The sequence below is a fragment of the Pistacia vera genome, unplaced genomic scaffold (assembly GCF_008641045.1).
Source record: "Pistacia vera cultivar Batoury unplaced genomic scaffold, PisVer_v2 Contig111, whole genome shotgun sequence".
NCBI classification, from domain to species: domain Eukaryota; kingdom Viridiplantae; phylum Streptophyta; class Magnoliopsida; order Sapindales; family Anacardiaceae; genus Pistacia; species Pistacia vera.
The window spans coordinates 716,283-858,044 of record NW_022195149.1 but is presented as its reverse complement, the minus strand read 5'-3'; the positions used below and the strand labels follow the sequence as shown (position 1 = coordinate 858,044).

The 141,762-nt window shown below is 31.4% G+C and overlaps 3 protein-coding genes and 2 pseudogenes across 3 annotated transcripts; 2 read left to right on the top strand and 3 right to left on the bottom strand.

Moving 5' to 3' along the window:
* Positions 1-37,374: 37,374 nt before the first annotated feature.
* On the bottom strand, positions 37,375-43,314 carry LOC116140608. The gene is made up of 8 exons (XM_031426222.1): positions 43,205-43,314; positions 42,868-42,928; positions 42,218-42,401; positions 41,757-42,136; positions 41,338-41,649; positions 41,028-41,171; positions 38,590-38,810; positions 37,375-37,483 (listed from the first exon to the last, which is right to left on the bottom strand). The coding sequence occupies exons 1-8, from the start codon at positions 43,312-43,314 to the stop codon at positions 37,375-37,377; spliced, it is 1,521 nt and encodes a 506-aa protein (XP_031282082.1).
* A 382-nt stretch (positions 43,315-43,696) lies between these two features.
* LOC116140600 lies at positions 43,697-90,749 on the top strand (annotated as a pseudogene).
* LOC116140464 (receptor-like protein 1) lies at positions 47,509-114,435 on the bottom strand. The gene is made up of 3 exons (XM_031426090.1): positions 114,415-114,435; positions 50,285-50,431; positions 47,509-49,744 (listed from the first exon to the last, which is right to left on the bottom strand). Exons 2-3 carry the CDS (start codon positions 50,394-50,396, stop codon positions 47,604-47,606), a joined length of 2,253 nt encoding a protein of 750 aa, XP_031281950.1. The 5' UTR covers positions 50,397-50,431; positions 114,415-114,435; the 3' UTR covers positions 47,509-47,603.
* LOC116140592 (acyl-coenzyme A oxidase 3, peroxisomal-like) lies at positions 92,755-94,955 on the bottom strand. The gene is made up of 6 exons (XM_031426209.1): positions 94,653-94,955; positions 94,199-94,341; positions 93,954-94,053; positions 93,512-93,642; positions 92,985-93,120; positions 92,755-92,910 (listed from the first exon to the last, which is right to left on the bottom strand). The coding sequence occupies exons 1-6, from the start codon at positions 94,953-94,955 to the stop codon at positions 92,755-92,757; spliced, it is 969 nt and encodes a 322-aa protein (XP_031282069.1).
* LOC116140470 lies at positions 100,467-103,413 on the top strand (annotated as a pseudogene).
* Positions 114,436-141,762: the final 27,327 nt, after the last annotated feature.

The window sequence follows — 141,762 nt, the reverse complement described above, 5'->3', positions numbered from 1 at the left end:
TTTTGAACTGATGAATTTCGATTAAGCGAGGTGAATAGTTAGTGGGGCTTGTTTTGCGAAATTTCAAATTTTAAAAACTTTCATTATTTCTGATTCGACCCACATATGTTTTAATCTTTTCATTTTAACCCATTTTATGTGTTTAATTAATCCTAACTATGCCATGTCATCTTCTCTAAATTATAAAAAATTTGATGAACAGTTTCAAGGCCATTTTCTTAAATACATACTTGGGATGACCGGGCAGCTAAATTTTCTCTTAAATGTTTGGGGTGGAAGCGGTCCAATTGAATTGGAGATTTTTTTTTTTAATATACAATAATGATTTAAATATTGAATATATTATTTCATTTTATTTATTAAAATTTTAAAACTAATTAGAATATCATCAATTCAAGAAAAAATATGGTAGATAAAACTTTTGGAATATTTTGAATTATTTTTCAATTAAAATAATTAAATACATAGGAAGTATTAATTTTCATGTTAAGCATCGAATATGTAAAGGTGTTATAGAATTACAAACATATAATTGTTTTAGTTGTGTGAATTATTACATTTGCAAGTAAGATATGAAATTACATTTGGATTGCTTGCAAATCAATTTCCCATTAGGAGACTTTGAATAACCATTTCAAGTTCATAAAATTGATAACAATTAAGGGCTATGAGAATTCAAAACCAATATGTATAATGATTTAAGTGTCCGAATTAAGAGGGCAAGAGAGGTAATTGAAGAGAGACGGAGCATGCCCAAAAGATATTTTTAAGAAGGCAAGAGAAACAGTTGAAAATGTTAGAGTTTGCCTGAGAGATATCTAAAAGGAATTTAATTTAATTATATTGAGTTGTGATTTCTTGTCTATACAATGTAAGTAATTATACAAAAAAATAGTAATACAATCAAATAATAAATTTGTAATCTCCATAAATCGGGAAATGAAATATTTGATATTAATACCAAACATCAACATTAGGTATTAGTCTTAATCATTAAGGGCTATGAGGATTCATATGTTAGTATATGAATAATGTTGTTACAAAAAAGTAGTTTATATATGCAATATAGAATTCTAATTAACAAAGCTCATAGAAAACTTCGGTTTAATGCAGCTTTTCAAATGGTGTCCGAGATTATCATGCTTATTATTTTCTTCTCTTTACAATTGCCTCCTTCAACTGCAGAAACTAATTGGATCAGGTTTGGTTATTATTGGTATTCATAAGAATATGAGTTTCCCATTACGGAGATTAATTCTGCTATTTTCACTCACATAATTTGTTCATATGCTGCTGTGAATTCCACCTCCCACCAACTCTCTTTATCACCAACTGATGAACAACATTTCTCCACCTTCACATATATTCTTAAACAGAAGAACCCATCACTCATTCCACTTCTATCTGTTGACGCTAATTATTCAAACTTTTCTTCAATGGTAAGCAATTCTTCTCACAGAAAATCCTTCATCGATTCCTCGATAAAAATAGCCAGACTTAACGGTTTTCAAGGCTTAGACTTTGCTTGACAATATCCACACACAAGCTTTGATATGTTCAATGTGGGTGTTCTATTTCAGGAGTGGAAAACTGCTATTGATTTAGAGGGAAAAAACTCCAGTCAGTCGCCACTGATCTTGACGGCAAAGGTTGGATATTCACCAACAATCTCTTCAAAAGCAAGTTACTCGATAAAGGCGATACAACAACATTTGAATTGGGTTCATGTTGTGGCTAGTGATTATATTAAACCTCTTTGGAGTAATCTTATGGACGGTCAAGCAACTCTGAGTGATTAAAGCAAGTTTGTTAGTACGAATTATGGTATAAGAGAATGGATAGAGGGAGGATTATCAGCTAATAAATTGGTTTCGGGTTTGTCCTTCTATGGCTATGCATGGACGCTTGAGAACCCTATGGACAATGATATTAATATACCAGTTGAAGGTTTAACCTATGGGGAAATCAAGAATTACATTGAGCGAAATGGCCCTGATGTTCATGTTAGATACAACTCAAATTATATGGTAAATAACAATTTGGATTGGTTTTGATGATGTTGAGGCTGTTAGAGCTAAAGTTTCTTATGCCAAGGAGAAGAAACTACAAGTCTCCTATGATCTGAAATTGGGTGCTTTCTAAAACTGCTTGTAATTAGCAATCAATTACTATCTCTCCTATTCATTTGAATCAAGATATTTAGCTGATCTGAAGTTAACATATTGATAGGCTTTTTTTTTTTTTTTTTTTTTTTCACTCACCCACTGAATGGCACATATACGATTGTTCAGTTCTGGAGATATAAAAATTGGACAAAATATAAGAGGCATTTGTTGATAATCTTTTGTCTCAACAGCTACTGTAATTAACTGCTGTAGAGAAATCTCAAAACTAAAGGTAAGTTCGCAGTATTATATTACTGTTTCATTTGAAACTTTTTCAAGATATTTTTTAATTATTTGCTTTTAAAAAAATTAACACCTATTTACTATTTAAATTAACGAACGGTACATGTAGTGGTCTTATAGATTTGTATTTTTATTATTTATATAAGCATGATTAATAAAATATCATTAACAATAAAAAAATTGAATAAAAAAAACTCTTTAATATAAAACCAATCAGACGTATAATATAATACGAGATTATTCATTATATTAAAACAATAATATTCATATCCAATTTATTAATTGAGAAATATATTATACAACAGCATATCAATAACAGTTAATGTCAACTATGACAAATTTAATGCTCGTTATGTATTTCTAAATCATTCTAAAACATTATAATACCTAACTTAAGATACTCAATTGAAAGCTATCATATATAGGAACTCCTTGAAAATTAATTTCAAACAATTATGCAATTGCTAAAATAATTTATTTTGTCAAATATTTGTTGCCATTTCATGTTGAAGATATGAAGTCAATAAACAGTCTTTTGAATCCAAACTTTCTATCTATCACTTATGCTAGATTCGATAAACTTTAAAACTATGTAAGTTTTGAAATTTATATTATGATTCAACAGATTTGATTTTCTCATTCGAACTTAAACAAAAAACATATATTTAAATAGAAAAATGACATACATATATGAAAATTCAATTCAACATGGAATGTGGGAGATAATAAATAGCAGCGTAGTTGTAGAGTTCATCCAATTTGCGCAAGATAGAACATGTTCTTTGCCAATAAGGATTCACGCAGGATTGTAAAGGCAAATTCACTAAGTCACCCAAAAACTTTATACATACAATCCATGTCAACAAAATCACATCATCCTCTTGTTATGTGTGAGCTCTTGGTGTCAATGATGTCGATTGTATTTCATTTCAATTTTATTGCATCGCCTAGATTCCTTCTCTTCCCGTCGTCGCCGAGCTCCTTTACCGTTGTCTCCTTTCCTTTCTTAGGTCTTCAGCGTCCAGAGATCGGCTGACATCAAAAAGCTTCAGATGCTGTTATTATTCAAAAAGGAAGCGTCCAGAAAAATGATTCCTTCATAGTTCTCCTGATAATAATATATATTAGATATTGATAAATGAATATAATTTTAAAACATCCATTAATGTAATATATATTTCTAATTATATTTTCTTAGCAATTCAAGAAAAAAGTGTTTGGTAATTTTGAAAATATTTGAAATAGTTTTTAAAAAAAAATCATATATGAATTGATCAATTGCAAACTACCACATTAAGGTTGTAAAAGAAGTTTGTGAAGGAAGATTGTTGGTATAGTATTACTCAAATGTTATTAGGTACAATTAAGTGATAATCACATTATACTAACTAGAATAACTTTTCCCCTCTCTACTTCAATTGTGATATGGGAGATTATCTAAAGCAATTATACTGTATATATGGCCATCCAATATCCAATTTGATCCAAGCCCAATATTCAACAATAAGAAAACATTAACATCAACACTAACCTCAGTCAAAAACCTTTTAGAAATTAATTGCATTGTTCTATATATCAAATTCAGTGAAAAAAAATTTATTATATAACAATAAAACTCATTAAATTATGATGAAAATCATGAGAAATGGTGAGGCAGGCCCCATAAATTAACAGATTTTCTCAGAGAATTAATACAGATACGATTTCCAATCATACGGAATACAAAAAGTAGTTTATATTCACTAACTAATAGTAATAAAACAAAATTATGGGATTAAAAAAACTGCACCCAGACCCACAAAGAGCTAAACCAAGCAACAGTAATATGGTGACAGGTAACTTTAAGAATTTAAAGATTCTTGAAATGAAAAACTAAAATTATGCTTCAAGACAGTAAATCAGGATATTGCAAAAGAGAAGGATAGACACGTAAGGACTAAGAACCGCTAATCCAAGACTTTATAATATATAAGTCTAAAAACATTGGTACTCATTGGTGCACCAAAGAACTGTATGATTAGAACTTAAACCCCATGATGATACAATCAATGCTGCCCAGACTCAATTTGTGCGGAAGAATCTGTCATCTTTAATTTATGGAACTTTTTAAAATAATCAATGAGTAGAACTATAAATACTATTATTGATGAAAATATTTAAGTCTTACTTATTCAATCTATAATTTCTTCAACATGTACGTCGCATTTCTATAAGATTTTGAATCCTCGGTGCCATCTCTCTTGATCTCATTTTCTGAATGCCTCATGTAGATATGAATCTCACGCTCTTAATTGGAATTGAAGAGGTATGGGCAAATATCAGCAAAACATTCAACCCCATCTCCATACACAAGCATCAGCACAAGTTACAATACTACCTGCAAATGTAGCCCATGGTAGAACTGATGGGAGGTACCCGCCTTTTGCTCACTATTTCATAAAATGCTGTTCTAATTGTTGAAACTGGTCTTCTAACAGATGCTGCAACATGTGGGCCATTGCCCCAAATTTTCTCAGCAGAAGTTACTGTCTTTAAGATATAGTATGATTTGACCCAAAAGATTGCTTGTCCTGGGGCAAAAGCTCGAGTCTTGCCTAAAGCATCTCAACCATTGTTTTTTGGAATTGGGTAAGAAAACTTAAGTGAAATAGAAGCTTTAAACCTCACAACCTTTATGAAGGTTGAGCAGAAGAGAAAAGTTTAGGTCGAGAGATGAGTGACGTAAACCTCAGACACACAAACAACAGACGTGAATGGCATCAAACATGGCAAGGAAGCACACACAAAGACCACGTATACAAGGGAGAGTGAAGAATGATGGCTATTACAGAGAATTAAGAAGTGCTAAAAAACAAGCGATAATCGACAATAGTCGAAACAAATGTGACAAGGGGGTTTGTGAGGTAAAATAAAAGATCCCCCCAAGCTCGCAAAACAAAACAAAAAAGGGGATGTTAACATCCTTTCCTTGCAGCGCTGTGTGTAACAACATGTACAATCCCAATCATCCAGGAATACGTACGAAGAAATAAAGTGTCGCGTTCATACAAGCCCAGGCCAGACTAGTGGAAGGTAGGTTCCAGGGTTCAGCTCGCACAGACCAGCTCGTGATACCTAGCACCGCCAGCTCAGCCATAACACCGCTAACCTAACAAGAAGTGCAAGTTGACACCACCGGTGACTGATCACAAAAGGGTGAGAGTGCTATATCAGGAAGACGTGGGTATAAGAGGAAAGGGAGGACGATAGGAGAGGAAAGATGGGGTGCAAAAAGGAACAGTTAGCTATGAAAATGATCAGTGTAGAGATGACGAGAGCGACAAAAAAGAATAGAGATACCTAGCTTCTAGGGTACAGCGAAAATCAGAGTAGAGTTCAGGATGGGAGTTGATAAGGGAAAGCTCGAAACAATAGTCATTGTATATGCAAATGATGGATAACCGACCAGTCTATTGCTGGGTTAACAAAAGTCTACCGTAAAAAACAACTGTTAGAGTAGATCCACCAACTATATTGACGAAAGCCTTTTCGACATCCTAAAGCATTCTATTGTCTGGCAATGGCAGCGGCGCTGTAACAGGTGACATGCCGAGTCGTGCGGCAGAATGATGAGTCTTGCAAACTTCGGCGTAGTAAGAATCGATACAATGGGCTGGTGGCCATAAACGGAATCAAAGTAACTGTGCACAAGATTCCGCAGGGCAATACACAGCTCCTTTGACCGAAATACGAAAGTACGAATTGATGAGCAACGTCACACCCTGACAATCGCCCATCTAAGAGAACGATCTACACCATGCTGTAGAGGCTCAATCTACAGTTAGGAAGAGGAATAAAACCATCCCGTGAATGTGTGACCTGAAGCGCTAAACAACCGAGCCCAACGTCGCACGCACCGCCACTTGACACTGTTAGTTCCCGTGAAATTACGTCCCAAGAGATCTTTATAACAACAGGGTCTCTAACCAAAGATGATCAAGCACTATGAAATGACGAACAACCTCCTTTTGACAGCCAAAAAATGACCATAAAACATCCCGAAAATCCTCCCTCAAAACCAAGTTCCCGCCACATTCCTAATCCACTGTACGTTTTATCCTGTCACATAAAACATCGTTTAATTACTCCACAACAAAAGAATCATAATGGAGTTCATCACTTTTAGCTCCTACGTCAATCTCTTCACATTGCACTTTATTCTCAACCTCATAAAAAGAAATAGTCAATAAGAATCAAAGCCTATCGTACATTAATTGAAGCAAAATTTGGCGGAAATTTCTGGTTAAAAGAAACATGCAGAATTAATTTGCAACATAACATGCAAAATTTCATTCGAAGAATAAAGAAAATAAAATAAAAAACGAGATTTGCATTTTACAATATCAACAATTTCAAAAGAACAGAATAATACAAAAATAAGAAAAGAAGAAGAAATATACACAATGTGCCTAGCGTGTCCTTGTCCCGGAAAGCTGTGACGACGCGACAGGGAGTTTCAGCATTTTACGGCGGTCTAAAAGTTTGATGAAAGCGCGATTATAATTTTTCATATTATATGAGTAATCTGGTGGGATAAGTACTAGTGCTGTAGGATGAGTTCCAATATCAGAACCAATAATAGTTTGCCACGGGGAAAGAGATGTATGGAGTCTAGTAGTCGTCCTTAACGTTGTGGACTCTTCTTAATCCCAATCTTTCAAGAAGTTCTTTAGTCCCCACAGGCAAAAACTACCGGACCTGACCTTGAGAAAAAAATAAGTATGAATCTATTAATTTAATTAATTAATTTATTTATTTTTGCTCAACTGAAATTCCATTGATGAATCCAATTTATAACTTTTGGGGAAAGTAGTTGTGAGGGAAATTGATAACCAGAAGTTGAATTTTCATCACAAAATTGATTTTCTCTATGAATGCGTGCGTGCTGTTTCTTGGAAATTTATTCAGAGGATTTTAAATTTTGAATAAAATACTAAATATAAAACTTTGTACTTAATATCTATAATTTCTTGATGCGTTATTCATGTCTAAAAGTTGTTTCAATTAGGGGTGAGCATGACAATATGTTCTACTCGGAGCCAACGGGCACCCGGGGTCTCGGCTCAGGGTAGGAACAGGAACCAGCCCTTACAAGGTAGGTTCTGATTCTAAAAATAGAAACCGGGACCCCCCGATACCAATTCTGGTTCCTTCATTCTAGAAACTGGGAACCGAAACCGAAACCGAAACCTGGAATAGGGTACTTTGCTAGGAACTGGTAACAAAGTACCTTGTAAGGAACTGGAAAAAGAACTGGGGTTTATAAAAACTGGTATACAACATTAGGGGGTTTTAATAAATTTTACCCCTAGACTATATACATCACTAGCAGTAGCGGATTCAGAAATTTCTATTAGAGTGGGTCAAAATAAAAAACTAATTACGTTAATATTTTTGTCAGGGTGGGCCAAAATCTAGAAATTGTATATATTAGTATTTAAAAAAAATAAAAATTGAGGGTGGGCCAAAACCAGGCTAGTTCCGCCCCTGATAACTAGTGAACAGTTTGGATTTTGGATATGAAAAAGCTATGAATAATTTTAATTGTATATAGTCTTACATTATATATTAAAAGTAAGACTATATATTAATATTATTTGAAATTAATTGATCAGGAAAAAGTTATATTGTTATAGAATATTTAAACAAATGGGGGTTAATTGTAAATTTTATAAATTTTTTTGTCATTTTGTAAAGTTACAGGGACCACTAAAATTATCCAGGGTACCTGGGATCGGAACCGAAACCGAAACATGTGATTATCTAAGGTACCCGAAATCAAAATCAGAAACAAAACTATAATCGATCGGTTCTGGTTTTGATTTCGATTCCTAATTTCAAGAACTGACCGATTCCGATTCCTCCAAAAATCCTAGGATACCTGAACTCGATCACCCTTTTCAATAACATTCACAGGATATAAACATATTTATATTTATGCGTATAAAACAAAACACAGTGTTCAATAAAATAGTAAGCAATTATTTGATCAGTTGGGTTAACAACAGAATGGAGACTTTCATCAAATAGTTGAATAATATTTTTAATTAATTTTTCATAAATAAAATATGCTTAGAAAAATATTCCAAAAGACTTTTTCATGTATTTCTCCAATTTAAAATCCCCACTATAAGATAATTATGTTTATATTTTTGTTAAATTTATAATATTAACTTATAATTAATGTTTAAAAAATATAATCATAAATAAAGTAATTAATACTTACCTTAATTATTAGGTCAATTAACTGAATGATTCCTAAGATAAAGTAGCTTAATACTAGAATTATAATTAACGTCAATTAATATGGTAATTACTATAATAAAATAATTATATAATGACATAATTGCTATATATAATTATATTAATAAATGTAAGGATAAATTAGTAAATATTAGGTCAATTATTTAAACGACTAATAAATGTAAGGATAAAGATTAATGCGTACCTTAATTATTAGGTCAATTTGTGTTCGGTGTATTCAATAATTGACCAGTTGTCATCTTCCAAGTCAATGTTACAATACTATTCCAAGTCAACGATGGATCAATGTTGTTTTATTCCAAGCACATTTTATCCTTGTTTGAGGAGACTTTGAGTTAATGTTAATATAATTGCCTCATTTTATTTTTTCAGTAATTTATTTTTTTAACATATTTTCTATAGATATTAGTATATGGGTCTTTATGTCTTTTAATATTAGTATATAATTGTATTTATAGGTAATAAATCACCAATCACACATATTATAAGATAAATTAATATGGTTTACGAAAACTTACATTTAAGAATGAAAAGAAGAGAAGCACACAACTCATAGAAACTTATTCAATCGAGATTAAGAAATTTATTGATGATTTTAATAATATAATCAGGCATAAGATTGCCAAATTATTCATCATTTCTTGCTGCACATTGTTAATTGTTGGCTCAAAGATGTAAAAAAGACTAAAATAATCACATGATGATGAATAAAAAATCTAAAATAATCTTATTTAGTAATAATATTATTTAATAAGACATTCTAACACTAGATTGTGGTTTTAGTAAGATATGAAAGAAAAGACTGATAATTGATTATCTTACAATATAATATAATGTTTTATATATGTATAAAAAAATATGTTGAATAATTTTTAGTAATTTGAATGCTATGTTGATAATTTAATTGAAAAATGGTATATTGATTATTTAAATTAAAAANGTAATTACTATAATAAAATAATTATATAATGACATAATTGCTATATATAATTATATTAATAAATGTAAGGATAAATTAGTAAATATTAGGTCAATTATTTAAACGACTAATAAATGTAAGATAAAGATTAATGCTTACCTTAATTATTAGGTCAATTTGTGTTAGGTGTATTCAATAATTGACCAGTTGTCATCTTCCAAGTCAATGTTACATTACTATTCCAAGTCAACGATGGATCAATGTTGTTTTTAATTTTTATTCCAAGCACATTTTATCTTTGTTTGAGGAGACTTTTGAGTTAATGTTAATATAATTGCCTCATTTTATTTTTTCAGTAATTTATTTTTTTAACATATTTTCTATAGATATTAGTATATGGGTCTTTATGTCTTTTAATATTAGTATATAATTGTATTTATAGGTAATAAATCACCAATCACACATATTATAAGATAAATTAATATGGTTTACGAAAACTTACATTTAAGAATGAAAAGAAGAGAAGCACACAACTCATAGAAACTTATTCAATCGAGATTAAGAAATTTATTGATGATTTTAATAATATAATCAGGCATAAGATTGCCAAATTATTCATCATTTCTTGCTGCACATTGTTAATTGTTGGCTCAAAGATGTAAAAAAGACTAAAATAATCACATGATGATGAATAAAAAATCTAAAATAATCTTATTTAGTAATAATATTATTTAATAAGACATTCTAACACTAGATTGTGGTTTTAGTAAGATATGAAAGAAAAGACTGATAATTGATTATCTTACAATATAATATAATGTTTTATATATGTATAAAAAAATATGTTGAATAATTTTTAGTAATTTGAATGCTATGTTGATAATTTAATTGAAAAATGGTATATTGATTATTTAAATTAAAAACTTGATTCTGAAAGGTTTAAATAAAAGACGTTCAACATAAGGGGAGTTAAATGATATTGTGTCGGGTATATATTGTATATTTTGGAAACTATGGAGGTACGTACAACATAAGTCATTCAACAGTTCACCCCTTTTCCCCAGTTTTGAAATCCCTAACATCATTTTATTTCATTTNTTTGCTACCGCTACAGTGCAACGGCAAATTGGTGTTTGGTGCAGCAAATGGCACTGGGTTGGAGTTGAAATTTACGTTATTGGAGATACCCTAAAAAAGACTAAAATAATCACATGATGAATAAAAAATCTAAAATAATCTTATTTGGCAATAATATTATTTTGTGGAATTATTATTAATAATGAAGTTGGATTCAAGTTTAATGTGGAATTAAGTGAAATTAGGATCTGTTTTGTGGTGTCTGCTGTAAAAATTAGAGCTGTTTCGGCTTTTGCCCAAGTAGGAGCATTTCACCTTATATGGTGAGGGGCAACAATGTAATTTTATTTTGTTTAAGAGCAGACTTGATTAATAAAAATATTTAAACTCTAAATAAAATAATTTTATTTTGTATACGGTACTACGGCAGTGATTAATTCAAAAAAGATTTGAAAGAAAAGATAGAAAGTGATGACACATATTTTTAATATAAGGCTATACCTACCTAAGGTTTGGTGAAGGCATTGGTATCCAAAAGGTTTCAAAACGATAAAAATATACATTTCGTTAGTGAAAAGACTAGAATGCCCTTTAAGAAATATTAATATATTTTTTTAATTACTTTTAGACCCCTTAAGTTTATTAATTCCATCAAATACCCTCAGAAAAAAAGTTTAAAAATTAACAAAAACACCCTCACCCACCCATACTTGCCAGATTTTGGCGGCCACTGTCGATGGTAGCCCGAATCTGTCACAACGGTCTACGCTACCACTGTAAATGGTTGGTAATTCACTGATCTGGCCTTTTCTGGCCAGATCCACCATGAATCTGGCCGGAAACTGACGGCCAAAGAAATGACTGTCGTTGACTGTCAACGACGGCCAAATCTTGGCCATCGTTGAGTGTCGCGGCCGTCGATGGGCAAATCTGGCCGTAGATCTGGCCGAAAAAAGCCAGATCGGTGAATTACAGGCCATTTCCAGTGGTGGCGTAGACCGTTGTGATAGATTCTGGCTACCACCGATAGTGGCCATCGGAATCTGGCAAGTATGGGTGGGTGAGGGTTTGTTGATTTTTAAACTTTTTTCTGAGGGTATTTGGTGGAATTAATAAACTTAAGAGGTCTAAAAGTAATTAAAAAAATAGACTAATATTTCTCAAAGGGCATTCTAGTCTTTTCACTAACGAAAGGTACATTTTTGTCGTTTTGAAACCTTTTGAGTACCAATGTCGTTTCGCCAAACGTTGGGTAGGTAGAAGTCGTTTCCCCTTTAATATAACCATATAACATGGTTTGATCTCTTTGGCACTGATCTATCTATTTCAAGATAACCAAAATTTATATTCTTTTGAAAGTTACATTGCAATTTTTACACTTGTTGATGAGATACGACAAAAAAGAAGGAGAATTACCGACTCATCAATTTTATATAATCAATTAACATGGTTTGACTTCCTTATGTGATTTGTCCAATTTATAATAATATCCTGTGATTTTTTTTTTCCAATAATATTATTTAATAAGACGTTCTAACACTCGATTGTGGTTTCAAGTTTTACAAAAAAGCATTTTCATGTATATATTTTACCAAAGAACATTATTGTTAAAAATGAAGCCTAATTCAAGTTTAAGTTTAATGTGAAATAAAGTAAATAAAAGTCTGGTGAATAAATATTTTACAAAAAAGAAAGAGTTACATTTACAAGTAAGATATTAAAGAAAAGACTAATAATTGATTATCTTACAATATAATATGATGTTTTATATATGTATAAAAAAATATGTTGAATAATTTTTAGTAATTTGAATGCTATGTTGATAATTTAATTAAAAAAATGGTATATTGATTATTTAAATTAAAAACTTGATTCTGAGAGGTTTAAATAAAAGACGTTCAACATAATGGGAGTTAAATGATATTGTGTCGGGTATATATTGTATATTTTGGAAACTATGAAGGGCTGATCTGAAGTACAATATTCCCAAATCTACAACATAAGTCATTCAACAGTTCACCCCTCTTCCCTAATTTTGAAATCCCTAACATCATTTTATTTCATTTCGATTTTATAACATCGCCTAGATTCCTTCTCTTCTCCGTCGTCCCCGAGCTCCTTTGCCGTTGTCTCCTTCCCTTTCTTTTAGATCTTCAGCGTCCAGAGATCGGACATTCGGACTTGACATCGAAAAGCTTCAGATGCTGTTATTGTTAAAAAAGGAAGCAGCTATTCTAGTTGAGGACTTGTTTTCTGATCATAAGAGCCTAGTGGAAGCAGTGAAAAAAGCTGATGTTGTAATTTGCACCATGTCTCGGGTTCATTTCTGGAGCCACAACTTTTTTTTTTTTTTTTTTTTTTTTTTTTTTTTTTTTTCAACAGTTCCTGCCGCTTAATGAAGGCGATCAAAAGAAGCTGGATGTAGAGTATGCATGTTATTGTTGGTTATCGGTACGGGTTCTTGACCTTGTAGTTGTTAGCTTTAGCTGTGGGAATTGTATTGGTTTGTATAGAAGCCAATTACATATGTCGGACCTCAGTGGTGAAAGTGTCGTTTGTGCTGGGCGTGCCGAAATACATACTAGCAGAGACGTTTGGTCCGGTACTCTCCCTACCTACTTGGCTTCATCTCCTGCATGCGTGTCTCGATTCTAAGTCATCTAGTAACATTTTGAAGAAAAGTCGACAATAACGGGAACCTGTCGTTCCTTGGGAGGACGTGGTGTTAAGTCTACGCTGTGCCTACAGCGAGGGTGGGTTTGCTCAGCTGCGCGGTGGAGAGAGAAGGAATCAGAACCCAAGCGTCCTTGTGTAATATTGCACTTATGGTTGCTCTTAAAGATGTTCTGATATTTATTTGTTAATAAATAATGATGAAATGTTTTTTCAGAATTTGTACCTTGTTGGTACGTAGATTTATTTGTCATGGCTTTTGTGCTAAAGTTCTATTCCTTCACTCATTGTGCGGATTGATGCCTTTTCATGGGATATGACTAGAACTCGTTGTGCTCGCCAACTTCCTTTCTGCTGTATATAGAAGGTGATGTCTTTTTGTATGTGCGTTAACACCGTTGGTCATTTTTTCCTTTTCGATGAATTGTGCAATCAGCTTATCTTACTACTACTGGAGAGTGTTTTTGAATTGGTGATAGCTTATCTTATTAGTCTGGATGGTATATTTTTTAGTTTTGAATTGGTTGTTTTGATTCTTTTCTGGTCATGTATGGTGAAAAAATATTTGAAATCATGTACTTTCACATTATAATTATAGATTTTTTTATCTGTTGGTTTAGGATTTCCTGAAAAACATGATGGCCGCTGGTCTTTTGCTTGTTACATAGGACAAAATTCTGATTGATGTGTGTTTTTTCTTCAGTTTTAAAGTATCTTGAGAGTGTGTGTAGGGGTCAGTTTGTAATTGAGCTGTCTTCTATGGTGAGTAGTAGAAAAAAATAATAGATACTATAGATTATGCAACTAAGACAGGATTTGGTGAGCGTGCTCAGTTTTGCTTATTGTTGAATAGCTCTCGGATTTCACGAGTTTCGGTTCGTATGGGAGGTTTTTGTCTGTGGTTGTATTAAAACAAGAGGTGAGATACTGAATTAAATTTGTAATAACAGCAGTAGCATTGTGCAAATGCGAATTTAGAACAACATTTGTGGCTAAGAGTGTTATTTAAATTTTTTAAAGTTTTAATAAGCATTAGATGTATTTTGTAGCATAGGAGATTGTTCACAATCAATATGGTATCAGGTGGCTTTCATTAATATTTTTTTGTTCTTTTTAAAAAAGGTCATGAAATAGTCTTTTATTTATTTGTCATGCATTTATGTCGTACCCATTATATTGTCGGCTTCGGTGCACGTACGCTGCGAATCCATGTTTTAACATATCGAGGGCGGAAAATTAACCTGTTGTGTGGCTGGTGCGTGAAATCCTATACAGTGATCAGGGCCAAATTGGTGGTTGTGATGAAACGCTTAGATAGTAATGGAAATCTATGGACTGCTTCAACGCATCCAGGTATGTATTTCAAGTATGTAGTTTAGCTGCATTAATTTACTTGAGCATTAACATCTGATAGATTTGATTGCCTAAGTGCCATATTCTTAGAAAGTCCTTACTGGGGAATATCCTTGGTGAAAATGAAGAAAATTGAAAAACAACTCGCACTTGAAATTTGTCTGTTCATTTGTTAAAAGGTACAGAAATCTAATGATTAAGGAATTTGTGTGTGGTTGATACAGAAATTGTTGCTGATGTAGTGTTGAAACACTTGCAGTGTTGGGATGTAGTATTGATGTGGTTTGATATGTACTGCTGGTTCATGGTCTGATATTACAAATCTGGAGGAGAATTAAAGCTTGAAGGTATGCGGAGGTTGATTGCTGGTCAAGTTATTCTATCATCGTTCCTACTAGTGGCTATCGTTTTACATCTCGCCATCCATCTAGTTCCATTGGACGTTCTTCAAGAAACCATGTTGGTTAGCGGGCTTCTCATCTACATGAGTGGAATATCTGGCGACTGTGCTCCAGGCTTTTCTATTAAGAGGTTGCATTTGGATGCAAAATCTGTTTCGGAACGTCATATCTTCTGTCACTGCCATTCCCCTACTTTGTTTGCCTCGATATAACCTAGGCGTGCACTACTTTCCACTCAGTCTCCATGCCGCACCAAACACATAGATCGTGTCATTTTGTGCGAAAATGGTTTTGCCTCGAAACGTCCTGACCTCGTTCATTTGTCCTTCCTTCACTGTGTGCAGTTGCCCTTTTCGCCTCACATCTGCGCTGATCGTCTTCTTACCCACTCTCCTGTTCCTCAGGTTCCCGCAGTTACGACGAATCTATCCTCACCACGTCTTTCCTGTTTGCCGGTGGCTTCCCCCCCCCCCCCCCCCCCCCTACTTCCCGCTTTTTAATTCTGAATGATCTTCTTTGTTCTCCTCAATGGTGCAAGTTTTAGTCTGAGGGAACCGATTGTTAAGTCCCCATTCCAAAGTTGCTTTGCCAGGGACGCCCAAAGTTTAATGCTATAAGAAGTTGAAAGTTAAGGATTTTGGCGCTTGATACAGATTGTTGCTGAGTAGGTGTTAAACACCTGCAGTGTGTTGGTTTGATGTATATTGTTGGTTTTGATATGTGTGCTAATTTTAAATGCTTGAGATGTTGTTGATGTAGTTGATGGGTCTGAGTATGTGATCACGCTGTTGTTGAAATGCTTGAAAGAACAAAAACAAAAGTAGAGTATTTTGATGTTGATATGTGGGTCCGATATTGTTGATGTTGTAGTGTGTGTTGGTGATAAGATGAAGTCTTGTGGTGTGAGGATCGAGTGAAGTTGTTGGGTGTGTGTTTAATTGCTACTGCAATATTGGTTGTTTGATCAAGTAAAGTATGTGAACCTTGATGTGTATGTTACTGCAGTGTTTTGGTTTTTTTTTTAGAAGAAGTTTGAAGGATTTTTTTTTTTTTAATATGTGGTTGAAGTTATTACTGAGGTGATATTATGTATGTTTGATAGAACTGAAGTCCGGTATTTTTGATGATGGAATGTGGTTGTAATCTTTCTTTCGCTTAAGTCTGTCCAAGTCAATTTTTGAGTTTGCTTGAGGGACGACGTTAGGACATGAGCAAGCTGCACTCAAAATTAAATCCGGAAGAGGACAACGCGGCTGTTGGTGAAAAGGGAACTGACATTAACGAACTGAAGCCTTTGTTTTTGTACTCTGTTAATTGAAACTTTGTTAAAAAGAAGTTATCCCGCCAGTTTGAATTCTCCCGCGTTTAGTTTTCTGACTCGAAAGAAGAGTTTCAGTTGTAAGGAAAATAGTGCTGAGATGCAGTGATCCAACGAACAATGCTTTTCTTTATTGTGTTTAGTTTTTCTGTACAACTCACGATCAAATTATCCTTTTTCACTTGCATCACCATCTTTGGCACACTATACAAAAGGCTGTTTTTTCTGTTAATGAACGAAAGAATGAATTCCTCTGCTGTATTGGATTCATTAATAGTATATGTTCTTTAGCTTTCGTGTCCTCGGTTTCGATCCAAACTAAGAATTACGATCTTTCACAAAAACTTTGTATTCTTACATTACCTATCTTCCCGTATAGCAGAGATCCCTTCAAATCAATTGCCCTTACCATATCCTTTTGTGTTTATCTATTGGTTTGTTTTGTTGTAGCTGCTCACCTGAAAGAATCAGTTTGTATATCATTCAATTTTGGCGGGTTTAAAGGTATTGTAGTTGTGAAATTTTTTTATTTTGCTGTACATCAAAGAAGTATTTGACTGTAATCGCTTGATTTGCTTTAATTAATTCAAATTTGACATTAAAAGTATATTGGTTTTTCCTCAGATGGCAAATATTTTTTTGTTTATAAGTATGTAGTCGTGTGCCACGGCACAATATGAATGACTCGCAATTTTTACTGTACCTGAGTGGATTGGTTTTGCATGACTTGATATTTTCCGGCTACCATACACAGAGCTTAATAGATATTGGTGATGATCAATTTATGAACCCGAAGAGAGTCCTGGTTGCCTAATGATGCATTACAACTTGGCTGCCTGTAACCGAATCAACTGAACATCTTCGACAGGCGAGTGCAACACTTTTGGCGATTTTTCTCTCTTGTTTTTTAATCGATTGGTGTTTTCTTAAAATCCCAGTTTTATTACATTACACATTATTAAAAATCAACTTGGTTTGATTATCACCAATGACTAAGAAAAAAGTATTACATAGGTATGGTAAGTGGTTGCAGTGAGCTTTCATTCTAGAGAGTTGGGTGCTTTGCTTTTCCTTTTGAGTCTTAACATATATGAAATAATAAAATTAACTTCTTTAAACCTCTGTTTTGGACCTTTTTGGTTCCTTCCTCAATCTCACAAGAACCCATGAATTTTTTCATATCCCACCGTAACTTTTTCGCTACACACGCTCACTGCGTATATATCTTTGACAGTCTGACGACTCCCGACATTAGTGAGAGAACAATAGACAACATCTATAGCCTTTCCATGAAGTTATTGCTATCCAGGTATAACCGCACCAATTTGTGGTTTAATTTATTTTGTAGAATACGGACCTTCCAACTATTGTTTTGACAGCACAAGATATTTGGAGATAGAAACAACCTATTCTTTCAAGTGCTCCAGGTATTTCCCAACCACTGATTGTGTGATAGATTCCGCATGGGACAATGAGCTCATATCTCCAAAGAAGGGGAATGCTTACCATTCAAAGCATTTCTGAAATGTTAAAATATTCTAGCCTCCGGGGAAAATGCGCCAACTCAATATGGAATCTTGTCCACTGAATGAGATAGAGATACGTAATATTGGTTAAACCTCATGTCGAAAATGGTGTTGTGCAATAAAAAGGCCAGAAAGAGAATTTTTTTGATAGATAATGTCCTTTACAACTTTTGTATTGTTCCCTATAACCATTTGGGACATTTCATCCAGTTCAATTTGATGTCAAAGAGAATAACAACTGCAATCTATGATGCATCAGAACTCTTGAGATGTAGCACCATATCCATACGTATAACCACGACAAAGATGATTGGAATTTATTGGATTTATGTGGTCTCAAAGATGGGGCATTGTTTCCTATATATCATCTTGTTATTGTCGCTCTCGAAGTCTTTTAAGTTTGTTGATTTGGTAGAGTTTGGGGTGATAATTGGGATTTTGGAGAGATTTTTAAATATCAGACCGTTTTAAAGTTCATATCTTTAAGGGAGATGAAGAAGGGTTCCATAATTTGATTGGATAATGCTATCTAATGATTGAAAGTGAAATTCAATTGGCTAAGCACGAGGCAGTGCACAATTGTCATCCGTAAGTATCATTTGCCGCAATAACTAACTCTTCCCTAGACTGCACCATCTCACACAAACCTGAGGTTCAATAAACTTTACCTTGGAAAGTAGCTAAGGAGAAGATCAATTGGCTAAGCATGAAGGCATTTATCGTATTGGCATTTTACTCTCTAATCTTACCCTAAATACCTTCGATACATATTAGCTTGAAGCCAATATCCCGAAAGATTGCGATATAAATACTAAAGTATCTTTTCTTTACTCGCCTAAAATGAAGGATTTTAAATACAAAATTTTGTGACTTGTTTCTTTAAGTATTTTTTATCTATTGCAAATTGATCCATTTGATCTAAGAAAAGAATCACTTTCCCTTTTTTTCTTTATTGTTTTGAATGGATAATGAAATCAGACTTTGTGGGGGCACTTGTGATCTGTAGCGCCATCATTTTTTTAACAACATACATTATGACAATACAATGTGTATTTTGATACGGTGGATTTTTTAATTGTGTACTAATATTTTAGATAGGCTTATAATTTTCAATTTTTTTATCTAATTTCTATCACATAAATGCGAATTCATATGGCATCCATGCTATAAAAACAACAAAAAGGCATTAAAATCAATAAAGATAAGTTCATGATAATGGAAGAGAAAAAGACGAGTGGAAATCACTACCCTGATCATGTATGTGCCATTGAAGTCCCATTACTGCCGCATGTAACTTTCTTTAGAGTAGTTATACGGTCTTGATGATTTGCCGAAAGCTATTGTTAAAAATATCCGTTTATAAACTAAACTTTCTAATTCTTGAGTGTCGTTATAGACCTACCATTGATATGTACAGAATTTTGTGAAATATTTCATGAGCAAAAATGTTCCAAAATTTGAAATATGAACTAGTATATTAAAAACCATAATTTAACTTTTCTAAAAGTATATTACGTTTCTTGTTTAAGTTATACATAGGGGGACTTGAAATATTAAAGTTTCCACTTGGATCTACGTATGGCAAATTAAGATTTTAGGGCTAGGTAAATGCTTTACTACGCTTAAAAGATACAAATGATAAATTATTCCTTGGCATTCTATACCACCATTTTAATAAAAGCAAATTACCATTATTTAATATACCTAAACTATTCCTATGCATATAACATTGTTGTTCATATGTCTAGTAAATCATTTGAGCATACCATAATTGTTTATTATTTACCTAGTGAAAACAATAAAGTGTTAAAAGTTCTTTTTCAGTTTTCCCATAACTCAAATGTTCAAAATTTGAAACTAAAACCCATATTGAATATATCAAAAACAAGAAAAGTTAAATGTAAGCTCAACTGCACATTTTCTTATTATTTTTTTGTTTGTAGATCCCACATTTCCCTCATTTATTGTTTAAAGATATTACATAAGTGACTATCTTAAAAGATTCAATCCCATCATTCCAAAGAGGAAAGTTACTCACTCTTTTGCATTTTATATGCCAACCAAAAAATTTGTTGTGAGGCTAATTAAAACCTGCTCCTGTAAAATACTAACATTTGATCCATTTATAGGATTCCAATTAGAATAGTATATAAAAGCGAAAAATTATTTTCAATATTATAAATTAATATTGGATCTCATTTTGAAAATATTTACAGTTTTTTTCTTACCTCTAACTTAATTACATTTTCCTATCTAGTACAACTATTCATTGATAACTGGATTGAATCATTGGAACAATAAGAGGTGTTGCAATCCACAATTTGTAACAACAAATTTTGATATCCTAGATTAAGTTTAAACATTAATCTTATATATGAATTAAAGCAAATGGAACTAATCTTGAATATACCTTGAACTTGTGAGATGCCATTGAGTTCACAATCGATCATTGACAAATGTTTCAATGAAGTACAAGTTGCAACAGTTTTTAGAAAGCTTATATGGAGCTTTGACCCATCCAAGTTCAATTCTTCCAAGGTGGTCAAATTATGCAACTCTGTTGAAATAGTGCAACAAATTTAAATGATGCTAGGTAAGTAATTGACAAATTATCAGCAATTTTGTTTTACCATCATAACTTTAACTTAATTTTTACCTTGAGTAATCACTATTCGATTAAAACTGTTATGTGAAAAGTTAAGTGTCTTTAAGGATGGGAACAACCTCAATGTTGACTGTAGAAAAATAGTTGCATCAGTGGTTTCAATACCACCCTGTAGATAAAGGGTATTCAACTTCTTCAAGCCTCTATAATCTGTAAGTTAAAAAACTGAATTATAATTAACAGTCTTCAACGTAATACAAGGAATGGATTTTACAAAGGAATTTATTTTTTTTCTAAAACTCAATTCTCATATTTTGCAAATTAAATAAAATAAAATAATATGTTTTTATTAGCTGGAATACCAAGATTTACGAAACAAATTTTTTTCTTTTATAAAAAGAATTAGTATTGATCTCAAAAATTGTGTTATGCGTTTTTGAAAAAAAAAAATAAAAAAAAAAAAACTTAAAAAACATACAAATAACATTATGGGCTTAATGGTTTGTAGAAATTAACCTTAGTCTTTCTCTTAATAAAAATAATTCTCTATTTTTCGAATTTAAAAACATAAACAAAAATTGTTTGCTAGACAGTTTTGAAAATCAAGATTCAGATGAACTTTTTTTTTTCTTAAAACAAAGAAAAAGAAAATTAAACTCAAGAATTATGTTTTTTAATTTGTAAAATAATACCTACTGTAGCATTACTATTTATTTAATATTTCATTAATATGAAAACTGTTTTCAAATACACAATCGGGTAGAAATTTGAGAGTTAAAAATAAATAAATTAAATATTATTACTTAAGTTTAGTTATAGGTCTGTAGTGATGGAATGAATTGAATACCTTTGGAGTTGACAAATTTGTCAATCTTATTCCAGCCCATGTCCAACTCCTCTAAGTTTTTCAAGGAATATAATCCTAGGAAAAAATGAAACAGAATTGATTAAAAATTTGATCGAAAGAAGACATGAAGAATTTTATCAAACTTACCTTCAACATCAACGGTTCCAGTCAATCCAATATCTTCTAGATACAAAGATTTTAATAAAAAGAGACCACCCAAAGATGATAATATGCTATTGCTGAGATTGTTATAACTTAAATCGATAACCTTTAAGTTACTCAAACCTGAAAAAAGTCAAACAATTTCACAAGAGTAAACTGTTTCATATATTTAATTTAAAAAGTCCAAATTACTTTTATATATTTATATATTAAGATAATATGTTTATATTTTCTATTAATTTTATAATATTAACTTATAATTAATGTTTAAATGATATATATTATTCATAAATAAAGTAATTAATATTTGCCTTAATTATTAGGTCAATTAATTAAATGTTGCCTAAAATAAGTATTTTAAAACTAGAACCATATTTGACGTCAATAAATATAATAATTACTAAAGTAAAATAATTATATAATGACATAATTGCTATATATAATTACATTAATAAATATAAGGATAAATTAGTAAATGCATATATAAAATTTTTGTTTGGATTTCTTAAATTATAAAAACAATCACAAGATTCACAACTTCATTTTTTCTTTCTTTGAAATCATTCTCTATTTTACAATGTAAAAACCTAAAAATAAAAATATTGTTTACTAGTCTGTGTATTTGAAAATCAAGATTCAGAAGAATTTAAAAAAAAAAAAAAAAAATTGAACTCAAGAATTTTATTTTGAAAATTTAAAAAAAATTATAGAATACGATAAATCCACTTTTCCCTACATTTTTTGGTTAATAATTTCAAAATTCATTAACAAGAAAAAAAAAATATTTTTCATTTTTATTTTAAAAAGAATATTATAAAAATAATTTAACAAAACTATTCTTGATATTCTTTTATATAAGATTCTCACAAAAGTTAAAAGTTCCCCAACTAAAACCTCAAAATACTTTTTAGAATATATTTTTTCATCAGTACCTTTGGGCCCGACAAATTGGTCAATTTCATTATAGTTAATGTCTCAACTTTTTCAAAGAATGTAACCCTATATATAATTTAGAGTATAAAGATTTATGAAACACAATTTTTTCTTTTATAAAAAGAATTATTATTAACCTCAAGAATTCTATTTTTCTAATTAACTTTAGTAACGCACTGTGGTCTTAATGGTTTCTAGTAATTAACTTTAGTCTTTCTTTCATAAAAAATAATTTTATTTTTCAAATTTAGAAAAATAAAAATAAAAATAAAATTGTTTGCTAGACAATTTGAAAATCAAGATTCAGAAATTTATTTTAAAAAAAAAAGAAAATTAAAAAGATTTAAGTTTCGTAATTTTCAAAATAATATTTATAGTACTTAGAAAATCTTTTTTTTTTTTAAATAAAAAAAATTACCCTACATTTTAAANCCTAAAATAAAGTAGTTTAATAATAGAATCATAATTAACGTCAATTACTATAGTAATTACTAAAACAAAATAATTAAATAATAACATAATAGCTATATATAATTATATTAATAAATGTAAGGATAAATTAGTAAATAAATATATAAAAATTTAAACTCAAGAATTATATTTTGGAAATTTTAAAACAAAATTCATAGAACACAAGAAATTTATTTTACCCTACATTTTTAGTTAATAATGTCAAAATCCATTTAATTTAATATTTCATTAACATAAAAAAAATTCATTTTTAATATAAAAATTATTTTACAAAACTATTCCATGGTCCCTTGATATAAGAGTCTCACAAAAGTTAAGGCTATCCTAATTAAACACAAATAAAATACTTATTCAAATATTTTTTTTTCATTATTACCTTTGAGGCTGACAAATTGATCAATGTCATTCCATTTCATGTCCAACTCCTTTAAGTTTTTCAAGGAATATAACCCTAGGAAAAGATTAAACAATTTCACAAAGTTAAAATTCATTCATATACATAATTTAAAAGTTCAGTTATCAAAAATTCACAAAAAAAATATTGAAATTAAGAGAATGAGAATGAGCAACATTCTGATACTGATGGTGTCATCGGACGCTCTTCGGTGACTTTGCCAATTTCCGACGTTGGTCACCGGCGGTCAACACTCACTAGTAATCATTATTATTATTATTTTACTTTTATATATTTATATATTAAGATAATTATGTTACATTTTCTATTAAATTCATAATATTAACTAATAAATAATTAATGTTTAAATAAAGTAATTAATACTTAGCTAATTATTAGGTCAATTAATTAAATGATTCGTAAAATAAAGTAGTTTAATTCTAAAGCCATAATTAACGTCAATTAATATGGTAATTACTAAAATAAAAAAAAAATTATATAATGACATAATTGCTATATATAATTACGTACATTGACAAATATGAGGATAAATTAGTAAATATTATGTCAATTAATCAAATGATTAATAAATATAAGGATAAAGTAATTAATACTTACCTTAATTATTAGGCAATTAATGAAATGATTCCTCAAATAAAGTAGTTTAATACTATAACCATAATTAACGTCAATTAATATATTAATTACTATAACAAAATAATTATATAATAACATAATAGCTATATATAATTACATTAATATAAATATAAGGTTAAATTAGTAAATACATATATAAAAAAATTGAACTCAAGAATTATATTTTGGAAATTTTAATTCATAGTACACAAGAAATTTATTTTACCCTACATTTTTTTTTTTTTTTTTTTGTTAATATGTCAAAATCCATTTAATTTAATATTTCATTAACTAAAAAAAATGTATTTTTCATTTTTATATAAAAATAATTGTACAGAACTATTCTCATTTTCCCTTGATATAAGAGTCTCACAAAGTTAAGACATCCTAATTAAATACAAACAAAATACTTATTAGATTAAATACAAATTGTCAATTTTATTCCACCCATGTCCAACACTTTCAAAGAATGTAACCCTAGGAAAAGATTAAACAATTTCACAAGATTAAACTCTTTCATATACATAATTTAAAAGTTCAGTATATCAGAAATTCACAAAAAAAATGGTTGAAATTAGAGAAAAAAGCTAGCTTAGTACCTTCATATTAACAACTCCTTTAAATCTATTATTACTTAGATCCAAATGCTTTAATGAGGAGACACCAGCTAGAGATGATAAGATACTATTGTTGAACTTGTTGCTTATTAATTCAATTCCCAAGTTACTAACTTTGATAGCCTCTCGAAACCTACAAATATTCAATCATTTTCAAGCGAATAAATGCTTCATGCATATGGATCATATAAGTATCACAAAATATTGAAAACATAAATCAATAAGTAAAAGTAAAATTCCAACTTTAATATTTTTGGGGATCTTTTCCAATATTTTGATTAAATATGCATACAAGTCTAATTGATTGAATTTATGCAGATGAATCCAATTAATTGAATGTCTATTAAGAATATAACTTTTAAGAGTTTGAAAATATGTTAAAATCCTTAAATTTAATTGTAAATGAGAGATTTTTTAGGAATTTGTAATAATGTGAAATCATTTTATTAAAATCATATGGTACTAGCTAGATGCAAATAAATTTACAAGAAATTAAAAATGAACCTAAATGTAGAAATAAATTAAGTTGAAGGGAGGAAGACAATTGACCTTCGTTCTCAATACAACCAGCTATATTGTTGCTACTTAAGTTAAGGGATTGTAGTTGTTGGAAGGGAGAAAACAAAGAAGCATTTAGATACCACTCTCCCAATTTCTCATCCCTTGTAAAAGAAAGATCGAGTTTGATGACTCTGCCAGTGATGTTGTCACACTCAACCATTTCCCATCTACAACACTCTGAATTTTCCACCCAATTGTAAAGAAAGCCATAAGGATTAGGGAAGAAATGTTTAAGTTGCAAGAGAGCAGTTCTCTCTTCTTCCCAACACCCCTCTCCAAAAGAGACCAAAATCATTACTAACAACACCCAAGACCACTTACAATCCATCTCTTAATACACTAAAGCTTTGTGACTCACAACAAACTACTTCTATGCTATTTATACAAAGAGGCATCAACTTATGTTTGGATTTCCTTGTCTTTTCCATTAATAAGTTTTTTTTTCCTTTTTTTTAATACTCTAAATTTTTTGTATTAATACTCTAATAAACTCACAGTCTCTAAACATCAAGATAGACATTTAATATCAATTGGTACAAAAAGAAACATTAAATTTTAGCTTATAGTTTTATATTATCTAAACTAACCAAATTACAAATTAAAAATATAAAAAATAGTTTTTGTTATTAATTTTTTTCCTTTTTATTTTAAAGAATATAATTTTAGCTGGCATTGACTAGTTGTCACTTTCACTTTTCCAAGTCAATGTAATTGGTTAACACGTATGGCACAATACGTTAAAATAATAATCTTGTTTATGTTAAGGGCTTTACATTAATATTTAAAATCCCACACTCTGACACTAATAATCTATTAATTTCTATCAACAACCGATTGTCCTTCTCTTGACTTGAAGACTTATGTGTTTCGAGGTCAATAAAAATTTAAGCAATTTTTCTATCAATTGGGTTAATAGTAGAACTGATTGTCCCTGGGATCCATAAAAACAATGGATCACTAAAATAACGTAGTTTGTCTACCAACTAATGTAAGAGTAATTGGTTGTAATTTGGACTGGTTAAAAATTGGATTATGAAATACTACATCATTTTAATGGAAGCTTTAATTTGTATCAGCAACCATTGATCTTGACTTGAAAAATCTGGTCTAAAATGCAACGGGCATGGCAAGCACATCAACTAACGGAAAAATGTTACAGAAGCTGTTAAAGTTCTATACATTCTAACGACAGCCTCAATTTTCGTTAGTTACTTAAACAAAATGCTGCGTTTTGTTTATACTCTGAGCCTCTGAGTTTTGAAGAACAAGCTGCTCAGGAAGATCAGAAGTACAAAAAGAACAAGCTGGGAGATGCTCAGGTTGTAGACTGTTTAAAAGAATTTATGATTTATGTTTGATTAGCTGGCAGATCACATGGATTGCCAGCCTGTACTCAAGGTTATGTTTATAAAAATTGGCTCATTTATATGAGTTGTGTTTGACTTTCAACTTCTCAGAGTGAATTTTTCTGGTTGAATTTACTTTGACGTTGCCGTGTGAATTTTGCCAGCTGAATTTGGGGTGGTGTTGCCGACACTCAATTTGTTTTGGCTGAATTTGTGGTGGTGATGAAGGGTGATAACATCCAGTGTTTAGAATAGTAGTAAAATTACCTAGTTAGCCCTTGTTTGTATTTCTACTTCTTAAATTAATGTGAAACGAACCTAATTTTCCAATTCACTACACTTAATTAGCTGAAAGTCTAATGACACAAATCATCTAAATTATACTTTAATTTCTATCAACAACTATTTATCCTAACTTGAAAAATTGCACTGACTTTTGTGTTTGCTACACTAATTTTGCAGGCCCAAGACTTATTAATCATAGATAATGCACACTATTTCTTTTCTCTTTTATCGATCATAAATATTCTAAAGTCTAAAATATTTTACTTCTAAAATTATGTGAAATGCTCATAATTTTCCAGGTATATGAACAACCATTGACTTAGACTTGTGTATTTGGAAGAATTTATTTCTAAAATGATGTGAAATGCTCCTAATTTCCAGGTCTATCAACAACCATTGACCTAGATTTGTGTGCTTGGAATTATGGGCTCATCAATTTGATAAAATCAAACAACACGGCTTGACCTCCTTTCGATCTCAAAGTGACCAAATTTCCAGACCGTTTTAGGAGCTAGACTTTAAACTAGCATTCTGTCAATCTCAAAGTGACCAAATTTTCAAACCGTTTTAAGAGTTAGACTTTAAACTAGCATTCTGTCAATCTCAAAGTGACCAAATTTCCAAACCGTTTTAGGAGCTAGACTTTAAACTAGCATTCTGTCAATCTCAAAGTGACCAAATTTCCAAACCGTTTTAGGAGCTAGACTTTAAACTTTGAATAAGCGATGACCTAAAAATTTATTCTTGTTTATTATTTCTAATCGCTATTTTCTCATTGCTCAAAATTCCAAGTTTATTGACTCAATAATGAATCAAACTGCCTTAAATCTGAATTTCCACAAATATGATTTTGATCAAAGACCGTCATTTTTTATTTTTTTGAAAAAATTAGGCTTAGAAGTACCCATAGCGCACACTGTATTATTTCTCTACCAAGTAATGTGGAAAATCTCCCCTAAATTAATGTGAAAGAGACTGGTTGCTTTTTGTTTGTTGTTTTTTTGCTTTATTAGTTGTTAATTTTAAATTTCATGAAAGTTAAATTTAAATTTCATATGGTTTATTATGCAGAAAGAGAAAAGATTCCCCATGGCTTTTCAAAAGAGGTAGCGGCAACACCCTAACAGTTACCACAGTGTTACTGAACACTGTTACAAGATCCAAGCGTGCTAATGCAAAACCCTGTTTATTGTTGGCAACTGTTGGGTGTAAATTGTAATTTTTTCTATTGTTTAGGAGTTGACAAAAAATCTGGTTTATAAGTGTAATTTTATTTATTTATTTTTTTTTTGGATCTTTAAATTTTTGAGGTGAAGTGGTCCAATTGAATAGAGTTGGGTTTATTTTCGGAAGATTTTTGAATTTCTGAACGAAGATGCAGTTTGGAGAAGAGTATTAACATTATTACATTAAAAAAATAGTACCCATAGCGCATGCTGTATTATTTGTTTACCAGCTAATGTGAGAGTAATTTGTTGCATTTTGGCTTGGTTAAAAATTGGATTATGAAAGAGTACATTAGTTTAATGGAAGATTTAATTTCTGTCAGCAACCATTGATCCTGACTCGACAAAATCAACCGTTGGTGTTAAGCAAAGAAAGAGAACATATCAGTTTCTGAAATGCAACAGGCACGGCAAGCCCATCAACTAACTTACTATTCAAAATTTAGTTAATATTTAGCTCATGAAGACTTGAACGGAAAATGTTACAAAAGCTGTTAAAGTTCTATACTTTCTAACGGTAGCTTCAAGTTTCGTTAGTTACTTAAACAAAACGCTGCGTTTTGTTTATACTCTGAGTTTTGAAGAACAAGCTGCTCATGAAGATTACAAAAAGAATAAGCTAGGTAGATGCTCAGGTTGTAAAGTGTTTAAAGGCATTTATGATTTGTGTTTGATTAGCTGGTTAGCTTGTACTCAGGGTCATCTATATAAACAATTGGCTCATGTATAATATTTGTGTTTGACTTTCAGCTTCTCAGAGTGAATTTTGATGGCTGAATTTGCTTTGGCGTTACCGTGAGTAAATTTTGTTGGCTAAATTCCAGGCGGTGTTGCCGGCACTGAATTTGTGGTAGTGATGACATTCATGAACGGTGTAACATCCGGCGTTTAGAATTGTAGTAAAATTATAAATCATTAAAACACTGAAGTTATCTTTGTGGAAACATTAATCATATATTATATTAATAACTTAATTACGCTAAATTTTCATTTCATATCCTTGGTTATTTTTTCTGAATTGTAATCCAAGTAACAAGGGAAAAATAACAAAGCCATAAAGTAGCATTGAAGTGCTTAAAATCCAAAATTTCCTAATACAACAGTCTCTTTATGACTGTTTGTAAATCAATTCAAACACTTAAACTTTGCAAGCAGAATTTGGGGTGGTATTGACGACACTTAATTTGTTTTGGCTGAATTTGTGGTGGTGATGAAGGGTGATGACATCGAGTGTTTAGAATTGTAGTAAAATTACCTAGTTAGCCCTTATTTGTATTTTTACTTCTCAAAGTAATGTGAAAGGAACCTAATTTTCCAGTTCACTACAATTAATTAGCTAAAAGTCTAATGACACAACTCAGCTAAATTATATTTTAATTTCTATCAACAACTATTGATCTTGACTTGAAAAATTACACTGACTTTTGTGTTTGCTACATTAATGTTGCAGGCCCAAGACTTCTTAACCATAGATAATGGACACTATTTCTTTTCTCTTTTAGCGATCATAAATTTTCTGAAGTCTAAAATATTTTACTTCTAAAATTATGTGTAATGCTCCTAGTTTTCCAAGTCTATCACAACCATTGACCTAGACTTGTGTGTTTGGAAGAATTTATTTCTAAAATTATGTGAAATGCTCCTAATTTTCCAAGTATATGAACAACCATTGACCTAGACTTGTGTGTTTGGAAGAATTTATTTCTAAAATTATGTGAAATGCTCCTAATTTCCAAGTCTATCAACAACCATTGACCTAGACTTGTGTGCTTGGAAGTATGGGCTCCTCGATTTGATAAAATCAAACAACACGGCTTGACAATTCTATCAATCTCAAAGTGACCAAATTTCCAAACCGTTTTAGGAGCTAGACTTTAAACTAGCATTCTGTCAATCTCAAAGTGACCAAATTTCCAAACCGTTTTAGGAGCTAGACTTTAAACTAGCATTCTGTCAATCTCAAAGTGACCAAATTTCCAAACCGTTTTAGGAGCTAGACTTTAAACTNTAAGAGTACAATATGCAATTGCACAATTATTTATTTCTATTTTTTCTCATTTATTTCTTCTTCCCTTTTCTTAGCTCTCGGTGCTTTAGTTATCAACATCTCCATCACTTGAAAATGAATGTAAAGAATTGAATTTTTGGGATTAAAATTGAATAAATCGACCCTGTTAAGGGGGTTGAGAAATTAGGGTCTGTTTTGAAAAGATAAATAACTAATCTGATGAGACATATTTTTAATATAACCACATACACGGCTCAAGATCAAATGCTCGATCGATAGAAAGAACTTGTGTTCTCTAATATGCATAATTTGTCTACTACATAACGTGAGAGTAATTAGTTGCATTTTGGATTGGTTAAAAATTGGATTATGAAAGGCTACATGTTTTTAATGAAAGATTTAATTTCCATTAGCAACCATTGATCCTGACTTGTAAAAATCAACGATTGGTCTATACTTTCTAACGGTAGCCTCAAATTCCGTTAGTCATCCGTCAGTTACTTAAACAAAACACTGCGTTTTGTTTATACTCTTTTGAAGAACAAGCTGCTCAGGAAGATCAGAAGTACAAAAAGAACAAGCTGGGAGATGCTTAGGTTGTAGACAGTTTAAAGGAACTTATGATTTGTGTTTGATTAGCTGGCAGATCACATGGATTGCCAGCTTGTACTCAAGGTCATGTTTATAAAAATTGGCTCATTTATATGATTTGTGTTTGACTTTCAACTTCTCATAGTGAATTTTTCTAGCTGAATTTGCTTTGGCGTTGCCGTGACTGAATTTTGCCAGCTGAATTTGGGGTGGTGTTGTCGACACTCAATTTGTTTTGGCTGAATTTGTGGTGGTGATGAAGGGTGATGACATCCAGTGTTTAGAATTATAGTAAAATTACCTAGTTAGCCCTTATTTGTATTTCCACTTCTTAAAGTAATGTGAAACAAACCTAATTTTCCAATTCACTACACTTAATTAGCTGAAAGTCTAATGACACAAGTCATCTAAATTATACTTTAATTTCTATCAACAACTATTGGTATTGACTTGAAAAATTGCACTGACTTTTGTGTTTGCTACATTAATGTTGCAAGCCCAAGACTTCTTAATCATAGATAAGGTAGACGATTTCTTTTCTCTTTTATCGATCATAAATATTCTAAAGTCTAAAATATTTAACTTCTAAAATTATGTGAAATGCTCATAATTTTCCAGGTCTACCACAACCATTGACCTAGACTTGTGTGTTTGGAAGAATTTATTTCTAAAATTATGTGAAATGCTCCTAATTTCCAAGTCTATCAACAATCATTGACCTAGACTTGTGTACTTGGAAGTATGGGCTTCTTGATTTGATAAAATCAAACAACACGGCTTGACAATTCTATCAATCTCAAAGTGACCAAATTTCCAAACCGTTTAGGAGCTAGCCTTTAAACTAGCATTTTGTCAATCTCAAAGTGACTAAATTTCCAAACCGTTTTAGGAGCTAGACTTTAAACTTTGAATAAAAGATGACTTAAAAAATTATCCTTGTCTATTATTTCTAATGGCTATTTTTTCATTGCTCAAAATTCCAAGTTTATGACTCAATAATGAATCAAACTGTCTTAAATCTGAATTTCCACAAATATGATTTTAATCAAAGACTATCATTTTTTATTTTTTGAAAAAATTAGGCTTAGAAGTACCCATAGCGCACGCTGTATTATTTGTCTATCAACTAATTTGGAAAATCTCCCCTAAATTAATGTGAAAGAGACTGTTGCTTTTTGTTTGTTGTTTTTTGGCTTTTTCAATTGTTGACTTTAAATTTCATATGGTTTATTATGCAAAAAGAGAAAAGATCCCCCATGGCTTTTCAAAAGAGGTAGCGGCAGCATCCTAACAGTTGCCACAGTGTTACTGAACACTGTTACAAGATCCAAGCGTGCTAATGCAAAACACTGTTTATTGTTGGCAACTGTTGGGTGTAAATTGTAATTTTTTCGATTGTTTAGCACTTGACAAGAAGTCTGGTTCATAAGTGTAATTTTATTTATTTATTTACTTTTTGGATCATTAAAGTTTTGAGGTGAAGTGGTCCAATTGAATAGAGTTGGGCTTATTTTCGGAAGATTTTTTAATTTCTGAACGAAGACGCAGTTTGGAGAAGAGTATTAACATTATCATATTGAAAAAATAGTGAGAGTAATTGGTTGCATTTTGGCTTGGTTAAAAATTGGATTATGAAAGAGTACATCAGCTTAATGGAAGATTTAATTTCTGTCAGCAACCATTGATCCTGACTCGACAAAATCAACCATTGGTGTTAAGCAAAGAAAGAGAACATATCAGTTTCTGAAATGCAACAGCCATGGCAAGCACATCAACTAACTATCTTACTATTCAAAATTCAATTAATATTTAGCTCATGAAGACTTGAATGGAAAATGTTACAGAAGCTGTTAAAGTTCTATACTTTCTAACGGTAGCTTCAAGTTCCGATAGTTACTGAAACAAAACGCTGCGTTTTGTTTATACTTTGAGTTTTGAAGAACAAGCTGTCATGAAGATCAGAAGTACAAAAAGAACAAGCTAGGGATTCTCAGAGTGATTTGTATATGATTTTTGTTTGACTTTCAACTTCTCAGAGTGAATTTTGATGGCTGAATTTGCTTTGGCGTTGCTGTGAGTAAATTTTGCTCGCTAAATTCTGGGCAGTGTTGCCGACACTGAATTTGTGGTGGTGATGAATGGTGATGACGTTGATGAATGGTGTAACATCTGGTGTTTACAATTGTAGTAAAATTACAAATCATTAGAACATTGAAGTTATCTTTGTGGAAACACTAATCATATATTATATGAATAGCTTAATTACGCTAAATTTTCATTTCACATCCTTGGTTATTTTTTGAATTGTAATTCAAGTAACAAGGGAAAAATAACAAAACCATAAAGTAGCATTAAAGTGCTTGAAATCCAAAACTTCCTAATACAACAGTCTCTTTATGACTGTTTTTAAATTCGTTCAAACACTTAAACTTTGAACTCATGACTGTTTTTAAATTCGTTCAAACACTTAAACTTTGAACTCAATAAAGTAAATTTCCTCACTAACAGGAAATTATTTGTGCGGAATATATATAAACATATTATATATAACAAGAAGCAAGATATGCAGATAGTTTTGTCAAACAGAGTACAAAAGTTGGAAAAAAGAAGTTAAGAAAGTACACAGAAAAAGCTTTAATTAGAATTTTGAAAAAAACTCTAGGATTAGAACTTGAATACCCATGATAATACAATTAATCCTGCCTAGATTCAATTTGTGCATAAGAATCTCTCATCATCAACTGATGAAACTTTTTGAAATCATCAATGAGTAGAATTAATAAATACTATACATTTATAAGAGAAAATTTTAATTCTTACTTATTCAATCTATACTTTCTTCAACCTATACGTTAGTGTTTCTATAGATTGTTGAATCCTAGTGCCATATGTCTGCTTCACTTTCTGGCATGCCTCATGTATATACTGAATCCACACCCCAAATTGGCAATTGAAGGAGCTACGGGCAAATATTTAGCAACACATTCAAATCCCATCTCCATACACAAGCAATCCTGCGCAAGTTTGTTGCCTATGGCAGGGCACCGATTGTTCGTACCCGCCTTTTCTCATTATTTCATAAAATGTTGTCCTCATGGTCGAAAAATTGGTCTTGTCGACAGAGGCTATAACACCATGGGCCATTGCTTGAATTTTCTTAGCAGAAGTTACTGCCTTTAAGATAGAAGTATTTGATCCAGAAGTTAATAGTGCTGGGCCGAAAACTTTGGTGTTGCCTAAAGCTATAGCCATTGCTTTTTGGGCTTGAAAGCTAAAGCAAAAACAACGAATTTAAACATTGCAACCTCCATGAAGGTTGATGTGAGAAGAAGTTTAGTAAGAGATGAAGCTCCTAGAACAACAGTTGCTTCAGCACCCATAGCTACGATAGGTTTATTAGAAAATAAACGTTTCTTTTCCATGTGATTTCAAGTTTCCCCATCATCTTCTCAGCTTGTAACAGACTCTCCAATCAAATCTTTGACCTTATCAGGAATATGAGTACTCCAATGTTTTCGAAGCCTAGCTAAATAACTAGCATCCACTACTACTACCACAGTCTTGAATTTCTTAGCTTGACTTTGAAGAGACTATGCAAGAAATGCTTGCAATTTATCCTTAAGTGGAAGCTCAGAAAAATCAATAATAGATGAGTTAGAATCCCTAATTTATTGATAGGTAGCCGAGCGACAATGTTAAGAGTAATTCTCAACCCCTCAACTACAATTTGAAAGGTGTAAACTTCATAAATAGCTTCAGTATCCATAACTTCCCCTTTGTTCACATCAAAAAGCATCTTTTGTGTAAGGGCAAGAGCTCTTGACATTGATGGGAGATCAGCAAATATATCACACAAATCCAAGAGTAATGGATAAGTGATTGTGCAAATGACGGAATCAAATAGCTGCATCTCAACTGAAATTCCTTTGACNGTAATTTTATTTATTTATTTATTTATTGGATCATTAAATTTTTGAGGAGAAGTGGTCCAATTGAATAGAGTTGGGCTTATTTTCGGAAGATTTTTGAATTTTTGAACGAAAATGCAGTTTGGAGAAGAGTATTAACATTATTATATTAAAAAAATAGTACCCATAGCGTATGCTGTGTTATTTGTCTACCAACTAATGTGAGATTAATTGGTTGCATTTTGGCTTGGTTAAAAATTGGATTATGAAAGGGTACATCAGTTTAATGGAAGATTTAATTTCCGTCAGCAACCGTTGATCTTGACTTGATGAAATCAACCGTTGGTGTTAAGCAAAGAAAAAGAACAGATCAGTTTCTGAAATGCAACAGGCACAGCAAGCACATCAACCAACTAACTTACTATTCAAAATTCAGTTAATATTTAGCTCATGAAGACTTGAACGGAAAATGTTACAGAAGCTGTTAAAGTTCTATACTTTCTAACGTTAGCTTCAAGTTCTGTTAGTTACTTAAGCAAAACGCTTCATTTTGTTTATACTCTGAGTTTTGAAGAACGAGCTGCTCATGAAGATCAGAAGTACAAAAAGAACAAGCAGGGTAGATGCTCAGGTTGTAAAGTGTTTAAAGGCATTTATGATTTGTGTTTGATTAGGTGGCCAGCTTGTACTCAAGGTCATGTATATAAACAATTGGCTCATGTATATGATTTGTGTTTGACTTTCAGCTTCTCAGAGTGAATTTTGGTGGCTGAATTTGCTTTGGCGTTGCCATGAGTGAGTTTTGCTGGCAAAATTCTGGGCGGTGTTGCTGGCACTGAATTTGTAGTAAAATTACAGATCATTAGAATACTGAAGATATCTTTGTGAAAACACTAATCATATATTATATGAATAGCTTAATTACGCTAAATTTTCATTTCACATCCTTGATTATTTTTTCTGAATTGTAATTCAAGTAAAAAGGGAAAAATAACAAAGCCATAAAGTAGCATTAAAGTGCTTGAAACCCAAAATTTCTTAATACAACAGTCTCTTTATGACTGCTTTTAAATCCATTCAAACACTTAAAACTTGAGCTCAATAAAGTAAATTTCCTCACTAACAGAAAATTATTTTTGCAGAATATATATAAACATATTATATATAACAAGAAGCAAGATATGCATATAGTTTTGTCAAAAGAGAGTACGAAAATTGGAAAAAAGAAGTTAAGAAAGTACACAGAAAAAGCTTTAATTAGAATTTTGAAAAAACTCTATGATTAGAACTTAGACACCCATGATAATACAATTAATCCTGCCTAGATTTAATTTGTACATATGAATCTCTCATCATCAACTCTGAAACTTTTTGAAATCATCAATGAGTAGAACTATAAATGCTACACATTTATAAGAGAAAAGTTTAATTCTTACTTTATTCAATCTATACTTTCTTCAACCTGTACGTCAATGATTCTATAGATTGTTGAATCCTAATGCCATCTGTCTGCTTCACTTTCTGGCATGCCTCATGTAGATACTGAATCCACACCCCAAATTGGCAATTGAAGGAGCTACGGGAAAAGATTTAGCAACACATTCAATCCCAGCTCCATACACAAGCAATCCCGAGCAAGTTTGTTGCCCATGGTTGGACATCGATTGTTCGTACCCGCCTTTTTCTCATTATTTCATAAAATGTTGTTCTCATGGTTGAAAACCTAGTCTTCTCGACAGAGGCTATGACGCCATGCGCCACTACCTAAATTTTGACCGCAAAAGTTACTGCCTTTAAGACAGAAGTATTTGATCTAGAAGTTCCTAGTCTTGGGACAAAAACTTTGGTGTTTCCTAAAGCTATCACCATTGCTTTCTAGGCTTGGGTTAGAAAAAGCTTAAGCAAAACAGGAAATTTAAACGTTGCAACCTTCATGAAGGTTTATGCAGGATGAAGTTTAGTGAGAGATGAAGCTCCTAAAACAGCAGTTGCTCCAACACCCACAGCCATGACAGGTTTATTAGAAAACAAACGTTTCTTATTCATGTGATTTGAAGTTTCCCTATCATCTTCACAGCTTGTAATAGACTCCCCAATCAAATGTTTGACCTTATCAAGAATAGGAGTATTCCAATGTTTCTGAAGCCCACCTAAATAACTAGTATCCACTACTGCTACCACAGTTTTGAATTTCTTAGCTTTACTTTGTAGAGAATGTGCAAGGAATAATTGTTATTTATCCTCAAGTGGAAGCTTAGAAAAATCAATATTAGATGAGTTAGAATCCCTAATGTATTGATAGGTAGTCGAGCAACATTCTTAAGAGTGATTCTCAACCCCTCAACTACAATTCGAAAGGTTTAAACTTAGAAATAACTTAAGTTTCCACAACTTCCCGTCTGTTCACATCAGAAACATCTTTTGTGCAAGGGCAAGAGCTCTTGACATTGATGGGAGATCAGCAATTATATCACGCAAATCCAAGAGTAAGGGATAAATGGATTGTGCAAATGACGGAATCGAATAACCGCGTCTCAACTGAAATTCCTTTGACAAATCAAAATTAGAATTGGGAGGCCTCAATCTCAACCCAAACAAATCCAAATCTGAAGATAACAATCTCGCCATTAGTGACTCAACATCATTAGTAAGATAAAATCTCCTTGTAATCGACAAGACAACCAAGCCCACTTTCTGTGGAACCAAACTACTTAACAAACATTGACCTTTGTCCCTAATTAACTTCCCCAGAAGGTTTATCCACAATAGGGTCTCTAACCGTAGATCAACCAAACACTATAAAGGATCAACCAATCTCCTTGGCTGCCCTTTTAGCAGCCCAAAAAAGACCATTAAAACCAATCCCAAAAATCTCCCTCAAAATCAAGTTCCCAGCCACATTCTCATATGCTATCCTATCAACAAAACATCGTTCAATCACGCTAGACAAAGAAGTAGGAACTGAGTTATCACCTTTATCTCCTAATTCAATCTCCTCACATTGCACTTTATTCTGGACACCTAGAGCTGATCACTTGATAAATTCTGGGCACAAAGTATATACACCACAATTTTGATTCAGGTTCTCTAATTGAGAAAACAAACATTTTCGTGTGTTCCGGTATGCGAAGCCTGCGAACTAACTCATCAGAAGCTCTCAAGTCATCAGATTTTAATAATGAAAATGGCCACCCGTTTTGCAGATTTGAAACCAATCCAATTGCCATTAACATCACCAAAATTTGTAACAAACAAAATAATCAACAAGATCAAAGCCTATCCTACATTCATTAAGCAAAATTGCGTGAAAATTTCTATTCAAAAAAGTGTATCTAACAAAATAGAGGTATTTAATATTTAAATAACATACAAAATTTTCATTCGAAGAATGAAAGAAAATGAAAAATAAATGAAAAATAAATAATAGAAAAATACATACCGGTCTAACGGCGTCCATTTCAAAGATAATTAATTATTAGAACACCAAATTCATAATACAGCTCTTGCAGATTCACCATCATACATATACCTAGAATATATACATATGTCCTTTAATTATTAGAACACCAAATTCATAATATATGTTTCAAAGATAATTAATCAAATTCATAAGCTTTGAATCAAATACACTTCAAAATATATATTTTTGGGTACTATTTGTGTTCAAAATGAGGAATTACAATTAAATTACAAATCAATGAATCTTAAAATACATGTAATAATTTACCTAGAACATGTGAGGTGTCATTGAGTTCATATAACTCCATGTTCGAACGGTTGAGCGAAGTGAAAGCACCAATGCTTTGCAAAAGGCTTTTATGGAGAGCAGCCATCCAAGGTTAACTCTTTCAAAAATCGGAATGAGCAGCCAAGTGATTGTAAAAGAGTGTTTGTTGGTGCTTTTGATNCAAACTACTTACCAAACATTGACCTCTATCCCCTAATTAACTTCCCAAGAAGATTTATCCACAACAGGGTCTCTAACCATAGATGATTCAAGCACTATAAATAATCAACCAACCTCAGCCAAAAAAGGACCATTAAAACCAATCCAAAAATCTCTCTCAAAATCAAGTTCCCAACAGCATTCTCATATGATTTCTTATCAATCCTATCAATAAAATATCGTTTAATCACTCCAAACAAAGAAGTAGGAACCGAGTCATCACCTTTATCTCCTAATTCAAACTCCTCACATTGCACTTTATTTTGAACACCTAAAGTCAACCACTCCGATAAATTCTGGGCACAAAGTATATACACCACAATTTTGATTCAGATTCTCTAATTGAGAAAACAAACATTTTTGTGTGTTCCAGTATGCGAAGCTGCGAGCTAACTCATCAAAAGCTCTTAAGTCACCAGATTTTAATAATGAAAATGGTCACACGTTTTGCGATTTGAAACCAATCCAATTGCCATTAAAATTACATTAACATCACCAAAATCTGTAACAAACAAAATAGTCAACAAGATCAAAGCCTATCCTACATTCATTAAGCAAAACTGAGTAAAAATTTCTATTCAAAAAAGTGTATCTGACAAAATAGAAATATTTAATATTTAAATAACATCAAAATTTCCATTCAAAGAATGAAAGAAAATTAAAAAAAAAATAATAGAAAAATACATACCAGCCTGATGGTGTCCATTTCAATGGCGTGATGGGAAGTTTGAGGGAAGTTTTTTGGTGGATCCGGTGTGGTAAGGACTTAAGAGTTAGGACTATTCTTGATGAATGTGAATAATGAATGTTGGCCTTATATGAGTAATCCGATGTGGTAAGGACTATTCTTGTAGGATAGTTCAAATATGAAAACCATTAATTGTCTGCCACATGGGAAGAGATATTTGGAGTCTATATGTCATTAGTCCTAAAAACTACCTGACCAAACCTTGAGTTTGACGGGATGCTTAACAGCAGCCTCAACTATACTCACATGACCGTGAACTCTACAAGAGCTTTGCTTTAGGCTCCTCGAAAGGCATTCGCTCAATTATATTATATGCCTCTTCTAGCCTTCCAACATGACCTAGAAGGGCAACCATCTAAGCATAATGCTCCTTTTCGAAAACAGTCAACGCCTTTCATACCCTCAACTCACTCAATTCATCTTTATCACAGACAAGGCAAGCGCATGCTCACATCCTCCAAATTGGCATCTTTAAGGACACAGNTATATAATAATGCAAACTTTATTATTTGTCTACCACCTAATGTGAGAGTCATTAGTTGCATTTTCGATTGGTTAAAAATTGGATTATGAAAGGCTACATCTTTTTAATGGAAGATTTAATTTCTATCAGCAACCATTGATCCTGACTTGTAAGAATCAACCAAAGACCTGATGTACTATACTTTCTAAAGGTGGCCTCAAGTTTCGTTAGTCATCCGTTAGTTACTTAAATAAAACACCACGTTTTGTTTATACTCTTTTGAAGAACAAGCTGCTCATGAAGATCGGAAGTACAAAAAGAAAAGCTGGGAGATGATCAGGTTGTAGACTGTTTAAAGGCATTTATGATTTGTGTTTGATTAGGTGGCCAGCTTGTACTCAAGGTCATGTATATAAACAATTGGCTCATGTATACTATTTGTGCTTGACTTTCAGCTTCTCAGAGTGAATTTTTCTTGCTGAATTTGCTTTGGCGTTGCTGTGAGTGAATTTTGGTGGATAAATTCCAGACAGTGTTGCCGACACTGAATTTATGGTGGTGATGAACAGTGATAACGTTGATGAATGGTGTAACATCCCGTGTTTAGACTTGTAGTAAAATTACAAATCATTAGAACACTGAAGTTATCTTTGTGGAAAAACTAATCATATATTATTGAATAGCTTAATTACGCTAAATTTTCATTTCACATCCTTAGTTATTTTTATGAATTGTAATTCAAGCAACAAGGGAAAAATAACAAAGCCATAAAGTTGCATTAAAGTGCTTGAAATCCAAAATTTCCTAATACAAGAGACTCTTTATGACTGTTTTTAAATCCATTCAAACACTTAAACTTTGAACTTAATAAAGTAAATTTCCTCACTAACAGAGTACGAAAGTTGGAAAACAGAAGTTAAGAATCGTACACTTCTACTTTAATTAGAATTTTGAAAAAAACTCTATGATTAGAACTTGAACACCCATGATAATACAATTAATCCCGCTTAGATTCAATTTGTGCATAAGAATCTCTCATCATCAACTGATAAAACTTTTTGAAATAATCAATGAGTAGAATTAATATACATTTATAAGAGAAAAGTTTAATTCTTACTTTATTCAATCTATACTTTCTTCAACTTGTACGTCAGTGATTCTATAGATTGTTGAATTTTTGGTGCCATTTATTTGCTTCACTTTCTGGCATGCCTCATGTAGATACTGAATCCATGCCTCAAATTGGCAATTGAAGGAGCTACGGGCAAAGATTTAGCAACATATTCAATCCCATCTCCATACCCAAGCAATCCTGCGCAAGTTTGTTGCCCATGGTTGGACACAGACTGTTCGTACCCGCCTTTTTCTCATTCTTTCATAAAATGCTGTTCTCATGGTTGAAAAACTAGTCTTCTCGATAGAGGTTATGACACTGTGGGCCACTGCCTGAATTTTCACAGCAAAAGTTACTACCTTTAAGACAGAAGTATTTGATCCAGAAGTTCCTAGTCTTGGGGCGAAAACTTTGGTGTTGCCTAAAGCTATCGCCATTGCCTTCTAGGCTTGAGTTAGAAAAAAACTTAAGCAAAACAGGAAATTTAAACGTTACAACCTTCATGAAGGTTGATGCAGGAAGAAGTTTAGTGAGAGATGAAGCTCTTAAAACAGCAGTTGCTTCAACACCCACAGCCACGACAGGTTTATTAGAAAAGAAACGTTTCTTATTCATGTGATTTGAGGTTTCCCCATCATCTTCACAACTTGTAACAGACTCTCCAATAAAATCTTTGAACTTCTCAGGAATCGAAGTATTCCAATATTTCTGAAGCCTAGGTAAGTACCTAGCATCCACTACTGCTACCACAGTCTTGATTTTCTTAGCTTGACTTTGAAGAGACCGTGCAAGGAATGCTTGCGATTTATCCTGAAGTGGAAGCTCAGAAAAATCAATAATAGATGAGTTAGAATCCCTAACTTATTGATAGGTAGCCGAGCGGCAATGTTAAGAGCAATTCTCAACCACTCAACTACAATTTGAAAGGTGTAAGCTTCATAAATAACTTCAGTATCCATAACTTCCCCTCTGTTCACATCAAAAAGCATCTTTTGTGCAAGGGCAAGAGCTCTTGACATTGATGGGAGATCAGCAAATATATCACGCAAATCCAAGAGTAATGGATAAATGATTGTGCAGATGACAGAATCGCATCTCAACTGAAATTCCTTTGACGAATCCAAATTAGAATTGGGACGCCTCAATCTCAACCCAAACAAATCCATATCTGAAGATAACAATCTCGTCATCAGTGACTCAACATCATTAGTAAGAAAAAACCTCTTTGTAATTGATGAGACAACCAGGTCCACTTTTGGTGGAGCCAAACTACTTAGCAAATATTGACCTTTATCCCCTAATAAACTTCCCCAGAACATTTATCCACAACAGGGTCTCTAACCATAGATGATTCATGCACTATAAACAATCAACCAACCCAAAAAAGGACCATTAAAACCAATCCCAGAAATCTCCCTCAAAATCAAGTTCCCAGCCACATTCTCATATGCTTTCCTATCAATCCTATCAACAAAACATCGTTTAATCACTCCAAACAAAGAAGTAAGAACTGAGTCATCATCTTTATCTCCTAATTCAATCTCCTCACATTGCACTTTTCTCTGAACACCTAAAGCCGATCAGTCCGATTAATTATGGGCACAAAGTATTTACACCACAATTTTGACTCAGGTTCTCTAATTGAGAAAACAAACATTTTCGTGTGTTTTGGTATGTACAGAAGCTCTCAAGTCATCAGATTTTAATAATGAAAATGGCCACACGTTTGCATATCTGAAACCAATCTAATTGCCATCAAAATTACATTAACATCACCAAAATATGTAATAAACAAAATAGTCAACAAGATCAAAGTCTATCCTACATTCATTAAGCAAAATTGGGAGAAAATTTCTATTCAAAAAAGTGTATCTAACAAAATAGTTTAAATAACATGCAAAATTTCTAATAATGAAAATTTCTGTTAATATGTAATATTTAAATAGCATGCAAAATTTTCATTCGAAGAATGAAGAAAATTAACAAAAAAAAAAAAGAAAAAAAAATAAATAATAGAAAAATACATACCGGTCTGACGACGTCCATTTCAACGGCGTGACGGGAAGTTTGACGGCGGTTTATGGTGGATCTAAAAATTTGATGAATGCGAGTAATGAATATTGGCTTTATATGAGTAAACTGGTGTGGTGTGGTAAGGACTATTCTTGTAGGATGAGTTCAAATATAAAAACCATTAATTGTCTGCCATGTGGAAAGGGGTATTTGGAGTCTATATTTCATTAGTCCCGAAAACTAACTGACTTGAGCCACCTGACCTTGAGAATTTAAGAGTGATGTTTGTATAACAAGAGCTCTTCTAGTTCAAAGTGATGGTTAACAGTAGCCTCAACTATACTGACATTACCGTGAACTCTTTGCATTTGGCTCGAAAGGCATTCGCTTAATCATGTTATATGCCTCTTCTAGCCTTCCAACACGACCTAGAAGGGTAACCATGCAAGCGTAATGCTCCATTTCAAAAAAATTCAATGCCTTTCATACCCTCAACTCACTCAATTCATCTATATCACAGACAAAGCAAGCGCATGCTCACATTCTCAAAACCAATGTCTCTAATGACGCAAATCTGGCAACAGAGCTTCTGTCTGAATATGCAAATCAATTTTAGTGCTCAACTGGATGATAATGTGATTCATATGGTGTTTGTATACGGGTTTAATTTAGATTCGTTTGTTCAGTCTTCTTTGATTCATATGTACATTAAATGTCAGAACATTGGGGACGCTCACAAAGTGTTTGACAGATTAGCCCAACCGGATGTGAAAACTTTTAGTGCTCTGCTTCCGGCTTACGCGCGACAAGGGTGCGTGGATGAAGCGAAAAACTCTTCAACGAGATGGGTAGTAGTTCACTTATTGATATGTATGGAAGATGTCCAAAGTGTTTCATGAAATGGAAAATTTGGATGTAAGTGCTTGCAATGCTTTTGTTACGGGTCTCTGTAGGAATGGTGTTGTTGACAAAGCATTGGAGGTCTTTAGGTAATTCCAGAGCCAAGGAATGGAATAAATGTTGTGTCTTGCACGTCAATGATTGCTGGTTCTCACAAAATGGGAAAGGTATTGAGGCATTGGAACTTTTTAGAGAGATGCAGATGGCGGGGATGAAGCCAAATAATGTTGCAATATCTTGCTTGCTATCAGCCTGTGTAAGTATTACAGCATTGATGCTTGGGAAGGTGACTCATTGCTTTTCTATCAGAAGAGGAATATTTGATGATATTTACGTGTCTGCGACACCAAGTGATATGTATGCAAAGTGTGGAAGGATTCAAATGTCACGACTTTGTTTTGGTGTGATGTCATCCAAAAACTCGGTTTGTTGGAACGCTACAATGTGTGGATATGCTCTGCATGGAAAGGTTAAAGAAGCTATAGAGATTTTTCATTTGATGCACAGGAGTGGACAAAAGCCTTGTTTTATTAGCTTCACTTCTGTATTATCTACCTGCAGCCAGACTGGCCTAGCTGATGAAGGCGCAAATTTTTTGATAGCATGTGTAAAGAGCATGGTATTGAAGCAAGGATAGAGCATTATGCTTGCATGGTGACCCTTCTAGGTCTTAATTTGTTTGAGCTTTGAAGAGTTGCTCTCTTATAACAGAGCTGCCCATCAATTTCTGCCCATTGTTTTCGATTCACCAACTTGATCACAGAAGTAATTATTCCTTAAATTGGCCAATGATTTTTGCATGTGAGTGTGTGTTGTTTCCGGGAAATTGATTCTAGGGAATTTTAATTTGAACAAATTGTAATATGTTTTTGCATTCTTCAAGTCTAAAAGCCATAAAATGGTGTGTTTCAAGTTCTAAAATATTAGGAAATTTTAAGAACGATTATTAGAAACTATACTTAGAGGCATTAAAGTGTTTGAAATCCAAAATTTACTGATGCAACAGTACTTTCTGTCTATGACTCCCTGTTTTAGATCCATTCAAACGCTTAAGACTATGAACTCAATGAAGCAAATTTTCTCATTAATAGCTGGCTAATTCTTTCAAATTCAACCAAATTAAAATGCACTGAATTTTTGTGAAAAATACATATAAAGATATTATAACTGAGTGGTGGCAATGCCGAGACTAGTTGTGTCCTCAAAATCTGCTCATCTGGCTTACTTATCCTTGGGGGTCAGAGGAAGGAGGAGGCAGGGAGGCAGGGAGGCAGGGAAGCAAGATATGCTGATATTTTTATCAAGCTGAGAGGGCATTGTCTTGGAGAAGACTTTTCAATTATATGACCATCTTAAGAGTTTCTTAGTGATGGAATGAATTGAATCTGTTGAAGTTTAAATATAGATACTCCAAGTCACTCAAATCCTGGAAATAATCAAATATTTTCGGGCGAATAAATCACAACATTATTCACAAAACAAGAAATTAAAAAAAAATAAAAAATTGTTGAAGTAAAATTGCAACATAAATATATCTTGGGAACCTTTCCTGTCTTCTGATTAAATGCATAAAAAAATCTATTTAATTGGACATGGCGTATGAACACAAGGAACACAATCTTTCCTCACAAAATTCCTCAATTGGTCTTCGGCCTCTTGGATGTGCTACCAACTCAAACAGTGCTAACTGAGTACCTTAGACTCAAATGTGGTCACCAATAGTCCCGACAGGAGCACAATCCATCTTTAAAATGGTGGAATCTCTCCTCAGCCTGTATAATGAGTTCTCTACCAACAATTTTCGAGATGATTTTCATTACAGCATGACAATCACCAAAAATACGAAAGTCTGTTACTATCCGAATTGGAGCACAGGCATGGCTGCAGAGGAGACCTTGCGATACAGCGAGTATCTCACTATGAGCAAGAAGAGCTTCCTCCTTACCTTCTTGGTCTATGTCATGTAGCACAAATTTTGCCTCCGGAATGTAACCAGCCTCTTTCATTTGATCCTTCAAACCTCTAATAAGAGCATATATCTTATCACTCTCTAGATGAGATGTGTCTCCTGTTTGAAAGTCATGGTACTTTCTCTCCCTTTTTTTTTTTCTCTTTCACAATATCCGATGCTTTAACAGGTACAAGTCCTAACTTTGTCTTGTCATTCAAACGTGAGGGATCTAGCTGCTCAACAAGCTCAGCACATCGGTCACCAAGCTCCAAATTCCCATGAATTCTGCAAACATTCATCAATGTCTCCCAAACATCAACACTTGCCTCCATTGGCATCTTTTCAACGAATTACAGGGCTTCATCTAAATACCCTGTGCAATCAAATTTATCAGCTATTAATATCTGATAAATTTGATTGCACAAGTGTCATATCTTAGAAAGTCCTTACTGGTGAAATCCTTGCTGAAAAATGAAGAAAAATTGAAACAACATTGCACTAAATTTGTCTTTCATTTGTTTAAAGGGAGGCTGTGAGTCTTACAGGTGTTTGTTGTTCTGAAGTTGCATATTTCCATAATTTGGTTTGGGTTTGTTAACTGCTCAACCTGGAAAAATTCAGTTTGTATATCATATATCAATTTTGGCTTGGTCGAAGATAATAGTAGTTGCCAAATTTTATTTTCTAGACATTAGAAAAGAGTTTGATGCAATGCTTGATTTTGGATTTTTAATTCAAATTTGCCATTAGAAGTATACTGTTTTTTCCTCAAATGCCAAATATTTTTTGTCTGTAAGTACTGTAGTTTTAAATATATTTTAGTTTTGCAGGTTTATCGTCATTTTGGAAATGCAACAGTTGGGCCTTTTGATCCTTGTGCCCATGTGAAGTGTAGTGTGTGCCAGGGCACCAGTGATGATAGTCTATATTACTGTACCTGAAGGTGATTGGTTTTGCCATGACTGATATTTTCAGGGCTGAACATAACAATGCTGAAATAGATACTGATGATGATGATCAAATTTATGAACCCGAAATAAAGTCCATGTTGCCTAATGATGCATGAACAACTTGGCTTCATGTACCAACTTCAAATCTGAACTATCTTCAAGATTGGCAAGTGAAACACTTGGTTAGTTTTATCTCTTGTTTTTATAATCGATTGTGTTTTTCTTTAAATCCAAGTTATTACATACAGATTATTATAATCAACTTGGTTTGATATCAACCCAATGACTTAGGAAAAGTAATTAAAATAAACATGGTGGAGGTTGCAGTGAGCTTCATTCTAGAGAGTTGGGTGCTTTGCTTTTCCAAGAAAGAAAGATGTTAAAAGGTAAGTATCTATTTGAAATAATGTTTTATTTGAGAATAAGCCAAGATGAGTCCATTAATACAGAAGCGGATTCAAATCCTGATAACAGAAGCAATAATTCCTGCCCATTGTTTTTCGATTGACCAATCCTGATCACAGAAGCAATAATTCCTTAAATTGGCCAATGATTTTTGCATGTGAGTATGTGTTGTTCCCGGGAAATCGATTCTGGGGAATTTTAATTTGAACAAATTATAATTTGTTTTTGCATTCTTCATGTCTAAAAGCCATAAAATGGTATGTTTCAAGTTTTAAAATATTAGGAAATTCTATCTATGTGGAAGCAAGATATGCCGATGGTTTTATCAAACAGAATACGCATTGTCTTGGAGAAGACTTCTCAATTATATGACCATCTTAAGAATAATATCCTTCGTCATGTGTAACTTTAAAATTGTAAATAGTTTTGTAGTCAATTTTGTGGCTATGATATGCGAAGTTCCAGTAAATTAACCTCATGATTGCAGCTTCATTAGAGAACATTGGAAAAGAAAAGTACATATAAGAAACGTACATATAACTAAACTACATTCTTCGAAGATGTAATGGCGTAGGGAGATGGTCTACAACAAAATAGTAGCTTGAGGTTGTCCACATCTCGACATGATAAAACCACGCACGTCGCCAATAAGGATTTATGTACAAAATTGTAGCAATTCCTAAGAGCACAATTATGTAGGACACCGTAAAACTGATATAGAAGATTTCCACGTCAATGAAATTGTTATCTTCATCATTTTCAGTTGAAGCTCTTGGCATTGATGATGATGATCCATTTGCATCACATTTGGGAAGTGGCGGTCCATAAAGAAGAGGATTCCCCTCATAACTACTTTCTCCAAAGGTTGCAAATTGATAATTCATCTCAGGAGTCTTACCAGATAAGTTATTGTATGCCACGCTGAAGAAGGACAAAGTATACAATCCTACCAATTGAGGAGGAATTTTCCCATTCAAATTGTTGTAGGAAAGATCTAAGCTTTCAATTTGCTGAAGGTGTGAAAATGTCATTGGGATTGATCCCGTCAAATTGTTGTGAGAAAGATTCAATGTATGAATCCTTGTAAGCAATCCAATTTGATAAGGAATCTCACCTGTAAGCTTATTGCAAGAAAGATCAATTCCGGACATGTATGTGAGAACTTTTCCCTCGTATAAGTACGATACATTCTTTGTTGTGAACGGAATAGTTTCCTCTTTTCCCCTCGGACCACCTCCATCTGGTGCAGGAGCAAAACTTGAAGTTGGAGCTTTAGCATCACTATCTTCTCTATCAAGTAAGCAAAAAGGAATTTGACCGAAAAAATTGTTATGGGAAAGATCTATCAAACGTAGTTGATTTAGCTTACACAAATGAGTTGGCACTTCACCTTCAAAACTATTATTCTTTAAAATAAGGTAGTTTAAGGAAGATAGCCTGTCAATCCATTTTGCAATGCTACCGTATAACTGATTAAAACTTAGATCTAATGTAACCAAGGAAGGGCTATAAAGGAATAAATTGTTTAGATGTCCTTGCAGCATATTCCTAGACAAGTGAAGTTGTTTGATAGATAAATTTCTTGAACAAGATGGTAAACTCCCAGAGATACTATTATTTGAAAGGTCCAAAACTTGAAGATTTCCAAGTTGACATAACTCAGTTGGAATTGGACCTTCTAGATGGTTATTAGGCATTATAATATCTTCTAACAATGATAGATTCCCTAACCATCTTGGGATTCTACCTGTGAGATGGTTGTCGCTGAAATACAATCCTTCTAATAAAGAACAATTAGACAACACTTCTGGGATCTTTCCAGTGAAGTTATTGCCATCCAGTTGTAACCTCATCAAGCTTGTCAAGTTAATTTTTTTGGAGAATATAGGACCTTCCAAACTATTGTTTGATAACACAAGATATTCTAGTGAAAAACAACCTAAAGTTAACTGCTCAGGTATTTCACCAGACAACTGATTGTGTGATAGATCCAAAATTTGCAATGAGCTCATGTCTCCAAAAGAAGAGGGAATGCTACCATTCAAAGCATTTCTGGAAATGTTTAATAGCAGTAGCCTCGGGAAAAATGCGCCAACTTCAATAGGAATTTGTCCACTGAAGGAATTGATGGAGATATCGAATATTGTTAAACTCATGTGAGAATGTGTTGGCAATAAAAAGGGCCCAGAAAGAGAATTATTTGATAGATAAAGTCTTTCCAATTTTGTATTGTTCTCTATCAACCAATTTGGGAATTCTCCATTCAATTTGATGTGAGAGAGATTCACATTTTGCAAATCATATTGATGATAAAGAAATCTTGGAAATGTAGCACCATATCCATAACCAGCCAAAGTGATGGAATTTAATTGGAATTTTGGGGTCAGAGAATGTGGCATTTTTTCTATATACATCTGGTTATTTTCGCTCTCGAATTCTTTGAGTTTTGATAGGTTGTAGAGTGGTGTGAGTGAAACTGGGATTTGGAGGAGGTTGTTTGAAATTCGGAGGACTCTAATAGATGTCATATCTTTAAGGGGAGATGAAGAGATGTTTCCAATAATTTGATTGGAAGATATATCTAATGATTGAAGAGAAGTCAAATTGGCTAAGCATGGAGGCAGTGTATCCCTTAAAGCATTATAGCTAATGTCTAACTCTTCTAGATGCATCATCTCACACAAACCTGAAATGAAACATTTCCTTGAATTATAAAAATATAATTGGCTAAGCATGAAGGCAAAGTATCCTGTAAAGCATTATAGCCTATATATAAATGTCTAATATCAATTTTCTCACTTTTAAATTTCACTTCAGCCTAAAAATGCAAGTGATTTTTGTAATAAATCATAAATTTCAATTGTTTCTTTATATTTTTTTATCTATTGTAAATGTATCCATTTGATCTAAGAAAAGAATCAACTTCCTTTTTTCTTTATTGTTTATGATAATGAAAATCAGACTTTGTGTAATTTCTAGATATGCCATCATTTTTTTAACAACATACAATTATTACAATAAATGGTATTTTGATACGGTGAATTTTATTGTGTAGCATAATATTTTAGATATGCTTATAATTTCAAATTTGTTTATCTAATTTTATAACATAAATGCGATTAATGGCATCATGCTAATAAAAAAAAAAAAAAGGCATTAAGAATCATAAAGTAAGAATAAGTCATGATCAATGGAAGAGAAAAAGACGAGTGAGAAAATCACTAACCTTGATCATGTAATGTGCCATTGAGTCTACAATTCTGCAATGATAACTTCTTTAGAGTAGTTATCGGTCTGATGATTTGACGAAAGCTATTGTTAAAAGTAGTCCCGTTCATAAATAAACTTTCTAAATTCTTGAATTTAATAGGACCTACACATATTGACATGAATTTTTGTGAATATTCATGAGCAAAAATGTTCCAAAATTTGAAATTATGAAACTATTATATTAAAAACCATATTAACTTTTCTAAAAGTACATTAAGTTCTTGTTAAGGATTAAATAGGGTGGACTTGAATAGTAAAGTTCCACTTAGAATATCGTATGGCAAATATTTAGATTTTAGGGCTAGGTAAATGCTTACTCTCTTAAAATATAAAATATAAATATTCTTGGAATTTCTTACCCACAGTTTAATAGAAAGGAGAATTACCATTTAATATACATAAATATTCTATGCATATAAAATTTTGTTCATATTCTATGTAAATCATTGAGAACACCAGTAAGTGTTTTATCTACCTATTGAAAACAATAAAGTTTAAAAGTTCTTTTTATTTTCATATAACTCAAATGTTCCAAAATTTGAAATTAAAAACCATATTAAATTATCAAAAAAGAAAAAAAATTAAGCTCAACTGCACATTCTACTTATTTTTTTTGTAGAATACCCCACATTTCTGTTATTTTTAAAGATTAAATGAGGTGGACTTAAATAGTAAAAGGAATTCAATCCAATCCATTCCAAAAGAGGAAAGTTACTACTGTTTTCAATATTTTATGACCAACATTTAAGGCTAATTAAAAGCCTGCTCCATTAAAATATAAACATTTGATCTCATTTTTAGGATTCCCAAATTTAGAATATTATAATAAAAGAAAAATTAATTTTCAATATGTATAGAAATTAATATTTGATCTCATTTTTGTAAATATTTCATTTTTTCTACATCTAACTTGAATATAAATTTTCTATCTGTACAAAAATTTCATTGATAACTGATTAATCATTGAGAACAATAAGAGGTGTTTGATCGCCAAATTGAAAACAAATTTTAATATCTAGGATTAAGTTTAAACATTATCTTATATATGAATTAATGCATATGAACCTAATCTTGAATTTACCTTGAACTTTTGAGATGCCATTGAGTTCACCATTTATCATTGACAAATGTTTCAGTGAAGTACAAGTGGCAACAGTTTGTAGAAAGCTTATATGGAGCTTTAACCCATCCAAGTTCAATTCTTCCAAGGTTGTCAAATTATGTAACTCTGTTAAAGCAATACAACAAATTTAAATCATGTTAGGTAAGTAATCGACAAATTGTCAACAACTTTGTTTTAACAATATAACTTTAACTTATCTCTTACCTTGAGTAATCATTGTTCGATTAAAACTATTAAATGAAAGGTCAAGTGTCTTTAAGGATGGGAACAACCTCAATGTTGACTGTAGAAAAATAGTTGCATCAGTGGTTTCAATACCACTACTTAGATAAAGGGCATTCAACTTCTTCAAGCCTCCATAATCTGTAAATTAAAAAACTGAATTATAATTAACAATCTTTAACTTAATACAAGGAAAGGATTTTACATAGGAATTTATTGTGTATTGAAGTTTCATTCATTTAATAAATAAGATTATATATTATTTCTGAAACTCAGTTTTCATATTTTGCAAATTCAAGAAAATGGTAAAAATATATTGCTAACTGGTGTTAGTAAGGCAAATTTAGACTTAAGTTTGAAACACTGCCGTTTTTGGTTAGTTAATAAATGTCTTCTCTCTCATGCTTCTTTTTGTTTCTAGAAACAGAGCTGAACTTCTTCACTTGTATAAGAAGAAGTCAATTACATTTTGTAATATTCAGTTTAAGTAAATAAAACTTTCGTGTTCTCTCTCAAGCTCTCTTTAAGTTTTTGCAGCTTTATTCTCAAAATACAGTTGGAGTATAAAGATTTAAACTCAAGATTCGGAACTTTTTTATTTCTAAAAAAAAAAAGAAAATTAAACTCAAGAATTATGTTTTGCAAAATAATATTTATAGTACACATAAAATCTTTTTTTTTTTTAAAAAAAAAAATTACCCTACATTTCCAAGTTAAAATTGTCAAATGCATTTGATTTTAAAGATAATACTAATATACAAACTATACCCCTACAACATTGTTGTTTAATATTTCAATAATATGAAAACTGTTTTAATACACAACAGAATAAAAAATTGATTTTTCATTTTTATTTTAAAAAATGATAATATAAAAATAATTTTACACAGCTATTCTATGCATCACTTAGTATAACAGTCTCAAATATTATCTTTGTATTAAAAAATAAAATCATTAAATATTAAATATTATTACTCCAGTTTAGTTATGGGCCTATGGTTGTAGAATGAATTGAATACCTTTGGAGTTGACAAATTTGTCAATCCTATTCCTGCTCATGTTCAGCATCTCCAAGTTTTCCAAGGATTGTAATCCTAGGAAAAAATGAAACAAATTTAATTAAAAACTCCCTAAGAAGGCTTGAGGAATTTGATCAAACTTACCTTGAATATCAACAGTTCCATTCAATCTATTATTATATAGATACAAAGATTTTAATGAGGAGAGACCACCCAAAGATGATAATATGCTATTTCTGAGCTTGTTATCACCTAAATTGATTAACTCCAAGTTACTCAAACCTGGAAATAGTCAAAAAAAAAATTACAAAATTAAACAATTTCATATAGTCAAATTAAACAGTTCAATTATATTGTGAAAAAAAAAAAGTTGAAGTTATGAGAATTAGAAGCTTGCTAATTACCTTGAATATTATACTACAAACAAATTTAAAAACCTTTTTATTATATTTAATAATTAAATATATTAAAAGAGTATTTACACCGGTAGAGTGAATGGCCACCGGTGCCGGTAATCATTTCCGACAACCGTGAACCCATGGATGGTAAACTGCGACGTCATGGAGTGATTCCAGAGGCAAAACGAACATCAGAACGACACTCTTGTAACGATCCACACATCTAGATTACACCCAATAAAAAAAAAAAAATGCACCATTTGGCCACAAGAAGAGGAGAGAGAAACGGCGACCCATAGCTTCTTCTCAACCTATGGCCAAAGCATAATTTATTTGCTAATTATTCTTACATACAACGATAGATCGTTTCGTGAGCAACAATCTGGTGCCGGCGGTGTCATCGGACGCTCTTCGGTGACTTTGCCATTTACTGGCGCCGGTCACCGGCGATCGGCACTCATAGTAATCATTATTATTATTTTACTTTTATATACTTATTATTAAGATAATTGTGTTTATATTTTCTATTAATTCATAATATTAACTATAATTAATGTTAAATAAAGTAATTAATACCTACCCTAATATTTGGTCAATTAATTAAATGATTCGCAAAATAAATTATTTAATACTAGAGGCATAATTAATGTCAATTAATATGGTAATTACTAAAATAAAATAATATATAATGACATAATTGCTATATATATTACATTAATAAATATAAGGATAAATTAGTAAATTAGGTCAATTAATTAAAAATAATAAATATAAGCATAAAGTAATTAATACTTACCTTAATTATTAGGCAATTAATGAAATGATTCCTAAAATAAAGTAGTTTAATATATGAATCATAATAACGTCAATTAATATAGTAATTACTAAACAAAAAATTAATAATAACATAATAGCTATATATAATATATTAATAAATGTAAGGATAAATTAGTAATAAATATATAAAATTTGAACTCAAGAATTATATTTTGGAAATTTTAAAACAAAATTCATAGAACACAAGAAATTATTTTACCCTACATTTTTAGTTAATAATGTCAAAATCCATTTAATTTAATATTTCATTAACATAAAAAAAAAATCATTTTAATATAAAATAATTTTACAAAACTATTCCGTTCCTTGATAGAGTCTCACACAAAGTTAAGACTATCCTAATAAATACAAATAAAATACTATTAAATATTTTTTTCATCATCTTACTTTGAGACTGACAAATTGGTCATTCATTATAGTCCTCAACTCCTTTAAGTTTTAAGGAATATAACCTAGGAAAAGATTAAACAATTTCACAGGTTAAAACTCTTTCTATACATAATTTAAAAGTTCAATTATCAAAAATTACAAAAAAGATTGAAATTAAGAGAATGAGAATGAGCAAAATTCTGATACGATGGTGTCATCGAAGTCTTCAGTGACTTTGCCAGTTTCCGACGTGAGTCACCGCGATCGACACTCATGGTAATCATTATTTTTATATATTTATATATTAAGATAATTTAATACATTTCTATTAATTATAATATTAACTAATAAATATTAATGTTTAAATAAAGTAATTAATAATTATCCTAATTAGGTTCATAATTAAATGATTCGTAAAATAAAGTAGTTAATTCTAGAGCATATAACGTCAATTAATATGGTAATTACTAAAATAAAAATTATATAATGACATAATTGCTATAAAATACGTACATAACAAATATAAGGAAAATTAGTAAATGTTAGGTCAATTAATCAAATGATTAATAAATATAAGGATAAAGTAATTAAACACCCTAATTATTGGCAATTAATGAAATGATTCCTAAATAAAAGTAGGTTAATACTATAACCATAATAACGTCAATTAATATAGTAATTACTATAACAAAAATAATTATATATAACATAATAGCTATATATAATTACATTAATATAATATAAGGATAAATTAGAAATAAATATATAAAAAAATTGAACTCAAGAATGATTTGGAAATTTTAATTCATGGTACACAAGAAATTTATTTTACCCTACATTTTTTTTTTTTTTTTGTGTAATAATGTCAAAATCCATTTAATTTAATATTCATTACATAAAAAAAAATATTTTTCATTTGTAATATAAAAATAATTACAAAACTATTCTCGTTTTCCCTTGATATAAGAGTCTCACAAAAGTTAAGACTATCCTAATTAAATTCAATAAAAACTTATTAGATTAATACAAATTGGTCACTTTTTCCAACCCATGTCCAACACTTTCAAAGAAGTAACCCTAGAAAAGATTAACAATTCAAGTTAAATTAAAATTCATTATACAATTTGTTTGGGACAAAATTGGTGGCTGTGATGGAGCTTGTATTCTCCAAAGAAGCTGTAAAATGTGATCATGTCACAAATATTTACTTATTACCTTTGGGGCTGACAAATGTGTCATCTCCAATAGCTCATGTCCAACACTTCAAAGAATGTAACCCTAGGAAAAGATTAAACAATTTACAAGGTTAAACTTTTTCATATACATAATTTAAAAGTCAATTACAGAAATTCACAAAAAAAACAAAAAAAAAAAAAAGGTTGAAATTAGAGAATAAGAAGCTAGCTATTACTTCAATATTAACACTCTTAAATCTATTAAAACTAGATCCAAATATTTTAATGGAGAGACCTAGAGATGATAAGATATTGTTGTTGAAGTGTGTTGACTAAATCAATTCCTCCAAGTTACTCAACCTTGATAGCCTCTCAAACCTAAAATACTAATCATTTCAAGCGAATAAATTACTTCATGCATATTATCTATAATGTATCACAAAATTATCACAAAATATGAAAACATAAATCAATAGTAAAAGTAAAATTCCAACTTTAATATTTTTGGGGATCTTTTCCCATTTTGATTAAATATGCATACAAGTCTAATGATGAATTTATGCAGATAAATCCAATTAATGAATATCTATTAAGAATATACTTTTAGAGTTGAAAATATGTTAAAATCCTCAAATTTATTGTAAATGAGAGATTTTGAGGAATTTGTAATAATGTGAAATCATTTTTTAAAATCATATGGTACTAGCTGATGCAAAGAAAAATTACAGAAATTAAATATGAACCTAAATGTAGAAATAATAAAGTTGAAGGAGGAAGACAATTGACCTTGTTCTCAATACAACCAGTATATTGTTACTTAAGTAAGGATTGTAGTTGTTGGAAGGGAGAACAAAGAAGCATTTAGATAACCACCTATAATTATCCCCTATAAAAGAAAGATCGAGTGCGATGACTCGCAGTGATGTTGACGCACACACCTTCCCATTCACAACACTTTATTTTTCACCCAACATAAGATCATTAAAAGAATTGAAAAAAGGTTTAAGTTGTAAGAGAGCAGTCTCTCTTCCTCCAACCACCCTCTCCAAGAAACCAACATCATTACACAACACCAAAACCACTTAGAATCCATCTCTTAATACACTCAAAGCTCGTGACTCACATACCATTGCACTATCCTCTATTTAAATATTAATAAGGGCCCAATTCTTGGACTGCATGTATTTTCATTTTTAAATATGAACAATATTTTATTCACTCAAATCAAAATATTTAATACATTTGATATAAATATGTTAAGAAAAACAAGAGGGAAAAAAACTCAAACAAATTAAAAAAATAGATGAAGGTTCATAATTAGAACAGTAAATGATATAATTTTTTATTCTAAAATCTATTTCTCTAAATCATATAAGACGGGATTTTTCTTCTCTCTAATTATGTTTTCCTCTTATCTTTTTTTATTTGTTTCAAAATTTTCAATTGAAAATTAAAATAACTTAAATATAAAACCAAATAATATCAAATTAAACGAATTGTACAAATTAAAGAAGGATTTGGCAATCCTTGTCGACTCTAGATCAATGAACACAAATTATTTAAAAGAAACACAAATCAATAAATCGTTATGATTAGACTTTAAAATTAACTTGAGATGTAATTTTATGTAATTTTATCTTATCTAATTCAATAAATTGTTATAATACTTTTTGTCATTATATTTTAAATACATTATACCAAACACATATTAAATACTTTTTGATATTTTCCAAGTTAAACTTTAAAGTTTATGGCCGAATATGGTCAATATTGTCTTTAATAGTAAACTATTAGTGTCTGGCTGCCTAATCAAAAAGCACTACTTGACCTGTCTTACACGTCAAATACATCTTGCAAACACATTGCCTAATCAAAAAGCACTACTTGACCCTGTCTTCAATAAGGGAACATATTATCAAATCCTTGATTCTTTTGGCCAACTTTTCCTTCCCTTTTATTCCCATAATAAAAAAGTAATTACTTGACTCTATATTTATATATTTAAAGTTGTACTTGTTAAAATTTTCACATATATGAATAATTAAATTACACATTTTTTGCTTTCTTTGAAATAATGAAAAGATGTTGGATTTGTGACTCAACCCATTTAGGAAGTTATAAATAGAGTAAATATTTTAATATATTGTTATATTTCTAGTTTTTTTAATTGCTTTTTAGTTGATTCATTCTGGAAGAAGCAATTTGGTGGGTGCCAAAAAAGAAAAAGAAAAAATTACACCTATAATATAAAATAACCTGTTCCGTTTCTTAAAGATATAAATCTTTGGCTGCCTAATTATCATTACATATATTAGGTTTAGGTTAAAATAGTGGCTGTTTACTTTATATCAAAACAGATATTTATTATGTAGAATAACCCATCAACATAAAAGTTTGTGTTAATAATTGATTTTTAAGCCTGTAAGTATTATTTCCAAATTTAACTCTTCTAAGATGCACCATCTCACACAAACCTGAGAGGTTCCAAATATTTGATTGGAAGATATATCTAATGATTGAAGGAAGTCAAATTGGCTAAGCATGGAGGCACTGTATCCTTAAGCATTATAGCTAAGTCTATACTCTTCTAGATGCATCATCTCACACAAACCTGAAATGAAACATTTCCTTGAATTATAAAAATATAATTGGCTAAGCTAAGGCAAAGTATCCTGTAACATTATAGCCTATATAAAATGTCTAATATCAATTTTCCTACTTTAAATTTCACTTCAGCCTAAATGCAAGTGATTTTTAATAAATCATAAATTTAATTGTTTCTTATAATTTTTTATCTATTGTAAATGATCCATGTGATCTAAGAAAAGAATCACTTCCTTTTTTCTTATTGTTTATATATGAAATCAACTTTGTGTAATTTCTAGAATGCCATCATTTTTTTAACAATACACATTATTAAACAATGGATTTTTGATACGGTGATTTTTATGTTGTAGCATAATTTTAGATATGCTTATATTTCAAATTTTTTATCTAATTTTATAACATAAATGCGATTAATGCATCAGCTAATAAAAAAAAAAACGGCATTAAGAACATAAAAGAAGAATAAGTCATATCAATGGAAGAGAAAAGACGAGTGAGAAAATCTAACCTTGGATCTTGTAGTGCCATTGAGTCCACAATCTGCATGATAACTTCTTTAGAGTAGTTATCGGTCGATGATTTGACGAAAGCTATTGTTAAAAGTAGTCCAGTCCATAAAAAAACTTTCTAATTCTTGAATTATAGGACCTACACAATATTACATGAATTTTGTGAATATTCATGACAAAAGTTCCAAATTTGAAATTATGAAACACTATTATATTAAAACCATATAACTTTTCTAAAAGTACATTAAGTTCTTGTTAAGGATTAAATAGGGTGGGACTGTAGTAAAGTTCCACTTAGAATATCGTATGGCAAATATAGATTTTAGGGCTAGTTAAATGCTTACTCTCTTAAAATATAAAATATAAATATTCTGGAATTTCTTACCAAGTTTAATAGAAAGCAAATTACCATTTAATATAAATATTCTTGCATATAAAATTTTGTTCATATTTTGGTAATCATTGAGAACACCATAAGTGTTTTATCTACCTATTGAAAACAATAAGTTTAAAAGTTCTTTTTATTTTCATATAACTCAAATGTTCCAAATTTGTAAATTAAAAACCATATTAAATTATCAAAAAAGAAAAAAAAACTAAGCTAACATGCCACATTCTACTTATTTTTTTTTGTAGAAAAATACCCCATTTTGTTATTTTTAAGATTAAATGAGGTAGACTTAATAGTAAGGATTCAATCCAATCCATTCCAAAAGAGGAAAGTTACTACTTTTTCAATATTTTTATGACCAACATTTAAGGCTAATTAAACCTGCTCCATTAAAATATAACTTTGATCATTTTTAGATTCCCAAATTAGAATATTATAATAAAAGAAAAATTAATTTTCAATGTATAGAAATTAATATTGATCTATTTTTGTAAATATTTCATTTTTTCAATCTAACTGAATATAAATTTTCTATATTACAAAAATTTCATGATAACTGATTAATCATTGAGAACAAATAAGAGTGTTTGATCCCCAAATTGAAACAAATTTTAATACTAGGATTAGTTTAAAACATTATCTATATATGAATTAATGCAAATGAAACTATCTTAATTTACCTTGAACTTTGAGATGCCATTGAGTTCACATATCCATTACAAATGTTTCATGAAGTAAAGTGTGCAACAGTTTGTAGAAAACTTATATGAGCTTTACACCATCCAATCAATTCTTCCAAGGTTGTCAAATTAGTAACTCTGTTAAAGCAATACAACAAATTTAAATGTGTAGTAGTAATTCACAAATTGCAGCAACTTTGTTTCAACAAATAACTTTAAACTTATCTCTTACCTTAGTAAATCATTTTCGATTAAATAATATTGAAATGCAGTGTTTTAAGATGGAAAACCTCAATTGATTGTAGAAAAATAGTGCATCAGTGGTTTCAATACCTACTTAGATAAAGGGCATTCAACTTCTTCAAGCCTCTATAATCTGTAAATTAAAAAACGAATTATAATTAACAATCTTTAAAATATACAAGGAAAGGCAATTTATTGTGTATTAAGTTTCATTCTTTAATAAATAAGATATATATTATTTCTGAAACTCAGTTTTTTCATATTTTGCAATTCAAGAAATTGTAAATAATTGCTAACTGGTGTAGTAAGGCAATTTAGACTTAAGTTTTGTTTTAAACACTAGCGTTTTGGTAGTTATAAATGTCTTTCTCTCTCACGTTCTTTTTTTTTCTAGAAACAGAGCTGAACTTCTTCACTTGTATAGAAGAAGTCAATTACATTTTAATATTCAGTTTAAAGTATAAACTTTCGTGTTCTCTCTCAAGCTCTCTTTAAGTTTTTGCAGCTTTATTCTCAAATCACAGTTTGGGTATAAAGATTTATCAGATTCGGAACTTTAAAAAAAAAAAAAAAAAAAAAAAAAATTAAACTCAGAATTTGTTTGCAAAATAATATTATAGTAACATAAAATCTTTTTTTTTTTTTTTAATTTACGCCTAATTTCCAAGTTAAAATTGTCAAATGCATTTGATTTAAAGATAATGTATAAATACAAACTATGACCCTACAACATGTTGTTTTTATATTTCAATAATAAAAACTGTTTTAATACACAACAGAATAAAAATTGATTTTTCATTTTATTTTAAAAAATGATATATAAAATAATTTTACACAACTGTTCTATGCATCACTTAGTATCAGTCTCAAATATTAGTCTTGTATTAAAAATAAAATCATTAAATATTAAATATTATTACTCCAGTTTAGTTATGGGCCTATGGTTGTGGATGAATTGAATACCTTTGGAGTTGACAAATTTGTCAATCCTATTCCCCCATGACAGCTCCTCTAAGTTTTCCAAGGATTGTAATCCTGGGAAAATTGAAACAAATTTAATTAAAAACTCCTAAGAAGGCTTGAGGAATTTGATCAATACAATATCACACCTTATTAAGACATTATGCAAAACAAGTAAATCACACATCAATCATTATTCAAATAGATCAAGATTTAGTGAGAGAGACCACCCAAAGATGATAAAATGCTATTGTTGAGGTTTGTATAAAGCTTAAATCATAACTCCAGTTACTCAAAACCTAGAAATAGTCAAAAAAAAAAAAAAAAAAAAAATACAAAATTAAACATTTTCATATATTCAATTAAAAGTTCAATTATATTGTGAAAAAAAAAAAGTTGAAATTATGAGAATTAGACTTGCTAATTACCTTGAATATATACTACAACAAATTTAAAAACCTTTTATTATATTATAATTTAAATATATTAAAGAGTATTTACACCGGTAGAGTGAAGCCACCGTGTCTGTAATCATTCGACAAACCTTGAACCCATGGCTGGTGACCTGCGACATCATGGATGATTCCGAACAAAACGAACATCAGACAACACCTTGTAACGATCTACACATCTAGATACCCACAAAAAAAAAAAAAAAGGCAGCATTTGGCCACAAGAAAGGAGAGAGAAACGACGACCCTTAGCTTCTTCTCAACCTACGGCCAAGCTAATTTATTTGCTAATTATTCTTACATACAACGATAGATGTTTCGTGAGCAACAATCTGTGCCGGCGTGTCATCGTCGCTCTTCGATGACTTGCAATTTTCCGCACGGTCACCAGCGATCTCGACACTCACGTAATCATTATTATTATTTACTTTTATATACTTTATATTAAGATAATTGTGTATCATATTTTTCTATTAAATTCATATATTAACTTAATTAATGTAAATAATATAATTATACCTACCCTAATTATTTGGTCATTAATTAATTATTGCAAAATAATTATTTAATACTAGAGGCATAATTATAAATTAATGTCAATCATATGGTAATTACTAAAATAATAATTATATAATGACATAATTGCTATATATAATTACATAAATATAAGGATAATTAGTAATATTAGGTCAATTAATTAAAAGATTAAAATATAAGCATAAAGTAATTAATACTTCCTTAATTATTAGGATTAATGAATGATCCTAAATAAAGTAGTTAATAATAGAATCATAATCAACGTCAATTACTATAGTAATTACTAAAACAAATAATATAATAACATAATAGCTATATATAATTATATTAATAAATGTAAGGATAATTAATTAAATATATAAAAATTGAACTCAAGATTATATTTTGGAAATTTTAAACAAAATTCAAGAACACAAGAAATTTATTTACCCTACTTTTAGTTATAATGTCAAAATCCATTAATTTAATATTTCATTAAAAAAAAAAAATCATTTTTAATAAAAAATTATTTTACAAAACTATTCCTGTTGTCCCTTATATAAGAGTCTCACAAAAGTTAAGACTATCCTAATTAATACAATAAAATATATTAAATATATTTTTCATCATTACTTTGAGACTGACAAATGGGCATTCATTCGCTCATTCCATCCCCTTAAGTTTTTCCAAGGAATAACCCTTAGAAAGATTAAACAATTTCACAAGATTAATAAAACTCTTTCATATACAATAATTTAAAAGTTTAGTTATAAAAATTCACAAAAGGTTTAAATAAGAGATGAGAATGAACAACATATCTCGTATAGTACCGTATGGTGCTCCATCGAATCTTCTTCTTTTATTTCTGACTTTGCATATTTTCGCGCTAGAGTACACCGCTTTCTAAAATAATACACTGTATAAAATACATTATTATATAGTATTTTATTTAATAATTTATAATATTTATTATATTAATATAATATTTAATTATTTATTAAATTCCATAAAGTATTTAAATAACAATATCAACTTATGTTTAATAAATATAATTAATTAATACTTATCCTAATTATTAGGTCAATTAATTAAATGATTCGTAAAATAAAGTATTTAAAATTTCTAGAGCCATAATTAACGTCATTTATGGTAATTACTAAAAAAAAATTATATATGACTATTTGCATATATAATATACATTAAAATATAAGGATAAATTAGTAAATATTTTAGGTCAATATAATGATTAATAAATATAAAGAAAGTATTAATCTTACTAATTATAGGCAATAATGAAATGATTCTCAATCATCAGTATTAATATTAACATAATTAACGCAATTAATATAGTATTACTATAGACAAAATACTTATATATACCAGACAATCTGCAATATATATCATTACCCAGTTACTATATTAATAGTATATAAGATAAATTAGTAATACATAATTTAAACTTCAGTTTATAAGAAATTTTCAAAAAAAAAAAAATGTTTGAAATTAAGAGAATAGAAGCTAGCTTATACCTTCAATATAACAACTCCTTTAAATCTATTACCACTAGATCCAATGCTTTTAATGAGGAGACACCTCTAGAGATGATAAGATATGTTGTTGAAGTGGTTGCCTCTTAAAACAATTCTTCCAAGTTACTCAACCTTGATAGCCTCTCAGAACCTACAAATACTCAATCATTTTCAAGCGAATAAATTCTTCATGCATATTACATATAATGTATCACAAAATTATTCAAATATTGAAAACATAAATCAAGTAAAAATAAAATTCCAACTTTAATATTTTTGGGAGTCTTTTCCAATAGTTTGATTAAATATGCATACTAGTCTAATTGATTGAATTTATGCAGATAAATCCAATTAATTGAATATCTATTAGAATATACTTTTAAGAGTTTGAAAATATGTAAAATCCTCAATTTATTGTAAATGAGAGATTTTTGAGGAATTTTTAATAATGTGAAATCATTTTATTAAATCATATGGTACTAGCTAGATGCAAGAAATTACAAGAATTAAATATGAACCTAAATGATAGAAATAATAAAGTTGAAGAGAGGAAGACAATTGACCTTCGTTCTCAATACAACCACTATATTTTTGAAACGTAAGTCAGGATTGTAGTTGTTGGAAGGGAGAAAACAAAGAAGCATTTAGATACCACTCTCTCCAATTCCATCCTGTAAAAAGATCGAGTGCGATGACTCTCCAGTGATGTTGCCACACACACCCTTTCCCATTCCACACACTTTGAATTTTCTACCCAACTATGAAGATAATTAGAATTGAAAAAGTTTAAGTTGTAGAGCACTCTCTTCCTCCCAACACCTCCCCTAAGAAACCAACATATTACTAACCACCCAAAACCACTTAGAATCCATCTCTCTCACTCTAAACTCGTGACTCACATACACACACTATCCCTATTTTAATATAATAGGCCCCAATCTCTTGGACTTGCATGTCTTTTTCAAGGATAGATGGTTTTTCAAATGGAAAGGTGTGAGTCTTACAGGTATTTCTTCTTCTGTGGTTGCATATTTATGAACATAACAAAGCTGAAATAGATACTGATGGTGATGATCAAATTTATGAACCCGAAATAGAGTCCTGGTTGCCTAATGACGCATGTACAACTTGGCTGCCTGCAACTTCAAATCTGAACTATCTTCAAGATAGGCCAGTGAAAAACTTGGTTAGTTTTCTCTCTTGTTTTTGTAATCGATTGTGTTTTTCTTTAAATCCAAGTTATTACATTCACATTATTGAAATCAACCCAATGACTAAGAAAAAAGTAATTAAAATAAGTATGGCAGAGGTTGTAGTGAGCTTCATTCTAGAGAGTTGGGTGCTTTGCTTTTCCTGTTGATCATTAACATTATTAGAAATTATAAATTCCCGTTGGTTGGCTAAGTTTTTATACCATGGATAATGTCATCAAATTTTCAATTTATCAATTGTTAAAAGTAATATTATATCCTGTTTGCACAGAAGAATACGCGGAATTCGCAAAATTAACTTCAAAATCTCTCTGTTTGACTCTTTTTCCTTCCTTTCTTCAATCTCAAAAGAACCAGAAATTGTATATCCCACATGAACTTTTATCACTACACAGCTCACTGGCATATATACTTGACATTCATGGATACAGCGCACAGCTCACTCGACATAGTGAGACAGAATAAGACAACTTTTATAGGATCTTTCCAATGAAGTTATTACTATCCAGGTATAACGACACCAAGTTTGTCAAGTTAATTATTTTGGAGAATACAGGACCTTCCAAACTATTGTTTGATAACACGAGATATTCTAGTGACAAACAACCTATATTTAAGTGTTCAGGTATTTCACCAGACAACTGATTGTGTGATAGATCCAGCGTGTACAATGAGCTCATATGTCCAAAAGAAGAGGGAATGCTACCATTCAAAGCATTTCTGGAAATGTTTAACTCCTCTAGCCTCGGGAAAAATGCGCCAACTTCAATAGGAATTTGTCCACTGAAGGAATTGATGGAGATATCTAATATTGTTAAAATCATGTGAGAATGTGTTGGCAATAAAAAAGGCCCAGAAAGAGAATTATTTGATAGATAAAGTCTTTCCAATTTTGTATTGTTCTCTATCAACCAATTTGGGAATTCTCCATTCAATTTGATGTCAAAGAGATCAACAGCATACAAATCATGTTGATGATAAAGAAATCTCGGAAATGTAGCACCATATCCACAAGTATAACCAGACAAAACGATGGAATTTAATTGGAATTTTGGGGTCAAAGAATGTGGCATTGTTTCTATATACATCTGGTTATTGTAGCTCGCGAATTCTTTGAGTTTTGATAGGTTGTAGAGTGGTGAGAGTGAAATTGGGATTTGGAGGAGACTGTTTGAAATTCGGAGGACGCTAAGAGATGTCATATCTTTAAGGGGAGATGAAGAGAGGTTTCCAGTAATTTGATTGGAAGATATGTCTAATGATTGAAGTGAAGTCAAATTGGCTAAGCACGGAGGCAATGTATCCCGGAAATTTAGTGCTAGATCTAACTCTCTTCTAGGTTGCACATCTCACAAAACTGAGAGGTTTCCAATTGATATTGGATATATCTAATGATTGAAGTGAGTCAAATTGGCTAAGCACGGAGACAATGTATTCCCGTAAAGCATTTCTAATCTATCATCTAACTCTCCAAATCAACCATCTCACAAAAACCTGAAATAAAACAGTTTCTTGAATTATCAAATATAATGACTAAGCACGAAGGCAGAGTATCATGTAAAGCTATAGCTGAGTATCATGTAAAGCATTATAGCTGATATATAATGTCTAATATCAATTTTCTCACTTTTAATTTCACTTCAGCCTAAAAATGCAAGTGATTTTTGAAATAATATAAATTTTGTAAATTGTTTTTTATGTTTTTTTATCTATTGTAATGTATCCATTGATCTAAGAATCGAACCAACTTCCTTTTTTCTTTATTGTTTATGATAATGAAATCGACTTTGTGTAATTCTAGACATGTCATCATTTTTTCAAACATACACATTATTGCAACAAATGGTATTTGATATAGTGAATTTTATGTGGTAGCATAATATTTGAGATACCTTATAATTTTTAAATTTTTATCTAACTTTTAACAAATGTTGATTAATGCATCATGCTAATAAAAAAATGCATTAGAATCTAAAGAAAAAGTCATCATCAATCATTTAATAAATTCTGTTTGAGCAATGGAAAGAAAAAGACGAGGGAGAAAATCACTAACCTTGATCATATATGTTCATTGATCCACAATTCCACAATGATAACGTCTTAAGAGTACTATCGGTCTAATGATTTGACGAAAGTTATGTGTTGAAAGTAGTTCCGTCCATTTTAAACTTTCTAACTTCTTGAAATTAATAGACCTGCACATATGACATGAATATTCATGAGCAAAAATGTTCCAAAATTTGAAATTAGAACTATTATATTAAAACCATATTAACTTTGTAAAATTACAGTAAATTTCTTGTAAGGATTAACTGGGCTGTGAATAGGAAAGTTCTTAGATACGTACGGCAAATTTTAAGTTCCTTAAAATTAAAATATAATATTCTTGGAATTTCTTACCCAAAGTTTAATAGAAAGGAGAATTACCATTTAATATACATAAATATTCTATGCATTAAATTTTGTCCGTAACTGGTAAATCTTGGGGCACTAGCATGTTTTATCTACCTATTGAAAACAATTTTAGTAACTAGAATAAAGTTTAAAAGTTCTTTTTATTATTTTCATATAACCTCAAATATCCATAAGCAAACGTTCCAATTTGAAATTAAAACCATATAAATTATAAAAAAAAATTAAAAAAAATTAAGCTCAATTTTTTTTTTTTTTTTTTGGAATTCTAACATTTTTGTTATTTTTAAAGATTAAATGAGTGGACTTAAATAGTAAATGAATTCAATCCAATCCATTCCAAAAGGAAAGTTACTACTCTTCTCAATCTTTATGGCCAACATTAAGGCTATTAAAAGCATTGCTCGTTAAAATATAAAATTTGATCTCATTTTTAGAATTCCCAAATCCATATATAATAAAGAACAATTAATTTTCAATATGTACAGAAATTATATTTTTATCTCATTTTTGTAAATATTTCTTTTTCTACATCTAACTTGAATATAAAATTTCTATATGTAAAAAATTTATATAACAGACTAATCATTGAGAACAATAGAGGTGTTTGATCCCCCAATTGAAAACAAAATTTAATATCTAGGATTAAGTTTAAACATTATGTTATAATATAATTATACAATGAAACTATCTTAATTTACCTTGAACTTGTGAATGCCATTAAGTTCACAGTCGATCATTGACAAATGTTTCATGAAGTACAAGTTGCACAGTTTGTAGAAAGCTTAACTGGAGCTTGACCAATCCCAAGTTCAATTCTTCCAAGGTTATCAAATTATGCAACTCTGTTAAAGCATACAACAAATTTAAATGATGTTAGTTAGTAATTGACAAATTGTCAGCACTTTGTTTCAACACAAACTTAACTTATTTCTTCCTTGAGTATCATTGTTCGATTAAAACTATTCTCTGAAAGTTCAAGTGTCTTTAAGAATGGAACAACCTCAATGTTGACTAGAAAAAATATTGCATCTTTGTTTCAATACCACCCATTAGATAAAGGACATTCAACTTCTTCAATCCTCTATACTGTAAATTAAAAAACTGAATTATAATAATAATCTTTAAACATAATACAAGGAAAGGATTTTACTAGGAATTTTTGTGCATTGAAGTTTCATTCATTTAAAATAAGTTATATATTGTTTCTAAAACTCAGTTTTCAATTTTGCAAATTCAAGAATTGATAAAATATTTTGCTAGCTGGTGTTAGTAAGGCAAATTTAGACTTAAGTCTAAACGCTGCCGTTTAGACTGTTCTTTAAATTTACCCTTTTTTCAATTAATAATACTTCCTCTCACACTTCTTTTTTGTTCTAGAAAGAAGTCAATTACATTTTGCTCTTCAATTTTAGTAAATGAACCTTTCGTGTTCTCTCTCAAGCTCTATTATGATTTTTTTGCAACTTTATTCTCAATCCACATGGGTATAAAATTTAACTCAAGATTCGGAACTATTTTTTTCTTAAAAAAAAAAAAAAAAATTAAACTCAAGAATTATGTTTTTGATTTCAAAATATATTTAGAGTACACCGAAATCTTTTTTTTTTTTTTTTTTTTTTAGATTTACCCTCTATTTCCAAGTTAAAATTGTCAAATGCATTTGATTTAAAGATAATACATATATACAACTATACCCTACACATTTTTGTTTAATATTTCAAATATGAAAACTGTTTCAAATATACACAGAATCAAAAATTTGATTTTCATTTTTATTTTAAAAAATGATAATAAAATAATTGTATCACAGCTTCGATGCACACTTAGTAAAACAGTCTCAAATATTGTCTTTGTATAAAAATAAAGTCATTAATTTAATTACTTCATTTTAGTTATGGGCCTATGGTTGTAGAATGATTGAATACCTTTGGAGTCGACAAATTTGTCAATCCTATTCTCGCTCATGTCCCACTCTCTAAGTTTTCCAAGGATTGTAATCCTGGAAAAATGAAACAAAGTTAATTAAAAACTCCTAAGAAAGACATATATTTTCAAACTCCCTTGAATCAACAGTTCCATTCAATCCAATATCAGATAGATACAAAGATTTTAATGAAGAGAGACCACCCAAAGACAATATATGCATATGTTGAGCTTGTTCCCACTTAAATCGATAACTCCAAGTTACTCAAACCTAGAATAGTCAAAAAAAAAAAAAAAAAATTACAAAATTAAACAATTTCATATATTTTAATTTAAACAGTTCAATTTATTGTGAAAAAAAAAAAAGTTGAAATTAGATAATTAAAGCTTGCTAATTACCTTGAATATTATACTACAAAACATCTAGAAAGCTTTTTATTTATTTAATAATTAAATTATATTAAAGATTATTTACACCGGTAGAGTCAATGGCCACGGTGCTGTATCATTTCCGACACCGTGAACCCATGGCAGTGCCTGCGACGTCATGGAGTGATTCCATAGACAAAACGAAATCAAAACGACACTCTTGTAACGATCTACACATCTAGATTGGCCCACAAAAAAAAAAAAAAAAAAATGCAGCATTTGGCCACAAAGAGGAGGAGAACGGCGACCCGTCGCTTCTTCTCTTCCACGGCCAAATACAACTATAGCTCGTTTCGCGAGCAACACTCGGTACCGGCGGTTCATCGAACGCTTTTCAGTTGACTTTGCCATTTTCCGGCACCGGTCACGGCGATCGGCACAACTGGTAATCATTTTTTTTTCTTTACTTTATACCACTTATATATGAAGATAATTGTGTTTATATTTTCTATTAAATTCATAATATTACTTATATATGTTTAAATAAGTAATAATACCTACCCTAATTTATTGGTCAATTAATATAATGTATCTAAATAAATAGTTTAATACCAGAGCCATATTTAACGTGAATTAATATGCAATTACTAAAATAATTACTTATAATGACATAATGCTATATATAATTACATTAATAATACAAGGTTAAATTAGAAAATATTAGGTCATTATAATAATTAATAATATAAGAATAAAGTAATTAATACTTACCTTAATTATTGGCAATTATGAAATGATTCCAAATAAGAGTTTATACAACCTAATTATCGTCAATTACAAGATTACCAACACAAAATAATTAAATAATAACATAATGCTATATATAATTATATTAATAATGTAAGGATAAATTAGTAAATAACTATATAAAATTTGAACTCAAGAATTATTTTTGAAATTTTAAAACAAAATTCATAGAACACAAGAAAAACTTTTTGGAACTTTATTCTCAAAATCCCCAGTTGGAGTGTAAATATTAAACTCAAGATTCGAACTTTTTTTTTTTTCTTAAAAAAAAAGAAATTAAACTCAAGAATTATGTTTTGCAAATAATATTATAGTACACAGATTTTTTTTTTTTTTTTTTTAAATTTACCTACATTTCCAAGTTAAAATTGTCAAATGCATTTGATTTTAAGATAATACTAATATACAAACAACCCTACAACATTTTTGTTTAATATTCAATAATATAAACAGTTTTCAAATACACACCAAATAAAATTTTTTTTTCATTTTTATTTTAGAAAATGATAATATAAAATAATTTTACATAGTTGTTCTGTACATCACTTAGTAAACAGTCTTAATATTGTTTTTTGTATTAAAAATAACTCATTAAAAGATATTACTTAAGTTTAGTTATGGGTAGTGGTTATGGAATGAATTGAGTACCTTTGGAATGACAAATTTTCAATCCTACCAGCCCATGTACAGCTCTTCTAAGTTTTCCAAGGATTGTAATCCTGGGAAAAAGGAAACTAGTTAATTAAAAACTCTTTAAGAAGACATGAGGAATTTATCAAACTTACCTTCAAGATCACAGTTCCGTTCAATCCAATATCATATAGATACAAAGATTTTAATGAAGAAAAACCCTCCAAGATGATAATATGCTATTGTTGAGCTGTTATCACTTAAATCGATTGACTCCAGGTTCTCAAACCTGGAATAGTTAAAAAAATTTATAAAATTACAATTTCATATATTATTTAAAAAGTACAATTATATTGTGAAAAAAAAAAAAATTTGATATTATGAGAATGAGAACTTGCTAATTACATTGAATATTATACTACAAACAAATCTAAAAATCTTTTTATTATATTTAATAATTAAATAATTAAAAAGCATTACACAGGTAGAGTCAATGGCCACCGATGCCGGTAATCATTTCCGACAACCGTCAACCAATGGCTGGTGACCTACGCGTCATGGAGTGATTCCAGAGACACAATGAACATCAAAACGACACCTTGTAACAATCTACATATCTAGATTACGCCCACACAAAAAAAATGCAGCATTTGACCACTAGAAGAGGAAAAAACAGCGACCCTTCGCTTCTTCTCCTCCTACGGCCAAAATAATTTATTGCTAATTATTCTTAAGACAACGATAGATCATTTCGTGAGCAACACTCTGGTGCCGACGTGTCATCGGACGCTCGCGGTGACTTTGCTATTTTCCCTGCGCCGGTCACCGGCGATCGACCTACTGGTATACTGTATCAATGTTTTTTTCTTTTTCTTATATACTTATATATTAGATAATTGTGTTTATTTTCTATTAAATTCTAATATTAACTTATATTAATGTTTAAATAAAGTAATTAATACGTACCCTAATTATTAGGTCAATTATTAAATGATCATAAAATAAAGTGTTTAGTACTAAGCCATAACTAATGTGAATTAATAGGGTATTACTAAAATAAATAACTATATAATGACATAAGTTATATATAAAATTTAATAAGTAAGGTAAATTAGAAAGTATTGGTCAATTAATTAAATACTTATAATAAGATAAAGTAATTATACTTACCTAGTTATTAGGCTTAATGAAATGATTCCTAAAATAAAGTAGTTAATACCGGAATCATAATTAACGTCAATACTATGTAATTACTAAAATAAATAATAATAGTTATATATAATTATATTAATAAATGTAAGGATAAATTAGTAAACAAATATATAAAAATTGAACTCAAGAATTATATTTTGGAATTTTAAAACAAATTCATAGAACACAATAAATTTTATTTTACCCTATATTTTAGTTAATAATGTCAAAATCCATTTAATTTAATATTTCATTAAAATAAAAAAAATCATTTTTAATATAAAATTATTTTACAAAACTATTCCCGTTGCCCTTTATATAAGAGTCTCATAAAAGTTAAAAGACTATCCTAATTACTATAAATAAATATTTATTAAAATATATTTTTTTCATCATTACTTTGAACTGACAATTGGTCAATTCATGTCCAACTCCTTTAAGTTTTCAAAGATAACCTAGGAAAAGATTAAACAATTTCACAAGATTAAAACTCTTCATATACATAATTTAAAAGTTCAGTATTAAAATTCACAAAAAAATGGTTGAAATTAAGAGAATGAGAATGAGCAACATTCTGATATCGATGGTGTCATCAAACGTTTTCGATGACTTTGCCAGTTTCTGGTGCCGATCACCGCGATCGGCACTCATTGGAATCATTATTTTTTTTTTCTACTTTTTATATATTATATATAAGATAATTATGTTACATTTTCTATTAATTCATAATATTAACTAATAAATAATTAATGTTTAAATAAAGTAATTAATACTTATCCTAATTATTAGGTCAATTAATTAAATGATTAGTAAAATAAATTAGTTTAATTCTAGACCATAATTAACGTCAATTAACTTGGTAATTACAAAATAAAAAATTTATATGGCATAATTGCTATAATAATTACTTACATTAACAAATATAAGGATAAATAGTAAATATTAGGTCAATTAATCAAATGATTAATAAATAGAAGATAAAGTAATTAATCCTTTCCTAATTATTAGGCAATTAATGAAAGATTCCAAAATTAAGGTATTTATACTATAACCATAATTAATCAAGTCAATTTTAGTAATTACTATAACAAAAATAATTATAATAACATAATGCTATAATAATTACATTAATATAAATATAAGAAATTAGTAAATACTATATAAAAAAATTGAACTCAATTATATTTGGAAATTTTAAAACAAATTCATAGAACACAAGAATTTATTTTACCCTACATTTTTAGTAATAATGTCAAAATCATTTAATTATATTTCATTAACATAAAAAAATTTTCATTTTTAATATAAAATAATTTAACAAAACTATTCTCGTTTTCCCTTGATATAAGAGTCTCACAAAAGTTAAGACTATCCTAATTAAATACTAATAAATTTATTAGTTAAATCAAATTGGTCATCTTATCCAACCCATGTCCAACACTTTCAAAGAAGGTAACCCTAAGAAAAGATTAAACAATTTCACAAGGTTAAACTCTTCATAATATTTGTTTGGGACAAAATTGTGTGGCTGTGATTGAGAGCTTGTATTTGCTCCAAAGAAGCTGAAATTGTGATCATGTCACAATATTAGTACTTATTACCTTTGGGGCTGACAAAATGCAATCTCATTCAACCCATGTCCAACTCTTTCAAAGAATGTAACCCTAGGAAAAGATTTAAACAATTTCACAAGGTAACTTTTCATAACATCATAAAAGTTCCTTACCAGAAATTCACAAAAAAAAAAAAAAAAAAAAAAAAGAAAAGGTGTGAAATTAAGAGAATAGAAGCTAGCTTAGTACCTTCAATATTAACACTCCTTTAAATCTATTATCACTTAGATCCATGCTTTAATGAGGAGATACTAGCTAGAGATGATAGATACTGTTGTTGAAGTTGTTGCCTCTTAAATTCAATCCTCCAAGTTACTCAACCTTGATACTCTTGAAACCTACAAATACTCAATCATTTTCAAGCAATAAATTGCTTCATGCATATTACATATAATGTATCACAAAATATTCACAAAATATTGAAAACATAAATCAATAAGTAAAAGAAAATTCCAACTTTATATTTTTTTGGGATCTTTTCCAATATTTTGATTAAATATGCATACAAGTCTAATTGATTGAATTTGCAGATAAATCCAATTAATTGAATACTATTAAGAATATAACTTTTAAGAGTTTGAAAATATGTTAAATCCTCAAATTTAGTTGTAAACGATAGATTTTTGAGGAATTTAATAACGTGAAATCATTTTATTAAAATCATATGATACTAGCTAGAGCAAAGAAATTACAGGAAATAAATATGAACCTAAATGTGAAGATAATAAAGTTGAAGGGAGGAAGACAATTGACCTTCGTTGTCAGTACAACCAGCTATACGGTTTCACTTAAGTTAAGGGATTGTAGTTGTTGGAAGGGAGAAAACAAAGAAGCATTTAGATACCACTCTTCCAAATTCCATCCCTAAAAAAAAGATGAGTGCGATGACTCTACCTGATATTCTGCACAACACTTTCCCTTCACAGCACTTTGAATTTTTCACCCAACGATCAAGATCATTAAAAGATTGAAAAAAGGTTTAAGTTGTAAAGAGCAGTTCTCTCTTCCTCCCAACCCCCTCTCCTAAGAAAACCAACATTATTACTAACAACACCAAAAACCACTTAGAATCCATCTCTCATATCCACTCTAAAGCTCGTGACTCACATACCATTGCACTATCCCTATTTATAATATATAAAAGGGCCCCAATTCTCTTGGACTTGCATGTCTTTTTCAATATATTTTCATTTTAAATATGAACAATATTATTCACTCAAATCAAAATATTTAATACATTTGATATAAATATGTTAGAAAAATAAGAGAGAAAAAACCAAACAAATTAAAAAAATAGTGAAGGTTCATAATTAGAACAGTAAATGATATAATTTTTTATTCTAAAACTAATTCTCTAAATCAGATAACACGGATTTTTATTCTCTCTAATCATGTTTCCTCTTATCTTTTTTTATTTGTTTCAAAATTTTCAATTTAATTAAAATAACTAAATATAAAACCAAATAATATTAAATAAAATTCAAATAATAAACGAATTGTACAATAATATTATTAAACGAATTGTACAATTAAAGAAGGATTTGCAATCATTGCTCTTTAGATCAATGAACACAATTACTTAAAAGAATACACACATAAATCGTTGATTAGACTTTAAAATAACTTGAGGTGTAATTTTATCTTATCTAATTCAATAAATGTTATAATACTTTTGTCATTATATTTTAAATACTTTATACCAAACACATATTAATACTTTTTTATTTTCCAGGTCACTATTGGTTAACTTTAAAGTTTATGGCCGAATTGGTCAATGTTGTCTTTAATAGTCAACATGTCTGGCTGCCTAATCAAAAGCACTACTTGACTTGGCCATGCATCAATACGTCTTACAAACACACTCTTACACGTTAATACTATGGCTGCCTAATCAAGCACTACTTGACCCTGTCTTCAATAAGGGAATTATCAAATATTCAAATCCTGATTCTTTTGGCCATTTTTTCTTTCCTTTTATTCCCATAATAAAAAAGCAATTACTTGACTCTATATTATATATTTAAAGTTGTACTTGTTAAATTTTTCACAGATATGAATAATTAAATTACACCTTTTTGCTTTCTTTGAAATAATGAAAAGATGTTGGATTTAGTGACTCAACCCATTTAGGAAGTTTAAATGGAGTAATATTTTAATATTGTTATATTTCTAGCTTTTTTATTGCTTTTTAATTGACTCATTCTGGAAGAAGCAATTTGGTGGGTGCCAAAAAATAAAATAAAAATACACCTATAATAAAATAACCCGTTCAGTTTCTAAAGATAGTAATCCTTAACTGTCAATTGTCATTACATATATTAGGTTTAGTTTGAATAGTGGTTGTTTACTTTACATCAAACATATATTTATTATGTAGAATAACCTATCAACATAAAGTTTGTTAATAATTGATTTTTAAATACCTTAATTATACTGATATTGTGGCATAAAATAAAAATAAAAATTGATTCCAATTATAGTTTTTCTTCCCTACAGCCTGTCCTGCAAGAGGGAGGAATGTGGCCCATGAAGTGAGAAATTCTTAGACAATTTTTATATATCATGAATTTATTAATTCAATAAAAAAAATTTCATATATGCAAATTTATTTTCATAAAATCAAATCATTATAATAGATAATTGGAGAACAAATTACAAGATCTTTTCTAAAGAAGTAATTTTTGGTGGGGAAAGTAATATAAATCTATAAATATTTTGTTTATTTATAGTGACAAATTACTTGTATAAAATAATGTGATATTATTATGCGATTCTTATAATATAAATCTATCAGTATTTTGTTTATTTATAGATGTTACTTTCTATAGTTCATAATGGAACATAGTAGTAAGAAATTTTTATATTTTCTCTAAATCGTACATATAAAACATATTTTTATTTTCTCAAATCGTGTTTTTTCCCTTAAAGATTTTTTGTATGTTTTAAAAAATTAAAATTAAATATTATTTTAAATTTTATACTTCATAAAATTTAAATTTTATCTAAATAATTTTGTAAAAAAATTATACATATTGCTAGTTTTTTAGAAATCAAGACTTTAGGTTCATAGTCTTATCTTATGTGTTACACATATCTTGTAATGAAAATTGTAAACGTCTTAAGTTGTGATGAAATATTGTTATTATGTAATTGTTCATCAATTAATAAAATTCCATTTTCGTGACATATAATAAAATCAGTAATAATAATGAGATTAAAAAGTCAAAAACAAAAATTTTAAGTACATTGAAAAAAAAAATTATCGACTTTTGCATTACAATAATAGTAATGATATTAAAAAACATATTGAACACAATGAGCTTTATCATTATTAGTTATTATGGACCATCAATTTTCCAAGTTTTTTTTTCGTTGAAGTCTAAAAGTAATGAGAAAGTAGTTAACCTTATAGACATATTATAAATCTTTGATTTTCTTTCCATTTTATGCCCTTTATCAAAAAGCAATTCCTTTCACTTTATATTTAAATTTAAATTGTTAAGTTTTCCACTGATATTAATAATTAATTTCATCGTTTTAACTTTTTTTGAAATAACGGAAAGTTGTCAGGCTCAACGACTCAACCCCAATAATTTTAAAGCTAGATCGTCCTTTGACTCGGTCAATTTACTGTGTGCCAAAAACAAAAAAAATGGCAACTATAATCTAAAATAACCTATTTAATTTGTTCAAGATAGTAATCTATGACTATCTAATTATCATTTCATATATTAGTTTGAACATATTTTATTATATTTGAGATTTTTTCAAAATGTTACGGGAAATTCTTGGATTTCATTAACTGTCAGGAGAATAGTTGGGATGGCAATTCTCCTATTTATAATAAGATTAAATCAACTAAACGTTTTAATTCTGTCTAATAAAATAAGATTCGATAAATGTGAATAATGAAGGAGTAAAGAGTATATCAAGATCATCAGGGGGCGCTCATAGAATTTGCACTTAGAAATTATTACTCAGTTATTTTATTAGACCACTTTCTTAAAAGTCTCGGTCTTCCACCGGCATCGTTTTCTTGAAGCAAGGCAAAGTGGCAAAATTTTCTTATGTACCATATTTTACATTTTTCTACACGTTCCTCACATATTTCATTGGACTTTGAATTACGCATCCACCCAGTGGCGGACCCAGGATTTTTGTTGAGGAGGGGCCTCCGCGGTTCCGCCGTTGTTTGTTAACCAACTATTGAAAATTTAAAAAAAACCATCAAACCTTAAGCAAAGAAAATAATACAATATCAAGAAGCTGAAAGAAAATGATACAATAACATATTACTTTCCTACTTAAATAAATCTACGAGAAGCAAAATCTTGAAAGCAAATATGTAAAATCACATCCAACTCACAAAGAAACACAAGAAAATTTTGATGTGGAAAAATCTCTTAAATGCGAAGAAAGCAAAAAAATCACAAGAATCTAAATATCCACTTAAATCCAATATAATCAAAAGAGTTCAAAGCAATCACAATCTACCAAAAATATTTCATGCAAATTTAAAGTCCAATCACAACTCTAACACAAGTAAAATACATAAATGTTTATAAAGAAATAAATTAAAATCACCAAAGAAGTAGTCAAACTTTAAGCTTATAACTCCAAATCCAACTATTAAAATCAAAACTCAACCATCGAGATTAAAAATTTAGCAAAACTTTGCCTCATTTACTCATCAGCCAAACATATTACAAAAAATATACTTAAATAAAAAAAATTAGAATTTAGAGCAATATTACTAAACGAAAAGGAGGTAAAAAAACCATAAAAATTTGTCTTATTTTCTCATCAATCTAACCGACTAAAAACACCTTAATAAATTAAAATAAACAAACCATAGTATTCAGAGCAAAATACAAAACAAAAAAACTGTCAAAAAAATGAACAAAACTTAGCATCATTTTCTCATCAACCTAACATACTAAAAATAGCTTAATAAAATAAAATAAAAACTATAGAATTTAGAGAAAATTACGAAAGATAAAGACAGTAAAAAAAAAAATAATGAACAAAACTTTGCCTCATTTTCTCATCAAGGAAACACAGTTAAACGAAAAATAACTAAGAATTCAGAGTACAAAAATAAAATAAAATAAAATAACACATTAAAAGAAAAAAGTGGAAAAATCAACCTCATTTTCTTGGTAACCAAACATGCAAGAAACAATTGAAAAAAGCGAATACCTTAGAATTTAGAGGTTGAAGTTGAAGAGAAGAGCGAGCGTGAGTTTGTGTTCAAAGGTTATGTCTTGTATAGTTGCACAAAATTGACAATTATTGGTTTTGAAAGAATGATTCATTCTTTCAATTATCTATATAAGTTTTTGCCTTTTTTTTTTTTTTTTATTTCAAAAAATTGGTAAAGGTCATTTGTAGAAGTGGGTTTTGATTAATATTATAAAGTTTACTCTTATGAATTTTAGGACAACTTTATGATAATCTGTAAAACTTATGAAAATTCTTGTCAAAGTTGAATGTTTTTACTAAATTTCAAAGGACATCATTGCTAGGAATGAGCACTTAAATTGTTTCTGCAAAAGCTTCTGAGTTAAGAGGAAGAGATGGTGTATTGCAGAGGCATTTTTGCATCATTAAAGTTGCGATGGTTTTTGTTGCATAAAATATGATAGTGAAAAATAAAAATGCCCTCTGTTCTTGGATTATTCACACTCATTATTTGGTTATCCCATAAAATTAAAAGTAAAAATTTTTAAATTTTTATTTACTCAAATGGCCTGGGTCCGCCCCTGCATCCACCCACCCAACAATTGCCTGGAAATTCGTACCAACAACCCCACTATCTCTCACCTGCTTTAATTCAATTTCCTACCTTCATTATAATTGTTTTTTCAATTTTTCTGATTTATAAATGGCAAAATTTTCTTATATACTATATTTTACATTTTTCTACACGTTCCGCACATATTTCATTGGACTTTGAATTACGCATCCACCCAACAATTGCCTGGAAATTCGTACCAACAACCCCACTATCTCTCAGCAGCTTTAATTCAATTTCTTACCTTTATTATAATTGTTTTTTCAAATTTTCTGAATAATTTATAAATATATAATGTTAATACTCTTTTAGCATTGAATTCAATTACATACGTGATATTTTTTCTTTCATTCATCTTAACAAAAATATGATGGGTTATTTTTGTTCAACATAGAGATTATAATAAGTCTAAAGTTTAGACATTTATAAATATTTTTTTCTCTAAATGTACGTGAAGCTAAGCTTAATTAATCTTCAAATAATACTACTCTTCCCAAAATTTGTATATAAAGTGATTAGAAGAGTAAAAAATATAAAGTCAATATGTTAAATAAAGATAAATGACATATCAATTAATGGACAGTATACCACATTACTTTGTATATTAAATTTTGTATGCAAACTTTGTAACAGTAGTACTAGTATTTTTAGTGCTTGGCAAGCACCAACCCGTGATATTTACTCAATGAATTTAGCCAAGGAAGTATTGTAATTCACAAAACATAATATTCTGTCGTCTATCAAAATCGATGTACTTAGTCAAATCTTTTGATTAATAAAGTATAATCTTTTATAGCCAAAAATATTATGATTAAAAAAACATAATCTTTTCTAGTCTATCAAAATCCATGTACTTGGCCAAATCTTATGATTAGCAAAGCATAATCTTCTATGGTTTATCAAAAACCATTGACGTTGATTTGTTTGTATGGATGAATGTTGTTTCAGGAGATTTCACAATGGAAAACATCAAGAATATATAGTTTATAAGAATTGATATTTGATGTGGTTCAACATAACCCACTTACATATATGGATGAAAGAGAAATCAATTATAATAAATATTAACACAGATATGCAAGAGTTTAAAATACCATATATCTAATATCTAATCTAGTATATAATTAATAGAGTGGAACTCAATTTCTATACTCAGCTCATAATTTTTAATTAATCCATTGCACTACATGCTCTATGTAACTCATCCTTTCTATCATAACCTTGAATTGATTTTCAAGCCTATATTTATATGTAATGCATGAGATATTATACTCTTTAATAGGATTTACATTCCTTTGATAATTATATTCCTCTCTAAATTAATTTTCGAAAAAGATTACAATTTATCAAGAAAATATCTAAGAAAATGAGTCATATAGGAAACGTATATGAAACGAATAATATCCCAACGTATTGCACGCAATGAGACTTGTCAGTTTTCTTCACCTAACAAATTCATATGGGAAACGCAAGTTGACTTCAACCAGCCCAGAATTCACTACTTCAACATTCTCCACTGTGGTCTAACGTAAGTTTACTCATGATTGAGACATGAGCTTCAGCGACTGCCAAAGTTTACTGTTTCCAGTCCAAATACCATAATGAATTGACCACTAAGAGGTAGTGAAATGATTTATTAGTAGCCCCATCTTCTATTTCAGCAATGGTAAACGGAATCTTAATTTATATTTAGTCATATATTTTAAAACCATGTTTATTTTCATTAATTGAAAGTTATTCTTTAAAAAAAAAAAAAAATTGAACCTCACCAAATCTAAAAAAAATTCCATCAATTCAATAACTAAATAAATATTATATAGCAGAGGGAAGATTTATTTTAATTATATTATTCTATTTCAAATAAACAGTATTTAAAATATTTATTATCTTTAGAAGAAAATAACTTCTTTATAATTCATTGAAAGATAGCAAATGAAGCATGACAAAAAAAATCTCTAATTATTCATAAGGAGAGAATAATAAAAAGTTTGAGTCCACCAATAATTCATAAAAATAAAAAAAATAAAAAAGTAATTTGATAAAATCCAAATCAACGCTTATCAAATTTTTTAATCGAAGTCCCAAAAATATTTTGTTTTTTTAACATCAATCAACTGATAATAATATAACTGGTTCGGATTTTAAAAGAAAAAAATGCAGACATACACATTAGAGAAATTAGCCAAAAAACATCCGTCGAAAAATAACTTCAATTGTAGAGTTAGAATTTAAAATATGTTTTAGACAATTTTAATTTGAAGATAATTGGTTAATTTTGGCTAAAAGAAGCAAAAACAAAATATAATGAAGAGAGTTTGAAGTGGAATCATCCATTTGAATATACCATATGATTCTAATTTGATACATAACCTTGATATTCTTTATAATAAACCATTACCCATCATCTTTATAATATTCTTTGATCTACCAAGTTGAAATATTGGAGAGAATTAAATGTCAAGTTATTCGCAGTATCAAATATTGGAGAGAAAATGGGTGATGGGATGGAGTGGGTTGACAGAGCCACGTGAGAGAGCCACTAACACCACCCAATTCACCACCCCCATTTCCAGTGGATTTCTTCTTTGACAAACCTCATCACTTTCTTTGTTGCCTTGCCCACTACCTTAATTCCTCCCTTTGTGCACAATGTGTATCATCCCTTAATCTATCTTATCGTGAATCGTGATCCCCTATCAACAAATTGAAATCAAACTTTTTATTTCTTTAAATAAGAATCAGATTAGAAAAGAATCATAATTTGGAGATAAATGATATTTACAAAACATAAGTTCTAACAAGTTATACCGATGATGAAGAAATTCTCGAATCAGATCAATCTGAGGGAGATCAGCTTCTAACAAGTTATATCGATGATGAAGAAATTTGGAAAATGTGCCATCAACACCACCACCAGACAATTTGATTAAACTTAACTGAAATTTTGGGGCCAAAGAATATGACTCAATTCCTGGTTGAAAAATGGTTGAATGAAATTGGAATTTGAAAGTGATTGTTAGAATCTTTACACCAAATTCATAATATATGTTTCAAAGATAATTAATCAAATTCGTAAGCTTTGAATCAAATAAAATTTAAAATATTTTTTTTTTGGGTATTATTTGTGTTCAAAATGAGGAATTACAATTAAATTACAAATCAGTGGATCCTAAAATACCTGTAATAATTTACCTGGAACATGTGAGGTGTCATTGAGTTCTTATAACTCCATGTTTGAACGGTTGAGCGAAGTGAAAGCACCAATGCTTTGCAAAAGGCTTTTATGGAGAGCAGCCATCCAAGGTTAACTCTTTCAAAAATGGGAATGAGCAGCTAAGTGATTGTAAAAGAGTGTTTGTTGGTGCTTTTGATATACTAAACATAACAGGTTTTCAACTTGGCTGTTCAATCAATCAGCACACCTGTTGACATAAAGAAGTTTAATTTGCTCTGTTCTATGCCCCTTGCTGAAATTCCAAGCAAATTTAAAGATTAGGGCAATAAAGAAAATCACAACAAACAACAACTGGGTTAGCTAGCGACAACAAAACATACCTCATAGAGATGTTTAGAGTTGGTTCATCTCATCACTGTGACCAAACCAATACCCAATGCAGTCTTCATTTGTGGCAGCTGCAACACCATGAACAATTAACACCAAATACAAACTATAATCATGCGAACATAACATAAATCAAATTTACCTCTCTCCGATGATAACCATTGCCGTGAGGCTCCAGATTCACTATGAATAATTCTTGTCAAATGAAAATCCACACATTAGGCACATATAAATTTCAACAAAATCAGTATTCCTTAAACAAAAATAATACAAAACCTAATGTTCTTATCCGCACACAGGGAAAAGATAATTTAAGCAAAATCATCCTCCCCTAGCAGAATAAAATATCAATCATTCCCACAAATAAATTTCAACAAAGTTGCCACTTGTTAACAAAAACAAAGCTAAATCAAGCATTTACAGAATGAACAATCTACACACGAGCATATATAAATTTCACCAAATTAAACTATCATTTGTCAACAAAAACAATAGAAAATAAAACATTCTGAACATTAACAATCCACACACAACTGCATAAATAAATTTCAACAAAATTGTCACTCGTTAACAAGAATAATGCAAAATCAAACATCCCCAACATGAACAATCGAGACACTAGGGGATATAATTATCAACGATATATCCATTCCTTAAGAAAAACATTGTGAAATCAAACTTTGTCAAAATGAACATCAACACACAAGGGAGAAAATAAATTTCAACAAACTTTATCAATATGATGACAATAAATTGATCGATAACATTATTAGAAACAATGTTTTATAATACAAAATATTACAAATGTTTAAATTACATTACCAAAATATTTAAAGTAATAACCACATTAATTATCTAAGCATAACTTGATCCCTTCACTTCAATTGTAGAGATGGGAGATTATCTAAAGCAATTATTGTATATATGGCCATCAAATATCCAATTTGGATCCAAGCCCAACATTCAGCAATAAGAAACCATTAACAACAACACTACAACTCTATCAGAATACCTTTCAGAAATTAAATTGCACTGTTATATATTGAATTCAGAGAAAAAAAAAATAGTTTTATAGCAATTCAACTTAATTACATTATTAATTAGTAATGGTAAGGAAGGCAGCCATAATTTAAGAGATTTTCTCAGAAGAAATGAGTACAGATAGGATTTCCAATCATATGGAATACCAAAAGTAGCTTATATTACTTCGTCTCAGATAAAGTAAACATTGTTATTTGCTAACTAAATAAGTAATAACAACAAAATTATGGGATTAAAAAAATACTGCACTAAGCCCACAAAAGTGCTAAACCAAGACATAGTAATATGGTAGACAGTTAACTTTAAGAATTTACAGATTCTTGAAATAAAAAACTAAAATTATGCTTCAATTGCATTGATTAGGCATTGCTTCAAGCCAGTAAATCAGGATATCGCAAAAGAAAAGGAATTAGACAAGTAAAGATTAAGAATCGCATTCATCTCAAGACTTATAATATAGTCTAAAAACATTGGAGTACTCATTGTTGCACCAAAAGAACTCATGATTAGAAGTTAAACACCCATGATGATACAATCAATCCTGCCCAGACTCAATTTGTACATAAGAATCTCTCATCTTTAATTTATGAAAGTTTTTAAATAATCAGTGAGTAGAACTATAAAGACTGTACATTAATAAGAGAATAATTTAAGTCTTACTTTATTCAATCTAAAATTTCTTCAACCTGTACATCAGTGATTCTATAGATTTTTGAATCCTGGCGCCATCTGTCTGCTTCACTCTGAGATGCCTCATGTAGATATTGAATCCCATGCCCCAAATTGGGAATTGAAGGAGCCACGGGCAAAGATTCAGCAACACATTCAATTCCATCTCCATACAGAAGCAATTCCGCACAAGTTGCAGTAGAACCCCCAAATGTTGCCCATGATAGGACACCGATTAGACGTACTCAAATTTTACTCATTATTTCATAAAATGCTATTCTCATTGTTGAAAACTGGTCTTCTTAACAGATGCTACGACACCGTGGGCCACTGCCCAAATTTTCTCGGCACAAGTTACTGCCTTTAAGATAGATGTATTTGACCCAGAAATTGCTAGTCCTGGGGCAAAAACTTGAGTCTTGTCCAAAGCTATCACCATTGCTTTCTGGGCTTGGGTAAGAAAAAGCTTTAGCAAAACAGGAGCTTCAAACATTACAACCTTCATGAAGGTTGATGTAGGAAAAAGTTTAGTGAGAGATGAAGATCCTAAGACCACGGTTGCTCCAGCACCCACAGCTATGACAGGTTTATTAGATAATGAACGCTTCTTATCCATGTGATTTGAAATATCCCCCATCATCTTAGCAGCGTGTAACCGACTCTCCAATCAAATCTTTGACTTTATCAGGAATAGGAGTATTCCAATGTTTCCGAAGCCCAGCTAAGTAACTAGCATCCACTACTACTACCATAGTCTTGAATTTCTTAGCTTGACTTTGAAGAGACGGTGCAAGGAGTGGTTGCGATTTATCCTCATGTGGAAGCTCAGAAAAATAAATATTAGATGAGTTAGAATCCCTTAATTTATTGATAGGTAGCTAACCAACATTGTTAAGAGCCATTCTCAAACCCTCTCAACTGCAATTTGAAAGGTGTAAACTTCAGAAATAACTTAATTATCCACAACTTCTCCTCTGCTCACATCAAAAAGCATCTTTTGTGCAAGGGCAAGAGCTCTTGACATTGATGGGAGATCAGCAAATATATATCATGCAAATCCAAGAGTAATGGAAAAATGGACTGTGCAAATGACGAAATTCAATAACCGCGTCTCAACTGAAATTCCTTTGACAAATATAAATTAGAATTTGGAAGCCTCAATCTCAACCCAAACAAATCCATATCTGAAGTTGACAATCTCACCATCTATGACTCAAAGTCATTAGTAAGATAAAACCTCCTCGAGGTCGATGACACAACCAAGCCCACATTCTACGGAACCAAACTACTAACCAAACATTGACCTTTATTCCCTGAATTAACTCCCGCAAAAGATTTATCTGCAACAGGGTCTCTAAACCATAGATGATTCAAGCACTACAAACGATCAACCAACCTCCTTGGCTGCCCTTTTGGCAGCCAAAAAAGGACCATTAAAACCAATCCCAAAATTCTCCCTCAAAACCAAGTCCCAGCCGCATTCTCATACACTTTCCTATCAATTCTATCAACAAAACATCGTTTAATCACTCCAAACAAAGAAACTGAGTCATCACCTTTATCTCCTAATTCAATCTCCTCACATTGCACTTTATTCTGAACACCCACTTGAGCTACAATCCCATCAGGTCGCACGTCCTTGATAAGACACTCGACATCTAAACACGATCTCTCCCATAAATTCTGGGCACAAAGTATATACTCCACAGATTTTGATTCAGGTCCTCTAATAGCGAAAACAAACTTTTCGTGTGTTCCGGTATGCAAAGCCTGCGAAGTAACTCATCAGGAGCTCTCAAGTCATCAGATTTTAATAATGACAAAAATTGATAATAACAAAAAGAGTATATGACAATATATGGATATTGTATTAGTCATGCAAAATTTTCATTCAAAGAATGAAAGAAAAAAAAATCGAGGTTTGTAATTCTAGAAATATCAACAAATTTCAGAATAACACTAATACAATAAAAATAACGAAAAAAATACTACAAAAATACATACTGGCCTGACAGCTTCCTTGTCACCAGAAAAGTTTACGACGGCGTGACGAGGAGTTTGACGGTAGTTTACGGTGGATCTAAAAACGTTGATGATGGTCACGAATGATGAATGTTCGTTTTTATATGAGTAATCTGGTGTGATAAGGACTAGTATTGTAGAATGAGTTCAGATATAAGGACACATAATGTTACGCCACGTGAAATAGATATTTGCAGTCTATAACGTTCTAGGCTCTTTTAGTCCCAATCTTTCAAAAAGTAATACTTTAGTCCCAAAAACTACCTGACCTGAACTTCAGGAACAAATTAAGTTATAAATTTATTAGTTTAAAACAACTATTCACGTCAGTAAGGATTAAATGTTTCAAGGTCATCAACAATACTACATATTAAAAATTTAAGTTAGTAGGTTTGTATGGAATAGTTTATATAAAGAGTTTATATTTCTAGTATTGTTCCTTTACTTATAATAGAAATTAGTTTACAATCATGATATGCATATAAAATTGGGATCTCAAGTTATGTACTACTTATTTAGGTGGGTGTTGTGAAAAGCAGAGATGTTTGGGCTTCTGCAAAAGAGAAGGGCTTATGCGAAATTAGGAGTATTAAATCCTATCGGTGAGGGGTAACATGTCATTTTGGTTTTGTTTGAGACTTGGGGGATTTTTACAACCATTGGGTCTCAATGTAATGGTATTGGTTGTTTGGACTTGATTGAGAGATTGATTCCATAAGTCTATTTTTTCATTATTCGGTTGGAATTAAATGTTGGGGCAGTTTATTAAAAAGACATTTGAAGTTTACATTTAATTAAAAGGCTATCAAGTTTTAAAATGTTAACTAAATAGCCATATTATTGATTAAGGGTAATTAGTGCTTAATTAGGATTAATGTAATCTTTTCAAAATTATCTATATTTCCACAAACCCGAAATTGTTGCAAATAAACCCAAAAACCTTCTTCTTCCTCCCGCCATTAACGCATCTCTACCTGCATCTTCTTCTCTTCTTCTTGGCGTCGTCAACATCTTCTTCTTCCTCNAAAAAAAAAAAAAAAAAAAAAAAAAAAAAAAAGGAAAAATAAATAATAGAAAAATACGTACCAACCTGATACGGTCCTTTTCAATGACGCGACTAGAAGTTTGAGCGCAGTTTTTTGGTGGATCCAGTGTGGTAAGGACTTGGGACTATTCTTGATGAATGCGAACGATGAATGTTGGCTTTATATGAGTAATCTGGTGTGGTAAGGACTAGTCTTGTAGGATGAGTTCAAATATAAAAACCATTAATTGTCTGTCACATGGGAAGAGATATTCGGAGTCTATATTTCATTAGCCCCAAAAACCAATGTTCTAAAAACTAGACTGGACCGCCTGGTCGGATCGGTTCGACCGACAACCGGCGACAAATCCAATCCGGTATATATAAAAAACTGTTATTTTAATTCAAGCCGGATTGGACAGCGGCTGGACTACCAAATAGTGTCGATTCGCGGTCCAATCGCAACTAAACCCTATCGGATTCCGGCATCTTTTGACGGAGAAAACACCCCCATTCGACGAACGGCATCTCCACGACCAAAACCATCCATTTTCAGTTGCCGTCGTCCAGCCTACATTGATCGCCGTCCACCTAAAGTTCACGCGACGTCGGATTTCTTTCATTGATTCCGGCGAGTTCTGACGACGATGGAACTCCCTAGCACCACCATCAGAGTCGCCGGAACCTACACATCAAAAGTCCCAAGATTCCAGCTTCGATTGGTTGTCGATCGTCACTGTCGCCACCACTCACCAGAATCTTCGCGTGATAGGGGTATTTTAGATAGATTTCAAACCTTAAGGGAGTATTATAGGGGTGTTTTTGATGAATTTCAAACTTTAAAGGACTAAATTTTTTTATAGATTACGGTCCAACCGACCGATTCAACCGATCAAACTGGAAACCACAACCGATCAAACTGGAAACCAGACCCTTGAAAGGGTCATTGTCAGGTTCGGTTTTAGAACATTGCCAAAAACTACCTGACCTGACCTTGAGAAAAAAAATAATTTAAAAGTGATGTTTGTAGGTTCCAGCTCAAAGTGATGTTTAACAGTAGCCTCAACCATACTCACATTACCGTGAAGTCTACCAGAGCTTTGCTTTTGGCTCGAAAGGCATTTGCTCAATCATGTTATGTGCCTCTTCTAGCCTTCCAACACGACTTAGAAGGGCAACCATGCAAGCATAATGCTCCATTTCGAAAACATTCAACGCCTTTCATACCCTCAAGTCAACTCACTCAATTCATCTCACATTCTCAAAACCGGCGTCTCTAATGACGCGGATCTCGCAACAGAGCTTCTGGCTCAATATGTAAATTACCAAGACTTCAATGACAATGTGATTCATATGGTGTTTGTATACGGGTTTAATTTAGATTTGTTTGTTCAGTCTTCTTTGATTCATATGTACATTGACGCTCACTAAGTGTTTGACAAATTAGCCCAACTGGATGTGAAACTTTTAGCGCTCTGCTTGCGGTTTACGCGCGACAAGGGTGCGTGGATGTAGCGAAAAAACTCTTTAACAAGATGGGTCATTTAAGAGTGGAACCCAATGTGTTGTCTTGGAATGGTATGATTGCAGGGTTTAATCATAGTGGACATTATGAAGAGGCGGTTCTTTTGTTTCAAAGGATGCATTTGGAAGGATTTACTCCTGAGAAGCACAGTGTTGTCCATTGTTCTTTCCGCTGTGGGCGACTTGGAGAACCCAAACTTGGGATTCAGATTCATGGTTTTGTGATTAAAGAGGTTTATTGGAGAACAAGTGCGTTAGTAGTTCACTTATTGATATGTATGGAAAGTGTGGGTGTACATGGAAGATGTCCAAAGAGTTTCATGAAATGGAAAATTTGGATGTAAGTGATTGCAATGCTTTTGTTACAGGTCTCTGTAGGAAATGGTCTTGTTGACAATGCATTGGAGGTCTTTAGGCAATTCGAGAGCTAAGGAATGGAATTACATGTTGTGTCTTGGACGTCAATGGTTGCTGGTTTTTCACAAAATGGAAAGGTATTGAGGCATTAGAACTTTTTAGAGAGATGTAGATAGTGGGGATGACACCAAACAATGTTACAATACCTTGCTTGCTATCAGCTTGTTGAAGTGTTGGAGCATTGATGATCAGGAAGGCGACTCACTGCTTTTCTATCAAAAGAGGAATATTTGGTGATATTTACATGTCTGTGACACTAAGTGATATGTATGCAAAGTGTGAGTNGTATGAAAGATTGAGTGTTGAATGTTTTCGAAATGGAGCATTATGCTTGCATGGCTACCCTTATAGGTCATGTTGGAAGGCTAGAAGAGGCATATAACATGATTGAGTGAATGCCTTTCGAGCCAAAGGCAAAGTTCTTGCAGAGTTCATGGTAATGTGAGTAACTGAGTATATGGTCCTAAAGGCATGTGGACTGAGGTGGATGCGGTGAGAGATACGATGAAAGCTATGGGACTAATGAAAAATAGACTCCAAATACCTCTTCCCACATGGCTGATATTTATACTTGAACTCATCCTACAAGAGTATTCCTTACCACACCAAATTACTCATATAAAGCCAACATTCATTATTCAAAGTCATCAAATTTTTCGATCCATCACAAACTACCGTCAAACTTCCTGTCACGCGCTCACACCGTTGAAAAGGATGCCGTCAGGCTGGAACGTATTTTTCTATTATTTATTTTTCTTTTTTTCTTTTTTTAATTTTCTTTCATTCTTCGAATAAAAATTTTGCATGTTATTTAAATATTAAATACCTCTATTTTGTCACACACACTTTTTTAATAGAAATTTTCACCCAGTTTTGCTTAAGGAACGTAGAATAGGGTTTGATCTTGTTGATTATTTTGTTTGTTAATGTAATTTTAATGGCAACTGGATTGGTTTCAACTCTGCAAAACGTGTGGCCATTTTCATTATTAAAATCTGATGATTTGAGAGCTTCTGATGAGTTAGTTCGCAAGTTTGCATACCGGAACACACAAAAATGTTTGTTTTCGTGATTAGAGAATCTGAATCAAAATTTGTGTTGTTTATCCTTTGTGCCCGTAATTTATCGGAGAGATTGACTTTAGATGTCAGAGTGTCTTATCAGGAAAGTACAACCTGATAGTGTTGTAGCTCAAGTGAGTGTCTTATGAAAAAAATGAGAAAAAGGCGGGTACGACCAAATCGGTGAATTGTGTATAGAGATGGGACTGAATGTGTTGCTGAATCAGCCAGATTGGGGCGTTGATTCAATATCTACATGAGACATGTTAGAAACTGAACCAAACAGATGGCACCAAGATTCAAAAATCTATAGAATCACCAAAGTACAGGTTGAAGACAGTATAGATTGAATAAAGTAAGAATTAAAACTCATTGATGGTTTCAAAAAGTTTCATAAATTGATGATGAGAGATTCTTATGTACAAATTGAGTATCGACAGGATTAATTGTATTATCATGGGTGTTCAAATTTCACGCAAAATAAAAATATTTATTAATAATAATTTTTATTCCTTAATAGTCTTAAAACTGTCAAGAATTTTTTTTGTAAATTTTTTTTAAAATATTTTTATTTTGTAATTAGTTTATTTTCCTGATTATTACCANAAAGTATAGATTGAATAAAATAAGAATTAAAACTCATTGATGATTTCAAAAAGTTTCATAAATTGATGATGAGAGATTCTTATGTACAAATTGAATATAGGCAAGATTAATTGTATTACATGGATATTCAAGGTTCACGCAAAATAAAAATATTTATTAATAATAATTTTCATTCCTTAATAATCTTAAAATTGTCAAGAATTTTTTTTGTAAATTTTTTTTTTTAAATATTTTTATTTTGTAATTAATTTATTTTCCTGATTATTACCGATTAAATAACAAAATAATATAATGAAATTCTTCATAATATTCCTCAACCAACAACAATTATCACAATTCAACAATAAATTTAAATATTCAACAATCTCTTGATTAATTTATTGAATGGTACACTTTTTACATGTTGCCGTACAAAGAACAAAATAAAAGAAGAATGAACCTCAAGTAAACAGAACTATTTCAATGTCATACTGCACATAGACCCTTAAATCCTTACAACATCCAGAGCTGAAACAAACTTCCCAGTCTGCTTCCCTTGCTTAGCAACCAGTCGATTGTTAAATAGTAAAAAATTAACCCAAACACAAAAGAATTATGCCTAGTAGAGCAGTTCTTGAAATGAAAATGCATAAGTGAGCAAGTTGTATGGCAAATATGCAAGCCATACGGCTCCTACCTAATAATCAGCTAATCACCAGTGAGGCTTTCGTAATCATACTACTGGCTACATAAAATAATGCCCAAGATCTCGGAGTTATTTTCAAATTATTCTTTTGTATACATGTACGCAGTTTAATGCATCTGCCACTACTATGTTTAATATAAAACTAGTAGTACTATACATCCCAAGTTTGTATTCCAAATGATATGGCCTTATTTTTAGAAATAGATACCATTGATCACATAATAACATGATCCACAAACACCACCAAAATAATGACAATATTTAGAATGCAAAACTAGGGTATATGATCTGCTTCAACATACAGAGCAGCAACCACACCAATAAGTGAACACGAAAGGACAATTGCATAAACATCAATCAGTGTATCCAAATAAATCACTAGCTAATATCAGTACTAAAAACTCTAAAATCTATAATCTACTAAAGGTCAAACATGGAGGAAATATAAACTAATTCAATAAAAGATCAAGTTCAAAAGTCTTCTTATGCCCCAACACTTTTAGGAAGGCTATTAAACAATTCATGTCATTTCGGAAGAAGGTAAGTTAGAATCTAACATTTTCTCTGATACCTATTCCTGTCTCCAACAAAAATGTANAAAGGTCAAACATGGAGGAAATATAAACTAATTCAATAAAAGATTCAAGTTCAAAAGTATTCTTATGACCCAACACTTTTAGGAAGGCTACTAAACAATTCATGTCATTTCGGAAGAAGGTAAGTTAGAATCTAACATTTTCTCTGATACCTATTCCTGTCTCCAACAAAAATGTAGTATATAGATATGCAGGTCACTTATAAACAATAAATAGGGATATATTGCAATTCTTTGTCATAATTTATGAGAGAGATGACCATAGACATTAACCTGCTGCATCAGGACATTGTTGTCCCCTTCAAAAGTAGATTGCACATCAAATTCACTTTTCAAATGACAAACATGATTTTCAGTCTTCAGGCCTTGTCCTCCACATGCTCCACGACATTCCTAAAAGAACAGTAGTCTGAATCAGACCACTTAACATGAATGTAAATAATCGATGTGTAGTTGAAGTTCCTGACCTGTAGTGTTCGCTGATTGTGCCAGATAAAAGTAGCCTTGAATGCACTTAAAATAACATGAATGGTTTTGTTTGACTGAGGTGTCCTATTCACATATAACATCTTCATGTAGTTTGCAGCAGAACTCATAGTATATCTGTTGCAGAATCAATAATGGGGAGGAAAGGGGGAGGATAGGAGCAGAAATAGCAACACTAGTTTATTAGTTAAGATCATCAATAGATAGGTCCAGTATAATTACTTTTATTCCAATACCACATATTACCAAAGCAATCAGGATAAATTTATTACCATTACTAAGTGAAAAATATACACTTTCAATAGAATCAAACTCCCTACTTACTTTGCAAACAGATAAGAGTCAATTGGGAAAATTTTGTAAATGTGTCCACACTGGCAAATCCAGTAACATATACACTCAGTTCATACCAGATACTATAAATGTAAGGGAAGAGAAGGGAGAAAAGTTTAATCCCAGAGTTACAATAAAATTTAATTTTCACAATACAAGTTATCGAGATGCTTACGTCTTTGCAAGGAGAGGCAATAGTCGCTGTTGATGAATTGGATAATCGAGCAACAAGATTTCAGGTCCATTTGGTGTAATAGAGAATGCCCGCCTTGATAATGCATACCTTATAGCTATTGATAAGCCAATCTAAAAGGAGAAGAATGTTAATTTCCAGTAGTTCATTAAGTTTCTCAGGATTACCTGCATCCCTGGCCCAAGAATCATATACAACTGCAAAAGTTTTGCAACTGAAGGGAGACCAGATTTAAAATCCATTATTAACTTTGATATGTACACTGCTGCTGAAGCTATATTTACACGACCAGATGTTCAAGCGGCCATGAAAGCTGCAAATCACTAAAAATAACACAAATATATAAGAGCTTAGAAAGTCATCTTATCAGATAAATTAAGCTAGAAGAAGATAACAATATGCCATCTATCAGTAAGGTAATTACCTGATCTGGGTCTTTGATTGCACTAAGATATTCTCCATCACGTGAAACATCAACAATTGAATTCAACAAATTCTCCTTGGGGATTCGGACATTATCGAACCTGAAAAAATTCCAAAACTTTTGAGTTACATCATAACTATAGAGAGCATAACTTTTTAAGGTCATTCAAACATAAAGTAGAGCAGTTTAGCCACAAAAGGTCTTATAACTCTTTCCAAATTTAACCATTATCAACCCGATTTAACCCAATTTTATGACCACAATCAGCTATCAGGATATTAGGACAAATTTTATCATCTACATCCCTGATCTGGCAAATGAATGCATGAACCCCTTGATTTTTCCCATTAATTTCAAGCTGCGAAAAGACCACCGTCTGTGTTGCATGCTAAATAGGCAAAACAACAAAAACTATGTAAACACAGATGCTGCAAGTACAATTTCTACCCATGGCATGGGAATCAAACTGAACAACAAAAATTACCAACCAAATCTTAAAGAAAGAAAAATTTCAGTCCACCAATACAATATTTTTGAGCTGACTCACAAGGAGTGTTTATAACAAACTCTCTAGTGTTTGAATCATAAGTGGTAACTGTTTCAATTCCTTGAACCTTTTTCTCATTATCTCATAAAATGCTATTCTCATTGTTGAAAACTGGTCTTCTCAACAGATGCTATGACATTGTGGGCCACTGCCTGAATTTTCTCAGCAGAAGTTACTGCCTTTAAGATAGATGTATTTGACCCAGAAGTTGCTAGTCCCCGGGCAAAAACTTGAGTCTTGCCTAAAGCTATCACCATTGCCTTCTGGGTTTGGGTAAGAAAAAGCTTAAGCGAAACAGGAGCTTTAAACGTTATAACCTTCATGAAGGTTGATGTAGGAAAAAGTTTAGTGAGAGATGAAGATCCTAAGACAACAGTTGCTTCTGCACCCACAGCCATGACAGGTTTATTAGATAATGAACGCTTCTTATCCATGTGATTTGAAATATCCCCCATCATCTTTGCAGCTTGTAACTGACTCTCCAATCAAATCTTTGACTTTATCAGTAATAGGAGTATTCCAATGTTTTCGAAGGCAGCTAAGTAACTAGCATCCACCACTGCTACCATAGTCTTGAACTTCTTAGCTTGACTTTGAAGAGACTGTGCAAGGAGTGCTTGCGATTTATCCTCATGTGGAAGCTCAGAAAAATAAAAAATTAGATGAGTAAGAATCCCTTAATTTATTGATAGGTAGCTGAGCAACATTGTTAAGAGTCATTCTCAACCCCTCTCAACTGCAATTTGAAAGGTGTGAACTTCAGAAATAACTTAAGTATCCACAACTTCTCCTCTATTCACATCAAAAAGCATCTTTTGTGCAAGGGCAAGAGCTCTTGACATTGATGGGAGATCAGCAAATATATATCATGCAAATCCAAGAGTAATGGACAAATGGATTGTACAAATGACGGAATTGAATAACGGCGTCTCAACTGAAATTCCTTTGACAAATATAAATTATAATTGGGAGGCCTCAATCTCAACCCAGACAATCCATATCTGAAGTTGACAATCTCACCATCTGTGACTCAACGTCATTAGTAAGATAAAACCTCCTCAAAGTTGATGACACAACCGAGCCCACATTCTGCGGAACCAAACTACTAACCAAACATTGACCTTTATTCCCTGATTTACTCCCCCAAAAGATTTATCTGCAATAGGGTCTCTAAACCATAGATGATTCAAGCACTATAAACAATCGACCAACATCCTTGATTGCCTTTTTGGCAGCCAAAAAAGGACCATTAAAACCGATCCCAAAAATCTCCCTCAAAACCAAGTTCCCAGCCCAATTCTCATACACTTCCTTATCAATCCTATCAACAAAACATCCTTTAGTCACTCCAAACAAAGAAGTAGGAACCAAATCATCACTTTTATCTCCTAATTCAATATCCTCACATTGCACTTTATTCTGAACACCCACTTGAGCTACAACCCCATCAGGTCGCAGTTCCCTGATAAGACACTCGACATCTAAACTCGATCTCTCCCATAAATTATGGGCACAAAGTATATACACCATGGATTTTGATTCAGGTTCTCTAATTGCGAAATAAACATTTTTCGTGTGTTCCGGCAGGCAAAGCCTGCGAAGTAACTCATCGGGAGCTTTTTAAGTCATCAGATCTTAATAATGAAAAAAATTGATACTAATAAAAAGAGCATCTGACAATATATGGATATTTTATTAGTCGTGCGAAATTTTCATTCGAAGAATGAAAGAAAAAAAAAATCGAGATTTGCAATTTTACAAATATCAACAAATTTCAGAATAACAGTAATATGATAAAAATAATGAAAAAAATAATAGAAAAATACATACCGGCCTGACGGCTTCCTAATCAGCGAAAACGTTTGCGATGGCGTGACGGAGAGTTTGACGGCAGTTTACGGTGGCTCTAAAAACATTGACGAAGGTCGCGAATGATGAATGTTGGCTTTTATATGAGTAATCTGGTGTGATAAGGACTAGTATTGTAGAATGAGTTCAGATATAAGGACACATAATGTTACGCCACGTGAAAGAGATTTTTGCAGTCTATTTTTTTGTTATTAACGTTGTGGGTTATTTTTAGTCCCAATCTTTCAAAAAGTAATATTTTAGTCCCAAGAACTACCTCACCTGACCTTCAGGAACAAGTAGGTTATAAATTTAATAATTTAAAACAACTGTTGTCCTTCTCTTGACTTGAAGACAACTATTCACGTCTGTGTGCCCCTAAAAATTAAAGAGCAATGCTACAGTTACCGAAGAATACGTATCGAATTCATGCATCCGTGGCGTCATCTTGTTTTCTTAAAAAAGGAAATTCATAGTTAATTGACGATCAAGATGACGCTACGTCATTCGGTATATGAATTCGGTGCGTATTCTTCGGTAACTGTATTATTTTCCAAAATTAAATGTTTCAAGGTCATCAGTAATGCTACATACTACAAACTATATATAATAGCTAAACGTATATTTGATCTGTATGCTTGCTCACATAAAATTAAAATTTTTTTTTTCAGTTTGGATGTGTGGATTAAAACTTGATATCTTCAATTCTAAAACCATGGTAAATTATCATTTTATCTAAAAGCTTAAATTACTATACATATATCAAATATATAAACATTTCTTTATGTTATAAGTTAGCGCCATATTGATTATAGGATCCCAAATTTGATTATAGAAATATAATTTTTTTTTTTTTTTTTAACAGGTATATGAATTTCATTTAAGATGAATCTTGTTAAAACATAAATAGATTTATATATATGTATGTGTTTGTACCAGAACACAATGTTCAATAAAATAGTAAAACAGTTATTTGATTGGTTGGGCTAGTAAGAAAACCGAGACTTTCATTAAATAGTTGAATTTTTTTATAGAATCTTTAAAATATGTTTTGAATAATATTTTTAATTAATGTCATATTTAAATTATGTTATGATAAATATTACAAAAGACTTTTTTCAAATATTTCTACAGTTTAAAATCCATATACTTACCAGTCACCACCATTACTAAGCCTAATAAAGACTTTTCTAGCAGGAGTAAAACTGAATAGAATTAATAAAAGGGGTAAAGAGGATTGGGAAATTAGGGTTTTTATTTAGGTGGGTGTTGTGAAAAGCAGAGCAGAAATGTTTATGCTTCTGCAAAAGAGAAGGGCTTATGCGAAAGTATGAGTATTAAATCCTATTCGGTGAGGGGTTGTTAGGATTAAGTCTAACGATGACATTTTGAGGTTATAGGACAGTTCAAAGCACTGTTGTTTTGAGTAGCAAGTAGCTAAGAATTCAGCTCCAAAATGATGTTGTTTAATGTCTGTAAAATCAGTTATAAAACTGATTCTTGTACCAGTTTTCAGTTAATGAATTCAATACACAAATTGGATAGCCAAATTCGTTTTTGCCTCTTCTTCTTTACTCCAAACAGATTCTTGCAAACCCTAGTCTTTACATGAACTCAATGACGAATTTGCTTTGCAGACACTTAGATCAATCCGCCGCTATTTTCTTGGGTTGGAGGTTACCAAAGGATCAACGGGAATACACTTTAAACAGTCTAAGTACACCACAGATTTGCTGCGCAAAACCAATATGCTTGAAGCTAACCCGTGTTCCACACCCATGGTATCTGGTACCAAGTTGTTTCCTGAAGATAGTTCTCCCTTTACCAATCCAAGTTTATATAGAAGCAACATAGGTGTTTTACAATATCTTGTCCTAACCAAACTTGATATCAGTTTTGCCGTCAATAAACTCAGTCAATTCCTTTAGAATCCCACTAATCTGCAGTGGCAAGCATTTAAACGCATCTTGCGATATCTTAAAGGAACCGTTACTCATGGTCTAATCTTTAAACCAGTAGTTGCCTTGGATATTGAGTGCTATTCGGATGCCGATTGGGGCAGCAACATTGCATATCACAGGTCCACCAGTGGGTATTGTGTATACTTAGGACCAAACCTCATTCAATGGTGTCCAAAGAAATAGAGAGTGGTTGCTTTATCCTCCATTAAAGCCGAGTACAAGGCCTTGGCTCAAGCTACCACTGAGGTGGCTTGGCTCCAAAGTTTGTTTGATGAGTTGAACTTGAAATTCAACAAGCCTCCGGTAATTTGGTGTGATAACATCAATGCAGGGGCTTTGCCTACTAATCCTGTCTTCCATGTCAGGATCAAACATATTGAGATTGATGCACACTATTTCCGGGAGTAGGTACTTGCCAAGAAACTTGTAGTCCAATATGTTCCGTCTAAATTGCAAATTGCTGACATGTTGACTAAAGCACTGTCAATCACTCAGTTTCTTACTTTGAAACAAAAACTAAATGTTATTGCACATGATACCATAAAGGTTGCCTAGTTCAGATGATGCAAATATTGAGTTGTCTAGCTACGACTTTCTGCAGGTTGTGCTGTTTAGCTAGTTTATATAAAGCTTCCTAAGTTTACTGCTGTAGTGCTGCATGAAATGATGTGTTGTTGAATGGAATGATGGAACGATTTAAAAGGCTCTGTTTTGGTTGAAAAATTGCTTCCTGAATTTACTGTTGTGTTGCTGCATGGAGTGATTTGCAAAAGCAGTACTTGTTGGAATGATCTACAAAAGCCTGTGTTTATTGTTGTGTTGCTACATGGAATGATGTGTTGTTGAATGGAATGATGAAATGATTTTAAAAGGCTCTGTTTTGGCTGAAGCATGCTGCGGTTTGAATTTTTTAACAGGGGCAATGTTTTACTTTGATGAATATTGCATTCTTTGAATTTTGTTTTTGACATAGGTAGTGTATCATTTGATGAAGGATACATTTGACAAGCTTAGTTGATGGATGTTGCGTTTGATAAGCTGCATTCTATACTCTACAGGCCTTTTTTTTTTTTTTTACAGATGCATTAGTTTGTCACATTAGTTTTTGCAAGCAAAACTGTTAACACAGTTTGGCTTGACAGGGGCTGTTAGGATTAAGTCTAACGGTGACGTTTTGAGGTTATAGGATAGTTCAAAGCACTGTCGTTTTGAGTAAGTTAGTAGTTGAGAATTCGGCTCCAAAATGATGTCGTTTAATGTCTGTAAAATCAGTTGTAAAACTGATTCTTGTACCAGTTTTCAGTTAATGAATTCAATACACAAATTAGATAGCCAAATTCGTTTTTGCCTCTTCTTCTTTACTCCCAACAGATTCTTGGAAACCCTAGTCTTTATCGTCATTTTGGTTTTGTATGAGACTTGGGGAATTTTTACAACCCTTGGGTGTAAATGTAATGATATTGGTTGTTTGGGACTTGATTAAGAGATTGATTCCATAAGTCTAATTCTTTTTATTATTTCGGTTGGAATTAAATGCTTGGGGTGGAAGCGGACCAATTGAATTGGAGGATTTTTTTTTTCTTTTTTATAATATACAATAATGATTTAAATATTGAATATATTATTTCATTTTATTTATGAATATTTCATACATTACTAATCAGAATATCATCAATTCTAGAAAAAAATTAATATATAGGAAGTATTAATTTTCATATAAGGCATTGAAAATGTAAAGGTGTTATAGAATTACAAACATATAATTGTTTTAGTTGTGTGAATTATTACATTTACAAGTAAGATATGAAAATTTAAAGGTATATGTTTAAGCATGTATGTCTATGCATAATGTTTCTTAAGATTTTTCTAACATAAATAACATGCAAAATTTCCATTCGAAGAAGGAAAGAAAATTAAAAAAAAAAAAAAAGGAAAAATAAATAATAGAAAAATACATACCGGCTTGACGGCATCCTTTTCAATGGTGCGACAGGAAGTTTGAGTAATCTGGTGTGGTAAGGACTTAGGACTATTCTTGATGAAAGTTGGCTTTATATCAGTAATCTGGTGTGGTAAGGACTATTCTTGTAGGATGAGTTCAAATATAAAAATGTCCATATTTCATTATTCATAGAAACCACCTGACCTGACCTTGAGAAAAAAATAATTTAAAAGTGATGTTTATAGGTTCCAGTTCGAAGTGACGTTTAACAGCAGCCTCAACTATACTCACAATACTATAAACTCCACAAGAGCTTTGCTTCTGGCTCGAAAGGCTTCGCTCAATCATGTTATATGCCTCTTTTAGCCTTCCAACACGACTTAGAAGGGCAGTTATGCAAGCATAATGCTCCATTTCGAAAACATTCAACGCCTTTCATACCCTCAAGTCAACTCACTCAATTCATCTCACATTCTGAAAATCGACGTCTCTAATGACGCAAATCTCACAACAGAGCTTCTGTTTCAATATGAAAATCACCAAGACTTCGATGACAGTGTGATTCATATGGTGTTTGTATACAGGTTTAATTTAGATTCGTTTGTTCAGTCTTCTTTTATTCATATGTACATTAAATGTCACAACATTGGGGATGCTCACTAAGTGTTTGACAGATTAGCCCAACCGATTGTGAAAACTTTTAGCACTCTGCTTGCGGCTTACGCTCGACGAGGGTGCGTGGATTTAGCAAAAAAAACTCCTTAACGAGATGGCTTATTTAAGAGTGGAATCCAACGTGTTGTCTTGGAATGGTATGATTGAAGGGTTTAATCACAGTGGACATTATGAAGAGGCGGTTCTTTTGTTTCAAAGGATGCATTTGGAAGGATTTAAGCCTGAGAAGCACAGTGTTGTCTATTGTTCTTTCCACTGTGGGCAACTTGGAGAACCCAAACTTGGGATTCAGATTCATGGTTTTGTGATTAAGGAGGTTTATTGGAGAACAAGTGCGTTAATAGTTCACTTATTGATATGTATGGAAAGTGTGGGTGTACATGGAAGATGTCCAAAGTGTTTCATGAAATGGAAAATTTGGATGTAAGTGATTGCAATGCTTTTGTTACAAGTCTCTGTAGGAAATGATCTTGTTGACAATGCATTGGAGGTCTTTAGGCAATTCGAAAGCCAAGGAATGGAATTACATGTTGTGTCTTGGACGTCAATGATTGCTGGTTTTTCACGAATGGAAAGGTATTGAGGCATTGGAACCTTTTAGAGAGATGTAGATAGTGGGGATGACGCCAAACAATGTTACAATACCTTGCTTGCTATCAGCTTGTGGAAGTGTCGGGAAGGCGCCTCATTGCTTTTCTATCAGAAGAGGAATATTTGGTGATATTTACGTGTTTATGACACTAAGTGATATGTATGCAAAGTGTGGAAGGATTCAAATGTTATGACTTTGTTTTGATATGATGTCATCCAAAAACTTGGTTTGTTGGAACGCTATAATGCATGGAAAGGCTAAAGAAGCTATAGAGATTTTCTATTTGATGCAAAGGAGTGGACAAAAGCCTTGTTTTATTAGCTTCACTTGTGTATTATCTGCCTGCAGCCAGGCTGGCCTAGATGACAAAGGCTGCAAATTTTTTGATAGCATGTGTAAAGAGCATGGTATTGAAGCAAGGATGGAGCATTATGCTTGTATGGTGACCCTTCTAGGTCGTGTTGGAAGGCTAAAAGAGGTATATAACATGATAAGCAAATGCCTTTCGAGCCAAACACTTGTGTTTGGGGAGATTTGCTTAGTTTTTGTAGAGTTCACAATAATTTGAGTATAGATGAGGCTGCTACTAAACATCTCTTTGAATTGGAACCTACAAATTATGGCAACTAAATCCTTCTGTCCAATATATATATATGCTTCCAAAGGCATGTGGACTGAGGTTGATGTGGTGATAGATGGTGAGTGCTCCAGTTTTGCTTATTTTGAGATAGCTCTCAGGACTCAAGAGTTTAGTTTGTATGGAAGCCTTCTTCTGTGGTGAGTAGTAAAAAAGAGGTGACATACTAATTGAACTTGTAATAACAGAAGTAGCATTCCAAATGAATTAGAACAACATATGTGGGTATGTATTTTCAAGTATGTGATTTTATCTGCATTAATTACTTGAGCAATTAATATCTAATAAATTTGATTGCATAAGTTTCATATCTTAGAAAGTCCTAACTGGTGAAATCCTTGGTGAAAAATGAAGAAAAATTGAAACAACATTGCATTGAATTTGTCTTTTATTTGTTTAAAGAGAGGGTGCTAGTCTTCTGTGGTAGCATATTCTACAATTTGATTTTATTTTTTTAACTGCTTAACCTGGAAAACATTCAATTTGTATGTCATATCAATTTTGGCGTGGTTAAAGATAATTGTTGTTGCCAAATTTTATTTTCTGGACATCAAAGAAGAGTTTGACGCAATGCTTGATTTTGGTGTTAATTAATCCAAATTTGACATTAAAAGTATATTATTTTTTCCTTGGATGCCAAATATTTTTTTGTCTGTAAGTACTATATTTTTAAATATATTTTAGTTTTGCAGGTTTACCATCATTTTGGAAATGCAACAGTTGGGCCTTTTGATCCTTATGCTCATATGAAGTGAAGTGTGTGCCAGGCACCAATGATAATAATCTATTTTACTGTACCTGAAGGTGATTGGTTTTACCATGACTGTGATATTTTCAGGGATAACAATGTTGAAATAGATACTGATGGTGATGATCAAATTTATGAACTCGCAACAAAGTCCCTGTTACCTAATGATGCATGGGCAACCTGGCTTCTTGTACCAATTTCACATCTGAACCAACATCAAGATTGGCAAGTGAAACACTTGGTTAGTTATTACATACAGATTATCAAAATCAACTTGATTTGATTTCAACCCATTGTCTTTGAAAAAGTAATTAAAATAAGCATGGCAGAGGTTGCAGTGAGCTTCATTGTACAGAGTTGGGTGCTTTGCTTTTCCAAGAAAGAAAGTTGTTCAAAGGTGAGTATCTATTTGAAGTAATGTTTTATTTGAGAATAAGCCAAGATGAGTCCAATAGTACAAAAGTGGATTCAGATCCTTGAATGGTTTGATATTCGAATATTATGGAACGAAGAGCAATAAATTGATCATTAACATTATTAGAAATAATAAATTCCTGTTGATTGGCTAAGTTTTTATACCATGGATAATTCATCATATTTTAATTATCTTGCACAAAAGAATACGATAATATTAACAAAATTTTTATTGTGGAATTCGCTAAAGAGTAACTACTTTAAACCTCTTTGTTTGACTCTTTTCATATGCTTTATAAAATAAAGATTATTTCTAAAATTTGTTTGTACAATTAAATCAATTTTTTTGTGTTTCAATTCCTATTATTTATAAATAAAAAACAAAAATCATATTAAAATGTGAAGAAACGAAGAAAGATAAATCTCAATAGTGAATTTTCCATGAACTAGGAAATAATAGTTTCAGATTTCATATTGATGTGTTTTCTAATTAACATATATAGTACTAGAGAAATTTATCATAAATTTAATTGAAGAAGTGTTGGAAATACGCTTACAGAATGATTCGAATTAAAATTAAAAATTAACAATAACAAAATTAAGGGTACATATAATGCAAGGATATATTTTGATCACCATTTGTCAAAGGAAATAGTCAACAATGAAATAATACGAGGAAGTAATCCACTTTTCGACGAGATGAAACCATACTTGCTGCCAATGAGGATTTATATACAGGACAATAAAAAGGCCCAAGAGCATAATTATATAAGACAGTGTAAAACTAATATAAAACATGCCCTTGTCAATGAAGTTACTATCTTCATGGTCATTAACTATTGAAGTTGGCGATGATCCAATTTCATTGCATATTTTTGACGATTGCACTTTGCAAAGCATTGCAAAGCAGCTCTCAAAGCTACATCTCTGAAATGTATCTTACCTGATAAGTTGTTGTGTGCTATTGTGCAAACACTCGAATAACGTAGCTCAACAAACTCAGGAGGGATTTTACCCAAGGTTCTGAAAACCGGACTGGACAATGACCTGTTCAAGGGTTCGGTTTTCGGTTTGACCGGTTGGATCGGTCGGTTGGACCGTAATTTATAAAATTATTTTTAGCCCCTGAATGTTTGAAATTCATCAAAAAACACCCCTATAATACTCCCTTAAGGTTTGAAATCTATCTAAAACAACTCTGTCACGCGAAGATTCTGGTGAGTGGTGGTGGCAGCGACGATCGACGGCCAATCGAAGCTAGAATCTTGGAACTTTTGATGTGTAGGTGCCGACGACTCTAATGGTGGTGCTAGGGAGTTCCATCATCGTCGGAACTCGCCAGAATCAACGAAAGAAATCCGACGTCGCGTCACGCGTGAACTTTAGGTGGACAGCGATCGATGTAGGCTAGATGACGACGACTGAAAATGGATAGTTTTGGTCGTGGAGATGCCGTCCGTCGAATGGGGGTGTTTTCTCCGTCGAAAGATGCCGGAATCCGACGAAGTTTAACTGTGATTGGACAGCGATTCGACACTATTCCGACTGTCCAACTGCGGTCCAATCCGGTTTAAATCAAAATGACGGTTTTTTATATATATCGGACCGGATTTGCCGCCGGTTGCCGATCGAACCGGTCCGACTGGGCGGTCCGGTCCGATTTTCAGAACCTTGATTGTACCATTCAAGTTGTTGTAGGAGAGATCCAAGCTCTCAATCACCATGCGGTTTGAAAATTCTAAAGGAATTAGACACGTCAAATTGTTATACGATAAGTTTAAACTAATGAGCATAGTAAGTGTTATGCCTGGGAAAATAAAGGGCTGACGTGGGAAAATCGTGTGAAGGGCGACCTGCTCCCGTCAGAGCAACACGCACACGTCAGACCTGCCACATGATATGGAGCTCACACGCGTCCATTTCTTTGCAGCAAATCGTGCGAAGTCAGCTTGGGAAGAGGGCAATGGGACATAAAGCAACATGCTAGTTTACCGCCCACTGATACTAGTGAACAGTTTGGATTTGGATATCAAAAGCTATGAATATTGTATATTGTATAATAGATCTTACATTATATATTAAAAGTAGACTATTTATATATTATTATTTGAAATTAATTGATCAGGAAAACAGTTATATTGTTATGATATTAAACAAAAATGGGGGTAATGTAAATTTTCAAATTTTTTTGTCCTTTTGTAAAGGTTACAGGGACCACTAAAATTATCCCATGGTACCCTGGGATCGGAACCGAAACCGAAACATGTGATTATCTAGGTACCCAATCAAAATCAGAACAAACTATATCGATCGGTTTGGTTTGATTTCGATTCCTAATTTCAAGAACTGCCGATTTCCGATTCCTCCAAAAATCTAGGATACCTGAACTCGATCACCCTTTTCACTAACATCACAGGATATAAACATATTATATTTATGCGTATAAAACAAAACACAGTGTCAATAAAATAGTAAGCAATTATTTGATCAGTTGGGTTAACAACAGAATGGAGACTTTCATCAAATAGTGAATAAATTTTTAATTAATTTTTCATAATAAAATATGCTTAGAAAAATATTCCAAAGCTTTTCATGTATTTCTCCAATTTAAATCCCCCACTATAAGATAATTGGTTTATATTTTGTTAAATTATAATATTAACTTTATATTAATGTTTAAAAAATATAATCATAAATAAAGTAATTACTACTTACCTTAATTAGGATCAATAACTGAATGATTCCTAAGATAAGTAGCTTAATACTAGAATTAAATTAACGTCAATTAATATGGTATATACTATAATAAAATAATTATATATGACATAATTGCTATATATACTTATATAATAATGTAAGATAAATTAGTAAATATTAGTCAATTATTTAACGACTAATAAATGTAAGATAAAGATTATGCGTACCTTAATTATTAGGTCAATTTGGTTCGGTGTATTCAATAATTGACCAGGTTGTCATCTTCAGTCAATGTTACAATACTATTCCAAGTCAAACGCTGGATCAATGTTGTTTTATTCACAGCACATTTTCATCTGTTTGAGGAGACTTTGAGTTATGTTAATAATTGGCCTCATTTATTTTTTCAGTAATTTATTTTTTTAACATATTTTCTAGAGATATTAGTATATGGGTTCTTTATGTCTTTAATATAGTATATAATTGTATTTATAGTGTAATAAATCACCAATCACACTATTATAAGATAAATTAATATGGTTTACGAAAACTTACATTAAGAATGAAAAGAAGAGAAGCACACAACTCTAGAAACTTATTCAATCGAGATGAAATTATGTGTGATTTGTAATAATATATCGGCATAATTGCAAATTATTCATCATTTTTTGCTGCAATTGTTAATTGTTGGCTCAAAGATGTAAAAAAGACTAAAATATCACATGATGATAATAAAAATCTAAAAATCTTATTTAGAATAATATTATTAATAACTTTACACTAGATTTGGTTTCAGTAAGATATGAAAAAAAACTGATAATTGATTATCTTAATAATATAATGTTTTATATATGATAAAAAAATATGTTGATAATTTTTAGTAATTTGAATGCTATGTTGATAATTTAATTAAAAATGGTATATTGATATTTAAATTAAAACTGATTCTGAAGGTTTAAAATAAAGCGTTCAACATAAGGGAGTTAAATGATATTGTGTCGGTATATATTGTATATTTTGGAAACTAATGAGGGTACGTACAACAAAGTCTTCAACAGTTCACCCCATTTTCCCAGTTTTGAAATCCCTAACATCATTTTTTTCATTTAAGTTTATTGCATCCCCTAGATCCTCTTTCCCCGTCGTCCCCGAGCTCCTTTGCCGTTGTCTCCTTCCCTTTCTTTTAGGTCTCAGCGTCCAGAGACCATCGGATTCGACTTGCATCGAAAAGCTCAGATGCTGTTATTGTTCAAAAAGGAAGCAGCTATTCTGTTGAGGGCTTGTTTTCTGATCATAAGACCCGTGGAAGCAGTGAAAAAAGTGATGTTGTATTTGCACCATGTCTCGGTTCATTTCTGGAGCCACAACTTTTTTTTTTTTTGCAGCTGAGCCTAAGGAGGCGATCAAAGAGCTGGAAATGTTAAGGTACATTGTTATTTGTTGGTTATCGGTACGTGTTCTTGACCTTATGTTGTTTAGCTGTGGATTTTTATTGTATAGAGCATTACATATTCTACGCAATTAAATTGTATTGCTCTAAATAAAAATATATATTCTGATCCGAACCAATCCATTTTTCTGTTAATTATATGAACATTTGATAAAAATTTTACAATGAATAGTTTCTGATAATTTATATTACTTTGCTACAGTAGTTTTGTTCTCTATTTTTATATAATGAATAATTAACCCGCTTTTTTTATATGACTTATGGTGCTCTTAAAAGATGTTCTGTAGAATTTATTTTGATAAGAATGATGAATGTTTTTAGAATTGTGTAACCTGTTGCTACTGTAGGATTTATTTGTCTGCTTGCTTTGTGCTAAAGTTTTCTATGCTCAACTCTTTGGATGTGGTGCTTTCATGAGAGTGCAAGATTGTTGTGCTCGAAACTTCTTTCTGCGTAAAGAAGGTGAGTCTTGATGTGCTTAACTTGTTTTTCTTTGTGAATTGCATCAGCTTATTTAAACTTACTCTGGATGAGTTTTTTGAATTGGATTAGCTTATCTTATTAGTCTGGATGGGTATTTTTTTAGTTTTTGAATTGGATTGTTTTGATTCTTTTTCTGTCTGTATGGGAAAAAATATTGATATCATGTACTTCATATTAATTAAGATTTTTATCTGTTTAGTTTAGGATTCATCTGACAAACATGATGCCCTGTCTTTTTGCTTTGTTACATAGGACAAAATTCTGATATGATTGTTTTCTCAGTTTAGTATCTTGAGAGTGCTGTTAGGGTCATTTTTTGTAATTGAGCTCCTTTCATGGTGAGTAGTAGAAAAAATAATTAGATGACTAAGATTATGAACATAAGACAGGATTTGGTGAGTACTCCGTTTTTGCTTATTTTGAGATAGCTCTCAGGATTCGAGTTTGTGTATGGAAGTTTTGTCTTGTGGTGAGTAGTAAAAGTTGAGATACTAATTAAATTTGTAATAACAGCAGTAGATTCCAAATGAATTAGAACAACATTTGTGGCTAATGTTATTGGTAAATTTCAAAGTTAAGAGCAATAGATTATTTTAGCATAGGAGATTTTCAAATCAAATGGTATCGGTGCTTTCATAATTTTTTTTTTTTAATTAGAAGGTTTATAATAATTTCATTTATTGTCATGCATTTAGGTGCTTACTCCATACTTTTTTTCACTAGCGTGAAATATTTAAACTATATAGTGGGAATCTAAGCTGTTATATGCGATTTCCTATACATGTGACAGGCAAATTGTGGTTGTGATGAAAGCTTAGATAGTTAATGGAAATCTATGGACTGCTTCAGGCATCCGGTAGTATTTTCAATATAAGTATTTCTGCTAATTACTTGAGCTATTAACATCTGATAGATTTGTTGCATAAGTGCCATATCTTAGAAGTCTTTACTGGTGATGTTCCTTGTGAAAATGAAGAAAATTGAAACAACATCGCACTGAATTGTCTTTCATTTGTTTAAAGGTAAAAGTTTATGATAAGGATTTGGTGTGTTGATACAAAATTTTTGCTGGTGTAGTGTTAAACACTTGCAGTGTTGTTGATGTAGTATTGAGGGGTTTGATATGTACTGCTGATTATGGTCTGCATTACAATCTGGAGGAGAATTAAAGCTTGAAGGGTATGTGGATGCTGATTGGGCAGTATTTCTCCAATCTAGTTCAATGGGAGTTCCAAGACATGTTGTTGCGCTCTCATCCGCTGAAGTGAATATCTGGCACTTGCACAGGCTTCTATTGAGGTTGCATGGATGCAAACACTGTTTTAGGAACTCAATATCTCTGTCACTGCCACTCCATACTTGGTGTGATAACACTAGTGCTGGTGCTCTAGCTTCTAATCCATTCTTCCATGCTCACACAAAACACAGAGATGATGTTCATTTGGTGAGAATGGTTGCCTCTAATGTCTGACTGTTCATATGTCTCTATAAGTTTCAAACTGCTGATCTTCCTACTACCACTCTCCGGTCCTCGGTTTAGTGGTTAAGAGATCTTCACCATTCTTCCTGTTCAGGTGTTCTACTTCCCCTTCTTTTAATTTGATGAGTCTTCTTTGTCTCCTCAAATGCAAGTTCATCTGAGGACGATGTTACAGTCATCCAAACGTGCTTTGAGGAACAAGATTTATGATTAATAAGAAGTTGAAGAAGGAATTTGGTGTGTTGATACAAGATTGTTGCTGATGTAGTTTTGAAACACTTGCAGTGTTGTTGATGTAGTATTGTGGTTTGATATGGTGATTATGATGCAGTGTTTAGTGTGTTTGATAAGAAGATTGAAGTCTTGTGGTGTGATGATAGAAGTTGAAGTATGGTGTGTGTTAATTGCTACTGAATATTGGTATTTTTGATAAGAAGTTAAGGATTAATTAGGAGATTGAAGTTCTTTGGTATGTTTGATAGAAGTTAAAGTATTGGTAACCTGATGTGTATTGCTACTGCAGGTTGGTGTTTTTTTTATAAGAAGTGTAAGGATTTTTTTTTTTTTTTTTTTTTTTATATAATTGGGTTGAAGTTTACTGAGTGATATTGTATTTTGATAGAAACTGAAGTACTGGTATTTTATGATGGAAGTGTGTTATCTTTCTTTGGCTAAGTCTGAAGTCAATTTTGATTTGCTTGAGGGACAATTAGGACATGAGCAAGCTGCTCAAAATTAAATCCAAAAGGACTAATGCTGCTGTTATAAAAAGGGAACTGACGTAAAGAAATGAAGCTTTTGTTTGTACTCTGTTATTGGCAAACTTTGGTTAAAAGAAGTTATCCGCCGTTTGAAATTCTCCCGCTTTTAGTTGTTCTGACTTCAGGAAGAGTTCAGTTGTTAGTAAAAATAGTGCTGAAGATGCGTTGATCCGACAACATCTTTTCCTTTATTGGTTAGTTTTCTGTACAATCACATGATCAAGATCCTTTTTCACTTGGATCACCATTTTGTACATATAAAAAGGTCTTTTCTGTTAAGAAGTAAGAAAAGATTCTCTGTTTTTCATTAATAGGTATGTCCTTCTCTTCGATCCCTAGGGTTTGGTTACTACAATTCGAGAATATCTTCACAAAGGGAGGGTGTGAGTCTACAGTATTTCTTCTTCTGTGGTTGCTATTTCTATCTACCACTTGGTTTGGGTTTTGTAGCTGCTCACCTGGAAAAAATTCAGTTTGTATATCATATCAATTTTGGCAGGGTTAAAGGTAATTGTAGTTGTGAAATTTATTTTCTGCACTCAAAGAAGAGTTGATGTAAAGCTTGTTTTGGCTTTAATTAATTCAAATGGACATTAAAAGTATATTGGTTTTTCCTCAGATGCCAAATACTTTTTTGTCTGTAAGTACTATATTTTTAAATATATTTTAGTTTGCAGGGTTTACCATCTTTTGGAACATGCAACAGTTGGGCCTTTGGTCCTTATGCTCATGTGAAGTGTATTTACTGAACCGGAAGTAATTGGTTTTGCCATGACTGATATTTTCGGGGCTGAACATAACAAAGCTGAAATAGATACTGAGGTGATGATCAAATTTAGACCCGAAACAAAGTCCCGATTGCCTAATGATGCATGTACAACTTGCTTCTTGTACATCTATCTTCAGAGAGACACTCGAGTGAAACACTTGTTAGTTTTATCTCGTGTTTTTGTAATCGATTGTGTTTTTCTTTAATGCTTATTTTGGCTTAATTAATTCAAATTGACGTAAAAGTATATTGTTTTCCTAGATGCCAAATATTATTTTTTTCTGTAAGTACTATATTTTAAAATATATTTTAGTTTTGCAGGGTTACCATCATTTTGGAAATGCCACGCCAATATGATAGTCAATTTTACTGTACCTGAAGTGGCTGGTTTTGCCAGACTTTGATATTTCAGGGCTGACATAAAAAGTGATATAGATATTATAATTTAATCTTCTTTGCAAAAAAGAACACACAGATTCGCAAATTAACTTCTTTACCTCTCTGTTTGACTCTTTTTCCTTCCTTTCTTCAATCTCAAAAGAACCAGAATGTTTCATATCCCACGTGAACTTTTATCACTACACAGCTTCACTGGCATATAACTGGACAGTCAGGACGACAGCTCACAGCTCACTCGACATAGTGAAACAATTAGAGACATTTATAGGATCTTTCCAATGAAGTTAGTTACTATCCGGTATAAACGACACCAAGTTTGTCAAGTTAATTATTTTGGGAGAATACAGGACCGTCCAAACTATTGTTTTAACACAAGATATCTTAGATAAAAAACAACCTATATTAAGTGCTCAGGTATTTCACCAACAACTGATTGTGTATAGATCCAACCTTTCCAATGAGCTCATATCTCCAAAGAAGAGGGAATGCTGCCATTCAAGCATTTCTGGAAATGTTTAACGACATAGACTCGGGAAAAATGCGCCAACTTCAATGGAATTTGTCCACTGAAGGAATTGATGGAGATATCTAATGTTGTTAAATTCTGTGAAATGTGTTGGCACTAAAAAAAAGCCCAGAAAGAGAATTATTTGATAGATAAAGTCTTCCAATTTTGTATTGTTCTTATCAACCAATTTGGGAATTCTCCATTCAATTGATGTCAGACAGATCAACTTCTGCAAATCATATTGATGATAAAGAAATCTCGGAAATGTAGCACCATATCCATAACCAGACAAAGGATGTAATTTAATTGGAATTTTGGGGTCAAAGAATGTGGCATTGTTCTATACATCTGGTTATTGTAGCTCTCGAATTCTATGATTTTGATAGGTTGTAGAGTGGTGATAGTGAAATTGGGATTTGGAGGATTGTTTGAAATTTCGGAGGACTCTAAGAGATATCATATCTAAGGGGAGATGAAGAGATGTTCCAAAATTTGCTTGAAGATATATCTAACATTGAGTGAAGTCCAAATTGGCTAAGCATGAAGGCATGTATCCCGTAAAGCATTATAGCCAATATTTAACTCTTCCAGATGCACCATCTCACACAAACTGAAAGGTTTCAAGAATTTGATTGGAAGATATATCTAATAATGAAGTGAAGTCAAATTGGCTAAGCATGGAGGCAATGTATCCCTAAAGCATTATAGCTGATATAAACTCTTCTAGATGCACCACTCACAAACTAGAGGTTTCCATAATTTGATTGGAAGAATATCAGATTGAAGTGAAGTCAAATTGGCTAAGCATCGGAGGCAATGTATCCCCTAAAGCATTATAGCTGATATATACTCTTCTAGATGCACCATCTCACACAAACCTGAGAGGTTTCCAATAATTTGATTGGAAGATATATCTAATGATTGAAGTGAAGTCAAATTGGCTAAGCACGGAGACAATGTATCCGTAAGCATTATAGCTAATATCTAACTCTTCAAATGCACCATCTCACACAACCTGAATAAAACATTTCCTTGAATTATCAAAAATTATGGCTAAGCACGAAGGCAAAGTATCCGTAAAGCATTATAGCTGAGATATGAATGTCTAATGTCAATTTCTCACTTTTTAATTTCACTTCAGCCTAAAAATGCAAGTGATTTTGTAATAAATCATAATATTTGTAAATTGTTTTCTTTATTTTTTATCTAAGAAAAGGATCAACTTATTTTTTCTTTATTGGTTATGATAATGAAAATCAGACTTTGTGTAATTTCTAGATATTCCATAATTTTTTAAACAACTACAATTATTGGAACAAATGGTATTTTGATACGGTCAATTTATGAGCTACGTATATTTTAGATATCGTTATAATTTTTAAATTTTTTATCTAACTTTATAACATAAATGCAATTATGACATCATGCTAATAAAAAAATAATAAAATAAAGCATAAGAATCATAAAAGAAAAAAAAAAGTCATGAGCATGGAAGAGAAAAAGACGGGGAGAAATCACTAACCTTGATCATGTAATGTGCCATTGCTCCACCATTCTGCAATGATAACTTCTTCAGAGTAGCTATCGGTCTAATGATTTGACGAAACTATTGTTGAAAGTAGTCCGTTCATAATAAACTTCTAACTCTTGAAATTAATAGGACCTACAATATTGACATGATTTTTGTAATATCATGAGCAAAATGTTCCAAAATTTGAAATTATGAAACTACTCATATTAAAATCATATTAACTTTTCTAAAAGTATTAAATTCTTCTTAAGATAAATAGGGTGGACTTGAATGGTAAAGTTCCACTTAGATATCGTATGGCAAAGATTTAGACTTTAGGGTAGGTAATGCTTACTCTCTTAAATATAAATATAAATATTCTCGGAATTTCTTACCCAAAGTTTAATAGACAAGAATTACCATTGATATACATTATATTCATTCATTTTCTCCTTATCTAACTTTGATTGAACATCAATATTCTATGCATATAAAATTTGTTCATAGCTGATAAATCATTAAGAGCACCGGCAAGTGTTTTTTATCTACTATTGAAAGAAATTTTAGTAACTAGAATAAAGTTCAAAATTTGTAGAATACTACACATTTTTGTTATTTTTAAAGATAAATGAGGTGGATTAAACAGTAAAAGGAATTCAATCCAATCCATTCCAAAAGAGGAAAGTTACTACCCTTTCAATATTTTATGGCCACATTTAAGGCTAATTAAAAGTCTGCTCCATTAAATATAAATATTGATCTATTTTTAGAATTCCCAAATCTAGAATATATATAAAAAAGAAAATTAATTTTCAATATGCATAGATTAATATTTGATCTCATTTTTGTAAATTTCATTTTTTTTCTGCATCTAACTTGAATATAATTTCTATATATACAAAATTTTTATTGATAACTATTAATCATGAGAACAATACGAGGTGTTTCTCCCCAAATTGAAAACAAATTTTAATATCTAGGATTAAGTTTAAACATTATCTTATATAAAATTATGCAAATGAAACTAATCTTGAATTTACCTTGAACTTCTGAGATGCCATTGAGTTACAACCGATCATTGACAAATGTTTCAGTGAAGCACAAGTTGCAACAGTTTGTAGAAACTTATATGGAGCTTTGACTCATCCAAGTTCAATTCTTCCAATGGTTCAAATTATGCAACTCTGTTAAGCAAGACAAATTAAATGATGTGGTAAGTATTGACAAATTGTCAACAACTTTATTTCAACACATAACTTAACTTATTTCTTACCTTGAGTAATCATTGTTCGAATTAAAACATTATATGAAAGGTCAAGTGTCTTTAGAATGGGAACAACCTCAATGTTGACTGTAGAAAAATAGTTGCATCAATGGTTTCAATACCACTCTGTAGAGAAAGGGTATTCAACTTCTTCAAGCCTCTATAATCTGTAAGTTAAAAAACTGAATTATAATGAACAGTCTTCAATGTAATGCAAGGAATAGATTTTACAAAGGAATTCATTTTTTCCTAAAACTCAATTCCATATTTTGCAAATAAAATAAAATAAAATAAAATAATATGTTTTTACAGCTGGAGTACAAAGATTTACGAAACACAATTTTTTCTTTTATAAAAAGAAATATATTAACCTCAAAAATTGTGCTGTGCATTTTGAAAAAAAATAAAAAGAGAACTAAAAACATACAAATAACATTATGGGCTTAATGGTTATAGAAACTAACTTGTGTCTTTCTCTTAATAAAAATAATTCTCTATTTTTCGAATTTAAAAAGAAAAATTTTTTTGCTAGACAGTTTGTGAATCAAGATTTGATGAACTTTTTTTTCTTAAAAAAGAAAAAAGAAAATTAAACTCAAGAATTTCTTTTTAATTTGTAAATATACCTATTGTAGCATTACTATTTATTTAATATTTCATTAATATGAAAACTGTTTTCAAATACACTCATCGGTAGAATTTGAGAGTTTATAAATTAATTGATTAATATTATTAAAGTTTAGTGATGGAATACCTTGGAATTGACAAATTTGTCATCTTATTCCCGTCCCATGTACAACTCCTCTAAGTTTTCAAGGAACATAATTAGAAAAATGAAACAGAGTTAATTAAAAATTGATCATAAGAAGACATTAGGAATTTTATCAAACTTACCTTCAACATCAACAGTTCCATTCAATCCATATCTCTTAGAATACAAAGATTTTAATGAAGAAAATTTTAATCCATCAAGATGATAATATGCTATTGCTGAGGTTGTTACCACTTAAATCCATAACCTCCAAATTACTCAACATGAAAATAGTCAAACAATTTACAAGAGTAAACTGTTTCATATATTAATTTTAAAAGTCAAATTACTTGTTTATATTTATATTTAAGAATATGTTTATATTTTCTATTAATATTATAATTAACTTATAATTAATGTTTAAATAATATAATATTCATAATAAAGTAATAATACTGCCTTAATATTGTCAATTAATTAAATGTGGCCTAAAATAAAGATTTTAATACAAGAGCCATATTACGTCAATTAATATGTAATACTAAAACGATTATATATAATGATATAATGGCTATATATAATTCATTAATATATAAGGATAAATTAGTAAATACAATATAAAATTTTTTTTTGGATTAATTAAATTATAAAACAATCACAACTTCATTTTTTCTTTCTTTCAAATCATTCTTATTTTGTAATTTAAAAAACTAAAAATAAACTAGAAAGTGTATTTGAAAATAAAGATTTAGAGAATTTTTTTTTTAAAAAAAAAATTGAACTCAAGAATTTTATTTGGAATTTAACAAAAAAAAATATCAGAACATGATAAATCCTTTTTTCCCTGCAATTTTCAGTCAAATGTAAAAATTCATTAACATGAACAAAATATTTTTCATTTTTATTTAAGAAAATTATAAAATAATATTTTATAAAACTATTCTAGATATTTCTTTATATAAGTCTCACACAAAGTTAAAAGTCTCCTAATTAAACCTTGGGGCTGACAATTGGTCAATCTCATTACAGGTCATGGTCCAACTTTTTCAAAGAATGTAACCCAAAGAAAGATTAACAATTTCACAAGGTTAAATTCTTTCATATATAATTTTGAGTATAAAGATTTATGAATTTACAGAAAATTAGAAAATTTATTGCTATAGTATAAGACTTATGAAACAGATTTTTTCTTTTATAAAAAGAATTAGTATTAACCTCAAGAATTATATTTTCAAATTTTTTATTAATGCTTTGGTTTTAATGGTTCTAGTATTCACTTAGTCTTTTTTCATAAAAAATAATTTATTTTTTGAATTTAGAAAAATAAAAAAAAATTTTTTGCTAGACAGTTTGGAAATCAAGATTCAGATTTTTTTTTTCAAAAAAAAAAGAATTAAGCTCAGATTAAGTTCGTAATTTTCAAAATATATTTATAGTACTTAGAAAATATTTTTTTTTTTAAATAAACAAAAATACCCTACATTTTCAAGTTAAAATTGTCAAATGCATTTATTTTAAAATATACTAAATATTCAATTATACCTATTTCATAATTACGACAAACTGTTTTCAATACCACAATATATAATTGATTTTTCATTTTAATTTTAGAAAATGATAATGTAAAAATAATTTTACATAGCTGGGGCATCACTAGCATAACATTCTCAAAGATTGTGTTGATGAAATGAATTTGATTAGAAATAAAGTCATTAAATATTATTACTTAAGTTTGGTTATGGGCCTTGTGTGATGAAATGAATTGACTACTTTAGAGTTGACCAAATTTGTCAATCCTATTCCAACCCATGTATAGCTCCTCTAAGTTTTTCAAGGATTGTCCGCAGGAAAAAATTAAAAACTTAATAAAAATTTATCATTAAAAGACATGAGGAATGATCAAACTCCTGAACATCAGCATCCCGTCAATCCAGTATATTCAGATTCAAAGATTTTAATGAAGAGAGATACCCAAGAAATAATATGCTATTGTTTAGGTTGTTAGTACTAAATCAAAACCTCCAAGTTATTCAAACCTGAAATAGTCAAAAAATTTCCCAAAAAAAATGTTTCATATTTAATCTAAAAAGTCCAATTATATTGTAAATTCACAAAAAAAAAAAAAAAAAAAAGAAAAAAAAAAAAAAAAACGTTGAAATTGTGAGAATGAGAGCTAGCTAAATTACCTTGATATTGTATAAACCCATTCAATTATTCAGTTTATATCCGAATAAGATGTTATTATAGGAGTGAACTAGTGAAGAATTTTAAGATATTTATAATTATTTAAAATCTTAATTTCTACAATTTGATTTCATTAAAAATCTTCTAACAGGTGAAAATGGGAATTTTCAACCTTAAAAAGGCTTTGCAATCTTAGTTGGTGATGTGTGGTCCACTCCCTTCAAAGGAGCGTGAATGTCTCATAATGCTTGCACTTTGGCTTATTATTCTATTCTACATCATTCCTAAATAACCTCCTTGTTTAGTTCATAAGTTCATACCCATTAAAAAGTAGTATATTGTGTGGTGTTCTGGTAATAAGTGAAACATTTTCTGCTGACTGGTTTTCAAAACTGAATCTGACAGGCACGAGACAATAAGTGGGGCTTTTGCTGGTTTTATAAATACTGAGACGTTTTTAAACGGTTGTGATATGTTTGTTTGGGAAAAAACTATGTGGTTTGATGAGACTTGTACTTACTCCAAATAAGCGTGTAACATTGTGATCATGTCACAAATATATTACTTATTACCTTTGGGGTAACAAAATACTCAATCTTATTGGAGTCTCATATCCACACTTCTGTCAAAGAATGTACCCTGAAAAAGATTAAACAATTTCACAATGTTAAACTCTTTTATATATATAATTTAAACCCAGTTTATTAGAAATTCACAAACAATTAATGGTTGAAATTAAGATGAGAAGCTAGTCTTATTACCTTCAATATTAACAGCTCCTTTAAATCTATTTTCATATAGATACAAATACTTTAATGAGGAGACCAACTAGATATGATAAGATCTATTGTTGAAGTTGTTGACATTTAAATTCAATTCCTTCAGTTACTTAACCTGATAGCCTCTCAAAACCTGTAAATACTAAATCATTTTCAAGCGAATAAATTGCTTCATGCATATTATCATATAATATATCACAAATTACCACAAAATATTGAAAACATAAATCAATAATCAAAAATTAACAAGTCCATGAATGTTGAAATCCTCAAGTTTAATAGTAAATGAGAGATTTTGAGGAATTTGTAATAGTGAATCATTTATTAAATCATATGGTACTGCTAGATGCAAATAATTTACTGGAAATTAAACATAAACCTAAATATAGAAATAAATTAAGTTAAAGGGAGAAGACAATTGACCTTGCGTTCTCAATACAACCAGCTATATTGTTGCCCTTAATTAAAGATTGTAGCTGTTGGAAGGGAGAAAACAAAGAAGCATTAGATACCACTCTCCCAAATTCAAATCCTTACATCCAAGATCGAGTTCAATGACTTCCAGTGTTATTGTCACACATAACACGTTCCCATCTACAACACTCTGAATTCTCCACCCATTGTAAAGATACCCATAATGATTAGGGAAGAAATGTTTAAGTTGCAAGAGAGCAGTTCTCTCTTCCTCCCAACACCCCTCTCTAAAGAAACCAACATCATTAAGAACACCCGAAACCATTTACAATCCATCTCTTAATACACTCAAGCTTTGTGACTCCAACACACTACTTCTATGCTATTTATACAAAAAGGCACCAACTTCTGTTTGGATTTCTTGTCTTTTCCAGTAATAAGTTTTTTTTTTCCTTTTTTTTTATACTCTTAATTTTATGTAGTAATACCTAATCAACTCTCAGTCTCAAGCATCAGATAGACATTTATATTAATAGTAAAAAAAACATTAAATTTTAGCTTATAGTTTATCTTATCTAATTACAAATTATAAATTTAAATATAAATAGTTTTTCTTATTAATCTTTTCTTTTTATTTAAGATTAAATTTTAGTGGCATTGACCACCGTCACTTTCACTTTTCCAAGTCAATGTAATTGGTTAACACTTATGGCACAACAAGTTATTTAAATAATTTCTTTTTTCTATAACAAAACAAATCTGTAAGGCTTTACAATATAATTAAAATCCCACTCTTGGAATATTAAAAATATGTTGTGATTTATAGGATCTCAATTGTATAGATTGAAATTATAATTGTTAATTCACTATATTAATTATTTAGAAGTTTTTTTTTCGCTAATACAAGTCCATCATAAATGTCATTTTTTTCAATAATGTTATTATAAAATCATTGTATTTTCATTATTGTATTTTTTTTTTAAACCTATCGTTATCATCTTGTAAAATTCATTAGATAAATTTGGTTAAAAAAAGGTAAAGAAAAAGCAGCTCAGAAAAAGGGGTTAATTCCTCCTTTAGAATTGATAAACCAATGAAATTTATTATTTTTATTTATTAATTTAAATTTTTTATTAAAAAATGACATGATTTCACTTTTCATATTTGTTGTAATAATAATAGTTTTCAAAATTCACGGTATTATTATATTTGCTTATTTTTCTGTTTAAGAGATAATTTGCATCAATCAATATATCTTTACTTTATTTATTTCATGTTTAATACCTTTTTTAGTAAAACATTATAAGTTAAATAACACTACCTACACCTTAAATTTTATCATTAACGTTTATATTTCCATAAAATTGTAAAACTCAAATCAATTCAATCAACTTGTCAATTTTCCAGTCAGCTACTCAATTAAAGCTATGACATAACGGGTCATTTTCGATAGAAATTATTTTTTTGTTTTCTACCAACAATTATGTTTCTTCCTTAACTTAAAGAAAATTACTACTTTGAGTCGGGTTCATGTTCCCTCACTTGTCTCAACACATTATTGCATAATGAAAATAAACGTAATAAAGTTGAAATGCTATAAAAATATAAAATTTTAATTTGTTTTTTTAGTATATTTGATCATCAGTCAACATCTTCGACTAGCGATTCCGGCGAGTCATCAGCCAAGTAATATACCGTTTTCAAGCCATCTTCATGCTCTATCAATCTAGCTAACATTCGTTCTAGGGTTTCCTCTAAAATTTGCAGATCAAGCCGCTTAATCCAGCATGTTTTTCTCCATTCTCGTCAATCTCCAGATTTTCCAGCCTACCAGCACCTGAATTAGCTTCCTCCCCTTTGATCTTCAAAAGTAAAGCCTCACTCCGCTCTTAATATCCCAATCAAAAGTTACCATTTGGAGGAAAAAAATAATGCTGAAATTTCATTTTTTTATCTTTTTGGTATTTACAATCTTTTTTTTGAGTCCAAAGTTAGAGAACAAAAATCTGAGAAGATGAAAGATATATAAGATAATACTGAATTTTTTACACCACACCAGTATTTATTTTAAAGAAGGAATTAAAAAAGAATGAATAGTTTCCTCTTAACTTAACTATATATTTAAGTTATATTTTATTTCTTTAACTCAAATTTGAAGCATAACAATAAGCAATAGGCTCACCCTCATGAAAGCAACCCTTTCTTACTATTCATTGAAGTTAGTATATTTTTCCAATTCTATTTGCGTGTTTCAAAAGACTTTGAGTCAATGTTAATACAACAATTGTCTCTTTCTCTTCCATTAGAACATTTTCCATGAACATTTTTTTTTGTTTTCAGAAATCAGAAGACTTAGATCAATACTAAAAGTTATTATTACTGTTATAAATCTATTGTGAAAAGTGAATTACTATTATACTTTTTTTTGTTGCAAATCTATTATTGTATATCTAAATTCAACAACAAACACGTTAAATAGACACGTATGCATGACTACATACTGACATACTTGTTATAATACATTTAAACATAACCAAATAAGTTTGTTTTATAGATGATACTGCTGAAAGATAATAAGCTAGTGAGACACATTGCAACCATATAACACGGCTTGACCTCTTAGTGATCTATCCATTTCAAAGTAACCAAATTTTATTTTCTTTTAAAGTTTTATTACAATTTCCATACTTGACCTCCTTTAATGATTTTTCAATGCAATACAATTTTCAATCGCACACTGTTTTTATTAGGAGACGTTGAATAAGCTTCATTGAATAGTCCATTGACTTTTACATTGATTTATTGTTCAATAATGTTCCTGCATAATATTATTTATCAAGATGTTTTACCAAAGCATAGTTTAAGAACATTGAAAAGCATTTACAACTATTTACAAAAGATACTAGTGTTAAATCAAGTTTAAAGTGAAATAAAATAAATATTATATATCGAATAATTTTAGAAAAAAGAAAAAAAACCATTTACAAGTATAATGAAGAAAAGATGTAGATGGTGGAAATCAAGCTCTTAAATCATTATAAGCTGACCTCCTGTAGAGTCTATCCAACTAAAGTCCAATATGCAATGGCACATATTTATTCTATTTTTCTCATTTATTTCTTCTTCCCTTTTCTTAGCTCTCAGTGCTTTAATTATCAAAGTCTCCTCCTTGAAAATGAATGTAAAGAATTGAATTTTGGAATTAAAATTGAATAAATTGGCCTTTTTAAAGGGGAGAAATTAGAGTTTGTTTTGAAAAGATAGGAAACTAATCTGTAAGACATCTTTTTAATATACCACAATAACATGGCTTGACCCATCTTGACACGGACAGATTGTTGCATGTGTGTGAGCTTATTCCAGGAAATTAATGAGGCATTCTAAAATTTGAACAAGAAACAATAAATATATCAACTTTGAATTAATGTTGGCTGACTTTCCAACTGTATTGACTTAGAGTACTGGTAAAATTATGGAACAAGTCATTTACAATAGAAATTAATTTCTCACAACAACTATTGTCTTTCTATACCTATACACACATTAATCCATCAGTTTTTCTCAATTGTTATTGGTAGAATTTAATTCAATCTATATATTTTCAACTGTATTGGAAGAATTTAATGTTTCAGGGTCAAGTCTCCCCTCAGTTGTCCCATTTACGATATAAAGCTAGCTACTAATTCTTGCATGTGAAGGGTGATTTTCAGGAAATTGATCGAGGAGATTTTATAATTTTAACAAAAACAGTCAAGTTCATACCTACCATGCATCAATATTTTTTTTTTATTGGACATAAAAATTTCAATCTAAAATCAATCTTTGATAAGATATAGTTATGTTAAAACTGTTGCAAATTTATTTATTATTTTTTTAACTAGGTAAAAACACAATTGCCAATGGGATCCCTGTCACTGGCAAATATAACAATTTCTAAAAGAAAAGATTAAAACCATGGTCATTGCATATTTAAATCCATTTTAAGTTTAATCTCAAATTTCATATTGTTATTTTTCTGAATTGAACTATTCTTAGTAGTATAAAGTATTTGAAATCCAAAATATATGTTTCAACAATTGTTGTCCTTCTCTTACCTGAAGACAACTATTAACACTATATGATAGAAATTATTTGTTACTCCTTGATTTTAGAGCAAGAGTAGCATTGTAAATACGATATTATTTTGTTACACATGAGAGAATGAGTTAATTTATGAAAATATTTATTATCAATTTTAAATTTTTGGACAAAAAGCAACATGTCTCTGACAGCCTCAAGTTCCGTTAGTTACTTAAACAAATGCTGCGTTTTGTTATACTCTGAGTCTCTGAGTTTTGAAGAACCAGCTGCTCAGGAAGATCAGAAGTACAAAAAGAGCAAGCTGGGAGATTCTCAGGTTTAGACAGTTTAAGGAATTTATGATTTGTGTTTGATTAGCTGGCAGATCACATGATTGCCAGCTTGTATTCAATGTCATGTTATAAAAAATTGGCTCATTTATATGATTTGTGTTTTGACTTCAACTTCTCAGAGTGAATTTTTTCTGGCTGAATTTGCTTTGGCATTGCCGTGTGATTTTTGCCAGCTGAATTTGGGTGGTGTTGCCGACACTCAATTTGTTTTGGCTGAATTTGTGGTGTTGATGAAGGGTGATAACATTCAGTTTTAGAATTGTAGTAAAATTACCTAGTTAGCCTTGTTTGTATTTCCACTTCTATAAATGTGAAACGAACCTAATTTTCCAATTCACTACACTTATAGCTAAAGTCTAATGACACAAGTCATCTAAATTATACTTTTTCTATCAACAACTTTTATCCTAACTTGAAAATTGCACTGACTTTTGTGTTGTCTACACTAATTTTGCAGGCCCAACTTCTTAATCATAGATAATGCACACTATTTCTTTTCTCTTTTATCGATCATAAATATTCAAAGTTAAAATTTTTACTTCTAAATTATGTGAAATGCTCATAATTTTCCAGGTAAATGAACAACCATTGACTTAAACTTGTGTATTTGAAGAATTTATTTCTAAAATGATGTGAAATGCTCCTATTTCCAGGTCTATCAACAATATTGACCTAGACTGTGTGCTTGGAATTATGGACTCATCATTTGATAAAATCAAACAACACGGCTTGACCTCCTTTAACATTCTGTCGATCTCAAAGTGACCAATTTCCAGACCGTTTTAGAGCTAGACTTTAACTAGCATTCTGTCAATCTCAAAGTGACCAATTTTCAAAACCGTTTTAGGAGTTAGACTTTAAAACTAGCATTCTGTCAATCTCAAATGATCAAATTTCCAAACCATTTTAGAGCTAGACTTTAAACAGCATTCTGTCAATCTCAAAGTGACCAAATTTTCAAACCGTTTTAGGAGCTAGACTTTAAACTTTGAATAAACGATGCTTAAAAAATTATTCTTGTCTATTATTTCTAATCTCTATTTTCTCATTGCTCAAAATTCCAAGTTTATTGACTCATAATGAATCAAACTGCCTTAAGTCTGAATTTGTAAATATGATTTTGATCAAAGACCGTCATTTTTTATTTTTGAAAAAATTAGCCTAGAAGTACCCATAGCGCACGCTGCATATTTGTCTACCAACTAATTTGGAAAATCTCCCTAAATTAGTGAAAGAGACTGTTGCTTTTTGTTTTTGTTTTTTTTTGGCTTTTTCAATTGTTGATTTTAAATTTCATATGGTTATTATGCAGAAAGAGAAAGATCCCCCGTGTCTTTTCAAAGAGGGACGGCAGCACCCTAACAGTTACCACAGTGTTACTGAACACTGTTACAAGATCCAAGCGTGCTAATGCAAAACCTGTTTTGTTGGCAATTGTTGGGTGTAAATTGTATTTTTTTCAATTGTTTAGGAGTTGATAAGAAATCTGGTTCATAAGTGTAATTTTATTATTTTTATTTATTGGATCATTAAATTTTTGAGGTGAAGTGGTCCAATTGAATAGAGTTGGCTTATTTCGGAAGATTTTGAATTCTGAACGAAGATGCAGTTTGGAGAAGAGTATTAACTTATTAATATAAAAAAATAGCACCCATAGCGTATGCTGTATTATTTGTCTACCAACTAATGTGAGATTAATTGGTTGCATTTTGGCTTGGTTAAAAATTGGATTATGAAAGGGTACATCAGTTTAATGGAGATTTAATTTCTGTCAGCAACCGTTGATCTTGACTTGATGAAATCAACCGTTGGTGTTAAGCAAAGAAAAAGACAGATCAGTTTTTGAAATGCACAGGCACAACAGCATCAACCAACTAACTTACTATTCAAAATCAGTTAATATTTACTCATGAAACTTGAACAATGTTACAGAAGCTGTTAAAGTTCTAACTTTCTAACGGTAGCTTCAAGTTCCGTTAGTTACTTAAACAAAACGCTGCGTTTTGTTTATACTCTGAGTTTTGAAGAACGAGCTGCTCATGAAGATCAGAAGTACAAAAAGAACAGCAGGGTAGATGCTGAGTTGTAGAGTGTTTAAAGGCATTTATGATTTGTGTTGATTAGGTGGCCAGCTTGTACTCAGGTCATGTATATAAACAATTGGTTCATTTATGATTTGTGTTTGACTTTCAGCTTCTCAGAGTGAATTTTGGTGGCTGAATTTGCTTTGGCGTTGCCATGAGTGAATTTTGCTAGCTAAATTCCGGGCATGTTGCTGGCACTGAATTTTGGTGGTGATGAACGGTGATAACGTTGATGAATGGTGTAACATCCGGTGTTTACAATTGTAGTAAAATTACAAATCATAGAACACTAAAATTATCTTTATAGAACACTAATCATATATAATGAGCAGTTTATTACGCTAAATTCTTTTCACATCGTTGGTTATTTTTTTGAATTGTAGTTCAAGTAACAAGGGAAAATAACAGAGCCATAAGTAGCATTAAAAGCTTGAAATCCAAAATTTCCAAATACAAAGTCTCTTTATGACTGTTTTTAATCCATTCAAATACTTAAACTTTGAACTCAATAAAGTAATTTCCTCACTAACAGAAAATTACTTTTGCAGAATATATATAAGCATATTATATATAACAAGAAACAGATATGCATATAGTTTTGTCAAACATAGTACGAAAGTTGAAAAAGAAGTTAAGAAAGTACACAGAAAAAGCTTTAATTAGAATTTTGAAAAAACTCTATGATTAGAACTTAAACACCCATATAATACGTTAATCCTGCCTAGATTTAATTTGCACATATGAATCTCTCATCATCAACTATGAAACTTTTGAATCATCAATGAGTAGAACTATAGATACTATACATTTATAAGAGAAAGTTTAATTCTACTTTATTCAATCTATACTTTCATCAACCTGACGTTAGTCATTCTATAGATGTTGAATCCTGTGTCATCTGTGGCTTCACTTTCTGGCATGCCTCATGTAGATACTGAAGCCACGGCCCAAATTGGCAATTGAAGAGCTACGGGCAAAGATTTAGCACACATCAATCCCATCTCCAACACAAGCAATCCTGAGCATTTGTTGCCCTGGTTTGGACATCGATTGTTGCTTACCCGCCTTTTTCTCATTATTTCATAAAATGTTGTTCTCATGGTTGAAACTAGTCTTCTCGACAGAGGCTATAATGCCATGCACCACTACCTAAATTTTGACCGCAAAAGTTATTGCCTTTAAGACAGAAGTATTTGATCTAGAAGTTCCTAGTCTTGACAAAAACTTGGTGTTTCCTAAAGCTATCACCTTGCTTTCTAGGCTTGGGTTAGAAAGCTTAAGCAAACAGAAAATTTAAACGTTGCAACCTTCATGAACGTTGATGCAGGATGAAGTTTAGTGAGAGATGAAGCTCCTAAACAGCAGTTGCTCCAACACCCACAGCCATGACAGTTTATTAGAAAACAAACGTTCTTATTCATGTGATTTGAAGTTTCCCTATCATCTTCACAGCTTGCAATAGACTCCCCAATCAATGTTTGACCTTATCGAATAGGAGTATTCCAATTTTCTGAGCCCACCTAAATAACTAGTATCCACTACAGCTACCCAGTTTTGAATTTCTTAGCTTCACTTTGTAGAGAATTGCAAGGAATAATTGCTATTTATCCTCAGTGGAAGCTTGAAAAGCAACATTCTTAAGAGTGTTCTCAACCCCTCAACTGCATTCGAAGGTGTAAACTTTAGAAATAACTTAAAGTGTCCACAACTTCCCCTCTGTTCACATCAAAAACCTCTTTTGTGCAAGGGCAAGACTCTTGACATTGATGGGAGATCAGCAATTATATCACGCAAATCCAAGAGTAAGGGATAAATGGATTGTGCAACTGACGGAATCGAATAACCGCATCTCAACTGAAATTCCTTTGACAAATCAAAATTAGAATTGGGAGCCTCAATCTCAACCCAACAAATCCAAATCTGAAGTAACAATCTCGCCATTAGTGACTCAACATCAGTTAGATAAAATCTCCTTGTAATCGACGAGACAACCAAGCCCACTTTCTGTGGAACCAAACTACTTAACAAACATTGACCTTTATCCCTAATTAACTTCCCAAAGGTTTATCCACAACAGGTCTCTAACCGTAGATGATCCAAACACTATAACGATCAACCAATCTCCTTGGCTGCCCTTTTAGCAGCCAAAAAAGACCATTAAACCAATCCCAAAATCTCCCTCAAAATCAAGTTCCCAGCCACATTCTCATGTGCTATCCTATCAACAAAACCTCGTTCAATCAGGCCAGACAAAGAATGATAACCGAGTTATCACCTTTATCTCCTAATTCAATCTCCTCACATTGCACTTTATTCTGAACACCTAAAGCTGATCACTCTGATAAATTCTGGGCACAAAGTATATACACCACAATTTTGATTCAGGTTCTCTAATTGAGAAACAAACATTTTCGTGTTCCGGTATGCGAAGCCTGCGAACTAACTCATCAGAAGCTCTCAAGTCTCAGATTTTAATAATGAAAATGGCCACCCGTTTTGCAGATTTGAAACCAATCCAATTGCCATTAACTCACCAAAATCTTAACAAACAAAATAATCAACAAGATCAAAGCTATCCTACATTCATTAAGCAAATTTGCGTGAAAATTTCTATTCAAAAATTGTATCTGACAAAATAGAGGTATTTAATATTTAAATAACATACAAAATTTTCATTCGAAGAATGAAAAAAATTAATAAATAACAGAAAAATACATACCGGTCTAACGGCATCCTTTCAAAGAAATTATTATTAGACACCAAATTCATAACATAGCTCCTGCAGATTCACCGTCTTACATATACCTGGATATATACATATTTCCTTAATTATTAAACACCAAATTCATATTATATGTTTCAAAGATAATTAATCAAATTCATAAGCTTTGAATCAAATACACTTTAAAATATATTTTTTTGGGTACTATTTGTGTTAAAAATGAGGAATTACAAATCAGTGAATCTAAAATACCTGTTAATTTACCTGGAACATGTGAGGTGTCATTGATTCATTAACTCCATGTTCGAACGGTTGAGCGAAGTGAAGCACCAATGCTTTGCAAAGGCATTTATGGAGACAGCCATCCAAGGTTAATCTTTCAACCTCGGAATGAGCAGCCAGTGATTGTAAAAGAGTGTTTGTTAGTGCTTTTGATATACAAACATAACAGGTTTTTTCAACTTGGCTGTTCATTCAATCACACACCTGTTGACATACAAAAGTTTAATTTGCTATGTTCTATGCCCCTTATGAATTCCGAGCAAATTTAAAGATTAGGGCAACAAACAACAACTAGGTTAGCTCAGCAACAACAAACATACCTCACAGAGATGTTTAGAGTTGGTTCATCTCTCACTGTGACCAAACCAATTCCAATGCATTCTTTATTTGTCACAGCTGCAACACCATGAAAATTACACCAAATACAACTATACTTGTGTGAACATAACATAAACCAAATTTACCTCTCTCCGATGATAACCATTGCCGTGAGGCTCCAGGTTCACATGAATAAATCTTTCAATTTTCTTGACAATTGACTCTACATACCAGCACATTGGATATAAATTGCAAACAAATGAAATAACATATACATACAAATTCTCTAAAACAATATCATTCCAATGAAATCCACACGCTAGGCCCATATAACTTTCAACAAAATCACCTATTCCTTAATAAAAATATACAAAACCAAATGTTCTTATCCGCACACAGGGAAAAGATAATTTAAGCAAAATCATCCTCCCTAGCATAAAAATGTCAAACATTCCCACAAAAATTCCACAAGTTGCCACTTGTTAACAAAAACCAAGCCAATCAACATTTACAGAATGACAATCACTACCCGAGCATATATAAATTTCACACAATTAAACTATCATTTGTCAACAAAAACAATAGAAAATAAAACATTCTGACATTAACAGTCCACACACAACCGCATAAATAAATTTCAACAAAATTGTCGCTCGTTCACATAATAATGCAAAATCAAACATTCCAACATGAACAATCGACACACTAGGGACATAATTATCAACAATTATCCATCCTTAAGAAAAGCATTGCGAAATCAAACTTGTGTCAAAATGCCTCAACAACAAGGAAAAATAAATTTCAACAAACTTATCAATATGATGACAATAAATTGATCGATAACATTATTAGAAACAATGTTTTATAATACAAATATTACAATGTTTAATTCATTACCAAAATATTTAAAGTAAAACCCATTAGTTATCTAAGCGCAACTTGATCCCTTCACTTCAATTGTAGAGATGGGAGATTATCTAAAGCAATTATTGTATTATGGCCATCAAATATCCAATTTGGATCCAAGCCCAATATTCAGCAATAAGAAACCATTAGGCATTACACAACACTACAACTCTATTAGAATACCTTTTAGAAATTAATTGCACTGTTATACTTGAATTCAGAGAAAAAAAAATAGTTTTATAGCAATTCAACTCAATACATTATTAATTTAATGGTAAGGAAGGCAGCCATAATTTAAGAGATTTTCTCAGAAGAAATGAGTACAGATAGGATTTCCAATCATAGGAATACCAAATAGCTTTATTACTTCGTCTCATATAAGTAAACATTATTATCTGCTAACTAAATAAGTATAACAACAAAATTATGGGATTAAGAAAAAACTGCACAGCCCACAAAGTGCTAAACCAAGACTATAATATGGTAGAAGTTAACTTTAGAATTTACAGATTCTTGAAATGAAAAACTAAAATTATGCTTCATTGCATTGATTAGGTATTGCTTCAAGCCGTAAATCAGGATATTGCAAAAGAAAGGAAGTAGACAAGTAAGATTAACACAATTCATCTAGACTTATATATAGTCTAAAAACATTGGAGTACTCATGGTTGCACCAAAAGAACTCATGATTAGAACGTAAACACCCATGATGATACAATCAATCCTCCAGACTCACTTGTACATAAGAATCTCTCATCTTAATTTATGAAAGTTTTTAAATAATCAGTGAATAGAACTATAAAGCTGTACATTAATAAGAAATAATTTAAGTCTACTTATTCAATCTAAATTTCTTCAACCTGTACATCAATGATCTATAGTTTTTGAATCCTGGTGCCATGCTGTGCTTCACTTTCTGAGATGCCTCATGTAGATATTGAATCCCATGCCCCAAATTGGGAATTGAAGGAACCAGGGGCAAAGATTCGCAACAATTCAATTCCATCTCCTACACAAGCATTCCGCGCAAGTTGCGGTAGAACCCCAAATGTTGCCCATGATAGGACACCGATTAGACTCTCACCTTTTTCTCACTATTTCATAAAATGCTATTCTCATTGTTGAAAACCGGTCTTCTCAACAGATGCTGCGACACCGTGGGCCTCTGCCCGAATTTTCTCATCGGAAGTCACGCCTTTAAGATAGATGTATTTGACCCAGAAGTTGTCAGTCCGGGGCAAAAACTTGAGTCTTGTCCAAAGCTATCACCTTTGCTTCTGGCTTGGGTAAGAAAAAGCTTAAGAAACAGAGCTTTACACATTACAACCTTCATGAAGGTTGATGTAGGAAAAGTTTAGTGAGAGTGAAGATCCTAAGACAACAGTTGCTCCAGCCCCGCAGCCATGACAGGTTTATTGGATAATGAACGCTTCTATCCATGTGATTGAAATATCCCCATCATCTTAGCACTTGTAACTGATCTCCAATCAAATCTTTGACTTTATCAGGAATAGGAGTATTCCAATGTTTCCGAAGCCCAGCTAAGTACTAGCATCCACTACTACTACCATAGTCTTGAATTTCTTAGCTTGACTTTGAAGCGACTGTGCAAGGAGTGCTTGCGATTTATCCATGTGGAAGCTCAGAAAAATAATATTAGATGAGTTAGAATCCCTTAATTTATTGATAGGTAGCTAACCAACATTGTTAGAGTCATTCTCAAACCCTCTCAGCTGCAATTTGAAAGGTGTAAACTTCAGAATAACTTAATTCCACAACTTCTACCTGTTCACATCAAAGCATGTTTTGTGCAAGGGCAAGAGCTCTTGACATTGATGGGAGATCAGCAAATATATATCATGCAAATCCAAGAGTATGGAAAAATGGACTGTCAAATGACGAAATTTATAACCGCTCTCAACTGAAATTCCTTTGACAATATAAATTAGAATTTGGAGCCTCAATCTCAACCCAATCAATCCATATCTGAAGTTGACAATCTCACCATCTATGACTCAACGTCATTGTAAGATAAAACCTCCTCGAAGTTGATGACACAACCGAGCCCACATTCTACGGAACCAAACATTGACCTTTATTCCTTGAATTACTCCCCAAAGATTTATCTGCAACAGGGTCTCTAAACCATAACGATTCAAGCAATAAACGATCAACCAACCTCCTGGCTGCTCTTTTGGCAGCCAAAAAGGACCATTAAAAACCAATCCCAAAATTCTCCCTCAAAACCAAGTCCCAGCCGCATTCTCATACACTTTCCTATCAATTCTATCAACAAAACACGTTTAATCACTCCAAACAAGAAATCGTCATCACCTTTATCTCCTAATTCAATCTCCTCACATTGCACTTTATTCGGAGCACCCACGTGAGCTACAATCCCTCAGTCGCACGTACTGATAAGACACTTGACATCTAAACACGATCTCCCCATAAATTCTGGGCACAAAGTATAAACACCACAGATTTTGATTCAGGTCCTCAATAGCGAAAACAAACTTTTCGTGTGTTCCGGTATGCAAAGCCTGCGAAGTAACTCATCAGGAGCTCTCAAGTCATCAGATTTTAAGAATGACAGAAATTGATAATACAAAAAGAGTATATGACAACATATGGATATGTATTAGTCATGCAAAATTTTCATTCAAGAATGAAAGAAAAAAAAAATTGAGATTTGTAATTCTACAAATATCAACAAATTTCAGAATACACTAGAAAAATACATATCGGCCTGACAGCTTCCTTGTCACCAAAAAGTTTCCGACGGCGTGACGACGTGACAAGGAGTTTGACGCAGTTTCGGTAGATCTAAAAACTTTGATGATGTTGTGAATGATTATGTTGGTTTTTTATGAGTAATCTGGTGTGATAAGGACTAGTATTGTAGAATGAGTTCAGATATTTGCAGTCTATTTTTCGTTTTTAGTCCCAATCTTTCAAAATAAAATTTTAGTCCCAAAAACTACCTGACCTAACCTTCAGGAACAAATAAGTTATAAATTTAATAATTTAAAACAATTGTTGTCCTTCTCTTGAGTTGAAGAAAACTATTCAGTCCTGTGTCCACAAAATTAAATGTTTCAAGGTCATCAGTAATGCTACATATTACAAACTATGTATAATAGCTGAACGTATATTCGATCTGTATGTCTGCTCACATATTTAAATTTTTTCTTTTCAGTTTGTATGTGTGGATTAATACTTGATACCTTCAGCTTAAATACCATGTTAACTTGTCATTCATTTAAAAGCTTAAATAGTAGTTTGTATGAAATAATTTATAACAATATTATTCTTTTACTTATAATATAATTTTTTACAATCATGATATGTGTTGACATTAGATGAAGATATGCACAATTATGGAGGTTTGATATGGTATTAAAGTATGATTAACTGAAAATATACATAAATCCCTCTATGTAATGGTCATGTAATTGTTTCTTGTATTTCATTCCTTACACTACATTTCTTACTGTATAAATTAGTGTAAACTATACATATATCAAATACTAAACATTTATTTATGTTATAAGTTAGCACCATATTGATTAAGATCCCAACATTGATTATAGAAATATAATTTTTTTTTTTTTTAATCAGGTATATGAATTTCATTTAAGATGAATCCTTAACAAGATTGCAGACATAATAGATTTAATATAATGTATGTGTTTGTACCAAAACACAATGTTCAATAAAATAGTAAAGCAGTTATCTGATGGTTGGACTAGGAAAAAACGGAGACTTTCATTAAATAGTTGATTTTTTTTATAGAATCTTTAAAATATTTTTCAATAATATTTTTAATTATTCATATTTAAATTATGTTATGATAATATTACAAAAGACTTTTTCATATATTTCTACAATTTAAAATCCCCATACTCACCAGTCACCACATTACTAAGCCTAGTGAAGACTTTTCTAGCAAGAGTAAAACTGAATAGAATTAAAAAGGGGTAAAGAGGATTGGGAAATTAGGGTTTTTATTTAGGTGGGTGTTGTGAAAAGCAGAGCAGAAATGTTTATGCTTCTGCAAAAGAGAAGGGCTTAGCGAAGTATGAGTATTAAATCCTATTCGGTGAGGGGTTGTTAGGATTAAGTCTAACGATGACATTTTGAGGTTATAGGACAGTTCAAAGCAATGTCGTTTTGAGTAAGCAAGTAGCTAGAATTCAGCTCCAAAATGATGTTGTTATGTCTGTAAAATCAGTTATAAAACTGATTCTTATACCAGTTTTCAGTTAATGAATTCAATACACAAATTGGATAGCCAAATTCGTTTTGCCTCTTCTTCTTTACTCCAACAGATTCTTGCAAACCGTAGTCTTTACATGAACTCAATGACGAATTGCTTTGAAGAACTTAGATCAATCCACTATATTCTTGGGTTGGAGGTTACCAGAGGACAACGGGAATACACCTTAAACAGTCTAAGTACGCCACAGATTTGCTGCGCAAACCAATATGCTTGAAGCTAACCCGTGTCCACACCCATGGTATTTGGTACCAAATTGTTTCCTGAAGATAGTTCTCCCTTTACCATCCAAGTTTATATAGAAGCACCAGTGTGTTTTACAATATCTTGTCCTAACCAGAACTGATATTAGTTTTGCCGTCATACACTCAGCCAATTCCTTCAGAATCCCACTAATCTGGAGTGGCAAGCATGTAAACGCATCTTGCGGTATCTTAAAGGAACTGTTACTCATGGTTCTAGTCTTTAAACCAGCAGTTGCCTTGGATATTGAGTGCTATTTGGATGCCAATGGGGCGGCAACATTGCAGATCGTAGGTCCACCAGCGGGTATTGTGTATACTAGGACCAACCATCATTCAATGGTGTTCAAAGAAACAGAGAGTGGTTGCTTTATCCTCCACTAAAGCCGAGTACAGGGCCTTGGCTCAAACTGCCACTGAGGTGGCTAGCTCTAAGTTTGTTTGATGAGTTGAACTTGAAATTCAACAAGCCTCTGGTAATTTGGTGTGATAACATCAGTGCAGGGGCTTTGGCTGCTAATCCTTTCTCCATGCCAGGACCAAACATATTGAGATTGATGCACACTATATCTGGGAGTAGGTACTTGCCAAGAAACTGCAGTCCAATATGTTTCGTCTAAATTGCAAATTGCTACATATTGACTAAAGCACTATCAATCACTCGGTTTCTCACTTTAAACAAAAACAAATGTTATCACACCTAATACCATAAAGGTTGCCTAGTTCATATGGTGCAAATATTGAGTTGTCTAGCTACGGCTTTCTACAGGTTGTGTTGTTTAGCTAGTTCTTATAAAGCTTCCTAGTTTCTACTGTATTGCTCATGAAATGATGTGTTGTTGAATGGAATGATGGACGATTTAAAAGGCTCTGTTTTGGTTGAAAAATTGCTTCCTGAGTTTACTGTTGTGTTTCTGCATGGATTATTTACAAAAGCAGTAAGTGTGGAATGATCTACAAAAGCCTGTGTTTACTGTTGTGTTGCTGCATGGAATGATGTGTTGTTGAATGGAATGATGTAAAAGGCTCTGTTTTCGCTGAAGCATACTACGGTTTGATTTTTTGACAAGGCAAGTTCTAGTTTGATGAATATGCGTTCTTTGAATTTTGTTTTTGACATAGGCATGTTTCATTTGATGAAGGATGCGTTTGACAAGCTTAGTTGATGGATGCTGTGTTTGATAGCTGCGTTCTGTACTCTACATTTTTTTTTTTTTTTATTTTTTTTCATTTTACAGATGTATTAGTTTGTCACCTTAGTTTCACAAGCAAACTGTTAACACAGTTTGGCTTGACAGGGGTTATTAGGATTAAGTCTAACGGTGACGTTTGAGGTTATAGGATAGTTCAAGCACTGTCGTTTTGAGTAAGGAAGTAGTTGAGAATTCAGCTCCAAAATGATGTCGTTTAATGTCTGTAAAATCAGTTATAAAACTGATTCTTGTACCAGTTTCAGTTAATGAATCCACTACACAAACTAGATAGCCAAATTCATTTTTGCCTCTTCTTCTTTACTCCCAACAATTCTTGCAAACCCTAGTCTTTACAGTCATTTTGGTTTTGTTTAAGACTTGGGGAATTTTTACAACCCTGGGTGTAAATGTAATGATATTGGTTGTTGATATCCATAGTCTAATTCTTTTTATTATTCCGGTTGGAATTAAATGCTTGGGGTGGAAGCGGTCCAACTGAATTGGAGGTTTTTTTTTTTCTTTTTCTTTTTTTATAATATACAATAATTTAAATATTGAACATATTATCTCATTTTATTTATGAATATTTTATACATTACTAATTAGAATATCATCAATTCTAGAAAAAAATTATACATAGGAAGTATTAATTTTCATAGAAAGCATTGAAAATGTAAGGTGTTATAGATTACAAACATATAATTTACAAGTATGGTATGAAAATGTAAGGTATTTGTTTAAGCATGTATGTCTATGCATAATGTTTCTTAAAGTTTCCTAACATAATAACATGCAAAATTTCCATTCGAAGAACGAAAGAAAATTAAAAAAAAAAAAAGGAAAAATAAATAATAGAAAAATACATACCGGCTTGACGACGTCTTTTTCAATGGCGCGACATAAGATTTGAGTAATCTGGTGTGGTAAGGACTTAGGACTATTCTCGATGAAAGTTGGCTTTATATGAGTAATCTGGTGTGGTAAGGACTATTCTTTTGGATAGTTCAAATATAAATGTCCATATTTCATTATTCCTAGAAACTACCTGGCCTGACCTTGAGAAAAATAATAATTTAAAAGTGATGTTTAAGGTTCCAGTTCGAAGTGACGTTTAAACAGGCCTTAACTATACTCACAATATTGTAACTCCACAAGAGCTTTGCTTTTGGCTCGAAAGGCATTCGTCAATCATGTTATATGCCCTTCTAGCTTCCAACATGACTTAGAAGCAACCATGCAGCATAATGCTCCATTTCGAAACATTCAACGCCTTTCATACCCTCAAGTCAACTCACTCAATTCATCCACATTCTCAAAACCGACGTCTCTAGTGACGCGGATCTCGCCAACAGAGGTTCTATCTCAATATGTAAATGACCAGACTTCAATGACAATGTGATTCATATGGTGTTTGTATACGGTTTATTTAGATTCATTTGTTCAGTCATCTTTGATTCGTATGTACTAAATGTTAGAACATTGGGGATCTCACAAAGTTTGACAGATTAGCCCAACCGAATGTGAAAACTTGTAACGCTCTGCTTGCGGCTTACGCGTGTAGGGTGCTTGGATTTAGCGAAAAAACCCTTAACGAGATGGGTTGATTAAGAGTGGAACCAACCGTGTTTTCTTGGAATTGTATGATTAAGGGTTTAATCATAGTGGACTTATGAAGAGGCGGTTCTTTTGTTTCAAAGGATGCATTTGGAAGGATTTAAGCCTGAGAAGCACAGTGTTGTCTATTGTTCTTTCCATATGGGCGACTTGGAGAACCCAAACTTGGGATTCAGATTCATGGTTTTGTGATTAAGGGGTTTATTGGAGAACAAGTGCTTAGTAGTTCACTTATTGATATGTATGGAAAGGTGTGGTGTACATGGAAGATGTCCAAAGTGTTTCATGTGGAAAATTTGGATGTAAGTGATTGCAATGCTTTTGTTACAAGTCTCTGTAGAAAGATCTTGTTGACAATGCATTGGAGGTCTTAGGCAATTCGAGAGCCAAGGAATGGAATTACATGTGTGTCTTGGCGTCAATGGTTGTTGGTTTTTCACAAATGGAAAGGTATTGATGCATTGGAACTTTTTAGAGATGTAGATGGCGGGGATGACGCCAAACAATGTTACAATACCTTGCTTGCTATCAGCTTGTGGAAGTGTTCAGCATGATGATCGGGAAGGCGACTCATTGCTTTTCTATCAGAAGAGAATATCTGGTGATATTACATGTCTATGACACTTAAGTGATATGTATGCGTGTGAAGGATTCAAATGTTACGACTTTGTTTTGATATGATGTCTCCAAAAACTTGGTTTGTTGGAACGCTATAACGCGTGGATATGCTCTGCATGGAAAGGCTAAAGAAGCTATAGAGATTTTCTATTTGATGCAAAGGAGTGGACAAAAGCCTGTTTTACTAGCTTCACTTGTGTTATCTGCCTGCAGCCAGGCTGGCCTAGATGACAAAGGCTGCAAATTTTTTGATAGCATGTGTAAAGAGCATGGTATTGAAGCAAGGATGGAGCATTATGCTTGTATGGTGACCCTTCTAGGTCGTGTTGGAGGCTAAAAGAGGTATATAACATGATAAGCAAATGCCTTTCGAGCCAAACACTTGTGTTTGGGAGATTTGCTTAGTTTTGTAGAGTTCACAATATTTGAGTATAGATGAGCTGCTACTAAACATCTCTTTGAATTGGAACCTACAAATTATGGCAACTAAATCCTTCTGTCCAATATATATTAGCTTCCAAAGGCATGTGGACTGAGGTTGATGTGGTGATAGTGGTGAGTGCTCCAGTTTTCTTATTTTGAGATACTCTCAGGACTCAAGAGTTTAGTTTGTATGGAAGCCTTCTTCTGTGGTGAGTAGTAGAAAAGAGGTGACATACTAATTGAACTTGTAATAACAGAAGTAGCATTCCAATGAATTAGACAACATATGTGGGTATGTTTTTCAGTATGTGATTTATCTGCATTAATTACTTGAGCAATAATATCTAATAAATTTGATTGCATAAGTTCCATATCTTAGAAAGTCCTAACTGGTGAAATCCTTGGTGAAAAATGAAGAAAAATTGAAACAACATTGCATTGAATTTGTTTAAAGAGAGGGTCGAGTCTTCTGTGGTAGCATATTCTACAATTTGATTTTATTTTTTAACTGCTTAACCTGGAAAACATTCAATTTGTATGTCATATCAATTTTGGCGTGGTTAAAGATATTGTTGTTGCCAAATTTTATTTTCTGGACATCAAAGAAGAGTTTGACGCAATGCTTGATTTTGGCGTTAATTAATCCAAATTTGACATTAAAAGTATTTATTTTTTTCCTTGGATGCCAAATATTTTTTTGTCTGTAAGTACTACAACTCCAAACAAAGAAGTCAGAATGGAGTCATCACCTTTATCTCCTAATTCAATCTCCTCACATTGCACTTTATTCTCAACACTCAACATCTAAAGCCGATCTCTCAAAATCTGTAATAAAAACAAAATAGTCAATAAGATCAAAGCCTATCGTACATTAATTAAGCAAAATTTAGCGGAAATTTCTAGTCAAAATAACATGCAGAATTTAAGTAGGCAAATAACATGCAAAATTTTCATTCGAAGAATGAAATTAAATAAAAAATAAAAAACGAGATTTGCATTTTACAAATATCAACAAATTTTAAAAGAACACTAATAAAATAAAAATAACAAGAAGAAGAAGAAGAAATATACACAATTGCCTGACGGTGTCCTTCTCACCGGAAAAGCTTGTGACGGCGCGACGTGGAGTTTCAGCAGTTTACGGTGGATCTAAAAGTTTGATGAAAGCTGCGAAATATGAATTTTTCATTTTATATGAGTAATCTGGTGGGATAAGTACTAGTGTTGTAGGATGAGTTCAAATATCAGAACCAATAATAGTTTGCCACGTGAAAAGAGATATATGGAGTCTAATATTCGTCCTTAATGTTGTGCATTCTTCGTAATCCCAATCTTTCAAGAAGTTCTTTAGTCCCCAAAGGCAAAAGCTACCAGACCTGACCTTGAGAAAAAAATAAGTATGAATCTATTAATTAAAATTTTTTTTTTTTTTTTTTTCGCTCAATTGAAATTCCTTTGATGACTCCAAATTAGAATTAGGGACTGTACAATTTATAACTTTTGGGGCAAGTAGTTATGAGGGAAACTAACTTCACAAATTTAACAACTTTAAATCTCTAAACAACCAGAAGTTGAATTTTCATCACAAAATTGATTTTCTCTATGAATATGTGCGTGCTGTTTCTTGGAAATTTATTCAGAAGATTTTAAATTTTGAATAAAATAATAAATATAAAACTTTATACTCAATATCTATAATTTCTTGATGCGTTATTCATGGCTAAAAGCATTGTTTCAATTAGGGGTGAGCATGAAAATAGGTTCTACTCGGAACCGACAAGAACCCGAGGTCTTGGTTCCGGGTAGGAACGAGAACCAGCCCTCACAGGGTAGGTTCCGGTTATAAAAAATAGGAATCGGACCCCCGGTTCCGGTTCCAGTTCCGGTTCCTTCATTCTAGGAACCAGGAACCGGAACCGAAACCTGGAATAAGGTACCTTGCTAGGAACCGATACTAGGGTACCCTGCAAGGAACCAGTAACAAGGTACCCTGCAAGGAACCGGAAAAAGAACCGGGGTTTATACAAACTAGTATACAACATTAGGGGGTTTTAATGAATTTTACCCCTAGACTTTATACACAATTGGCAGTAGTGGATCCATAAATTTCTATTAGGGTGAGCCAAAATAAACACTAATTACATATTAATATTTTTGTTAGTGTGGGCCAAAATCTAGAAATTGTACATATTAATATTTAAAAAAAAAAAATTTGAGGGTGGGCCATGTGTAACAAATCCCACATTGAAAGCGTATTGGGGAGGTCTTGGGCTTATAAATGGGGGGAGTCCCTCCACTTAATAGGTTAGCCTTTTGGGTGTGAAACTCCCAGCTCGTGACAAGTGGTATCAGAGCAGACCCAATCCGTCTTTTGATGTCCCATCAAACGCTCACGCAGGGGCATCCACGTGTGATTGTGGGTCCACACAAGAGTGAGGTGGATGGGTAGACAGGGGGCCCCACCTGTGACGAGGGCGTCACAGGATTGGGTGGGGGAGAATGTAACAAATCCCACATTGAAAGCGTATTGGGGAGGTCTTGGGCTTATAAATGGGGGGGAGTCCCTCCACTTAATAGGTTAGCCTTTTGGGTGTGAAACTCCCAGCTCGTGACACATGGCACATCACCTCTGATAAGTAGTGAACATTTTGGATTTTGGATTTTGAATATGAAGAAGCTATGAATAATTTTAATATATAGTCTTATACTATATATTAAAATTATTTGAAATATTGAAATTAATTAATAAGGAAAAAGATTATATTGTTATAGAATATTTAAACAAATGGGGGTGTATTTGTAAATTTTTTAGGTTTTTTTGTCATTTTGTAAAGTTACAGGGACCACTAAAATTATCCAGGGTACCTAGAATCAGAACCGAAATCTGTTGGTTCCTATTTCGGTTCTTAATTTTAGGAACCGACCGGTTTCGATTCCTCCAAAAATCTCATGGTACCTAAACTCGATCACCCCTATCAATAACATTCACAGGATATAAACATATTTATATTTATGTGTATAAACCAAAACATAGTGTTTAATAAAATAGTAAGCAATTATTTGATCAGTTGGGTTAATATCAGAATGGCGACTTTCATCAAACAAAAATGCTATCCTTACAAAGACAATATAAAGAGGACTACAAAGTGACATCCGCAAGAAGAAAAAAATAAAGAAAAAATGGAAAAAGAGGGAGAGAGAGAGAGAAAAAAAAAATCATGAAGATGAAGGGTGGGAATTGTCTTTGTATGCCCTCTTTGTTTTTATCTTTGTAAGACTAGTATTGCTCTTCATCAAATAGTTGAATAATATTTTTAATTAATTTTTCATAAATAAAATATGTTTAGAAAATTTTTGCAAAAGACTTTTTCATGTATTTCTCCAATTTAAAATCCCCACTATAACCATCGTTACTAAGTCCAGTAAAGGCTTCTCGATCCTCTTTCGAAACCCAGTAAAGGATCTGGCTCTAAGATGCGAAACCTACCCGCCCCTTCAACTTGAAATTCAGTAATCAATTCTCCATCACTTGAAAATGAATGAAAAGATTTGAATTTTGGGATTAAAATTCAATAGAATTAATGAAAAGGGTAAAGAGGATTGCGAAATTAGGGGTTTTATTGAGGTGGGTGTTGCAAAAAGCAGAGCAAAATTAAACTGTTTGATATATTTAATTTAAAAAGCCCTTTTATATCGTGAGAAAAAAAATTGTTGAAATTATGAGAATGAGAAGATAGCTAATTACCTTGAATATTAATAATCCCATTCAAATTATTCGGTTGTAGATCCAAATATTTTAATGAGGACACATCAGTTAGAGATGATAGGATGCTATTATTGAATTTGTTGACTCCTAAAGATAGTCCCTCAAAGTTACTCAACCTACAAATACTCAAACATTTT

Bases quoted from the DNA above. Each gene is read 5' to 3' on its own strand.
- LOC116140592 (XM_031426209.1), bottom strand. From the start codon at position 94,955: ATGGGGGATATTTCAAATCACATGGATAAGAAGCGTTCATTATCTAAT. The intron at 93,121-93,511 runs GTAAGCATCTCG...ATTCTGCAACAG, and splicing joins TTGCCTCTCCTTGCAAAGAC to ATATACTATGAGTTCTGCTG. The intron at 92,911-92,984 runs GTCAGGAACTTC...CTGTTCTTTTAG, and splicing joins ACAATCAGCGAACACTACAG to GAATGTCGTGGAGCATGTGG.
- LOC116140608 (XM_031426222.1), bottom strand. From the start codon at position 43,314: ATGGAGCATTACGCTTGCATGGTTACCCTTCTAGGTCGTGTTGGAAGG. The intron at 42,137-42,217 runs GTTGGTTGATTG...GAAGTTTATTAG, and splicing joins TTTTAATGGTCCTTTTTTGG to GGGATAAAGGTCAATATTTG. The intron at 37,484-38,589 runs GTTGGTTGATTA...TTTTGTTGATAG, and splicing joins ATGGTCCTTTTTTGGCTGAG to GATAGCATATGAGAATGTGG.
- LOC116140464 (XM_031426090.1), bottom strand. From the start codon at position 50,396: ATGAACGGGACTACTTTTAACAATAGCTTTCGTCAAATCATCAGACCG. The intron at 49,745-50,284 runs GTTAGTGATTTT...GTTTCATTTCAG, and splicing joins TGGCACATTACATGATCAAG to GTTTGTGTGAGATGATGCAT.